The sequence below is a fragment of the Hemitrygon akajei genome, chromosome 6 (genome assembly GCF_048418815.1).
Source record: "Hemitrygon akajei chromosome 6, sHemAka1.3, whole genome shotgun sequence".
Taxonomy (NCBI): Eukaryota; Metazoa; Chordata; class Chondrichthyes; order Myliobatiformes; family Dasyatidae; genus Hemitrygon; species Hemitrygon akajei.
In genome coordinates, this window is record NC_133129.1 from 188,350,931 (window position 1) to 188,495,109 (window position 144,179).

The 144,179-nt window shown below is 42.0% G+C and overlaps 1 protein-coding gene across 1 annotated transcript; it reads right to left on the reverse strand.

Moving 5' to 3' along the window:
- Nucleotides 1-13,297: 13,297 nt before the first annotated feature.
- Nucleotides 13,298-93,602, reverse strand: LOC140728784 (dispanin subfamily A member 2b-like). Its single transcript, XM_073047741.1, has 2 exons — nt 93,379-93,602; nt 13,298-13,727 (listed from the first exon to the last, which is right to left on the reverse strand). Exons 1-2 carry the CDS (start codon nt 93,535-93,537, stop codon nt 13,560-13,562), a joined length of 327 nt encoding a protein of 108 aa, XP_072903842.1. The 5' UTR covers nt 93,538-93,602; the 3' UTR covers nt 13,298-13,559.
- Between the last annotated feature and the right edge of the window lie 50,577 nt (nt 93,603-144,179).

Genomic DNA, 144,179 nt, shown 5'->3' on the forward strand with positions numbered 1-144,179 from the left:
AAGGAGAAGGAAATCGGAGGTCCAAGAGCCAGCCCTACCCAAAGGATCAGAGGTAGAAAGGGTTAGCAACTTTAAATTCCTTGGTGTTATTATTTCAGAGGACCTATTGTGGACCCAGCGTGAAAGTGCAATTATGAAGAAAGCACTCTACTTTCTTAGGAGTTTGCGGAGAATTGGCATGACATTTGAAACTTTCACGAACTTCTATAGATGTGGTGGGGGGTATATTGACTGGCTGCATCAAAGCTTGGTATGGAAACACCAATGCCCTTGAACAGAAAATCTGACAAAAAGTAATGGGTACAGCCCAGTCCTTCACGGGTAAAGTCCTTCCCACCATCGAGCACACCTACAGGAAACGCTGTCGCAGGAAATCATCAACCACCATCAGGGTTCCCCACCACCCAGGACATGCTGTCTTCTCGCGGCTGCTATCAGAAAGAAGGTACAGGAGCCTTAGGTCTCACACCATGTTAAGGAACAGTTACTATTCCTCAACCATCAGGCTATTGAACCTAAGGGGATAACTTCACTCACCTTCATTTGCCATATCATTAAAATGATCCCACAATCAATGGATTCACCTTCAAGGACCCTTCATTTCATGTTCTCAATATTTATTGCTTATTTATTTATTATTATTTATTAGGTGTACAAGATAATGAGAGGCATTGATTGTGTGGATCGTCAGAGGCTTTTCCCCAGGGCTGAATTGGCTATCATGAGCGGGCGTAGTTTTAAGGTGCTTGGAAGTAGGTACAGAGGAGATGTCAGGGGTACGTTTTTTACACAAAGAGTGGTGAGTGCGTGGAATGGGCTAACGGCGGCGGTGGTGGAGGCGGAAGCGATAGGGTCTTTTAAGAGACTCCTGGATGGCTACATGGAGCTTAGAAAAATAGAGGGCTATGGGTAAAGCCTAGGTTGTTCTAAGGTAGGGACATGTTCAGCACAGCTTTGTGGGTCAAAGTGCCTGCATTGTGCTGTAGGTTTTCTATGTGTCTATGTTTCTCTGTTTCTTTTTCTATTTGTCGTTTGTTGTCTTCAAATAGAACTTTGAACTTGTTTTAGGAACAGAGAGGGGAGTTAGATGTCAGATTAGAGTTTAGGAACAGAGATATAGGGGAATTAGAGATTGGAATGGAGTCAAGACCAGCATTCAAAGACCAGCAACGTGGACTTGGAACATCTGTGATCGGATATTGGACTGGCAGAGGGTGGACGAGAGCCCCTCAGGGTTATGAGGTTGTTGGCAGATTCCAGAGATTGAGTTACACATTGGTAGGAATTCCATGCAAGCCGGAGAAATGTGTTCCATGTGGGCTGGAGGAACAAGTTCCAGTGATCCTCTGGATTTGCAAATCAGCAGGTTTAGATTTCATGGCTTGCTGTTCAATGTTCAGTGATACCTGGAGGTCTTTGTGCAGGATTCCCTGAAGGTTAACTTGCATGTTAAGTGGGTGGAAAGGAAGGCAAATGCAATGTTACCATTTATTTAGAGAGGACTAGAATAAAAGAGCAAGAATGTATAAGATGATGAGAGGCATTGATTGTGTGGACAGTCAGAGGTTTTTTCCCATTCCTGAAATGGCTAACATGAGGGGGCATAGTTTTAAGGTGCTTGGAAGTAGGTACAAGGGGGATATCAAAGGTAAGTTCTTCACATAGTGAGTGGTGTGTGCGTGGAATACACTGCCAGCAACAGTGGTAGAGGTGAATACAATAGGGTCTTTTAAAAGATTCTTAAATAGGTACGTGGAGCTTGGAAAAATAGAGGGCTATATGCTAGGGAAATTCTAGGCAGTTTCTAGAGCAGGGGTGGCTAACCTTTTACATTCCATGTGTCAGTTTTTTCATGCATGAGTTCAGATGTGCCATACAACTCATGTACCCCCATTCAATTCTTGTAAAAATATGTTAATATAGACATATTTAGCATTTTTACATGATATATTGATTTAATATAAAAAACAAGATAATCATTACTTACCTTAATGAGACTTTTGAGTCTGTTTTGATTTCACCAAGCTTTCAATGTTTGGAGTTCAATTACTTACTGAGTACAGCAGCAGAGAATTCTTCAAATTTGAATCAGTCAATTGCGACCTTGTTTTGTTTTTAATCAATTTCATGGCTGAAAATGCTTGTTCAAATCTGTACATCATACCAAAATGACAGGTATAACTTTGGGCAAATTTTCTTAGTTCTGGAAAATGTTCACAGGGTAACGATCACCAGAAATTAATCAGGTCAGAAGCATTTGGGACTGAGGGAAGCTCATCAAATTTCATGTTCAATAATGAATTTGTTTTCAAGTCAATAAGTTCCATTTGTGTGTCCTGACAAAGGGTCTCAGCCCAAAACGTTGACTGTACTTCTTTGTATAGATGCTGCCTGGCCTGCTGCATTCCACCAGCATTTTGTGCATGTTGCTTGAATTTCCAGCATCTACAGATTTCCTTGTGTTTATTTGTATGTTACTAGGCACTTTCATGATTTTTTGTTCACTGAGTGAAAATGGGTTTATAAATGCAAGTACACAGTCTTCTTTAGCAAAATCATGAAAATGACTTTCAAATGACTTGCAATAACCTGATTTTTTCAATATATTTTGTAAAATTGCCATTATCTTCAGCACATTCATTCTGCTCTTTTAAGTGCGGAAACTGGCTCAAATCCTCATTTTCTAACTGAGAAGTGAACAGTTTTAACTTCATCTTGAATGCATTGATATCATTTACTAAGCTAGGAAACAATTTGTTCTTGCCCTGGAGTTTCAAATTTAGATCATTGAGATAGCTGGTAACATCAACTAAAAATGCTAAATCGAATAGCCAATTGTTATCCCATAAAAGAGTTCTTTCCTCAGGCAGCTCATTTTTCTCTTCCAGAAAATTATGAACAGTATTTTTCAGTTTCCAAAATCTACTCAGAGCCTGTCCTGTAGAAAGCCAGTGCACCTCACAATGAAGGACAAGATCGCCATATTCCAAATCTAACATTTCACAATATTCACTGAATTCTCATCTGTTTAATCCTCTTGCTCTAATTTTATTCATGCATTTCACAACCAGTAACATAACATGCTGCAAATTTAAAGTTTTTCCACACAGTGACTCTTGGTGTATAATGCAGTGATATTTTAGTAGAGGACAACCTAAAAAGTTTTCAAGCAAAGTTGTAGTCCCAGCGGCTTTACCTATCATTGACGGTGCTCCATCAGTACAAACACTGATGAGTTTACTAGAATCTAGTTGTAGATTTTCTAGGCATGATTTTACTTTGTCAAATATGTCTGATCCTCTTGTTTTTCCATGAAGCAACTCAAGACTGATAAGTTCTTCAAAAATGCTAAAATTATCATCAGTTCCTCTTATAAAAATGCTTAACTGAGCTACATCACATATGTCAGCAGATTCGTCCAAAGCTTAAGAAAAGAAAGTACAAGTATGGACAAGGTCTTTCAGTTGCTCAGATACACCATGATGGAGTTCTTCAGTGCATCTCGTAACTGTTTGCTTTGACAGAGCAATTTTGTCTATTTTCCTTTCGATATTTTTATCACCTTGCAAATATTTGGAGACAAGGCTTAACAATTACTTCTCCATCAGTGAAAGACTTCCATTTTTTGGCCAACGCTAAAGCAATTTCGTAGGACGCTTCTGTCATCACCAAACTTTCACAACTTCTTTTAACAAATACATTTTGTCTTCTTTTGATTTCTTCCTTTTTCTTAATCTCATATTCTTTCCATAACTCAGACCCAAGCACTAGCTTCAGTTTTCCTTTTATTTCAGTCTGATGTTGTGTTTTATAGTGTCTATTAAGATCATGTCTTCTATTAAATAAGAACTCATTTTCCCACTGTTCATTGAATTCACGCTTACTATCACTTTCTGCTTTTCTTTTGCTCATTTTCTTTTGCACTGTGATGGGTAACTGAATGTAAAAACAAGGCTTAATTTTTGAAAAAGTATAAAACTGAAAAAAATGTTCACAAATGTCGAACAAAGCACAACTCCATAGCGCACAAGTGTCAATTGTAAACTGACTGGCAAAAACTTGCGACGCACCACTAGTGCAGACGCCTGGCGCCTCAGGATCAAACAAGTATCAAACGTGTATTGAACAGTTATGGAATGACTGCAGAACAAAAGTCCTTTCCTAGTTTGACTCATTGAACATTTTTTTAAAAATTGAAAACAGATTAATGTGGAAGAAAATAACATTTGCCAAAAGATGTGGACAAAATTATAAAATCACTAAAAATAATTGCTAAGTTTTAGACTTATTCTCGGTAAAACCCATTTCTAGCTCTAAGCTACTTGAATTCCTGTTATAGATTTTTTTCTACAAATTGGTTTTTGGTTAATACTTTTTGCATGAGTAGGCTTACTTTTTTATTATTATCACTGGGGTGCAATGCACCACTTCTAATCATCCAATGCACCACTTTTGGCGCATGTGCCATAGGTTGGCCATCCCTGTTCTAGAGTAAGTTACGTGGTCAGCACAACATTGTGGACTGAAGGGCCTGTATTGTGCTGTAGATTTCTATGTTCTATGTAATGCTGAGGCTTTATAAGGCATTGGTAGACCACACATAGAACAATATGAGAAGTTTTGGGCTCCTTATCTAAGAAACAATGGCTGACATTGCAGAGGGTTCAAAGGAGCTTCAGGAAAATGCTTCCAGGATTGAAAGGCTTGTCATATAAAGAACATTTGATGATTCTGGGCCTCTACTCACTGGAATTCAGAAGAATGAGGGTGACCTCATTGAAACCTATCAAACCTTGAAAGGCCTTGATGGAGTGGATGTAGAGGGGATGTTTCCTATGATGGGGGAGTCTAAGACCAGAGGACATAACCTCAGAATAGAAGGACATCCTTTCAGAACAGAGATGAGGAGTCTTCCTAGCCAGAGAGTGGTGAATCTGTGGAAGTTGTTGCCACAGGCAGCTGTGGAGGCCATATCTTTGGGTATATTTAAGGCAGAGGTTGACAGAATTTTCATTAGTTAGGGCATGAAGGAATACGGGGAGAAGGCAAGTGATTAGCATCAAGAGGGAAAATAGATGAGCCCTTATGAAATGGCAGAGGAAACACAATGGGCAATATGGCCAAATTCTGCTCCTATATCTTATGAAACCTGCTCTCAATTCTCTAAGAGAGGCCTCACCAGTGCTATATAAAGCCTTAACATTACACCCTTGCATTTATATTCTAATTTACTTGAAATTATTGCTAACATTGCATTTGCCTTCCTCAGCATTGACTCAACCTAAATGGGGCATCATAGTAGTGTAGTGGTTAGCACAATGCTTTACACTACCAGTGATACAGGATCAATTTCTTCCACCGTCTGTAAGGAGTTTGTACATTCTCCCTGTGACGGCATTGGTTTTCTCCAGGTGCTCTGGTTTCCATTGTAAATTCTCCTGTGATTAGGCCAGGGTTAAATCGGCAGAGTTGCTGGTCAGAGTGGCTCGAAGGGACTAAAGGCCTATTCTTTGCAGTATCTCAATAAAATAAAATAAAATAAACCTGCAAATTAACCTTTTCAGGAGTGCTTAAACTAATTTGGCAGGGGATGGAAACTGGAGTATTAGTGCCGAGGATGAGGGACTTGGTTTACAAACAGAGGCATTGTGTAGTGAGACTCCCAGTAAGGAGAGGCTGATGACAGGGCAAAATTGCAGTCAACAGGATGAAATGCAACAAAAAAGGCAGACAAAATTGAAAAGGTTAAATACAGGACTGAAGGTGTTGCATTTGAATGTGTGCGGTATATGGAATAAGGTAGATGAGCTTGTAGCACTTTTACAAATGGGCATGTATGATGTAGGCATCACTGAATCATGGCTGAAAGAAAATAATATCCGAGAGCTTAACATCCAAAGATACACATTGTACTGAAAAGACAGGCAGGTAGGTAGAGGGGGTTGTGTGGCTTTGTGGGAGAAAAATGAAGACAAATCATCAGGAAGAGGTGACATAGGGTCAGAAGGTATTGAATCATTGTGGGTAGAGCTAAGGAACTGCAGGGGTAAAAAGACCCTGGTAGGAGTATTATACAGGCCCCAAACGGTAGTAAGGATGTGGTCTACAAGCTACAATGGGACATGGAAAATGCATGCCAAAAGGGCAATGTTACAATAGTCATTGGAGACTTCAATATGCAGGTACATTGGGAAAATCAGGTTGGTGCTGGAACCCAAGAGGGGGAATTTCTAGAGTGCCTTTGAGATGGCTTTTTAGAGCAGCTCCTGGTTAAGCCCACTAGGGGATCAGCTATTCTGAATAGGGTGCTGTGCAATGAACCAGAATTTATAAGATAGCTCAAGGTAAAAGAACCCCAGGGACAAGTGATCATAGTATGATAGAATTCATCCTGAAATTTGAGAAGGAGAAGCTAAAGTCAGATGTATCAGTATTACAGGACCCCTTAGAAAGGATGTGCTGACACTAGAGGTGGTTCAAAGGAGGTTTAGGAAAATGATTCTAGCATTGAGCAGCTGTCATATGAAGAGCGTTTGATGGATTTGGGCCTATATTCACTGGAATTCAGGGACTCCGCCTCCCGATAACGGACATGTAAGACACTGTCGCTTCTTGTCCACCTTTAATCTCTCCCTTTTCTGATTTAAACTTTGAAATTTCAATTTTATTCAGTCGGATCAGTTATAATTATGGCTACTCTCAGACGCACCAAAAGAAATCTGGACCCAGGCAATGGAAAGTCCAAGAAAACCAAAGAATTCTCGGAGGAACCCCCCTGGGTAAAGAGACTAGAATCTCAAATTAGCAATATCAGCATTGAGATAACTCAACTAAAAGAGAAATTCGAAGGAAAAGTTGACTCTTTGAGCTTTGATCTTAAAGAAGTTAGTCGAAATACTGCGGACCTTTCTTCTCGTTTGAAAAAAGCCCAACAATGGATCGTTGACCTCGAAGCTCGATCATGTCAGAACAATATTCGAATTGTCGGATTAAAAGAGAAATCAGGATCAGCCGGCACACTGGATTATTTCGCAAAAATGTTTCAGTCTTTATTTCCAGAGGTTTGTTTACAGCCTTCAGATATCGAAATGGCTCACAGAATCGGCACTTTAAAATCTTTGGATCAAAGTAAAAACAGACATATTGTTGTACGTTTTCTCCGTTTTAGAGACAAAGACCGTATTATTAAGCTTGCGAGAAAAATAAGACTTTTTCATTATCAGAATTCAGACATTTGCTTTTTTGAAGACTTTCCACGTGAAATTGTTAAGAAGCGTGCGGAATTTGCAACTGCTATGAAATCAGCGTATGAAAAAAAACTCTTCCCACTACTTCAATATCCAGCGAAATTAAAGCTCTTTGTTATAATTTCCTGTTTCATTTTTAGAGCCTTTCTTGAACAATGGAGAACATTTGCTATCCTCCAATCCTCTGGTATGTCACCCGGAACTAAGGATGATTTTAAATATCTGTGCTAGGACCCTGGCAATTTCTACACTTGCCTCCTGCAGGGTCTGAGAGAAGAGCTTGTCAGGCCCTGGGGATTTATCCACTCTAATTTGCCTTAAGATATCAAACACCTCCTCCTATGTAATTTGCAGAGGATCCATGAAGTTGATGCCATTTTGCCTCACTTCTATAGACTCTGTGTCCACCTCCTGAATAAATACAAATGCAAAGAATTCATTTAAGATTTTTCTCCTCTCTTTTGTCTCCTCACATGGATTATCATTCTGATCTACCAGAGGACCAATGTTGTTCCTTGCAATCCTTTTGCTCTAACCATATAAGTTGAATCTCTTAGGATTCTCTTCCACCTTTTCTGATAAGGGAACTTCATGCCTTCTTTCAGCCCTCCTGATTTTGTTCTTATGTGTCCTCTTGCATTTCTTATACTCCATAAGAATCAGAATCAGGTTTATTGTCACCGGCATGTGACGTGAAATCTGTCAATTTAGCAGCAGTAGTTCCATGCAATACATAATCTAGCAGAGAAAAAAATAATAAATAAGATAATAATAATAAATTAAATAATAATTTTAAAAAAAGTAAATCAATTACAATATACAAGGGGTGATTGATAAGTTCATGCCCTAAGGTAGAAGGAGTCAATTTTAGAAAACCTAGCACATTTATTTTTCAATATAGTCCCCTCCTCCACATACACACTTAATCTAGCGGTTGTGGAGCATACGGATCTTGGACCTCCAGAAAGTGTCCACAGCAGGGGTTCTACAGCAGGGATAAGTTTGTGGTCTAAGGTAGAAGATGAGTTATACAGCTTTTGTTACATGCACATGCAGTTCAACTCTTTGAATGATGATGCAGTAAGTTTGAAGTTAATAACTCAACAGGGGTGATTGCTAATTTCCTGGCCTTGTGTAGAAGGAGATGAGTTATTAACTTCAAACTTTCTGCATCATCACTCAAAGAGTCCAACTGCATGTGCATGTAATGAGAGCTGTATAACTCATCTCCTCCTACCTTAGGCCATGAACTTATCCCTGCTGTAGAACCCCTGTTGTGGACACTTTCTGGAGGTCCAAGATCCGTATGCTCCACAACCGCTGGACTAAGTGTGTAAATGTAGGAGGGGACTATGTTGAAAAATAAATGTGCTAAGTTTTCTAAAATTGACTCCTACCTTAGGTCACAAACTTATCAATTACCCCTCGTATGTACATTGAATAGATTTTAAAAAGCGTGCAAAAACAGAAATACTACTTATTTTAAAAAGTGAGGTAGTGTCCAAGGGTTCAATGTCCACTTAGGAATCGGATGGCAGAGGGGAAGAATCTGTTCCTGAATCGCTGAGTGTGTACCTTCAGGCTTCTTTACCTCCTACCTGATGGTAACAGTGAGAAAAAGGCATGCCCTGGGTGCTGGAGGTCCTTAATAATGGTCACTGCCTTTCTGAGACACCGCTTCCTAAAGATGTCCTGGATACTTGCAGGCTAGTACCCAATATGGAGCTGACTAGATTTACAACCCTCTGCAGCTTCTTTTGGTTCTGTGTAGTAGCCACCCCCATACCAGACAGTGATGCAGCCTGTCAGAATGCTCTCCATGGTACAACTATAGAAGTCTTTAAATGCATTTGCTGACATGCCAAATCTCTTCAAACTCCTAATGAATGTCATTTGCATGTCACTACTCCATAAGCATGTCATTTGTTTCTGCCTGCCTGTACCTGCTTCGCACCTCTTCTTTTCTCTTAACCTGGGTCTCAATATCTCATGAATGCCAAAGTTCCCTATCTTTACCTTTTATTCTAACAGATACTCTGAAAATTAACTTTGAAGGCCTCCCACTTCCCAAGTACACCTTTGCCATATGCAAGCCTGTCCCAATCCACACTTGCCAGCTCCTTTCTGATACCATCAAAATTCTCCTTTCTCCAATTTTGAATCTCAACCCACAGAACTTTTTACATATTTACTTTGAAACTAATGGTTTTACTTTGAAACTAGATGCAAAGTGTTTTCCTACTCATACTTCTGTCACCTGCCCTGCTCATTCCCTAATAGCAAATCAATATTGCACACTCTCTCGTTGGGACCTCTACACACTGATGAAGGAAACTTTCCTGAACACATTTGATAAGCTCTTTCCCATCTCGTCCTTTTTACAGTATGGATTCCCAGTTAAGATGCGGAAAATAAAATCACCTACTATATCAATCCTATGTTGCTTGCAACAGTCTCCAATCTCTCTAATGATTTGTTGCTCTAAATCTCTTGGACTGTTAGGTCATCTGTGATATAGTCCCATTAATATAATCATTCCTTTTTTATTACTCAGTTTCACTCATAATGCCCCATTAGACAAGTTCTCCAGTTTATCCTGGTTGAGCACTGCTGTGACATTTTTCCCGACGAATGTCGCCACCCCTCCTCGTCAATCACTCCCACTCTGTCATGTATAAAACAACTGAACCCCAGGATACTGAGCTGCCGGTCCTGCCCCTCCTGCAATTAAGTCTCACTAATGGCTACAATATTATAAATCCAGGTGTTGATCCATGCCCTGAGCTCATCTGCCTTTCCTACAATACTTTTTGCATTGACATACCGGTATACACAGCTCAAGACACTAGTCACAACATGCTCAACTTCTTGATTCCTTATTTTGTCTGAGTTCTTATCTGTCTCCACAACCACTTAACTATTTGTTATGGCACTCTGGTTCCCATCCCCATGCAACTCTAGTTTAAACTCCCCACCACAGCACTAGCAAATCTTCCCACTAGGATATTAGTCCCCTTCCAGTTGAGGTGCAAGCTGCCTCTTCTGTTCAGGTCTCACCTTTCCTGGAAGAGAGCCCAATGATTCAAATGATCCTCGGGGCTTTGATACAGAAAGTTGATTTATGTTTCAATCCATTAAAACAGTATTAAGCACTTGTAATACATATCAGTACTTCTGATGCAGGGTCTCTCCCCGAAAAGTTGATTGTTTATTCCTCTCCATAGATACTGTTGTTGGCCAGAAAGAATTACAGTCTGCAATTCAATGGATTTTAATGAACCAAGGACAGTGGAGGTAGACAAACCAATTGCCTTTGTTCTTTCCATGTGCTTGAAGGAGATGGAGATAGCCATTTTGTGAGATTTTGTCCTTGCAGTGCCCCATTTTGTGAACTCTGAACTGATTCTTGCTCTGGGACGATCTAATCAGAGCAATTGAATGTGGACACAAGGAGGTTCAGCTGATGGCCTGCTGAAACTGAGACCATTCTCAGATGAGTAGCTATTTATTATGTAAAGTGGCAGGTTTACAGGAGAAGCAATCTGTAATCTCGTTAGACTCAGTGTCTAGGTCACCTAGTTTAATTGGTCTGAACCAGAGTTGAAAGAAACAAAAGCATTAGGTTGAGGGTAAGACCATATTGTTCATTGTAGCCCTGGACCAGAGAAAGTAAGAAGGTGACCCAGGTAGGTCAGGTGACTGTGAGCCAATGGTTAAAGTTAAAGTTAAAATCTGTCCCAAGCCTTACAGGCTCATCAGGCCGGTGCTTATGCCGATTTCTGTGGCGTGAATCAACTCAGAGTACGAGACTCCCCCCGAGATAGTCTATCACAAGGTTAACCCCCAGCATTTTGCCAGTACACATTTTCAGCTGGGTGGACTGGAGTGGTGTGTGGTTAAGTGCATTGCTCAAGGACACAACACGCTGCCTCGGCTGGGGCTTGAACTCATGACCTTCAGATCGCTAGTCCAACACCTTAACCACTTGGCCATGCACCACACAGCCAATGGGATGGAGACCATCAGTTCAACTGATGAGAAACACCGAGTCAAGAACTTCTAACACGTAACTCCTTACTGGAGTTCTTTGAGGATATAATGAGCGCAGTGGATAGAGGGACCAGATGGACATTATTAACTTGGATTTCCAGAAGGTGTTCGATAAGAAGCCACATAAGAGAGTCATCCATAAGATAAAGATGTATAGAGTTGGGGGGGGGGGGGTGATGAATTAACATGGATAGAGGATTGGTTAACTCATAGAAAGCAGAGAGTTGGGATTCATGGGTATTACTCTGGTTGGCATTCACTGGTGAGCGGTGTGCCGCAGGGGTTGGTGCTGGGACCATAACTGTTCACAATATACATTAACGATCTGGAAGAAGGGTCTGAGTATAGTGTATCTAAATTTACTGATGATACTAAATTGAGTGGAAAAGTAAATTATGCAGAATATATGAAGAGTCTGCAGAGAGATATAGATAGGTTAAGTGAGTGGGAAAGGGTCTGGCAGTGGAGTACAATGTTGGTAAATGTGAGTTCATCCACTTTGGAAGGAAAAATGAAAGTGAAGATTATAATTTAAATAGTAAAATATTGTAGCATGTTGCTATGCAGATGGACTTGGGAGTGCTTGTGTATGAATCACAAAAGGTTGTTTTGTAGTTGCAGCAGGCTTTCAAGAAGGCAAATGGAATGTTGGCCTTCATTGCTCGAGGAATTGAATTTAAGAGTAGGGAGGGTATCAGAGGCCAAACCTTGAGTATTGTGTGCAGTTCTTGTCTCCTTACTTGAGGAAGGATATACTGGCTTTGGAGGCGATGCAGAGGAGGTTCACCAGGTTGATTCCAGAGATGAAGGGGTTAGACTATGAAGAGAGATTGAGTTGCCTGGGACAGTACTCACTGGAATTCAGAAGAATGAGAGGAGATCTTATAAAAACATATAAAATTATGAAAGGGATAGATAAGGCAGGAAAGTTGTTTCCACTGGTAGGTGAGACTAGAACTAGAGTACATAGCCTCAAGATTCAGGGGAGTAGATTTAGGATGGAGATGAGGAGGAACTTCTTTTCCCAGAGGGCAGTGAATCTGTGGAATTCCCTGCCCAGTGAAGCAGTGGAGGCTACCTCAGTAAATGTATTTAATACAAGGTTGGATAGATTATTGCATAGTAGGGAAGTGTTATGGGGAAAAGGTAGGTAGGTGGAGATGAGTCCATGGCCAGATCAGCCATGATCTTTTTGAATAGCGGAACAGGCTCAACGGGCCAGATGGACCCCGCCTGCTCTTATTTCTTATGTTCTTATGTTACAGTGATAACTCTCCAGAGACCAACCACCGTGGAACTGGAGGATCCCATGGATACATGGAGTTCAGAACAAGAAGATGAGGAACGCCTAGCCAACATAGACTCATTCCCCGGTAATACCTTTTCTCTTCATTCACTGTTCATGAAGGGTCAGGGAATCATAGTGGATTCAAGCTAGGTTGTTAGTTAGTGAACCTATGGACATTTTAGAATTAGAATTAGAATTTCATTTCTTACATCTATCTCACAACATGAGATATGTTGCATCTTCTTTGCTATACAAAAGCAATAAGAAAGGGAAATGTGTGAGGATATTGCCCAAGCACTAAGATTGTATACATAATTGTTTTGTATACATGTATGTACAGTCAGATATGCAATCAGATCAATTTAGTTGAGACAATAAGGATTACATGTCCATAAATAAAGATTCTCTCTTTGCCTCTCTGATAATTTTTACTAAGGGTTAGATTGTTATAATACTGTCTGACCTGCTGAGTTCCTCCAGTATTTTGTCTCTGTCATTACGTACTTAACCTTAATGGTCTAATATCCTCAGTGACTCCCATGAATATTTTCAGTCATATCTGGTTTTCACTTCATGGGAACAAACTGATATTGTAACACAGTCTTTGAGTTACCTCATTGAATTCTGAAAATCCATACAATTTGTGACACAAAAGCAGAGAGTAAATTCAAAAACCCCACCAGTAACCTTCAAGACTCCATAACTGTGTTTTCAATTACTTTATTAATAACATCCAAGCCATATATTGTCCCCATTTTATAGAAGAGATCTATATTGTTGCCAGTTGATTAAGTATATCAGGCCTCCATAAAGATTACAGACAAAGTAAGCAATAGCATAAAGATTACAGACAAAGTAAGCAATAGTAAACAATGCATCAAAAAAATTAAACAGCTCCATCACAAGCTCCATGACCAATAAACTGCTGTGACCATCACTCGTCCTTTTACTTCAAGGCATGTTATCACATCATGCTAATAATAACGGTGATTTGTTGCCAAATGCAGTTGAGTAAATACCACTGTAATGATGATTACGATGGAAAGAACACCAATCACAGTGGCTACAATATTGAGTAACCGTGCTGTAGATCCATAGTGCTGAGCTCCTTCGATGTCACCAACTACTTTCCGATCTCTAGACTGAAAGAAATCAAGTATAAATAAATGAGCTTTTGAATACAGTGTGCAAGCAGACTGTGACCACAAGGTTGTTGATATCTAACTGGTTAGACTAGTCTACTTATAGTGCAACAATCTCAATATAAAATAACAGAATTAGAGTCAGGTTTATTGTCACTGACATTTGTCATGAAATTTGTTGTTTTGCAGCAGCAATCCAGTGGAATGTAACTGTCTCATTGTAGGCTCATAATGAGTTAGCTGTTTCTGTGAACGCAATCTAACAGCAACATAACTCAACAATGCTTGGGAATAATGATGGAAAGGCCATTACCAGTAAATAAACCTGTCTAGGATGGGTATGTTTGGGTAACCACAAAAACATAAAAGATTGAATGTTCCTTGTAAAGGAAAATAAGACAAGTATCTGCATCAATACTGACTTTAATTTTAATGTTTGCCAGGAAGCGATAATTCAGCTCTCACGAGTATAAACTTAGATTAAATTGCATTGTCAAAATATTTTAAGCTATAACAAACAAAATAGCGGGTCCATCCCATTAACAGTATGTCAGTCTATAACATGCATGCAATCATTGGAGCTCATGTCACGTAATGAATCCAGTTTGCTTCACTTTGTTCACTCACAATAACGACCTGGTTCTGCACTGAAAGAACAGTCCAGACAAAGAATAAAAAATAAATAAACATCTCCTCTTGCCTTTTCTCCAATCATGTGTGCTAGCTGGCTGAATGAAAGTTATCTGCACATGCTCTGTGAAACCATAGTCTGCATGAGGATTTTCGGACGTCAGTAACTGACATTCCAAATTTGGTTTTCACCACATTTCTCTGTCCTGTTTGTTGTCAGTTTCTTTTCTGGGGCATCTTCTTGGCCAAAATGTTAACAAGACCAATATTATTGGCTAATTCAACAAGCCTGAATTTTTATTTTAAACAGCAAAAATGAAATCTCATTTGAAACTATTATTAAGTGCATAATATAATTCAAGAAACACTTTTTTATATACAGATTTCAATTTTGAAGAGATCTGCAGAAAATAAAATGCCCAATAGCATAAATGTATTAATTAAATACATTAAATTAAATTAAATACATTAAATACATTAAACCAGGGTATTACAGTAAAATATACTATAAATGATAATAAACGTATTTTTAAAAATTAAGTAAGTAGTGTAAAAAGGAGCAAAAATAAGACAGTGTTGATGGGTCATTGTCTGTTCAGAAATAAGGGGAAGGGGACAGAAGTACACTTTATTTATTGAGGCTTCCATTGGTTGGGGTCAACCATGAATGTTGCATCCCAGCTGTCTATCTGATACACAAGCCAGGACAGTTCGATATGGAGAGAAAACTATCACCCATGCAGCAGGCTCCCCATCTCCATGCAGCTGATGAATCCAAAGAAATGGCAGAGACTGATACAGATTGGTACCAGCATTATTACAGGAGTTGTCAGTCTGCATCGATCTCTCCAACACTGTGGTGTCAAGAAAACAACCTCTCCCTCTATGTCGCAAAAACAAAGGAGCTGGTTGTGGATTACAGGAGGAATGGACACAGGCAAACCCCTATTGACATCAGTGGATCTGAGTTTGAGAGGGTAAACAGCTTTAGGTTCCTTGGCATCCACATCACTGAGGACCTCACGTGGTCTGTGTACACCATTTGTATGGCAACAAAAGTACAGCAGCGCCTCTTTCACCTCAGACAGTTGAGGAAATTTGGTATGGGCCTGCAAACCCTAAGAATTTTTTTAGAGGGCAACAATTGAGAGCATCCTGACTGGCTGCATCAGTGCCTGGTATGGGAACTGTATCTCCCTTAATTGCAGGATTTTGCAGAGAGTGGTGTGGACAGCCCAGCACATCTGTAGTTGTGAACTTCCCATGATTCAGGACATTTACAAAGACAGGCGTGCAAAAAGGACCTGAAAGATCATTGGAGACCCGAATCACCCCAACCACAATCTATTCCAGCTGCTACCGTCCGGGAAACAGTGTCGCAGCATAAAAGCCATGAACCACAGGCTCCAGAACAGCTTCTTCCACCAGGCCATCAGACTGATTAACTCACGCTGATCTGAGCGTGTTTCTATGTTAGAATTTTCCATTTCCTAAATACTGTAAGCTGATGAGCCCCATCTGCCCAAAGTCATTGGTTTTAAGGTGGCAGCAATCTGCCTTTGCCCTACTCCTGTATTTGAGACACACATAATTGGGAGCATTTAATTGATAGTGGGAGCTTATCCCCAGCTATTACAACCTTAAGGAACCATTTCATTTATTGAAAATTCTAAAATGGATAAACACAGTTCAAGCCAAAAATATTTATCATAAGAAATATTATTCCATTACTTGAGCATATAATCAGTTACATCCAAGTAGAGCTGGATCTGGACAATATCCATGCCTTAACTGATAGGTGGCACCACATATTGCTTGGTGAAAATCCTGGGGTTCTCTCCCTAACGGCATTTTGGATAGAATCATAAGTCAAGGACTGTAGAGGTTCAATTAAGGTCACCACCACCTTTCAAGGATAGTTGGAGATGAAGTCAGCCTACGAACCCACATCCTTTCAATAAATAAGTTAAAAAGTTGTATTAAAGCAGAACACAATCTTTGTTGTCTAGGTGCACAAAGCCCACTGGCCCCGATAGCACTGCTCACAATAGAGGCAAGTAGTCAGTTCAGAGTGTGACCCCCTTCCCTGAATCAAGCCTCTGAGCAGCCACTTTGACTAAGCCCACATCAGAGAAATGTATTAGCACCAAATAGACATAAACAAAGACAAAGACCCTGGTATTCAGTTTAAGTACACATATAACTGAGATTTTTCCTGCAGACATAATCATCAAATCTATAGGATAGTAGCTATAACATGATCAATGAAAGTTCAAGTAGAGCACAGAAGATAACAAACTGAGCAATTGCAAATATAAATAAATAGCAATAAGTACTGAGAGCACAGAATAACAAGATAAAGAGTCCTTGAAGTGAGATTATTGGTTGTGAGAACATCTCAAGGGATGGGAGTAGTTATCCCCTTGTTCAAGAGCCTGATGGTTGAGGGGTAGTAACTATTCTTGAACCAGGTAATGTGAGGCCTGAGGCTCTTGTATCCTCTGCCTGATGGCAACAGTGAGAAAAGAGCATGGCCTGGGTGGTAAGAATCTTTGATGATGGATTCTGCTTTCCTATGACAGTGTTTTATGTAGATGTGTTCAATGGTTAGAAACATAGAAAACCTACAGCACAATACAGGCCCTTCAGCCCACAAAGCTGTGCTTAACATGTCCCTATCTTAGAACTACCTAGGCTTTACCCATAGCTCTCTATTTTTCTATGCTCCATGTAGCTATCCAGGAGTCTCTTAAAAGACCCTATCATTTCTGTCTCCACCACCACCGCCGGCAGCCCATTCCACACACTTATCACTCTTTGCGTAAAAAACTTACCCCTGACATCTCCTCTGTACCTACTTCCAAGCACCTTAAAACTACGGCCTCTCATGCTAGCCATTTCAGCTCTGGGGAAAAGCCTCTGACTAACCACATGATCAATGCCTCTCATTATCTTGTACACCTCTATCAAGTCACCTCTCATCCTCCGTCACTCCAAGGAGAAAAGGCCGAGTTCACTCAACCTATTCTTATAAGGCATGATCTCCAATCCAGGCAACATGCTTGTAAATCTCCTCTGCACCCTTTCTATGGTTTCCACTTCCTATGGTTGGGAGAGGTTTACCTGTGATGTACTGGGCTGAATCCACTATCTTTTGTAGTATTTCCATTCAAAGGCATTGCTATTCCCATACCAGACTGTGATGCAGCCAGTCAATACACTCTCTCCTACACATCTCTAGAAACTTGTCAAAGTTTTTGATGTTATGCCAAATCTCCATAGACTCCTGAGGAAGTAGAGGTGCTTCTGTCGGGAAGCGGCCTGGTCGAGGGAAGTTCCTGGTGTGAAAAGTGCTAGTCTTTGGCTCGAGAGATTTTGGCAGTTGGATAGTGCAATCAAGAATTGATAAGCAGTTGATTGGCAATCAAGATTTGAATAGCTCAGACTCAGCAGAAAACAGCTGATTGGGCGATCAAGCTCAGGTGTCCTTGCAGCTTGCAAAGCTCAAGCAAATAAAAAGAGGGAGAGCTCTAGCGGAGCGGCCTGTCGGGAAGTGCCTGGTGTGAAAAGTGCTAGTCTTTGGCTCGAGAGTCTTCGGTGAGGAGACTACGCCAGGCACAATTGCAGAGGGTGAAGACATGACCGCTAAGCTGATTCAGTGTGCTATGTGCATGATGTGGGAGGTCAGGGACACTGATGGTGCCCCTGGCTGCTACAGCTGTGGAAAGTGTGTCCAGATTCAGCTTCTGAAGGAGCATGTTGCAGCACTGAAGAACGAACTGGATGACCTCAGGTTTATCTGCGAAAACAAGGGTTTTTTGCACAGGACCTACAGTGAGGTCGTTACACCGAGGATACCAGAAGAGAGAAAGGGGGTGACAATGAGGAAGGAAAGGATGCTTGAGGTACAGGAGACCCCAGGGGATGTACCTCTTGTAAACAGGTTTACCTTCTTGGAAGCTGTCAGGACAGAAGATACTGCCAGTCTGAAAGGCGGACAGGTCTGCGAGCCAAAAATTGGTGCAGAAGCAGAGCCGAGGAGTCAGACATCAGGAAGAGCCGTGGTAGTAGGGACTCCATAGTAAGAGGTACGGAAAGGGGTTTCTGCAGCAACAGGCGAGATTTAAGGATGGTGTGTTGCCTCCCTGGTGCTAGGATCCAGGACATCATGGACTGATTGCAGGGAATCCTCAAGGGTGAAGGTGAACAGCCAGAAGTGGTAGTGCATGTCGGCACAAATGACATCGGGAAGAAGAGGAAGGACATTCTGCAGCGGGACTTCAGAGAACTCGGAAGAAGGCTGAAAAGCAGGACTTCCAGGGTGGTTATCTCTGGTTTGCTTCCAGTTCCTTGTGCTGGAGAGGGCAGGAACAGGGAAATAATGGATCTGAATGTGTGGCTGAGGAACTGGTGCGGGAAGCAAGGATTTACATTCTTAGACCACTGGGATCTGTTTTGGGGTAGGGATGAATTGTACAAAAGGGACGGGTTGCACCTTAATAGGCAGGGGACCAGCATTCTGGCAGACAGGTTTGCCACTGCAACACGGATGTGTTCAAACTAAGTAGTGGGGGGGGGGGGATGAACTGGAAATATAAGGATGGAGTTAAAGAGAAAGTGAAAATAAGAAAAGTTAAAAAGGACAACAGAATCAATGGAGTAGAAAGCTCAAGAAGAGATCATACAGTATGGCCAAGTGAAATAGGAATTGATATGAAAGAAGAGGGGAGTACCAAATTAAAAGTATTATATATGAATGCACGAAGTATAAGGAATAAAGTAGATGAGCTTGAGGCTCAGTTGGAAATTGGCAAGTACGATGTTGTGGGAATAACTGAGACATGGCTTCAAGCGGACAGGGCCTGGGAAATGAATATTCAAGGATATACATCTTATCAAAAGGACAGACTGACTGGCAGAGGGGGTGTGGTGGCTCTGTTGGTGAGGAATGATATTCAGTCCCTTGCAAGGGAGGGGACATAGAATCTGGGGATGTAGAGTCAGTATGGATAGAACTGAGAAATTCTAAGGGTAGAAAGACCCTAATGGGAGTTATCTACAGGCCCCCAAACAGCAGTCTGGATGTAGGGTGTAAGTTGAATGAAGAGTTAAAATTGGCATGTTGCAAAGGTAATGATACAGTTGTCATGGGGCATTTCAACATGTGGGTAGACTGGGAGAATCAGAATGGTACTGGACCCCAAGAAAGGGAGTTTGTGGAGTGCCTCCGAGATGGATTCTTAGTTGTACTGGAGCCTACCAGGGAGAAGGCAATTCTAGATTTAGTGTTGTGCAATGAACTGGATTTGATCAGGGATCTCTAGGTAAAGGAACCATTAGGAGGTAGTGACCATAATATGATATGTTTTAACCTACAATTTGAGAAGGAGAAGGGAAAATCAGATGTGTCAGTATTACAGTTGAACAAAGGGAACTATGGAGCTATGAGGGAGGAGCTGGCCAAAGTTCAATGGAACAATACCCTAGCAGGGAAGACAGTGGAACAAAAATGGCAGGTATTTCTGGGAATAATGCAGAAGGTGCAGGATTGGTTCATTCCAAAGAGGAAGAAAGATCCTAAGGGGAGTAAGGGGCGCTGTGGTTGATGAGGGAAGTAAAGGGCAGTATAAAAATAAAAGAGAAGAAGTATAACATAGCAAAGATGAGCGGAAAACCGGAGGACTGGGAAGCTTTTAAAGAGCAACAGAAGATAACAAAAAAGGCAATATACCAAGAAAAAATGAGGTACGAAGGTAAACTAGTCAAGAATATAAAGGAGAATAGTAAAAGCTTCTTTAGGTATGTGAATAGAAAAAAAATAGTTAAGACCAAAATTGGGCCATTGAAGACAGAAACGGGTGAATTTATTATGGGGAACAAGGAAATGGCAGATGAGTTGAACAGGTACTTTGGATCTGTCTTCACTAGGGAAGTCACAAACAATCTCCCAGATGTAATAGTGGCCAAAGGAACTAGGGTAAAGGATGAACTGAAGGAAATTTATTTTAGGCAAGAAACGGTGTTGGATAGACTGTTGACTCTGAAGGCTGATAAGTCCCCGGGACCTGATGGTCTGCATCCCAGGGTACTTAAAGAGGTGGCTCTAGAAATCGTGGCGCATTGGTAATCATTTACAATGTTCTATAGATTCAGGAACAGTTCCTGCTGATTGGAGGGTGGCTAATGTTGTCCCACTTTTCAAGAAAGGAGGGAGAGAGAAAACAGGGAATTATAGACCGGTTAGCCTGACATCAGTGGTGGGAAAGATGCTGGAGTCAATTATAAAAGAGGAAATTACGAGGATGTAACAATGAAAATGGACAAGGGAGAGCCAGTGGATGTAGTGTACCTGAACTTCCAGAAAGCTTTTGATAAAGTCCCACATAGGAGATTAGTGGGCAAAATTAGGGCACATGGTATTGGGGGCAGAGCACTGACATGGATTGAAAATTGGCTGGCTGACAGGAAACAAAGAGTAGTGATTAATGGGTCCCCTTCGGAATGGCAGGCTGTGACCAGTGGGGTACCGCAAGGTTCGGTGCTGGGACCGCAGCTGTTTACAATATACATTAATGATTTAGATGAAGGGATTAAAAGTAACATTAGCAAATTTGCTGATGACACAAAGCTGGGTGGCAGTGTGAAATGTCAGGAGGAGGATAGGAGAATGCAGGGTGACTTGGACAGGTTGGGTGAGTGGGCAAATGTATGGCAGATGCAGTTTAATGTGGATAAATGTGAGGTTATCCACTTTGGTGGCAAGAACAGAAAGGCAGATTACTATCTAAATGGAGTCAAGTTAGGAAAAGGGGAAGTACAACGAGATCTAGGTGTTATTGTACATCAGTCAATGAAAGCAAGCATGCAGGTACAGCAGGCAGTGAAGAAAGCTAATGGCATGCTGGCTTTTATAACAAGAGGAATAGATAGATAGATAGATAGATACTTTATTCATCCCCATGGGGAAATTCAACTTTTTTTCCAATGTCCCATACACTTGTTGTAGCAAAACTAATTACATACAATATGATATGCATCTAAATCAATATCTCAAAAAGCATTTATAATAGCTTTAAAAAAGTTCTTAAGTCCTGGCGGTTGAATTGTAAAGCCTAATGGCATTGGGGAGTATTGACCTCTTCATCCTGTCTGAGGAGCATTGCATCGATAGTAACCTGTCGCTGAAACTGCTTCTCTGTCTCTGGATGGTGCTATGTAGAGGATGTTCAGAGTTTTCCATAATTGACCGTAGCCTACTCAGCGCCCTTCGCTCAGCTACCGATGTTAAACTCTCCAGTACTTTGCCCACGACAGAGCCCGCCTTCCTTACCAGCTTATTAAGACGTGAGGCGTCCCTCTTCTTAATGCTTCCTCCCCAACACGCCACCACAAAGAAGAGGGCGCTCTCCACAACTGACCTATAGAACATCTTCAGCATCTCACTACAGACATTGAATGACGCCAACCTTCTAAGGAAGTACAGTCGACTCTGTGCCTTCCTGCACAAGGCATCTGTGTTGGCAGTCCTGTCTAGCTTCTCGTCTAACTGTACTCCCAGATACTTGTAGGTCTTAACCTGCTCCACACATTCTCCATTAATGATCACTGGCTCCATATGAGGCCTAGATCTCCTAAAGTCCACCACCATCTCCTTGGTCTTGGTGATATTGAGACACAGGTAGTTTGAGTCGCACCATATCACAAAGTCCTGTATCAGTTTCCTATACTCCTCCTGTCCATTCCTGACACACCCCACTATGGCCGTGTCATCAGCGAACTTCTGCACATGGCAGGACTCCGAGTTATATTGGAAGTCTGATATGTACAGGGTGAACAGGACCGGAGAGAGTACGGTTCCCTGCGGCGCTCCTGTGCTGCTGACCACCGTGTCAGACCTACAGTCTCCCAACCGCACATACTGAGGTCTATCTGTCAAGTAGTCCACTATCCAATCCACCATGTGAGAGTCTACTCCCATCTCCGTTAGTTTGTGCCTTAAGATCTTGGGCTGGATGGTGTTAAAGGCACTAGAGAAGTCAAGGAATGTAATCCTCACAGCACAACTGACCCCATCTAGGTGAGAGAGTGATTTGTGCAGCAAATACGTGATAGCATCCTCCACTCCCACCTTCTCCTTATACGCAAACTGAAGAGGATCCTGGGCGTGCCTGGTTTGTGGCCTCAGATTCTGTATTTATCAGCCTCTCCATGGTCTTCATCACGTGTGACGTCAAGGCAACAGGTCTGAAGTCATTCAACTCCTTTGGTTGTGGTTTCTTCGGTACCGGGACAATACAGGATGTTTTCCACTGTCTGGGTACTCTTCTCTGCTCCAGGCTCATGTTGAAGATGCGCTGTAGTGGTTCTCCCAGCTCAGTCGCACAGGCCCTCAGTAATCGTGGGGAAACTCCATCCGGTCCAGCCGCCTTGCTGGTACAGATCTTCCTCAGTTGAGTAATATATACTCAATTGAGTATAGGAGTAAAGAGGTCCTTCTGCAGCTGTACAGGGCCCTGGTGAGACCCCACCTGGAGTATTGTGTGCAGTTTTGGCCTCCAAATTTGAGGAAGGACATTCTTGCTATTGAGGGAGTGCAGCGTAGGTTCACAAGGTTAATTCCCGGAATGGCGGGACTGTCATATGTTGAAAGATTGGAGCGACTGGGCTTGTATACACTGGAATTTAGAAGGATGAGAGGGGATCTGATTGAAACATATAAGATTATTAAGGGATTGGACACACTGGAGGCAGGAAGCACGTTCCCGCTGATGGATGAGTCCAGAACTAGAGGCCACAGTTTAAGAATAAGGGGTAGGCTATTTAGAACAGAGATGCGGAAAAACTTTTTCACCCAGAGAGTGGTGGATATGTGGAATGCTCTGCCCCAGAAGGCAGTGGAGGCCAAGTCTCTGGATGCATTCAAGAGAGAGTTAGATAGAGCTCTTATAGATAGCGGGGTCAAGGGATATGGGGAGAGGGCAGGAATGGGGTACTGATTGTGTATGATCAGCCATGATCACAGTGAATGGCGGTGCTGGCTAGAAGGTCGGAATGGCCTACTCCTGCACCTACTGTCTATTGTCTATTGCTGTTTGCAATTACATTTATATGATGGGTCCAGGACAGATCCTATGAGATATTGACACCCAGGAATTTAAAGTTACTGACCCTCTCCACCTCTGATCCTCTGATGAGAACTGACCCATACCCCTCTGGTTTCCCTTTCCTGAAGGCTATAATTGGTCTTGCTGATATTGAGTGAGAGGCTGTTGTTATGACGCCACTCACCAAATTTTCAATCTTTCTCCCGTATGCTGATACAGCCCATAACAGTGGTGTCATCAGCAAACTTGAATATGGTGTTGGAGCTGTGCTTAGCCAGTAGAGCAGGGGCTAAGCACACAGCCTGTTGTGCACCTGTGCTGATGGAGATCGTGGAGGAGATTTTGCTAATCCGAACTGACTGGGGTCTGCAGGTGAGGATATCCAAGGTCCAATTGCACAAGGTTGTATTGAGACCCAGGTCTTGGAGCTTACTGATTAGTTTAGAGGGGATGATGGTATTAAATGCTGAGCTGTAATCAATAAACAGCATTCTTTGCTGTCCAGATCTTCCAGGGTTGTGTGAAGAGCCAATGAAAAATGTCATCTGCTGTGGACCTTTTCTTGGGTAGTCAAATTGGAGTGGATCCAAGTCCCAACTCAGACAGGAGCAGGTATGTTTCATTACCAGCCTCTCAAAACACTTCATCACTGTAGATATAAGTGCAACTGGTTGATAGTTTTTGGGAAAGCCCAGAGCTTTTTTTGGGCACCGGTATGATTGAAGCCTGCTTGAAGCAGGTGGGTACCACACAATGCCATATCAAGAGGTGAAGATATCCATGATCAGCACAGATCTTTAGTATTCAGCAATTGTCGGGAGTAGGCCAGTGGCAAGAGTAGAAGTGACAGTCTTTGGCTCAAAGAAGGCTTTGGCCCAGAAGAGGTGTCAGCTCTCTGTAAAGTTTCTGTTAAGGTTTCCTTTTTGGTTTTTTTCCTTTTCCTCTCTTACGGTACCATTTAAATGGCTGTGGTGTTCTCTTCGTGCCGGACGTTGGAGAACTGGGAGACCCAGAGTCTCCTGGGAAACTATATCTGCATGAAGTGCATCCAGCTGCAGCTCCTTGAAGACTGTGCAAACACAAGGAAATCTACAGATGCTGGAAATTCAAGCAACACACACAAAATGCCGGTGGAATGCAGCAGGCCAGGCAGTATCTATAGGAAGTGGGCAGTTGTTGATTGCAAGAGGAAGTAGTATGTGTGTGAGGCCGGTTTTCTGTGGTCGGTGTCAGATGTGGGAGGTCCTGGAGTCTCCTGGCATCCCGTTCAGCCACATCTGCACCCGGAGCATCAAGATGCAACTCCTAAGGGACCATGTTAGGGAACTGGAGATACAGCTTGATGACCTTCATCTGGTCAGGGAGAGTGAGGAGGTGATAGAGAGGAGTTACAGGCAGGTGGTCACCCCGGGCCCACGGGGGACAGAGAAATGGGTCACAGTCAGGAGAGGGAAGGGGAAGAGTCAGGTACTAGAGAGTACCCCTGTGGCTGTACCCCTTGACAATAAGTACTCCTGTTTGAGTTCTGTTGGGGAGGACAGCCTACCTGGGGGAAGCGACAGTGGCCATACTGTCATGACCCCAGCCCCCTCCTTTGTGAGAATCGCAAGAGAGAGAGAGCCTTACGGTTTGGAATGTGGGCTGGCCGCTCAGTCGGACAAAAGCCTTGGACATAGCCATTGTCCTGGGAGACACCTTTGTGGAATAAGGAACGGGACTACGTGCAAAACCTCAGGGCAATGTGAGATGGGTGATGGGGGAAAGATTGCCTCACCCCCACACTGATTGACATCTACAACCCTGCCAGTCCAGATAAAAGGTGGGCTGCCGAAGTGGGGCCTCAGACGCACCAAGGAGACACACGAAGAAGACACGATAGTGCTTCCCGTCGGAGCGGAAAGCCATTTTGAAGGAAGCAACGTGCGTTAGATTCCGGATCGGGAGTCTGTGGCTGGAACCAAAGGACAAACCGTTTTAACTAACAACAGGGATTTGCTTCGCAAAGACGACGGGCAAGTGTTCCTTCTCTCTCTATCCAACACGTGAAATGACAGCGGTTCCCGAAACGGGGAAGCCTGCAGACTTTGAGTGACTCTTATACTCAATTGGACTCAGTATCCCCTAGACAACGATAGAGCTAATTTTTGATTGATTATTACTACACCTGTGCTTTAGATTGAGTTTTGACGATGTATATGATCTGAATGTTTTGTAGTAACCATACGTTTGTGCCCCTTTATAAATAAAAACATTTGAAAATAGTAGCACCAGGCTTCAGCGGACCTATCTATCTTTGCTGGTAAGTCACCCGGTTACTGGGGAACGTAACAATACCTCTGGCACAGAGTCTGGCCCTGTGGCTCAGAAGGGTAGGGAAAGGAAGAGGAAGGCAGTAGTGATAGGGGACTCTATAGTCAGGGGGTCAGACAGATGATTCTGTGGATGCAGGAAAGAAACTTGGATGGTAGTTTGCCTCCCAGGTGCCAGGGTCCGGGATGATTCTGATCGCGTCCAAGATATCCTGCGGTGGGAGGGAGAACAGCCAGAGGTTGTGGTACATATTGGTACCAATGACATAGGTAGGAAAAGGGAAGAGGTCCTGAAAGAAGACCACAGGGAGTTAGGAAGGAAGTTGAAAAGCAGGACCTCAAAGGTAGTAATCTGGGGATTACTGCCTGTGCCATGTGACAGTGAGAATAGGAATAGAATGACGTCGACGATAAATACATGGCTGAAGGAATGGAGCAAGGGGCAGGGTTTCAGATTTCTGGATCATTGGTACCTCTTTACGGGCAGGAGTGACCTGTACGAAAAGGATGGGTTGCACTTGAATCCCAGGGGGACCAATATCCTGGCGGGCAGGTTTGATAGAGCTGTTGGGGAGGGTTTAAACTAGTTTGGCAGGGGGTGGGATTCAGGATGTGAGTGCAGGGATGAAGGTAGAAGGACACGGGCATAATGCTAAGAGTTCTGAGTTGATGAGGAAGGACAGGCAGGGGATGAAACATAATTGTAGCCAGTTAAAGGGGTTGAAATGTGTCTATTTCAGTGCTAGGAGTATTAGGAACAAGAAGGATGAACTTAGAGCATGGATTAGTACGTGGAACTATGATGTTGTGACAGTTACTGAAACTTGGTTGGAGGAAGGGCAGGATTGGATGATGCAGGTCCTGGGGTTCAGGTGTTTTAAAAGGAAAAAGATGGGAGGTAGAAAGGGGGGGGCGTGGCATTGCTGGTCAGGGATAGTATCACGGCTATAGAAAGGGAGAACTCTGCAGAGGGAGTGTCCACTGAGTCAGTCTGGATGGAAGTCAGAAATAGGAAGGGATCAATCACTGTGCTGGGAGTAGTCTATAGGCCCCCAAATAGCCCTTGGACACCGAGGAGCAGATAAGTCGGCAGATTTTAGAATGGTGCACAAAATACAGGGTAGTAGTTATGGGTGATTTCAACTTCCCTCATATTGACTGGAACCTCCTGAGTGCAAGGGGGATAGATGGGGCTGAATTTGTCAGGTGTGTTCAAGAAGGATTCCTGACTAAGTATGTTGACCGGCTGACGAGAGGAGAGGCTATACTGGATCTAGTTCTGAGTAATGAACCTGGTCAGGCGACAGACCTCTTGGTGGGGGAGCATTTTGGTGAGAGTGACCACAACTCCCTTAGCTTCAGCATAGCTATGGAAAGGGATAAAATCAGACAAAATGGTAAAGTGTTAACTAGGGAAGGGCTAACTTTGAAGGGATGAGGCAGGAACTAGCGAGAGTAAATTGGAAACAGAGTTTCAAAGGGGAAAGCACAGAAGTAATGTGGGAAAAGTTTATGGACCACTTGGGCTGGGTTCAGGATAGGTTTGTCCCACTGAGGCAAGGAACAAATGGTAGGAAAAGGGAGCCGTGGCTGACGAAACATGAGGCAACTCATCAAGAGGAAGAAGGAAGCATATGTTAGATATAAGAAGCAGGAAGTACTTGTTTCCTGCCTCTAGTGTGTCCAATCCCTTAATAATCTTATATGTTTCAATCAGATCCCCTCTCATCCTTCTAAATTCCAGTGTATACAAGCCCAGTCGCTCCAATCTTTCAACATATGGCAGTCCCGCCATACCGGGAATTAACCTCGTGAACCTATACTGCACTCTCTCAATAGCAAAAATGTCCTTCCTCAAATTTGGAAACCAAAACTGAACACAATACTCCAGGTGTGGTCTCACCAGGGCCCTGTACAACTACAGAAGGACCTATTTACTCCTATACTCAACTCCCCTTGTTATGAAGGCCAACATGCCATTAGCTTTCTTCACTGCCTGCTGTACCTGCATGCTTACTTTCAGTGACTGATGTACAAGTCCTGATGAAGGGTCTTGACACGAAACGTTGACTGCTTCTTTCAACGGATGCTGCCCGACCTGCTAAGTTCATCCAGCTTTTTTGTACGTCTTGATTTGACCACAGCATCTGCAGTGTACTTTGTTTTTACACCTAGATCTTGTTGTACTTCCCCTTTTCCTAACTTGACACCATTCAGATAGTAATCTGCCTTCCTGTTCTTTCCACCAAAATGGATAACCTCACATTTATCCACATTAAACTGCATCTGCCATGCATCTGCCCACTCACCCAACCTGTCCAAGTCACTGCATTCTCCTAACATCCTTTTCATATTTCACACTGCCATCCAGCTTTGTGTCATCTGCAAATTTGCTAATGTTACTTTTAATCCCTTCATCTAAATCATTAACATATATTGTAAATAGCTGTGGTCCCAGCACAGAGCCTTGCGGTACCCCACTAGTCACTGCCTGCCATTCTGAAAAAGACCTGTTAATCCCTACTCTGTTTCCTGTCTGCCAATCAATTTTCTATCCATGTTAGTACCCTACCCCCAATACAATGTGCTCTAATTTTGACCACTAATCTCCTATGTGGGCCCTTATCAACGGCTTTCTGAAAGTCCAGGTATACTACATCCACTGGATCTCCCTTGTCAATTTTCATAGTTACATCCTCAAAAAATTCTAGAAGATTAGTCAAACATGATTTCCCCTTCGTAAATCCATGCTGACTCGGACCAATCCTGTTACTACTATCCAAATGTGCCGCTACTTCATCTTTTATAATTGACTCCAGCATCTTCCCCACCACTGATGTCAGGCTAACTGGTCTATAATTCCCTGTTTTCTCTCTCCCTCCTTTCTTATAAAGTGGACTAACATTTGCTACCCTCCAATCCTCAGGAACTGATCCTGAATCTATAGAACATTGGAAAATGATTACCAATGCGTCCACAATTTCTAGAGCCACCTCCTTAAGTACCCTGGGATGCAGACCATCAGGCCCTGGGGATTTATCAGCCTTCAGTCCCATCAGTCTATCCAACACCATTTTCTGTCTAATGTGAATATCCTTCAGTTCCTCCATTACCCTAGGTCTTCTGGCCGCTATTACATTTGGGAGATTGTCTGTGTCTTCCCTAGTGAAGACAGTTCCAAAATACCAGTTCAACTCATGTTCCCCAGAATGCTTGCACATTTCTTCCGTACCTTTCCCTGAGAACATCTGTTTCCAAATGAAGCCTCCAATTTCCTGCCTGATAGCCTCATAATTCCCCTTTCTCCAATCAAATGCTTTTCTAACTTGTCTGTTCCTATCTCTCTCCAATGCTATTGAAAAGGAGATAGAATTATGATCATTATTTCCAAAGTACTCTCCCACTGACAGATCTGATACCTGACCAGGTTCATTTCCCAATACCAAATCAAGTACAGCCTCTCTCTTGTAGGCTTATCTACATACTGTGTCAAGAAACCTTCCTGAACACACCTAACAAACTCAACCCCATCTAAGCCCCTTACTCTAGGGAGATGCCAATCAATATTTGGGTAATTAAAGTCTTCCATCACGACAACTCTTATTATTACACCTTTCCAGGATCTGTTTCCCTATCTGCTCCTCAATATCCCTGTTACTATTAGGTGACCTATAGAAAACACCCAGTAAAGTTATTGACCCTTTCCTATTCCTAACCTCCACCCACAGAGACTCTGTAGACAATCCCTCCATGGCATCCACCTTTTCTGCAGCCATGACACTATCTCTGATCAACAGTGCCACACCCCCACCTCTTTTGCCTCAGTCCCTGTCCTTTCTGAAACATCTAAAACTCGGCACTTGAAGTAACCAATCCTCTCCCTAGCCATCTAAGTCTCTGTAATGGCCACCACATCATATCTCCAAGTACTGATCCACGCTCTAAGCTCACCTGCTTTGTTCACAACACTCCTTGCATTAAAATAGACACATCTCAAGCCTTCGGTCTGAGTGCATCCCTTTTCTATCACCTCTATCACCTGCCTATCCTCCCTGTCGCACTGTCTATAAGCTTTCTCTATTTGGGAGCTAACCTCCTCTTCCCCAGACTCTTCAGTTCGGTTTCCAACCCCCAACAGTTCTAGTTTAAACTCTCCCCAGTAGCCTTAGCAAACCTCCCCGCCAGTATATTGGTCCCCCTGGGATTCAAGTGCAACCGGTCGTTTTTGTAAGGTCACGCCTGCCCCAAAAGAGGTCCCCACTCGTTTATTCTCCACCTCACTCTATTCTTATACTCACTGTCAATGGCACAGGCAGTTATCCTGAAATTACTACCTTTGCAGTCCTGCTTCTCAATTCCTTTTTTTCCTTTTTCAATATTTTTATTAATTTCTACATAGAAGAATAGAGTTCAAGAAAATACATATTATCAAACAAAAGAAAGATATAATAATACCAAATACATTATATTTGAATTACATCGACAAACTCCTTACTCTATATTCATGTAGATTAGAGTAATTTGTATGTTGAGATATGAATAATTTTTTTTATAGAAAAAAGAAATCTATACCCACTACCAAAGCCGAAGTTGTTTGGTAAAGAAAAAAAAGGGGGAAAAAAACCTTATCAGGTTGTGAAATATGCTATTAACCAGCATCTGTACTTTAACGGGAAATCAAAGGTTTATCAAACTCTTATCTATGTCTCTGGTAGGTCGAATTAAAGTTATTAAAATGTATATCCTTCCTAAATTTTATACTTATTTCAATCTATTCCAATTTTTATTTCTGTAGCTTTTTTTGACTCATTAGATTCTATTATTTTGTCCTATCTATGGAAGGGCAAATGTTCTAGACTTAATAAAGTTTACCTCCAAAAATCTAAAAATGGTGGTATGGCTTTACCTAACTTCTGTTTATACTATTGGGCTGCTAATATTCACTGTCTTACTTTTTGGTCCTTTTTTATAATCAGTCTGATTCTTCTAAATGGGTGGCAATAGAGTTGAACTCCACTAAGGATCTCTCTATTCCTGCACTTCTTGGATCTGCACTCCCTTGTTGCTTGCCTAGACTAATTGTTAATCCTCTTATTAGACATATTCTGAGAATATGGGCCCAGTATAGAAAATTTAATGGTCTTCATGGTTTCTCTCTTTCTAGTCCTATCTTGCATAATCATCTTTTCTTACCTTCTATGCAAGATTCAACATTTCATGATTGGTATAGAATGGGCATCAGGCACTTTGAAGATCTTTTCATTGATAATCGTTTTGCAACTTTCCAACAACTTTCTGCAAAGTTCAATCTATCTAATGCCCACTTCTTTAGATACCTTCAAATTAGACATTTCATTAATCCTTTATTATCCAATGATAATATCCAATTCGTGATGCCTGAAAAAAACATTGTGGACCTGTTTCTTTCTATTAATCCATTGGGCAAAGGTTTAATATCTTTTATTCGTGATAAATTAGTGACCCTAAGGAGTACCTCCTTTGATAAAATTAGAACTGCTTAGGAACATGATTTAAATATTTCTTTATCTGATGTGGTTTGGGACTCAATTCTCAAGTCAATTAATTCAACCTCTCTATGTGCTCGCCACAGTCTTTTACAGTTTAAGGTTGTACATAGGGCTCATATGTCCAAATCTTAATTGTCCAGATTTTACCCTGATATCAGTCCTGTTTGTGACAAGTGTAAAGGTGGCGAGGCTTCTCTTATCCATATGTACTGGGCCTGTACTAATCTAGAGAAATTTTGGAGAGAAGTCTTTTTAACTTTGTCCCATATTCTTAATTGCCATTTAGAACCTAATCCTCTGATTGCTCTTTTCGGTACCTTGGGTGAGGCAGGTATACATTTGGGTCCAACTAAACATCGAACATTATCTTTTGACTCTCTTATGGCTAGAGGCTTAATTCTTAGCTGGAGAGATGTTGACCCACCCACCCATGCTCAATGGCTTAATGATATTATGTCTGGTTTTGACCTTGAAAAAATTCACTACTCACTTCTCAACTCGGACATAAAATTTCAAAAGCTGTGGGGACCTTTTCTTGAATACTTCCACAACTCCTCTTTAGATTAAGTCTATTTTCTTTAAACCCTTACTTTCAGCTTGTTTTTCTTTAAGTTCTGTGGTTTTCTTTTTGTTTGAAATTTCATGTTAGTTTTGGTAGCAGGCATTATTATTCTTTGTTTTTATTTATATTTACAGTTTTGGGGGTTTGGATATGCCGATATTTTTTTTTACATATAACCATATAACAATTACAGCATGGAAACAGGCCATTTCGGCTCTTCTAGTCCATGCCAAATGCTTACTCTCTCCTATTCCCACGTACCTGCACTCAACCCATAACCCTCCATTTCTTTCCTGTCCATATACCTATCCAATTTTGCTTTAAATGTCAATACTGAACCTGCCTCTACCACTTCTACTGGAAGCTCATTCCACACAGCTACCAATCTCTGAGTAAAGAAATTCCCCCTCATGTTACCCTTAAACTTTTGCCCCCTAACTCTCAAATCATGTCCTCTTGTTCGAATCTCCCCTACTCTCAATGGAAAAAGCCTATCCACGTCAACTCCATCTATCCCCCTCATAATTTTAAATACCTCTATCAAGTCCCCCTCAACCTTCTACGCTCCAAAGAATAAACACCTAATTTGTTCAACCTTTCTCTGTAACTTAGATGCTGAAACCCAGGTAACATTCTAGTAAATCTCTTCTGTACTCTCTCTATTTTATTGACATTTTTCCTATAATTTGGTGACCAAGAACTGTACACTAAATTCCAAATTTGGCCTCACCAATGCCTTGTACAATTTTAACATTACATCCCAACTCCTATACTCAATGCTCTGATTTATAAAGGCCAGCATACCAAAAGCTTTCTTCACCACCCGATCCACATGAGATTCCACCTTCAGGGAACTATGCACCATTTTTCCTAAATCACTCTGTTCTACTGCATTCCTCAATTCCCTACCATTTACCATGTATGTCCTATTTTGATTAGTCCTACCAAAATGTAGCACCTCAAACTTATCAGCATTAAACTCCATCTGCCATCTTTCAGCCCACTCTTCTAACTGGCCTAAATCTCTCTGTAAGCTTTGAAAACCTACTTCATTATCCATGACGCCACCTATCTTAGTATAGTATGCATACTTACTAATCCAATTTACAATCCATCATCCAGATCATTAATGTATCTGACAAACAACATTGGACCCAGTACAGATCCTTGAGGCACACCACTAGTCACCGGCCTCCAACTTGACAAACAGTTATCCACCACTACTCTCTGGCACCTCCCATCCAGCCACTGTTGAATCCATTTTATTGCTTCAATACTAATACCTAACGATTGAACCTTCCTAACTAACCTTCTGTGTGGAACCTTGTCAAAGGCCTTACTGAAGCCGATAAGTAAGTCCATAAGTAACATCCACTGCTTTACCGTCGTCAACTTTCCTGGTAACCTGTTCAAAAAATTCAATAAGATTTGTCAAACATGACCTTTCACGCACAAATTGATGTTAACTGTTCCTAATCAGACCCTGTCTATCCAGATATACCATCTCTAAGTATACTTTCTATTAATTTACCCACCACTGACGTCAAACTTACAGGCCGATAATTGCCAGGTTTACTCTTAGAACCCCTTTTAAACAATGGAACCACATGAGCAATATGCCAGTCCTCCTTTACATCTTGTAAAGGTTGGCCTGGATTTTTTTTTCCATGGGAGGGTGGGGAGGATACCAGCTTTACATGATTTTATTCTGGGTGTTATTTCCTTATTGTTTTGAACTATATAATTGATATGTTTATTTTGCACTGTATTAATCTTCATTTTGCTGTTGGGTTTTTGCTTGTGGTTGTAGAAATGCATAAAAAAATCAATAAAAAAAGAAAATAATTCAAAAACAGTCCCCACAAATTTTGAAAAGGTTAGATTCAGAAATTGAACAACAAATCTTTTCTAAATTAAAGCATGCTATATAAAAAGGTTAAAATTATAAAAAGGTTTCAAATTAAGAATTTTATCTAATAAATTCTTATCAGGACTTTTAGGAAATGTATATTGAGATCGCAAAAAGTCTCTAATTTGTAAATATCGAAAAAAGTGGGTTTTTGGTCAATTATATTTAGTTGACAGTTGTTCGAACGAAGAAACTTCCTCCAACAAACAGATCCTGGAAACATTTAATACCCAATCTATCCCATTGTTTTAAAAACTACATCAGTCATAGAGGGCTTAAACAAATAATTAAGAAAAATGGGACTAGAAATGGAAAATCTCAATTAACCGAAGTGTTTTCTAAATTGTACCCAAATCCTCAAGGTATGTTTAACTACCACATTTTCAGTTATTTTACTTAAAGATAAAGGAAGTAAAGATCCCAAAAGAGAGATGATAGAGAATTTATTAACAGAGATAGCTTCTAAAGAAACCCACCCTGGACAGTCCTCATGATTAATATAATATAACCAGAATGTAAGATTCTGTATATTAACTGCCCAATAATAAAACCTAAAATTTGGTAAAGCTAAACCTCCATTCTTTTTAACTTTCTGGAGATGAACTTTATTCAGTCGAGGATGTTTATTTTTTCATATATAAGAGGATAAAATAGAGTCAAGAGAATCAAAAAAGGATTTAGGAATAAAGACAGGTAAGGCCTGGAAGAGGTATATAAATTTGGGTAAGATATTCATTTTAGTAGAATTAATTCAGCCAATCAATGATAACGAAAGAGGTGACTAATTTGATAATGTTTGTTTTATATAATTTAATAAAGTAAGTTTTTCTTTAAATAGGTATTTATAATTAGTAATTGTTACACCCAAATAAATAAATTGGTTTCTTACAATTTTAAAAGGAAGATTAGTATTAGTTGATACCAAATTATTCAAAAGAAAAAGTTCACTGTTATGTAGGTTCAATTTATATCCAGAAAACTGGCTAAAATGAGAGAGTAGAGCAAGTGCAGATGGTAACAGTCTCAACATTAGAAATAAAAAGCAATAAGTCATCCGCATATAATGAAACTTTGTGGGTATTACCCTTCTGCAAAATACCAGTGATATCACTAGATTCTTGAAGGGCAATAGCTAAAGGTTCTAAGGCCAGGTCAAAGAGCAAAGGGCTCAAAGGACAACCTTTTCTGGTTCCACGTTGAAGTTTAAATGGTTTAGAATTCTGGGAATTAGTAAGAACCCAAGCAGAAGGAGATAAAGTAATTTAATCCATTGAGTAAAATTGGGTCCAAAATTAAATTTTTAAAAATTTTAAATAAATACTGCCATTCAACCCGATCAAAAGCCTTATCAGCATATAAGGATATCACACATTCTAATATTTCCTTAGAAGGAGAATAGGTAACATTTAATAACCGGCAAATATTAAAACGGGAATATTGGTTTTTAATAAATCCAGTCTGATCGTCAGAAATGATAGATGGTAAGATATTTTCAATCCTACAAACCAGAACTTTAGATAGGATTTTAGTATCAACATTAAGTAAGGAAATTGGTCTATGTGAAGAACATTCAGTTGAGTTCTTATTCTTTTTAAGAATAAGCGAAATAGAAGCTTCATAAAAAGATTGCAGTAACCTACCCAACTTAAAAGAATCCAAAAAGACTACATAAATGAGGTATAAACAATGAAGAAAATGCCTTGTAAAATTTTCCAGAAAATCCATCAGGACCTAAAGCCTTCCCTGAGTGCAGTGAATGTACAGCTTCAGCAATTTCTTCCTGAGAAATAGGTTGATACAACTGTGTTCGATCATCCACAGAAAGTGTAGGGATATTTAATTGGTCTAAAAAGTTATTCATTACAGTATTATCTTTAGGAGGGTCAGAACTTTAGAATAAAATTCTATAAAGGTATCATTTATTTCTAAATGATCAGTTGTCCTGACACCATTAGCTTTACAGATTTCTTTAATCTGTCATTTAGCAATAGAAGTTTTAATCTGGTTAGCCAATAATTTACCTGTTTTATCTCCATGAATATAAAAATGACTTTTATCCTTTGGAGTTGAATTTCAATAGGATATGTTAATAAAAGATATTTAGTTTTAATTTCAACCCATCTTTTATATAGAACAGGATCTGAACCCAAGGCATATTTTTGGTCTAATTGTTTCAGCTGATTGGCTAAATTAATTCTCTCTTTATTAGCTTTTTTCTTAACATGCAGTATAAGAGATGATTTGTCCTCTAATATGTGCCTTAAAGGCATCCCATATAACAAGGCTAGAAGTCTCCTCTACCATATTCTCTTCAAAAAAAGAGAATAATTTCTCTCCAAGAACATTATATTAAAAAAAATCCTTGTCAGATAACAAAGTTAGACTAAAACGCCAGAATCTGTTTGTTTGAGGAAAACCAAGAAGATTTAAAGATAAAAACACAGGAGCATGATCAGAGATAGCAATCTCTTTATAGTCATGAGATTGAACGAGTAGAATCATTTGGCTATCTATTAAAAAATCAATTCTGGAATACATATGAGGAACACAAGAGAAAAATGAATAGTCTCTATCTGTTGCATGTAGAAAGTGCCATACATCAACAATACCACATTTCATTTAAAATGAATGAATAAACAAAGCTGATTTATTAAGTAGAAGATGACCGATCTAAAACTGGATCTAATCAGCAATTAGTCACCTGCCATCACCAATAAGTATAAACTCAAATCAGGCAGAAACAAAAAAAAAGCTCAAAGAATGCTGGGTCACTTATATTTGGGGCATATACATGAGCAAATACCATTAATTTATTCTCTAATTTCCCCTGATACTATAATAAAACGCCCATTAGTATCAGAGACTACCTTGTGTTGAACAAAGGGTACTGTATTATCTATAAAAAAATCAAAACTCCCCTAGACTTGGCCTGAAAACAAGAGTGAAAGTGTAATTCCCTCCATCAGCTAAAAAGGCATGAATTATCAGAGTTATGTATGTGAGTTTCTTGTAAAAAAAAAATTAATTGGGACCTTAAGTTTTTTAATATAGGCAAATTCTTATTTCATTTCACAGGGTGGTTTAACCCTTTCACATTAAGACTAAGTAAGTTAGTAGTATAATCCATTTTAATACTATTTAAAAGAAAAGTTAGAAGGATAATCCCTGAAATTATTAATAAAACTAAACATTGACCTTTGAGTTAAGATAACCAAGCAACAGATTTGGCTAAGAATCCAAAACAGCTTCCGGGGGGAGAAACACAACTCCCCTCCCCCCTTCCAAAGAGAGAAAATCGACGCCTACAGCTAATGATGATAACCCCCAGAGAACCTGTTGGCTTAGCTCCAAATTAATTTCAAGGTTAGAAGTATTCCAACCTAGTCAAAACAACAGATAAAAAAATAAACACTTAATTCTGATATCAAGAGTTCTAGAAAAATAATTATAATATAAAATAATATGAACACATGAAGTATTAGCTCGTTAAAGTCTTATTCTCGAAATAAAGCCTTAAAAGGTTCAAAAAGAGAGTTGACTACAAGGCTTACCAAAGGTAAAATACGCAGTTATTCATGTAAAAAATAATAAACAGTCAATTTTCTGACTTTAAAAATTTCCGAGCCGCTAAACTCGAACGGAACCATTCCTTCGAACCATCCTCAGTGTAATTCTGAGCTGAGCCGGATACCGTAAAGAAGGTTTAAAATTTTTGTTGAACAGCTCTGACGTGACACTTTTAAACTTAGCACACTCCCTCATGATCTCTGCTGAGAAATCCTCGACAATCCTAATCTTCTTGCCATTGTTAATCAATCATACCTTTCCAACGGGATTCACGAATTATAAGGTCCTTTGTTTGATATTCATGAAAGTAGATTATTACTGAACAAGGTCTATTTCCAAGCATTCTATTCCCAGGCTATTCTGTGAGCTCGGTCAATCACTGGTGTCAATTTTAAAATATTAGGGAATAGCTGAACCAGAAAGTTTGCAAAAATTCCTTGGGGCAATCACCTTCAGTTAACTCTTCGAGACCAAGAATTTATAAGTTATTTCTTCTGCTTCTGTTTTCTAGATCAGTAATCTTCTGTCTTAATTCTTCATTAGCCTTGGATTGTTTTTCATAATACTTTTGCAGGTCATCCATTTTCTCATCCAGAATCGACAGGATTTCTTCATTCTCTTTTATTCATTTATCGTGCTCAGTTAAGGTTTTTAGAATAGAATCCAGTTATATACCTAATAGTTTAATTTCAGAGTTGAGTTGCTGAAACTCTTCAGAGGATTCTTTTCTGAATCGCTGAAATTCCTCGGAAGTTTCTTTACTGTGTTTTTGCAGCAATTCAATAATAGAATCCAACAATAATAGGATCTTCTTTTTTAGTACCTTTAACAGTTTTTTGTAGCCGTGGTAAGACAGTGTCACGTTAAAAAGTAAGGTTTCACATCAGGTTGGAAAATAAAAAAAAGTGAAGTAAACTAGGAGCAGCTGAAAAAGCTGCTATTCCATCCACAGCCAGCAGAGAAGTCACCTCAGATTCCTTTCTAACTCCCTGTAGTCTTTTTTCAGGACCTCTTCCCTTTTCCTACCTATGCCATTGGTACCAATATGTACCACGGCCTCTGGCTGTTCTCCCTCCCACCAAAGGATATCTTGAATGCGATCAGAAACATCCCTGGCACCTGGGGGCAAACTACCATCTGAGTTTCTCTCCTGCATCCACAGAATCGCCTGTCTGACCCCCTAACTATAGAGTCCCCTATCACTCCTGCCTTCCTCTTCCTTTCCCTACCCTTCTGAGCCACAGGGCCAGACTCTATGCCAGAGGCATGGCCACTATTGCTTCCCCCAGGTAGGCTGTCCTCCCCAACAGAACTCAAACAAAAGTACTTATTGTTAAGGGGTACAGCCACAGGAGTACTCTCTAGTACCTGACTCTTCCCCTTCGCTCTCCTGACTGTGACCCATTTCTCTGTCCCCAGTGGTCCTGGGGTGACCACCTGCCTGTAACTCCTCTCCATCACCTCCTCGCTCTCCCTGACTAGGCGAAGGTCATCGAGCTGCATCTCCAGTTCCCTAACTTGGTCCCTCAGGAGCTGCAGTTTGGCACATCTGGTGCAGATATGGCCATCTGGGATGCTGGGAGACTCCAGGACCTCCCACATCTAACACCGAGGGCAGAAAACTGGCCTCACACACATACTTCCTATCTCACCTCGTCCCGTTACTGCCTAAGCCCGTTGAGCCAAAGCCCTATCACTCTGCTGCCTCTCACTCCGCTGCCCACTGGATACGGCAGTCTTTTTAAACCTTTCGCCCTCTACTGGCAGATGTCACGCGCCTGCGCAGTCTCGCCTCTCTTTAACCCGAGTAGTAAAACACTGCCTTCGCTCCGAAAAATCAGCAGTTCACTCGCAGCCTTCTTGCTCTGATTTGCTTTAGAAATTTCTTAGGGTTACCCATAGCCCTCTATTTTTCTGAGCTCCATGTACCTATCCAGGAGCCTCTTAAGAGACCCTATCATATCCGCCTCCACCACTGTCACCAGCAGCCCATTCCATGCACTCACTACTCTCTGCATAAAAACCTACCCCTGACATCTCCTCTGCACCTATTTCCAAGCACCTTAAAACTGTGCCCTCTCATGCTAGCCTTTTCAGCCCTGGGAAAAAGCCTCAGACTATCCACATGATTAATGCCTCTCATCATCTTATACTCCTCTATCAGGGTACCTCTCATCCCCCACCACAGAAAGGAGAAAAGGCCAAGTTTCTTCAACCTATTCTCATAAGGCATGCCCCCCAATCCAGGCAATATCCTTGTAAATCTCCTCTGCACCCTTTCTATGGTTTCCACAACCTTCCTGTAGTGAGGGGATCAGAAATGAGCACAGTACTCCAAATGGGGTCTGACCAGGGTCCTATATAGCTATAGTATTACCTTTTGGCTCTTAAACTCAATCCCATGGTTGATGAAGCCCAATGCATCGTATGTCTTCTTAACCACAGAGTCAAACTGCACAGCAGTTTTGAGTGTCCTATGGACTCAGATCCTCCACACTGCCAAGAGTCTTACCATTAATACTATATTCTGCCATCATATTTGACCTACCAAAATGAACCACCTCACATTTACCTGGGTGATAACTGCACCCTAGGGTTCTAAAAAAGGTAGTATTACAGATCGTGGTGGCATTAGAAATGATCTTTGAAAAATCATTGGACTCTGACACGGTGCCAGAGAACTGGAAAATTGCAAATGTTATTCCACTCTTTAAGAAAGGAGGAAGGCAGCAGAAAAGAAATTATAGATCTGCTAGCCTGACCTCAGTGGTTGGGAAGATGTTGGAGTCACTTGTTAAGGATGAGGTGATGGAATACTTGGACAAGATAGCACAGACTCATCATGGTTTCCTTCAGGGAAAATCCTGCCTGATGAACCTGTTGGAATTCCTTGAGGAGATTACTAGTAGGATAGATAAAGTGCATAGATGCAGTGGATTTTGTATATTTAGACTTTCAGAAGGCCTTTGACAAGGTTCCACATATGAGGCTGCTTACCAAGTTAAGAGCCCATGGTATTGCAAGAAAGTTACTGGCATTGTTAGAGTATTGACTAATTGGTAGGAGGCAGTGTGTGGGAATAAAAGGATCTTTTTCTGGTTGGCAGCCAGTGACTAATGGTGTTCTGTAGGGGTTGGTGTTAATACCGCTTCTTTTTATGCTGTATATCAATGATTTAGATGATGGAATAGATAGCTTTGTTGCCAAGTTTTCAGATGATACCAAGGTTTGTGGAGGGGCAGGTAGTGTTGAAGAAACAGGTAGGATGCAGAAGGACAGATTAGCAGAATGGGAAAGAATGTGGCAAATGAAATACAATATTGGAAAATGCATGGTCATGCACTTTGGTAGTAGAAATGAATGTGCGGACTATTTTCTAAATCGGGAGAAACTCCAAAAATCTGGGATGCATAGGGACTTAGGAGTCCTTGTGCAGAACACTCTGAAGGCTAACTTGTAGGCTAAGGCGGTGGTGAGGAAGGCAAATACAATGTTAGCTTTCATTTCAAGAGCTCTAGAATACAAGAGCAAGGATGTGATGCTAAGGCTTTTTAAGACACTGGTGAGGCCTCACCTTGAGAATTGTGAACAGCTTTGGGCCCCTCATCTTAGAAAAGATGTGAAGCATTGGAGAGGGTCCAGAGGAGGTTCATAAAGATGATTCCAGGAACGAAATCAAAGGTTTGTACATGATAGAAATGATCTCAGGTGCATCTATTTCAATGCAAGGAGTATTATAGGTAAGGCAGATGAGCTTAGGGTGTGAATTGGCACGTGGGATTACAACATTATTGCTATTAGTGAGACTTGGTTGCAGGAGGGGCAGTACTGGCAGAATGATGTTCTGGGGTTCAGTTGTTTCAGACGTAATAGTGGGGGAGGGATGAAAGGGAGAGGAGTGGCATTACTAGTCAGGGAAAATATCACAGCTGTATATAAACAGGACAGCCCGGAGGGCTTGTTTACAGAGGGTGGAGCTGAGGAACGGGAAAGGTGTGACCACACTAATAGGGTTGTATTATAGACCGCCCAATAGTCAGAGCGAATTGGAGGAGCAAATCTGTAGAGAGATAACAGACCGATGTAAGAAACAGAAAGTTGTAATAGTAGGGGATTTTAACTTTCAACATATTGACTGGGACTCCCACACTGAAAGTGCTAGATGGCTTGGAATTTGTCAAGTGTGTTCAGGAAAGTTTTCTAAATCAATATATATAGGTACCTACGAGACAGGATGCAGCTCTCCTATTAGGGAACCAGACAGGTCAGGTGACAGAAGTATGTGCAGGCAAACATTTTGGGTCCAGTTTCGAGTTAATTATGGATAAGGATTGGTCTGGTCCTCGAGTTGAGGTTCTAAATTGGAGAAGAAGCAATTTTGTGAAAATGAGAAAGGATCTAGGAAGAGTGGATTGGGATAAGTTGTTTTCTGGCAAGGATGTGTTCAGTAAGTGGAAGGCCTTCAAAGGCGAAATTTTGAGAGTGCAGAGTTTGCATGTTCCTGCCAGGATTAAAGGCAAAGTTAACAGGCATAGGGAACCTTGGTTTTCAAGGGATATTGGCGATCTGGCTAAGAAAAAGAGAGAGATGTATATCAGGTATAGGCAACAAGGAACAAATGAGGTACTTGAAGAGTATAAAAAATGTAAGATAATACTAAAGAAGGAAATCAGGAAGGCAAAAAGAAGAAATGAAGTTGCTTTGGCAGATAATGTGAAGGTAAACCTGAAGGGTTTCTACAAGTATATTAAGAATAAAAGGATAGTAAGGGACAAAATTGATCCCCTATAAGATCAGAGTGGTTGTCTATGTGTGGAGCCTCATGAGATGGGGGAGATCTTAAACAGTTTATTTGCATCAGTATTTACTCAGGAAACTGGCATAGCGTATATGGAAGGAAAGGAAACAAGCAGTAGTGTCATGGAACATATAGAGATTAAAGAGGAGGAGGTACTTGCTGCCTTACAGCGAATAAAGGTAGATAGATGCCCCGGGCCTGACATAATATTTCCGCGGACCTTGAGAGAGACTAGTGTAGAAATTGCAGGGGCCGTGGCAAAAGCCTTAGCCATGGGTGAGGTGCCAGAGAATTGGATGGTAGCTCATGTTGTTCCATTGTTTAAAAAAGGCTCCAAAAGTAAACCAGGTAATTACAGGCCGGTGAGCCTGATATCAGTAGTAGGTAAATTATCGGAAGGTATTCTGAGAGATCGAATATACAAGTATTTGGACAGCCAAGGGCTGATTAAGGATAGCCAGCAGAGCTTTGTGCATGGTAGATCGTATTTAATGAATCTTGTAGAGTTTTTTTGAGGAGGTTACCAAGAAAATAGATGAAGCAAAGGCTGTAGATGTTGTCTACATGGAATTTAGTAAGGCCTTTGACAAGGTCCCACATAGGAGGTTAGTTCAGAAGGTTCAGGCACTCGGTATCCGTGGAGAGGTTGTAAACTGGATTTGAAATTGGCTGTGTGGGAGAAGATAGAGTGGTAGTGGATGATTGCTTCTCAGACTGGAGGCCTGTGTCTAGTGGTGTGCCTCAGGGATCTGTGCTGGGACCATTGTTGTTTGTTGTCTATATCAATGATCTAGCTGATAATGTGGTAAATTGGATCAGCAAGTTTGCTGATGACACTAAGATTGGAGGCATTGTGGAAAGCGAGGAAGGCTTTCAAAGCTTGCAGAGGGATCTGGACCAACTGGAAAAATGGGCCAGAAAATGGCAGATGGAATTTAATGCAGACAAGTGTGAGGTGTTGCATTTTGGAAGGACAAATCAAGGTAGAACATACACAGTAAATGGCAGGGCACTAAGGAGTGCGGAAGAACAAAGGGATGTGGGAGTTCAGATACATAATTCCCTGAAAGTGGCATCACAGGTAGACAGGGTTGTAAAGAAGGCTTTTGGCATCCTGGCATTCATAAATCGAAGTAGTGAGATGCTGAAGATGTTCTATAGGTCAGTTGTGGAGAGCGCCCTCTTCTTTGTGGTGGCGTGTTGGGGAGGCAGCATTAAGAAGAGGGACGCCTCACGTCTTAATAAGCTGGTAAGGAAGGCGGGCTCTGTCGTGGGCAAAGTACTGGAGAGTATAACATCGGTAGCTGAGTGAAGGGCGCTGAGTAGGCTACGGTCAAATATGGAAAACCCTGAACATCCTCTACATAGCACCATCCAGAGACAGAGAAGCAGTTTCAGCGACAGGTTGCTATCGATGCAATGCTCCTCAGACAGGATGAAGAGGTCAATACTCCCCAATGCCATTAGGCTTTACAATTCAACCGCCAGGAGTAAGATATGTTAAAGTGCCGGGGTTGATTGTATTTAATGTATTTAAGTAAACTACTTAAGAACTTTTTAAAAGCTATTATTAATGCTTTTTGAGAGAGTGATTTAGATGCATATCATATTTTTACTGAGTTAAGTATTGTATGTAATTAGTTTTGCTACAACAAGTGTATGGGACATTGGAAAAAATGTTGAATTTCCCCATGGGGATGAATAAAGTATCTATCTATCTATCTATCTATTGAGTATAGGAGTTGGGATGTTATGGTGAGGTTGTATAAGACATTGGTGAGGCCAAATTTGGAGTATTGTGTGCAGTTCTGGTCACCTAACTATAGGAAGGATATCAGTAAGATTGAAAGAGTGCAGAGAAGATTTACTAGGATGTTGTTAGGTCTTTAAGAGGTGAGTTACAGGGAAAGATTGAACAAGTTAGGACTTTATTCCTTGGAGTGTAGAAGAATGAGGGGGGTATTTAATGGAGGTTTACAAAATTATGAGGGGTATAGACAGAGTAAATGCAAGTCAGCTCTTTCCACTTAGATTACGAGAGATAAATATGAGAGGACATGGCTTTAGGGTGAAAGGGGAAAGGCTTAGGGGGAACATTAGGGAGAACTTCTTCACTCAGAATGGTGGGAGTGTGGAACGAGCTGCCATCTGACATGGTAAATGCAGGCTCACTCTTAAGTTTTAAGAATAAATTGGATATATACATAGATGGGAGAGGTCTGGAGGGTTATGGACTGGGCGCAGGTCAATAGGACTAGTGGAATAAAGTTTCGGCACATATTAGAAGGGCCGACTGGCCTGTTTTCTGTGCTGTAGTGTTCTATTGTTCTATGGAAAGGGTTATCTTACAAGGTACATTTGATGGCTCTGGGTCTGTACTCGCTGGAATTCAGAAGGATGAGGTGGGTTCTTGTTGAAACCTTTGGAATGTTGAAAGGCTTAGACAGAGTATATTTGGAAAAGTTGTTTCCCATGGTGGGAGAGTCTAGGACAAGAGGACACAGCCTCAGGAAAGAGGTGTACCCTTTCAAAATAGAGATGCAGAGAAATTTCTTTAGCCAAAGGGTGGTAAATTTGTGGAATTTGTTGCCACATGCAGCTTCTGGCCAGATCATTGGGTGTACTTAAGGCAGAAATTGATAGGTTCTTGATTGGACATAGCATTAAAGGTTATGGGGAGAAGGCCGGGAACTGGGGTTGAGGCGAAGGGAAAAAAAAGGTTCAGCCATAATTGAATGGCGGAGCAGACTCAATGGGCCAGGTGGCCCAATTCTGCCTCTATGGCTTCTGGTCTTATGGTCTTTTACCCTATCTGGACCAGATGATTTCATTGCATTCACCCTCCTGAAGGCAGCTTCAGATACTTAGAACATAGAACTCTACTGCACATTACAGGTCCTTCGGCCCAGAACGTTGTGCCGACCATGTAACCTGCTCTAGAAACTGCCTAGAATTTCGCTAGCATATTGCCTTCTATTTTTCAAAGCTCCATCTACCTATGCAGGAGTCTCTTAAAAGTCCCTACTATACCCGCCTCTACCACCTTAGCTGGCAGTGCATTCCACACACCAAGCACCTTCTGTGTGAAAAACATACCTCTGACATCCCCCTTGTTCCTGCTTCCAAGCACCTTAAAGCTATGCCCCCTTGTGTTAGCCATTTCAACCCTGGGAAAAAGTTTCTGGCTATCCACATGATCAATCCCTATCATCATCTTATACACCTCTATCAGGTCACCTCTCATCTACTGTTGCTCCTAGGAGAAATTTGGTAGGAATAATCCAAATAGGACATACATGGTAAATGGTAGGGCATTGAAGAATGCAGTAGAACAGAGTGATCTAGGAATAATGGTGCATAGTACCCTAAAGGTGGATAGGGTGGTGAAGAAAGCTTTTGGTATGTTGGCCTTTATAAATCAGAGCATTGAGTATAGGAGTTGGGATGTAATGTTAAAATTGTACAAGGCATTGGTAAGGCCGTATTTGGAGCATTGTGTACAGTTCTGGTCACCGAATTATAGGAAAGATGTCAACAAAATAGAGTACAGAGAAGATATACTAGAATGTTACCTGGGTTTCAGCATCTAAGTTAGAGGGAAAGATTGAACAAGTTAGGTCTTTATTCTTTGGAGCGTAGAAGGTTGAGGGGGGACTTGATAGAGGTATTTAAAATTATGAGGGGGATAGATAGAGTTGACGTGGATAGGCTTTTTCCATTGCAAGAAGGGGAGATTCAAACAAGAAGACATGAGTTGAGACTTGGGGGGCAAAAGTTTAAGGGTAACATGAGGGGGTATTTCTTTACTCAGAGATTGGTAGCTGTGTGGAATGAGCTTCCAGTAGAAGTGGTAGAGGCAGGTTCGGTATTGTCATTTAAAGCAAAATTGGATAGGTATATGGACAGGAAAGGAATGGAGGATTATGGACTAAGTGCGGGTCAGTGGGATTAAGTGAGAGTAAGTGTTTGGCACAGACTAGAAGGGCCGAGATGGCCTGTTTCCGTGCTGTAATTGTTATATGGTTATATAAAAGGCCAAGTTCACTCGACCTATGGCTGTACATTTTTTCCATAGGTGCTGCCTGGCCTGCTGAGTTCCTCCAGCATTTTGTGTGTGTTGATCCAACTCCTTTACTCAGTGCCCTGACTAATGAAGGTCAGCATGTGAAAAGCTCTTTACATTAATCTATTTATCTGTCAGATTGCTTTCAGCAAACTGTGTACATATCCCAGGTCTCTCTCTTCTATTACACTCCCTAGTGCCCTACCATTCAAAGTAAATGCCTTACACTGGTTTGCCTTTCAAAAATGTATAACTTCAGGATAATTAGGTAGAGGGTTGGGCCACTCCAGGACAATGCAGGGAATTTATGCTCATAGACAATGGATGTGGGTAAGATGATACTTTCCATCAGAATTTACCAAGGACATAAAACAGTGCAGTGCAGGAACAGGTCCTTAGGACCACAATGCCTATCCAAATGAATCCCTTCTGCCTATGCAATGTGTTTATCCCTCTGTGCCCTGCACATACATGCGTGTACTTATCTAAAAGCCTCTTAAAGTTCCTCTATTGAATTTGCCTTCACTACCCTCACACACCTTAAATGCCTAAGCTCTAATGTTAGAGATTACGAAGCTGGTAAAAGATGCTGGCTGTCTACTCTATGCCATTCATGAGACAGAGGCAGAATGAGGCCAATTGGCTCATCAAGTCTGTTCTGCCATTCCATAGTGACTGGTTCATTATCCCTCTCAAACCCATTCTCCAGCCTTCTGTAACTTATGATACCCTGATTAGTCAACAACTTATCAACCTCTGCTTTAAATATACCAATGACTTGCATGCCACCCTGTCAATGCACAGCCACATTTGGGAAGCTATGGATTTGCACCCCAATGTCCTTCTGCACATCAATAATTTTAATGATCTTCCCATTAACAGTATAACCATATAACTATATAACAATTACAGCACGGAAAAAGGCCATCTCGGCCCTTCTAGTCGTAATATATTTGATTTCCCAAAGTGCAGCACCCTGCACTTGGCCAGATTAAATTCTATCTGCTATTTCACAAACAAGAGAAAATCTGCAAATGCTGGAAATCCAGGCAGCACACAAAAAGCTGGAGGAACTCAGCAGGCCAGGCAGCATCTATGGAAAAAAGTACAGTTGACGTTTCGGGCCAAAACGCTTTGGCAGGACTATTTATCCGCCTATATCTGCAACGGATCCATATCCCACTGTTATTTGCCAAATTCCTCATGGACAATGTTTTTGTTGTCCTTGACCTTACTAATCCACCCATCCACATTTTCATCTTAAGTCATTTGTAAATTGCAAACAGCAGAGGTCCCAGTACCCTGTGGAATACCACTACTCTCAGACCTCCAGCTGGAATAAGTCTCATCGAACACTATCTCTGTCTTTAATAGTCAACTGATTCTGAACTCAAACAGCCATTTCACCATTGATTCCATGCATCATACCTTCTGAGGGACCCTGTCAAATGTCTTACTAAAATCCACGTAGACAACATCCACTGCTCTGCCTTCATCAATCATCTTTGTTGAAATAAAACAAACTTGAAAGACTTGACTTGCCCCATACAAAGCTGTGCTGTTCCTCTAATTAATCCATGTTTTTCCAATTGTTCAAAGGTCCTATGCTCTCCAAACCTTTCCTACAACTGACATGAGACTCATCGGTCCATAATTTCCATTAAGGTAAGGATAAAGTCTACAGACAAATTACTCATAAATAAAAAAACTGAAGTGCATTAATAATAAATATTGTAAGGTACGGAACAGGTTAACCAGTGACACTTCAAATACGAGAAACTTGGTGCACTGAACTCTCTCTACATAGGGGGATGGTTTATCTGCACCTTCCTGAAGTCCATAATTGTCTTCTCCACATTCAGGCTTAGGTTGTTCTTCTCATACTAATCCATCAACCGCTCCAGTTCCTCTCTATACTCCATCTCACCATCATTCTTGATAAGGCCAAACACTGTTATGTCATCTGCAAGCCTGATGACATGGTGTGAAAGGCCTAGATAAAGTGAGTATAGAGAGGATGTTTCTTATAATGGGGAGTCTAGGACCAGAGGACACTGTCAGAGTAGAGGGATATCCATTTAGAACCGAGATGAAGAGGAAAACACATAAAATGCTGGAGGAACTCAGCAGGCCAGGCAGCATCTATGGAAAAAAAAATGCAGTCAATGTTTCAGGCTGAGATGTCGACTACTTTTTTCCATATATGCTGCCTGGCCTGCTGAGTTCCTTCATCATTTTGTGTGTGTTGCTTGGACAAATCTGACCAATTTTTTTTGACAAAAAATTCAATAAGATTTGAAGAGGTTACTAGGAAAGTTGACAAGGGTAAAGCAGTGGATGTTGTCTGTATGCACTTCAGTAAGGCCTTTGATAAGGTTGCACATGGAAGCTTAGTTAGGAAGGTTCAATCGTTAGGTATTAATATTGAAGTAGTAAAATGGATTCAACAGTGGCTGGATGGGAGATGCCAGAGAGTAGTGGTGGATAACTGTTTGTCAAGTTGAAGGCCGGTGACTAGTGGTGTGCCTCAGGGATCTGTACTGGGTCCAATGTTGTTTGTTATATACATTAATGATCTGGATGATGGGGTGGTAAATTGAATTAGTAAGTATGCAGATGATACTAAGATAGGTGGTGTTGTGGATAATGAAGTAGGTTTTCAAAGCTTACAGAGAGATTTAGGCCAGTTAGAAGAGTGGGCTGAAAGATGGCAGATGGAGTTTAATACTGATAAGTGTGAGGTGCTACATTTTGGTAGGAATAATCAAAATAGGACATACATGGTAAATTGTAGGGCATGGAGGAATGTAGTAGAGCAGAGTGATCTAGGAATAATGGTGCATAGTTCCCTGAAGGTGGAATCTCATGTGGATAGGGTGGTAAAGAAAGCTTTTGGTATGCTGGCCTTTATAAATCAGAGTATTGAGTACAGGAGTTGGGATGTAATGTTAAAATTGTAAAAGGCATTGGTGAGGCCAAATTTGGAGTATTGTATACAGTTCTGGTCACCAAATTATAGGGAAGATGTCAACAAAATAGAGAGAGTACAGAGGAGATTTACTAGAATGTTACCTGGGTTTCAGCACCTAAGTTACAGAGAAAGGTTGAACAAGTTAGGTCTTTATTCTTTGGAGCGTAGAAGGTTGAGGGGGGACTTGATAGAGGTATTTAAAATTATGAGGGGGATACATAGAGTTGACATGGATAGGCTTTTTCCATTGCAAGTAGGGGAGATTCAAACAAGAGGACATGAGTTGAGAGTTAGGGGGTAAAAGTTTAGGGGTAACACGAGGGGGAACTTCTTCACTCTTCAGAGTGGCAGCTGTGTGGAATGAGCTTCCAGTAGAAGTGGTAGAGGCAGGTTCGATATTGTCATTTAAAAAGAATTGGATAGGTATATGGACAATAAAGGAATGGAGGGTTGTGGGCTGAGTGCATGTCGATGGGACTAGGTGGGAGTAAGTGTTTGGCACGGACTAGAAGGGCTGAGATGGCCTGTTTCTGTGCTGTAATTGTTATATGGTTATATGGATTTCCAGCTTCTGCAGAATTTCTCTTGTTGGAGATGAAGAGGACTTTCTTTAGTGAGAGAGTGGTGAATCTGTGGAATTCACTGGCACAGACAGCTGTGAAGGCCAAGTCACTGGGTATATTTTAAAAAGGTTGATAGGTTCTTAATTCGTAAGGGCATCTAATATAAAGGTGAGAAGGCAGGAGAAAGGGGTTGAGAGGGATAATAAATCAGCTGTGATGGAATGGCGGAGCTGACAATGGGGATGGCCTAATTCTGCTCCCATGTCTTATAGTTTTACCCTAATCATAGCTACTTGATTTGTGGAGGTGTGATCACTGTTCAATGATTGTTCTCCCACTGAAAGGAGAGTCACCTGGCCAGGCTCATTTCCCTAAACCAGGTCCAGTATTGCTCCTCTTTTAGATGCACTATCTACATGTTGATTTAGGAAACCCTCTTGGATGCACCTAACAAATTCTTCCCCATCTAAATTTCTTGCACTAAGAGGTCTTGATCTATATTGCCCACCTACAACAACAACAACAACAACCCTGTAACATGGAAGAAACAGATAAATGTGCAGCATGTTAAATTACCAGGGCAGTTTCAACTTGAGAGGAAGTGTTGGCAGATCTTTTGAAAGCAACAAGATGGATCATAGGGTCGTATGGGATATACCCAAAGTTATTGAGAGAGGCGACAGAGAAGATGCTGGGGCCTTGATAACAATGTTTGTATTCTCACTAATAGTAGTCAATCACCAGAGGACTGCAGAATTGCAAATGCCTTTACATTGTTCCAAAGAGGAATGGGATAATTCAAGGAATTATAGGCTGACCAATATAACAGCAGTGACAGGGAAGCTATTGGAGACAATTCATAGGGATAGGATATATGCAAATTTGTAAAAACATAGCCTCATTAAAACATAGAAACAGAAAACCTACAACACAATACAGGCCCTTTGGCCCACAAAGTTGTGCCGAACATGTCCCTACCTTCGAAATTACTAGGCTTATCCACAGCCCTCTATTTTTCTAAGCTCCATGTACCTATCCAAAAGTCTCTTAAAAGATCCTATCATATCCGCCTCCACCGCCGTTGCCGGTAGCCCATTCCACATACTCACCACTCTCTGAGTAAAAAAACTTACCCCGACATCTCCTTTTACCTACTACTCAGCACCTTAAACCTGTGTCCTCTTTTGGCAACCATTTCAGCCCTGGGAAAAAGCCTCTCATCATCTTGTACATCTCAATCAGGTCACCTTTCATCCTCCTTCGCTCCAAGGAGAAAAGGCCGAGTTCACTCAACCTATTCTCATAAGGCATGCTCTCCAATCCAGGCAACATCCTTGTAAATCTCCTCTGCACGCTTTCTATGGCTTCCACACCCTTCCTGTAGTGAGGCGACCAGAACTGAACACAATACTCCAAGTGGGGTTTGACCAGGGTCCTATATAGCTGCAAAATTATCTCTCAGCTCCTAAATTCAATTCCACGATAGATAAAGGCCATTACACCATATGCCTTCTTAACCACAGAGTCAATCTGCACAGCGGCTTTGAGCGTTCTATAGAGTCTTACCATTAATACCATATTCTGCCATCATATTTGACCTACCAAAATGAACCACTTCACACTTATCTGGGTTGAACTCCATCTGCCACTTCTCAGCCCAGTTTTGCATCCTATCAAAGTCCCGCTGTAACCTCTGACAGCGCTCCACATTATCCACAACAACTCCAACCTTTGTGTCAAGAGCAAACTTACTAACCCATCCTTCCACTTCCTCTTCCAGGTCATTTATAAAAATCACGAAGAGTAAGGGTCCCAAAACATATCCCTGAGGCACTCCACTGGTGACCGACCTCCATGCAGAATATGACCCATCTACAACCACTCTTTGCCTTATGTGGGCAAGCCAGTTCTGGATCCACAAAGCAATGTCCCCTTGGATCCCATACCCTATCAAATGCTTTGCTGAAATCCATATGCACTACATCAACTGCCCTTCCTTCATCAATGTGTTTAGCCACATCCTTCAAAAACTTCAATCAGTCTCATAAGGCATGACCTGCCCTTGACACACCATGCTGACTACTCCTAATCATATTATACCTCTCCAAATGTTCATAAATCCTGCCTCAGAATCTTCTCCATCAACTTACTAACCACTGAGCTAAGACTCACTGGTCTATAATTTTCTGGGCTATCTCTACTCCCTTTCTTGAATAAAGGAACAACATTCGCAACCCTCCAATCCTCCGGAAAATCTCCCATCCCCATTGATGATGCAAAGATCATCGCCAGAGGCTCAGCAATCTCCTCCCTTGCCTCCTACAGTAGCCTGGGGTACATCTCATCTAGTCCCGGCGACGTATCCAACTTGATGCTTTCCAAAAGCTCCAGCACATCCTCTTTCTTAATATCTACATGCTCAAGCTTTTCAGTTCACTGCAAGTCATCACTACTATCACCAAGATCTTTTTCCATAGTGAATACTGAAGTAAAGTATTCATTAAGTACCTCTGCTATTTCCTCCGGTTCCATACACACTCTCCCACTGTCACACTTGATAGGTCCTATTCTTTCACGTATTATCCTCCTGGTCTTCACATACTGTAGAATGCCTTGGGTTTTCCTTAATCCTGCCTACCAAGGCCTTCTCATGGCCCCTTCTGGCTCTCCTAATTTCCTTCTTAAGCTCCTTCCTAGTAGCCTTATAACCTTCTAGATCTCTAACATTGCCTATCTCTCTAAACCTTTAGTAAGCTTTTCTTCTTGACTAGGTTTATTACAGCCTTTGTACACCACAGTTCCTGTACCCTACCGTAACTTACCTGTCTCATTGGAATGTACCTATGCAGAACTCAACACAAATATTCCCTGAACATTTGCCATGTTTCTTCCATACTTTTCCCTGAGAACATCTGTTTCCAATTTGAACCTCCAAATTCCTGCCTGATAGCCTCATAGTTCCCCTTACTCCAATTAAATGCTTCTCTAACTTGTCTGGTCCTATCTCTCTCCAATGCTATTGTAAAGGACATAGAATTATGATCACCATCTCCAAAATGCTCTCCCACTGAGAGATCTGACACCTGACCAGGTTCATTTCCCAATACCAAATCAAGTACAGTCTCTCCTCTTGTAGGCTTATCTACATATTGTGTCAAGAAACCTTCCTGAACACACCTATCAAACTCCACCCCATCTAAACCCCTTGCTGAAGGCAGATGCCAATTGATATTTGAGAAATTAAAATCTCCCATCACGACAACTCTTATTATTACACCTTTCCAGGATCTGTTTCCCTGTCTGTTCCTCGATATCCCTGTTATTATTGGGTGGCCTTTAAAAAACACCCATTGAAGTTATTGACCCCTTCCTGTTTCTAATCTCCACCCACAGAGACTCCGTAGACAGTCCCTCCATGGCGTCCACTTTTTCTGCAGCTGTAACACTATCTCTGATCAACAGTGCCATGCCCCCACCTCTTTTGCCTCCCTCCCTGCCCTTTCTGAAACATCTAAAACCCGGCACCTGAAGTAACCATTCCTGTCCCTGAGCCATCCAAGTCTCTGTAATGGCCACCACATCATATCTCCAAGTACTGATCCACGCTATAAGCTCATCCGCGTTGTTCACAACACTCCTTGCGTTAAAATAGACACATTTCAAACCTTCGGTCTGAGCGCGTCCCTTCTCTATCACCTGCCTATCCTACCTCACACATTGTCTCCTTGCTTTCTCTATTTGTGAGCCAGCCGCCTCTTCTCCAGTCTCTTCAGTTTGGTCCCCACCTTCCCCCCCCTCAAAATTCTAGATTAGGGATAGTCAGTGTTGCTTTGTGCAGAGCAAATCATGGCTTAAAACCTGATTGATTCTTTTTGAGGAGGTGTTCAAGATTATTGATTATGGCAGGGCAGTACATACTCTCTACATGGCTTTTTGTTCTAAGACATTTGTCAATGTCCCTCATGGTAGGTAGAACTAGAAGGTTATGAAGAGCAAAGTCATAGTAGCAGAATTATACCATTTGGCCCATCAAATCTGCTCTACCATTTTATCATGGCTAATCCATTTCCCTCTCAACTCCATTCTCCTGCCCTCTCCCTGTAACTTTTCACACCCTGACTTATCAAGAATCTATCAACATTCGCCTTAAATACACCCAATAACCTGGCCTCCACAGCTGCCTGTGGCATGAATTCCACAGATTCACAACCCTCCGCCTGAAGAAATTCCTCCATATCTCCATTCTAAATGGATGTCCTATTCCGAGATTCTTCCCCCCAGTCCTAGACTCTTCCATTACAGGAAACATCTTATCCATATCCATTCTGTCTAGGCCTTTCAACATTTGATAGGTTTCAGTGAGATCCCCTTCATTCTTCTAAGCTCTAGTGAATACAGATTAAGAGCCATCAAGCACTCCATATGATAAGTCCAAGCAACAAACACAAAGTGCTGGAGGAACTCAGCTGGCCAGGCAACATCTATGGAAAAGAGTACAGTCAATGTTTAGGCCTAAAACATTGACTGTACAGTGCTGCCAAAGGGTTTTGGCCCGAAACGTTGACTGTATTTTTTTTCCATAGATGTTGCCTGGCCTGCTGACGTCCTCCAGCATTTTGTGTGTGTTGCTCGGGTTTTCCAGCATCTACAGATTTTCTCATGTTTGTCATATAATGTCTTTCAATCCTGAAATGATTTTTGTGAACCTTCCTTTGATCCCTCTCCGATATTAGCACTTCCTTTCTTAGGTAAGGGACCCAGAACTGCTCATTATACTGTAGGTTTTTGCAGATAAAACAGCAGAGGCACTTTAAATTTAAGGGAAGCTGCAAGAAACTTCGTTATTGTCCTCGAAACACAGAACATAAAGTGCAGCAAGAAACTTACGTCATCACATCAGACCAGCCTCTTAAATTGAACCCCAGCTGAATGTCAGTGGTTGTGAATTAGGCTTTTTTCCACCCATTACATTAGCCTACACAGGACCCCCCCTAGAGTTCACTCAAACTAGCATGTGATGCTGTATGGAGCTTGGATGAGCTGCCCGGCTCTGGTGCCATGTTCCCTCGGTGGAGTAACAGCAGGTTCCTCTGGTTCGAACAGAGATGACCCTCTAGAAGATGATGAAAATGGCAGACATCCAGATAGAAGCTTGTAGTCAAACGTACTGTAGTTCCTGATGTACCTGCCAGCTGAAGAAAGTGGGTGGATGCCACATGCCTCCGACCAATTGTTCATGCACAGCATCCACTGCATGGTCTAAAGCATAGGTGTCAAACACAAGGCCCGCGGGCCATATCCGGCCTGCGAGATCATTTTCGATAGATCTATTATTTTAATTATTAATGGCCCGGCGATATGAAGCGCTGATAACACACAAACTACAGATCCCATAATGCAGCGCAACAGCTGCCGATAGGCGTCTTAAACCTTCAGCTCCAGGGACGTGACCGCATGATCACTGACATGTATGATGCAGTGAAGGCATTTCAAGTGAAGCTGCTCTTATGGGAGACACAAATGCACCAGTGCAACTTGCGTCATTTTCCCTGTTGCCAAGTAATGTTGAACCAGGTCGGCGCAATAATGTTCCCAAATGCGCACTTTGCTGATAAACTGAGCGCACTTAGCACTGAGTTCGCACGGCGCTTTGGTGACTTTGAAGCACAAAAAATTAATTTCCAGCTGCTTCGCAACCCATTTGCTGTCGACGTGGAAACTGCACCTGTACAGATTCAGATGGAGCTGATAGAGCTGCAGTGTAATGGGACACTAAAGGCAAAGTACGACACTGCAGGGCCCGTACAGTTTATTCGCTCTCAGCTCGGTCTACATGCGGCTCGAACCTTGTGCATGTTTGGTAGCACATATCTGTGTGAGAAGCTTTTCTCAGTGATGAAGATTAACAAAACATCACACAGGAGTCGTCTCACTGATGAACACCTGCAGCCCATCCTGAGAATCTCCACAACACAGAACCTTACACCAAACCTAAACGAACTTATTGCCAAGAAAAGATGCCAAGCATCCAGCTCTGACAAAACGGCATAAGAGCAAAGAAAACTGAGTGTTTTGATTTGTTGTTGTTTTAACTTTTGCTGAAAAGCACAAATTTTATTTATATTTTCAGGGTTTTTTTGCAGCATGCTCATATTTCTAACTTGTATAATACTGACAGGAGATATTTTTATGGAGAGCAAAATATTTAAGTTATTTAAAGTTTTAGTTTATTTTTTCTGGAATAATATTCCTGTCTGTTTTTATTCATATTTATGTTCAAAAAATGTTTAGTTTTAGTGTGTTCAATAAATGTTTATCCTGTTCGGCCCACGACCTAAAGTGTGCTTTGAGTTTTGGCCCCATGTGCAATTGAGTTTGACACCTCTGGTCTAAAGCATCAGTAGCAAAGGCAATAGCTGTACTGGGGAGTAGGTGTGTCTGTACGATCAAGTTGGAAAGAGCTTGAATGGTGTCATCAAATGCACTGGTCATGTCCGCTGACCAGTCAAACACATGATTAGAGGTATTGCCTTTAAGGGCACATTACATGGGGAGCGTAAGTTCAACAACTTGCAGAATGAAGAGGTAATAGAAGTTCACCATGTCTAAACACTCTTGTAGTGTAGTGGTATCTGCACTGGATTTTGAGATGGATGGTCCTGCGTTCGAATCTGGCTGGGTTCAAACCTGGGCAGCAGCAGTATCTGTGCAAAAGAAAGTCCTGGCAATCTACTTCCGTATCTTGCCACAAAAACCCTGTGGAAGATTACACTATTAATGGGGTTGCCATGAATTGATGACAACTCGACGGCACTCAACAACAAAAACTCTTGTTTTTTAGTAGTGTGGAGCAGTGGGAAATCCACGGTAGCAGCATCACTTGATGGGAAGGGCTTCACACCTTCTGAGGAGATGTGATGGCTGAGAAAGTCAATGGCTGACCACCCAAACTGACTTTTAACAAGACTAATAATCAAACCGTGTTGTTTAAGCATTCAAAAAGTGTAGCAGGATGTGATACATGTTTGGATTTGGATGCACTGGTGACAGGCATGTCATCCAGGTAAACAAAAAGAAAATCTAACTCTTTTACTGGAGTCCATCTGCCTTTGGAAAGTCTGTGCCACATTTTTCAGCCCAAGCATCAGGTGCAGAAACTCAACAAGTCCAAACAGATTATCACAGCTGTTTTAAGAAGTCCTCCAAGCACAGAGGCCTGATGGTTCAAAGATTCAAAGGTTCATTATCAAAGTATGTATGCAGTATACAACTCTGAGATAGTCTTCACCAGATAGTCTCAAAACAAAGAAAACCATGGAAGTTGTTCTAGAAGATCATCAAACCCACTCCCCCCCCACAAAAAATAAATGGCAACAATGTATCTTTAAAACCCGTTAGTAATATCATTATACACAGATGTAAACAGCAGAATTTGCTGGAGAGGCTGTGGCCTAGTGGAAGATTTTGCACATATATTCTGGGACTGTACCAAATTAAGGGAATTTTGGTACAACGTCACTTAGGAAATAATAAGGATTTTAGATATAAGTATACCCTTTGAATCTAGTCATTTAATTTTAGGCAACCTCCTGCAATCTGAATTAGAGAAGAATAAACTACACATGTCAAGAGTCTTGATTCTGATTGCTCATAAAATGATAACTGCCAATTGGCTTCCCCTTCTGGTTCCCCTTTTCAGCCTGAAGATATTGGAACAGTATCCATTTACTCTAACCCTAGAGATTAGATCTTTATTCACTGTCTTCATCCAACTTCAAAATGTAGCATTAAAACCCATTTTTTCTAAGGTGTAGTCTAAGTATATCCAATCCACCCTATCAAATGCCTTCTCGGCATCTAAGCTAAGAAGCATTGAAGGGTACATGGACCTCTGTGCTAAAGACTGGATATTTAAAGCTTTTCTAACATTATTTGCTCCCTGGCGGCCTGGAATAAATCCAGTTTGATTTGGATTAATCAATTTTCCTATATATTTCTGTAGTCTCTTTGCTAAAATAGAACAAAGAATCTTCACATCAGTACCAAGCAGGCTGATTGGTCTATATGAACTACATGCTATAGGGTCCTTTCCATCCTTGTGGATTATTGATATGATTGCCTCTGACCAGCTCTCTGGGGGGTCATATTCATTCAGAGTATAATTAAAAACTTTACATGAAACAAGTAAGTTCTGTCATAAATATTTTATAGAACTCACCCGGAAATCAGGAGATTAGTGTGCAAACTTAAAGCACATGGTATTGGGGGTATGGTATTGATGTGGATAGAGAATTGGTTGACAGACAGGAAGCAAAGAGTGGGAGTAAACGGGACCTTTTCAGAATGGCAGGCAGTGACTAGTGGGGTACCACAAGGCTCAGTGCTGGGACCCCAGTTGTTTACAATATATATTAATGATTTAGATGAGGGAATTAAATGCAGCATCTCCAAGTTTGTGGATGACACGAAGCTGGGCGGCGGTGTTAGCTGTGAGGAGGATGCTAAGAGGATGCAGGGTGACTTGGATAGGTTAGGTGAGTGGGCAAATTCATGGCAGATGCAATTTAATGTGGATAAATGTGAGGTTATCCACTTTGGTTGCAAGAACAGGAAAACAGATTGTTATCTGAATGGTGGCCGATTAGGAAAAGGGGAGGTGCAACGAGACCTGAGTGTCATTGTACACTAGTCATTGAAGGTGGGCATGCAGGTACAGCAGGCAGTGAAAAAGGCAAATGGTATGTTGGCATTCATATCAAAAGGATTTGAGTACAGGAGCAGGGAGGTTCTACTGCAGTTGTACAAGGTCTTGGTGAGACCGCACCTAGAATATTGTGTGCAGTTTTGGTCCCCTAATCTGAGGAAAGACATTCTTGCCATAGAGGGAGTACAGAGAAGGCTCACTAGATTGATTCCTGGGATGGCAGGACTTTCATATGAAGAAAGACTGGATCGACTAGGCTTATACTCACTGGGATTTAGAAGATTGAGGGGGGGATCTTATTGAAACGTATAAAATTCTAAAGGGATAGGACAGGCTAGATGCAGGAAGATTGTTTCCGATGTTGGAGAAGTCCAGAATGAGGGGTCACAATTTAAGGATAAAGGGGAAGCCTTTTAGGACCGAGATGAGGAAAAACTTCTTCACACAGAGAGTGGTGAATCTGTGGAATTCTCTGCCACAGGAAACAGTTGAGGCCGGTTCATTGGCTATATTTAAGAAGAAGTTAGATATGGCCCTTGCGCCTAAAGGGATCAGGGGGTATGGAGAGAAAGCAGGTACAGGGTTCTGAGTTGGATGATCAGCCATGATCATACTGAATGGCGGTGCAGGCTCGAAGGGCCAAATGGCCTACTCCTGCACCTATTTTCTATGTTTCTATGTTAAATCCATCCGTACCAGGAGATTTATTATTTTTTAATGTTTTAATAACATCTTTTATTTCTAATTCTGAGATTGGTTGTATCTGTGGAACAATCTCACTTTCTGAAAGTTTGTTTATACAGATGTCCTTAAAAATTTCATCCAGCTTGCCTTTATTTTGTGGTGGATCTGAAGTATCATACAGATCTTTATAGAAGGCCCTAAATGCCTCTGCTACATTGTTTGGGTTTGATACTTCGGATATAGTTAAAGGATGTCTAATTTTTGGTACAACTCTGTTAGTTTGTGCCTTTCTCAACTGAAATGCTAACAGATGGCTGGCCCGGTTCCCCATCTCATAATACTTTTGATTTGTGTATCTAAGTGCTTCTTCCGCTTTATATGTGAGCAACTCATTCAAGGCATCCCTACACTTTTGTAGGTTTTTCCAATGATCCTTGTTCAGTGTTAATTTGTGCCTTTGTTCTAATCTTTTATTTCACTTTGTAATTGATTACATTTTTCATTTCGGTATTTTTTCATTTGAACAGCCAAATCAATACATTTCCCCCTAATCACGGCTTTTGCATCTTCCCACAGAATCGAGGAGGAAACCTCCCCATTGTCATTTGTCACAAAATATTCATCAAAGCATTGTTTTAGTTGATTATAGGAAGAGGGGTCCATCAATGTGGAAACCTTGAGCCTCCAATATTTGAAGTGTCGCTCAGAGCCTCATTTCAGTGAAAGTCTAACAAGAGCACAATCTGATAATGGAATGGGTTCAATAACACATTCCTTCAGCTCATGTAGATTCTTCTTCAGGATGCAAATAAGGTCAATTCTTGAATATGAGCCACAGGATCTAGATAAATAACTAAAATCCCTGGCACCTGGATTCAATGCTCTCCAGCCATCAACTAGCCCAAGCTCATCCAACATAATTTTTACTGCTTTAGAGTTCTTGCTCAGGGGTTCTCCATTCCCAGGTAACTTATCCAAACTCCTATTAAGAATACAATTAAAGCTTCCTCTAACTATAACATTACCTCTAGCTTCTCCTGGCAAGTAATAAAGCTGCTTCTTTGAAAAAGGTGGGGTTATCTTCATTCAGAGCATAGATGCTCATGATAGTAAACTCTTCACCTCCCATCAAGCCCAAAGCTAACACATATCTACCCTGCTTGTCTTTAACCTCTTTTTCCACCATGAAATAAACTGATCTGTTAATTAATATTGCTACTCCTCTCTCTTACTACTATTAGGGCAATATGAATAATAGACTTGATCTACCCACTCTTTTTAATTTTTTGTGTTCCATGTCTCCTAAATGTGTTTCTTGTAATAGAGCTATAAAGCAATTAAGTTTTTTCAACTGAGCCAATATTTTTTCCTTTTAATAGGGTGATTGATTCTATTAATATTATAATTAATTATGTTCGAAGTGGCCATGATACAATATCTCTCTTACTACATCACCATCCTCCTCACACCTTCAACCAAACCCGGCATTTTTATAGTATAATAACTGGAAAAATTGTGATGACCTGCCAATGCCTAGAGAACTACTTACAAAAGAATATAACCCACAAAACACAACAAAACCAAACAAGACTTCCAGAAACCCAGTTGGTCTTTTAAAATTCCTGATAAAACAAATTATTATGACTGTTTTTTCTCTTATCAAGACCAGCCCCTGATAATAATTAGGCAGAGAGTAATGACACCTGCTTCTCTCTGGGAAACATGCACACAGTGCTATCATAGCTACAAACCAAGTTTAAAAAAAAAATACCCTCGTTGAGTTATTGCCTTCCCTTGGCGATTCTTTTTCCTTTTCTGTCTGATTAACAAAATTTAACTCACCACCCCCCCCCCCCATGAAACTACATTGTATATCAAAATATGTCAGTTACGCTGGTAAATAGCTGTACATGATGGCAAAGACAGTTAAATATTACTCACACCCAGAAATCATTAATCAGTCCAAAGAAGACACCGTTCATAATAACTCCTTCTTTGAAAGAAAAAAACGTAATCGCTCTCTTCGGAAAGCTCTCATGTTTGCCTCCGACAGCACAGCGCTCCCTCCTCTTCCCCTCCGCTGCACCTGTAATACCTCGCTGATGAGTCGCTGCTCCAGCTTCTCCCTCCCACTCACCGACACGGAGATGCCCAGGTTGTTCAATGTAGGTAAAGCTTCAATCAAAGAAGGAAAGGTCTTCACTCCAGCATCTAATTTTATTCTCAGCTGCGCTGGGAAGCGACAACTTGCTTGCACACCTTTCTCCTTTAGCTGTTTGATCACGGCTCAAATTTTTGCTCTTTTCTGGACCTCAGGAGAGTAGTCCTGATCAAAATAGATGATTCTGCCTTGAAATGTAACTTGTTTTTGAGTCTATGCTTGATGCAGTACTGCCTCTTGTGCTGTATAATCCAAGAAGCGTACAACAACGGAACACGGTGGTGCAGAAGGTGCTGGCTCCGTGATCAGGGATCGGTGGGCTCTCTCAATGTATATATTTTAAGTCCTCTGGCAGCCAAAGCATCATTTTAATTAACTGTTTGACAAACCCCACCATGTCTCCTTTCTCACTACCCTCCGGTATCTGAAGTTATTTCTTCGTAAGCGGTTCTGGAGATCATTGGAAGTCACGGTAAGAGCAGTTTCTTGCTTCAACAGGTATTTAAGTGCTCTCTCATGCCGGAAGTGTGCGTCCTCATTAGCGCTAATTCTGGACTCACACTTGGGAGATTTCTGCTCAAGGAAGTCCAGTCATTCCTTCAGATCTGTCACCAAGGTCTCCAGTCTAGATAGGGATGCCGTGGTGTCTGAAAATGACTCTTGATTTTCTTTTCTCAACTCTTTCAACTCACATAGTATCACTGCCATATCTTTCTCCTCATCATCTTTACTAGCTTCGGCCTGCTCTGGCGCTAGCTGTATCTTTTTGTCTTTACTTTCTCTTCATATTTCTTGTTTTCCAGTGTGTTTTGAAGTCCGAGATGCCATACTCGTGTTCCTCTACTCTTTACTTAGCAAAAACATAGATGGTCAAAGGTAACTTAACAGTTATTATTCTTTGAGTTTTGTGGGAGGGTATACTGAATCACGGTGTCACCAAAAGTCCTCACAGTAAAAATCTTAACCAGGACATTACACACAGAATATAAAAACCATAAAACCTAAAAGAGTCCACGGTCCATGTTCTAATACATATAAAGCAGAACCAGTAACATCCTCTGACAATCGAGAGAAAGAGAGATACAACTCAAATGCAGTGGCTTTCCCTCTGACCTAAGTAAGTCAACTTCAAAAAAATTTAAGTTTCTGTCTAAACATGTCAAAAAGTCTTCTGGATGTGTGGGACTGGATAATGATCGGGGGCGGTGACCTTCTCACCACATGGGTGGCAATCACCATCAGACTTAGGGACCATATGGAGGGGTGAAAGACCAGATGCTACTCAACTGGCGTATAATGTCAGGTCTTTCCATTTTGGCAAACTCAGCCTTCATGATGTCCAGCTTTTCAGGGTCCTGTCTAAGCACGCAAGCAAGGAACAGTTGCCAGTTGTAGAAATATGATGCTCAACCCCATATTTTGTGACTGTAAAGGAGAAGGTGGGTTTGGTGATGCTTGGCAATTTGCCCAGTAATCGAGTGAACTCACATGCAGTGGTGCATGTGTTTGACAGAGTTGTTGTGGGGAACTTACTGGGGCTACAGGGTAATGACCTAAAGTTCTTGGCATCCACAAGTCAGAAGTTCTTAAGATCAACTAATAGTCCTCAGGCACACAGGAAATCTGCACCAAATAGAGGTCTAGTCACCTTAGCCAGGACATAGTGCCATATGTAACATCACCCACTGAAGCAGAGCGTCACCCGTCATGGCCCGTAAGTCTGGATCCTGCTGCTGTTAGCAGCCTCCAGTGAGGTTTCATCGCTCTTTGCCTTCTAATCAATAAGTACTGCTGGAAGCACACTCACTCACACAAGAAACATCACCCTGAAAGGGTGTCTGTAATAAACAGTAGACAGAGCTCTGACCAGTGACCAATATGGACATCAGGAGTTGCGAGGAGTGAATTTCACTCAGGTCCACTGCTCGAGTTGAAAAAAGCAGCGTTGGATCATGACTGCTGACTTGAGCACTGACCAGTGACCAATCAGCATTTGGAATTGATTAGCAAAGGCAAATTAAAGGAAGGCAGGGGCAAGCACAGTGGCATCCGGAAAACAGTACCACAGCATAAAAACCAGGACCAACAGGCTCCGAGATAGCTTCTTCCACCAGGCCATCAGACTGATTAACTCACGCTGATTTGAGTGTATTCTATGTTACATTGACTGTTCATTTATTATAAATTATTATAAATTACTATGATTGCACATTTAGACAGAAATGTAACATACAAGTTTTTTATTCCTCATGTACATGAAAGATGTAAGAAATAAAGTCAGTTCAATAATTCATCTTTTCTTCCGTATGGCTTTGTTATTTGCCTTCTGTGGTTTTAGAGTCTTCTCAATCTTCTAACTTACACTAATTTTTTTTCTATTATATGCCCTCTTTTTTTGCTTTTATGATGGCTTTGACTTTCCTTGTCAGCCACGGTTGTGTCTTTCTGCTTTCAGAATACTTCTACTTCAGGATGTATCTATCCTATGCCTTTTGAATTGCTCTCAGATACTCCAGCCATTGCTGCTATGCTATCATCCTTGTTCTTATCTCCTTCCAATCAACTTCGGTCAGCTCCTCTCTCATGCCTCTGTAATTCCTTGTACTCCACTGTAATACTGATACATTTGACTTTAGCTTCTTCTCAAATTGCAGGGTGAATTCTATCATATTATGATCACCACCTCCCAATGGTTCCTTTACCTAAGTTCCCTAATCAAACACAACACCTAGTTCAGAGTAGCTGATCCCCTGGTGGGTTCAACCACAAGCTGCTCTAAAAAGCCATCTTGTAAGCATTCTAAAAATTCTCTCCTTCAGGATTCAGAATTGAGAGCAAGAAGGCTGCGAGTGGAATGGCTAAGGATTTCCGGAGTGAAGGCAGTTTTACTACTCAGGGTAAAAGAGAGGCAAGACTGCGAAGGTGCATGATGTCAGCCAGTAGAGAAGGAAAAGTTTAAAAAGAAGACTGCCATAGAGTGAGAGGTAGCAGAGTGATATGGCTTTGGCGGTAACGAGGCGAGGTAGGTCTACCTGTGTTAATTGCGGAAAGAAAGTAGTATGTGTGTGAGGCTGGTTTTCTCTGCTCGGTATCAGAGGTGGGAGGTTCTGGAGCCTCCCAGCTTCCCGAATGGCCATATCTGCACCTGGTGTGTCGAGCTGCAGCTCCTAAGGGACCGTGTTAGGGAACTGAAAATGCAGCTCTTATGACCTTCGTCTGGTCAGGGAGAGCAAGGAGGTGACAGAAAGGAGTTAAGGCAGGTGATCACACGGGGGCCACGGGAGACAGACAAGTTGGTAACAGTCAGGAGAGGGAAGGGGAAGAGTCAGGTACTAGAGAGTACCCAGTGGCTGTACCCCTTGACAATAACTACTCCTGTTTGAGTACTGTTGGGGGGGACAGCCTACCTGGGGGAAGCAACAGTGGCTGTGCCTCTGGCACAGAGTCCAGCCCCGTGGCTCAGAAAGGTAGGGAAAGGAACAGAAAGGTAGTAGTGATAGGGGACTCTATAGTTAGGGGTACCAGGGTCCGGGATGTTTCAGATCATGTCCAAGATATTCTGCAGTGGGAGGGAGAACAGCCAGAGGTCACGGTACATATTGGTACCAATGACATAGGTAGGAAGAGGGAGGAGGTCCTGAAAGCAGACTACAGGGAGTTAGGAAGGAAGTTGAGGAGCAGGACAACAAAGGTAGTCATCTCGGGATTACTGCCTGTGCCACGTGACAATGAGTATAGGAATAGAATGAGGTGGAGGATAAATGCGTGGCTGAGGGATTGGAGCAGGGGCAGGGATTCAGATTTCTGGATCATTGGGAAGTCTTTTGGGGCAGGTGTGACCTGCACAAAAATGACGGATTTTTTTTAAATAGGCTGCCCAATAGTAACTGGAATATCAAGGAGCAGATAGGGAAACAGATCCTGGAAAGGTGTAATAATAACAGAGTTGTTGTGATGAGAGATTTTAATTTCCCAAATATCGATTGGCATCTCCCTAGAGCAAGGGTGGAGTTTGTTAGGTGTATTCAGGAAGGTTTCTTGACACAATATGTAGATAAGCCTACAAGAGAAAAGACTGTACTTGATTTGATATTGGGAAATGAACCTGGTCAGCTGTCAGATCTCTCAGTGGGAGAGCATTTTGGAGATAGTGATCATAATTCGATGTCCTTTACAATAGCATTGGAGAGAGATAGAACCACACAAGTTAGAAAAGCATTTAATTGGAGTAAGAGGAACTATGAGGCTATCAGGCAGGAAATTGGAAGCTTCAATTGGGAACAGATGTTTTCAGCAAAAAGTATGGAAGAAATGTGGCAAATGTTCAGGGGATATTTGTGTGGAGTTCTGCATAGGTACGTTCCAATGAGACAAAGAAGTTATGTTAGGGTACAGGAACTGTGGTGTACAAAGAAAAGAAGAAAAGAAAAGAAAAGCTAGGTAATGTTAGAGATCTAGAAGATTATAAGGCTAACAGGAAGGAGCTTAAGAAGGAAATTAGGAGAGACAGAAGGGTCATGAGAAGGCCTTGGTGGGCAGAATTAAGGAAAACCCCAAGGCATTCTACAGGTGGCTGCCGGTAACGGTGGTGGAGGCGGATACGATAGGGTATTTTAAGAAGCTTTTAGATAGGTACATGGAGCTAAGTGAAATAGAGGGCTATAGGTAAACTTAGTAATTTCTAAGGTGGGGACATATTCGGCACAACTTTGTGGGCTGAAGGGCCTATATTATGCTGCAGGTTTTTCTGTGTTTCTAAGTATGTGAAGAGCAAGAGTATAATATGTGAAAGAATAGGACCTATCAAGTGTGACAGTGGGAAAGTGTGTATGAAACTGGAGGAAATTGCAGGGGTACTTAATGAATACTTTACTTCAGTATTCACTACGGAAAAGGATCTTGGTGATTGTAGTACTGACTTGCAGCAGACTGAAAAGCTTGAGCATGTAGATATTAAGAAAGAGAATGTGCTGGAGCTTTTGGAAAGTATCAAGTTCGATAAATTGCCAGGACCAGATGAGATAAACCCCAGGCTACTGTGGGTGGCAAGGAAGGAGATTGCTGAGCCTCTGGCAAATATCTTTAAGTCATCACTGGGGACGGGAGAGGTTCCGGAGGATTGGAGGGTTGTGGATGTTGTTCCTTTATTCAAGAAAGGGAGTAGAGATAGCCCAGGAATTTATAGACCAGTGAGTCTTACTTCAGTGGTTTGTAAGTTGATGGAGAAGATCCTGAGAGGCAGGATTTATGAACATCTGGAGAGGTATAAAATGATTAGGAGTAGTCAGCATGGCTTTGTCAAGGGCAGGTGGTGCCTTACAAGACTGATTGAATTTTTTTGAGGATGTGACTAAACACATTGATGAAGGAAGAGCAGTAGATGTAGTGTATATGGATTTCAGCAAGGCATTTGATAAGGTACCCCATGCAAGGCTTATTGAGAAAGTAAGGAGGCATCGGATCCAAAGGGTCATTGCTTTGTGGATCCAGAACTGGCTTGCCCACAGAAGGCAAAGAGTGGTTGTAGACGGGTCATATTCTGCATGGAGGTCGGTGACCTGTGGTGTGCCTCAGGAATCTGTTCTGGAACCCTTACTCTTCATGATTTTTATAAATGACCTGGATGTGGAAGTGGAAGGATGGTTTAGTAAGTTTGCTGATGACACAAAGGTTGGAGCAAGTGTATGACAGACAGACAGACATACTTTATTGATCCCAAGGGTTAGGGTGGGATCTGGGATCAGCCCAGGCAGAGTGGACTCAATAGGCTGAATGGCCTAATTCTGCTCCTATGTCTTATGGTCTTAACACGGCACAAACAATGATAATCCTTTCTCACAGAATGATTCCCCCCACCCAGACATTCTATTTACACCCCAACCACCTTTCAATCTGCATAGCTGTAATCCCAGTTCTTGGCCCAGCAGCCCCGCAATCACCTGCACTGGAATTTAAAGGGAATGGGGGGCTTTGCCAACTGCTTATCCCCACCCCTGCACACACTTTGACCATGAAGATGATGGTGATGAGCCCCAGGCAGCAGCAGTTAAAGTAGGAGAGGTTTAAGAGGGACCTAGGCAGATAGTCATAGGAAATGACCAAGATCTAGGCATTGCGGGTGGTTTGAGAGATGGTGGGCTTTGTGGAGGATCGGGGGGTGGGTGGCGACTGGGACTTGGGCGGGGGACATGGGGCCTTGGTGTTGGCAGGCAGGATGTTGTGGATGATGTAGGGAAAGTGCTAGCTGTTGGTGAGTAGGGCTTGGAGTGGGCTGGGGAGGAAAGGGACCAGTCTGGGGCTGGTGGGCAGTTGAGATCAGGAGCTGGTGAGCAGGGTTCTCCAGGTTAGGTGGAGGCTAATCCGAGCCAATGAGGAGTGTTGTGGAACAGCACAGAAGCTGATTGCCACACTTGCATCAGCAAAAGCATTGAGTACAGGATTTGCAATGCCAAGAGGTGTGATGTCACAGTGCAACTCTAGAATCCTTAGTGAGACCCCTTCGGACAATTGTCAGCAGTTCTGATCTCCATACCATGAGGATGTCACTAAACGAGAGAAGGTGCAGAAAAAAAATCACGGGAATGTTGCTTGAATCCAAGGGATCCCAAAAGCACCCAGTAACTAAATAGTAGGGGGTGGGTTGAACAGATTGAAGAAGTATGGATAAAGTAAAAGAGAAAAGTGTAGATAAAGATGAAGAAAAAGCAAAAGATAAAAAAGAGAAAAATAAGGGTGATTACAAGATTTTAAAAGGACACTTTATCTAAATGCCTGTAGTATTCAAAACAAGTTCAGTAAACTTGTGGCACAAATCAGTGCAAAGGGATATGATTCAATGGCCATTACAGAAATGTGGTTGCAGGGTGGAGAGGATTGGGAATTAAATATCCAAGGATATCAGGTAATACGGAAGGATAGGCAGAAAGGTAAGGGATGAGAGGTAGCACTCTTAATTAAAGATAAGATCAGGGTGATGGTGAGAGACGATATAAGATCTGAGGAGCAGAATGTTGAATCCATCTGGGTAAAGATTAGGAATAGTAAAGGGGAAGAGTCACTGGTGGGAGTTGTCTATTGGCCACTGAATAATAACATTACAGTGGCACAGACAATAAACAGAGAAATATCTGAGGCATGTAAGAATACAACAGATATTATTATGGATCATGGGGATCATCAAAAACTTGCACATAGATTGGATGAATCAAGTTTGTCAAGGCAATTTTGAGGAGAACTTCATAGAATGCATCCGTGATGGCTTTCTTGAACAGCATATTACTGGACTTACAAGGGAATGTGCTATCTTAGATCTGATCCTGTGCAATGAGACAGATAAAATTAATGATCTTGTAGTTAGGGATCCTCTTGGAAAGAGTGAACACAGTATGATTGAATTTCTCATACAAATGGAGGATGCAACAGTTCAATGGATAAACAATGGAGACTACAATAGGATGAGGGAGGATTCAGTTAGTGTAGACTGGGAACACAGTTGAGGAACAGTGGAAGACTTCCAAAAAGATTTTTCATGATGCTCAACAGAAGTATATTCCAGTTAAAAACAAGGACAGTAAGGGCGGGAAGAGCCAGCCTTGGATAACTAATAAAGTAAAAAAAGGCATCAAACTAAAAGCTTCTGCATACAAAGTTGCCAAGAGTAACGGGAAACTGGAAGATTGGGAAAACTTTAAAAAGTAACAAAGAACCACTAAGCGTGCGATAAAGAAATGGAAGATAGATTATGAAAATAAACCTGCACAAAATATAAAAATGGATAGTAAAAGTTTCAATAATTAAAACTGGGGGGATATATAGGAGGCAGGGTTTAAGGGTCAGCACAACATTGTGGGCTGAAGGGCCTGTACTGTGCTGTACTATTCTATGTTCTATCTATGTTCTATAATTATATAAAGCAGAAAAGGTGGCTTAGTGAATATAGGTCCCTTGGAGGATAAGAAGGGGGAATTGATATTGAGCAATGTGGAAATGGCAGAGGCTTTAAATTACTATTTTGTGTCGATCTTCACACTGGAAGACACGTCTAACATGCCAAAGAGAAATGTTATGGATGCAATGGGAGGTGAGGACTTTGATACAATAGCAATCACTAAAGAGGTAGTGCTGAGCCAACTTGAGGAGCTGAAGATAGACAAATCCCCTGGTCCTGATGGAATCATCCCAGGGTACTGAATAAAATGGCAGAGGTTATAGAAGAGGCTTTGGTGATAAGTTATCAAAATTTTCTAGACTCTGGGCAGGTCGCAATGGATTGGAAGATGGCAAATGTCACACTGCTGTTCAAGAAAGGATGTAAGCAAAACGCAGGTAACTATAGGCGAGTTAGTTTAATATGTGGAGATGGGAAAATGCTTGAATCCATCATTAAAGAAGAAATAGCGAGGCATCTAGAAAGAAATGGAGGCAGACACAGCATGGATTCAGCAAAGGCAGGTCCTGTTTGACAAACTTACTGGAGTTATTTGAAGATATAATGAGCATAGTGGATAGATGGGAACAGATGGCTGTTATTAACTTCGATTTCCGGAAGGCGTTCAATAAGGTTCCACATAAAAGACTTATGCATAAGGATGCATAGAGTCGGGGGTGATGTATTACCATGGAGAGAGGATTGGTTAACCAATAGAAAACAGAGGGTTGGGATACATGAGTGTTACTCTGGTTGGTAAGCAGAGGTGAGTGGTGTGCCACATGGCCAGTGCTGGGCCTGCAACTGTTCACAATATACATTAACGATCTGGAAGAGAGGACTGTATATAGTGTATCTAAGTTTGCTGATGGCACTAAATTGAGTGGAAAAGCAAATGGTGCAAAAGATATAAGCATCTGCAGAGAGATATAGATAGGTTGAGTTAATGTGCAAGGGTCTAGCAGATGGAGTACAATGTTGGTAAATATGAGGTCCTCCACTTTGGAAGGAAAAATGAAAGTGCAGATTATTATTTAACTGGTAAAAAAAATCACAGCATGCTGCTGTACAGAGGGACTTGGAAATGCTTGTGCAGGAATGACAAAAGGTTGGCTTTCAGATGCAGCAAGCTATCTACAAGGCAAGTGGAATGTTCGCTTTCCATATAACCATATAACAATTACAGCACGGAAACAAGCCATCTTGGCCCTTCTAGTCCATGCCAAACGCTTACTCTCACCTAATGCCACTGACCCACACTCAGCCCATAACCCTCCATTCCTTTCCTGTCCATATACCTATCCAATTTTGCTTTAAATGACAATACCGAACCTGCCTCTACCACTTCTACTGGAAGCTCATTCCACACAGCTACCAATCTCTGAGTAAAGAAATTCCCCCTCATGTTACCCTTAAACTTTTGCCCCCTAAGTCTCAACTCATGTCCTCTTGTTTGAATCTCCCCTACTCTCAATGGAAAAATGCCTATCCACGTCAACTATATCTATCCCTGTCATAATTTTAAATACCTCTATCAAGTCCCCCCTCAACCTTCTACGCTCCAAAGAATAAAGACCTAACTTGTTCAATCTTTCCCTCTAACTTAGATGCTGAAACCCAGGTAACATTCTAGTAAATCTTCTCTGTACTCTCTCTATTTTGTTGACATCTTTCCTATAATTCGGTGACCAGAACTGCACACAATACTCCAAATACGGCCTTACCAATGCCTTGTACAATTTTAACATTACATCCCAACTCCTATACTCAGTGCTCTGATTTATAAAGGCCAACATACCAAAAGCTTTCTTCACCACCCTATCCACCTTTAGGGTACTATGCACCATTATTCCTAGATCACTCTGTTCTACTGCATTCTTCAATGCCCTACCATTTACCATGTATGTCCTATTTGGATTATTCCTACCAAATTTCTCCTAGGAGCGACAGTGGATGAGAGGTGACCTGATAGAGGTGTATAAGATGATGATAGGGATTGATCATGTGGATAGCCAGAAACTTTTTCCCAGGGCTGAAATGGCTAACACAAGGGGGCGTAGTTTTAATGTGCTTGGAAGCAGGAACAAGGGGGATGTCAGAGGTATGTTTTTCACACAGAAGGTGCTTGGTGTGTGGAATGCACTGCCAGCTAAGGTGGTAGAGGCGGGTATAGTAGGGACTTTTAAGAGACTCCTGCATAGGTAGATGGAGCTTTGAAAAATAGAAGGCAATATGCTAGCGAAATTCTAGGCAGTTTCTAGAGCAGGTTACATGGTCGGCACAACGTTCTGGGCCAAAGGACCTGTAATGTGCAGTAGAGTTCTATGTTCTAAGTATCTGAAGCTGCCTTCAGGAGGGTGAATGCAATGAAATCATCTGGTCCAGATAGGGTAAAAGGCCATAAGACCAGAAGCCATAGAGGCAGAATTGGGCCACCTGGCCCATTGAGTCTGCTCCGCCATTCAATCATGGCTGAACCTTTTTTTTCCCTTCGCCTCAACCCCAGCTCCCAGCCTTCTCCCCATAACCTTTAATGCTATGTCCAATCAAGAACCTATCAATTTCTGCCTTAAGTACACCCAACGATCTGGCCAGAGCTGCATGTGGCAACAAATTCCACAAATTTGCCACCTTTTGGCTAAAGAAATTTCTCTGCATCTCTATTTTGAAAGGGCATGCTTCAGGGAACTATGCACCATTATTCCTAGATCACTCTGTTCTTCTGCATTCTTCAATGCCCTACCATTTACCATGTATGTCCTATTTTGATTATTCCTACCAAAATGTAGCACCTCACACTTAACAGCATTAAACTCCATCTGCCATCACTCGGCCCACTCTTCTAACTGGCCTAAATCTCTCTGCAAACTTTGAAAACCTAATTCATTATCCACAACGCCACCTACCTTAGTATCATCTGTATACTTACTAATCCAATTTACCACCTATCATCCAGATCATTAATGTATATGACAAACAACATTGGACCCAGCACAGGTCCCTGAGGCACACCACTAGTCACTGGCTTCCAACCTGACAAACAGTTATCCACCATTACTCTCTGGCATCTCCCATCCAGCCACTGTTGAATCCATTTTACTACTTCAATATTAATACCTAACGATTGAACCTTCCTAAATAACCTTCCATGCAGAACCTTGTCAAAGGCCTTAATGAAGTCCATATAGACAACATCCACTGCTTTACCCTTGTCAACTTTCCTCCTAACCTCTTCAAAAAATTCAATAAGATTTGTCAAACATGACCTTCCACGCACAAATCCATGTTGAGTGTTCCTAATCAGACCTTGTCGATCCAGATAATTACCATCTCTAAGAATACCTTCCATTAATTTACCCACCACTGACGTCAAACTGACAGGCCTATAATTGCTAGATTTACTCTTAGAACCCTTTTTAAACAATGGAACCACATGAGCAATACACCAATCCTTCGGCACCATCCCCGTTTCTAATGACATTTGAAATATTTCTGTCAGAGCCCCTGCTATTTCTACACTAACCTCCCTCATGGTCCTAGGAAATATCCTATCAGGACCTGGAGATTTATCCACTTTTATATTCCTTAAAAGCGCCAGTATTTCCTCCTCTTTAATCGTCATAGTTTCCATAACTTCCCTACTCATTTCCCTTACCTTACACAATTCAATATCCTTCTCCTTAGTGAATACCGAAGAAAAGAAATTGTTCAAAGTCTCTCCCATCTCTTTTGGCTCCACACATAGCTGTCCACTCTGATTCTCTAAGGGGCCAAGTTTATCCCTCACTATCCTTTTGCTATTAATATAACTGTAGAAATGCTTTGGATTTATTTTCACCTTACTTGCCAAAGCAACCTCGTATTTTCTTTTAGCTTTTGTAATTTGTTTCTTAAGATTCTTCTTACATTCTTTATATTCCTCGAGCACCTCATTTACTCCATGCTACCTATATTTATTGTAAATATCTCTCTTTTTCCGAACCAAGTTTCCAATATCCCTTGAAAACCATGGCTCTCTCAAACTTTTAACCTTTCCTTTCAACCTAACAGGAACATAAAGATTCTGTACCCTCAAAATTTCACCTTTAAATGACCTCCATTTCTCTATTACATCCTTCCCATAAAACAAATTGTCCCAATCCACTCCTTCTAAATACTTTTGCATCACCTCAAAGTTAGCCTTTCTCCAATCAAAAATCTCAACCCTGAGTCCAGTACTATCCTTCTCCATAATTATATTGAAACTAATGGCATTGTGATCACTGGACCCGAAGTGCTCCCCATCACCTCCGTCACCTGACCTATTTCATTCACTAACAGAAGATCCAACACTGCCCCTTCTCTAGTTGGTACCTCTATGTATTGCTGCAAAAATCTATCCTGCACGCATTTCACAAACTCCAAACCATCCATCCCTTTTATAGGATGGGCTTCCCAGTCTATGTGTGGAAAATTAAAATCTCCCACAATCACAACCCTGTGCTTAGTACAAATATCTGCTATCTCCTTGCAAATTTGCTCCTCCAATTCTCGCTCCCCATTAGGTGGTCTATAATACACCCCTATAAGTGTTACTACACCCTTCCCATTCCTCAATTCCAGCCAAATAGCCTCCCTAGACAAGCCCTCTAATCTATCCTGCCAGAGCACCGCTGTAATATTTTCTCTGAGAAGCAATGCAACACCTCCCCCTCTTGTCCCTCCGATTCTATCACACCTGAAGCAACGAAATCCAGGAATATTTAGTTGCCAATCACACCCCTCCTGCAATCATGTCTCACTAATAGCTACAATATCATATTTCCAGGTATCAATCCATGCTCTAAGCTCATCCACCTTTCTTACAATGCTCCTAGCATTAAAATAAATGCATTTAAGAAATTCTCCACCTCTTTCTCTCTGTTTATCTCTAACAGTACAAAGAACTTTACTGTCTTCTTTTTCTTCCTTCTCCCATACATCTGTTCCTACACTCTGGTTCCCCTACCCCCTCATATCTAGTTTAAATCCACTGGTTTAAATCAATTCATTGCTAGAGGGATTGAATTTAACAGCAGGGAGGTTATGCTGCAACTGTACAGGGTACAGGTGAGGCCGCACCTGGAAGCATTGCTTGCAGTTCTGGTCTCCTTACTTGAGGAAGGATATACTGGCTTTGGAGGCGGTGTAGAGGAGATTCACCAGGTTGATGCCAGAGATGAAGGGGTGAGACTATTAGAAGAGATTGAGCTATCTGGGACTGTACTCGCTGGAATTCAGAAGTATGAGAGGAGACCTTATAGAAACATTAAAAATTATGAAAGAGATAGATAAGATAGAGGAAGGAAAGTTGTTTCCACTGGTAGGTGACACTAGAACTAGGGGACATAGCCTCGGAATTCAGGGGAGTAGATCTAGGATGGAGATAAGGAGGAACTGCTTTTCCTAGAGAGTGGTGAATCTGTGGAATTCTCTTCCCAATGAAGCAGTGGAGGCTGCCTCAGTAAATATATTTAAGACAAGGTTGGATAGATTTTTGCATAGTAATGGAATTAAGGGTAATGTGGAAATGGAAGGTAGGTGGAGATGAGTCCATGGCCAGATCAACCATGATCTTATTGAATGGCTTGATGGGCCAGATGGCCTACCTCTGCTCCTATTTCTTATGCTCTTATGTTTAACTACGTGATCTCTGTCTCAGAGGCTGAAAGTATCTTCAGAAGACAGATGCCTTGTAAGGCATCAAACCCCAATGGTGTACCTGGTAGGGGACTGAAAATCTGTGCCAACAAATGGCTGGAGTATTCAATAACATCTTCAATATCTCACTTCTGCAGTCAAACATTCCCACTTGATTCAAAAGGATGGCAACCACCTGGACAACACAAGCACCTACATCAAAATGCTGTTCATTGATTATAGCTCAGCATTTAATACCATCTTTCCCTCAATCCTGATTGAGAAGTTGCAGTACCTGGTCCTCTGTACCTCCCTCTGCAATTGGATCCTAGATTTCCTAACCAAAAGACCACGTCTGTGCAGATTGATTATAACATCCCCTCCTTGCTGACGATCAGCACTGGCGCACCTCAGTGGTGTGTGCTTAGCCCACTGCTCTACTCTCTATATACACATGATTGTGTGGCTAAGCATAGCTCAAATACCACCTATAAATTTGCTGACGATACAACCATTGTTGGTAGAATCTCAGGTGGTGACAAGAGGGCATACAGGAGTGAGATATGCCAACTAGTGCAGTGGTGCCACAGCAACAACCTAACACGCAACGTCAGTAAGATGAAATAACTGATTGTGGACTTCAGGAAGGATAAGATGAAGGAACACATACCAATGGAGCTTAGTAAAATAGAGGGCTATAGGTAGGCCTAGTAATTTCTAAGGTAGGGACATTTTTGGCACAACTTTGTGGGCCGAAGGGCCTGTATTGTGCTGTAGGTTTTCTATGTTTCTAATCAAGATCTCTGAGGATTTAACTTGGTGCCAACATATTGATGTAGTGTTATGTACCCTTAGGGTTCATTTTTTTCTGTGGACTGTCACTTTAAAATGCCGGGAGAATGAGACTGACTTTTGGACATTGTTTGAGCTGCTCCAGAGACAGAGAGAGAGAGAGGTGGAGTTATTTGATGGACAATGAATTTTTATGGTTTCTTGCAGCTTGTTTTGAACATACAAGGACACACAGACACACACAGTTAGAGTCAAGATGGATTCGGTCAATGGAAGATACCAGTGAGTCGGTCGCTGGTTTAAACTTTCAGTAGCCAAAAGGGGTGAGTTGACATTGATCCAGAGTATAGATAAATGACTCTCACAAGTTGCTGCAACTAGAAGAAGCTTGTAGAGAGGAGAGGAAGGTTTGAAACAGAAGAAACCTAGTGACAAAGAGATAACTGTTTGGACTCTCTCTCCAAGTAGCCCATGAGGGTGAGTTTGTTTCCATTCAAATACGAAAGTGTGATTATCACCTAGTTAATCCACAGGAGTGGGTTCTCTGGTGAGGGGAAAACATTTGTGAATACGACGTGTGTGTTTACCCTTTGTCTGGGTGTGGTAGTTCACTGAAGTAAGGCACCCCTGTGGCAAATCACTGTTGGAGTTATTTTGTATGTCGTGGAACTGGATAAGTGACTATCACGTTGTGTGTGATTGGGGTAACCTTGTGCAATCTACCGGTGTGTCGACCCTTGCCTGGGTGGTGGTTCCCTTGCAAAGAGTCCCCTTTGTGATAATCTACTGTTGGTAATATTTTGTGTGAGGATTCGGAGGACAATGGGAAGATTGACGACACCTGTCTGTTTGGATTACAAATATCTCTCTCTCACCTCAGTTTTGTGGATTGAACTGAATTTCCTTACATACCATCATAAGACTGTATCATGTACCACCTAAGTTTGAAGAAGTTTGGGGATTTATATATTTACACCTATATATGCATAACACCGTTAACTCTTGATTTACCTGGTTTAAGTTACTATATGCAGTAGTTACTAATAAAATAGTGTTTTGTTAACAGCAAAACCTGTTCTATTGCTGCTGATACTTTTACAGGGTTGCGTGTACATAACAGTAATCATAAAGAAGGCAAGACAGCGGCTATACCTCATTAGGAGTTTGAAGAGATTTGGCATGTCAACAAATACACTCAAAAACTTCTATAGTTGTACTGTGGAGAACATTCTGACAGGCTGCATCACTGTCTGGTATGGAGGGGCTACTGCACAGTACTGAAAGAAGCTGCAGAGGGTTGTACATCTGGTCAGCTCCATCTTGGATACTAGCCTACAAAGTATCCAGAACATCTTCAGGGAGCAGTGTCTCAGAAAGGTGGTGTCCATTATTAAGGACCTCCAGCACCCATGGCATGCCCTTTTCTCACTGTTACCATCAGGCAAGAAGTACAGAAGCCTGAAGGCACATACTCAGTGATTCAGAAACAGCTTCTTCCCCTCTGCCATCCATTTCCTAAATGGACATTGAATCTTTGGACACTAACTCACTTTTTTTAATATACAGTATTTATGTTTTGGCATTTTTTAAAATCTATTCAATATATGTAATTGATTTACTTTATTTATTATTATTTTTATTTTATTTGTTTTTTTCCTCTGCTAAATTTTGTATTGCATTGAACTGCTGCTGCTAAGTTAACAAATTTCACATCACATGCCGGTGATGATAAACCTGATTCTGATTCTGATAGTGCCCAAGAAGATCAAGGTGAGCTGCCTCACTTATCACTCAGTTGTACTCTCACCTGCCATAATGACATGCTTCAAAAAGTTGGTTATGGTGAGAATTATCTCATGTCTAATATCTGTATTTCCATTGTGAGTACAACCTTCCACACAATCAAGAACGTCATGAAGGGGTGGTACCTCAAGAAGAACCCTCATCATCCTACAGAGAGGGTTGTCAGGATCTCTCTTCCACCCCTTTAGAGATTTAGAGTCATAGAAAAGTACAGCACATAAACAGGCCCTTCAACCCATCTAGTCCTTGCTGCACCATTTAAACTGTCTAGTCCCATCAACCTGCACAGGGACCATAGCCCTCCATACCTCTACAATCCATGTACCTATTCAAACTTCTCTTAGATGTGAAATAAATGTGAATAAAGTATCTATCTATCTGTCTATCTAGAGCTCACATGCACTACTTGTGCTGTAAGCTTGTTCCACACTCTCACAACCCTCTGAATGAAGAAGTATTCCCTCATGTTTCCCTTAAACTTTTCACCTTTCACTATTAACCCATTACCTTTAGTTGTAGTGCCACTCTACCTCAGTAGAGAAAGCCTGCTTGTATTTACCCTATTTATATCAATAATTTAGTAGCCTTTTATCAAATCTGCTCTCAATCACTACATTCTAAAGAATGAAGTCCTAACCTATTCAATCTTTCCATATAACTCAGGTCCTCCAGACCCAGCCACATCCTTGTAAACTCTGTACCCTTTCATCCTCACTTACATCTTTCCTGCAGCTAGGTGACCAAAGAATATAGAACATAGAAGAGTACAGCATAGGAACAGACCATTCAACCTTCAATGTTGTGCTGAACCAGCTAAAAAGCAAATCAAAAACACCCAACCACTAATCCATTCTACCTACACCATGTCCATATCCCTTCATCCTCCTTGTATCTATGTGCCTATCAAAATGACTCCTAAAAGCCTCTAATGTACTTGCCTCTACCACCATACCAGGCAACACATTCCAGGTATCCACCACTCTGAGTAAAAGACTTACCCCTCACATGCTCCTTGAACCAACACCCTCTCACCTTCAATGCATGCCCTCTGGCATTATACATTTCAATTCTGGGAACAGATACACTCTGTCCACTCTATTTTATAATCTATTAGATTTCACTTCAACCTCTGACACTCCAGAGAAAACAATCCAAGTTTATTCAGCCTCTTCTCATAACATATGTCCTCTAAACCAGGTAGCATCATGGTGAACCACTCTTCAAACCCTCAGTGTGGCAACCAAAACTGTATGCATATCCTGAAGATGGAAGTTGAGCAGCCAGAAGTCATGGTACATATTGGTACCAATGACAAAAAGGGACAATGTCCTGAAGAAAGAATATAGGTAGTTAGGAAGGAAGCTGAAAAGCAGGAACTCAGGGAGTGAGTAGTCATGGGATTACTGCCTGTGTCATTCCTTAGAGAGGGTAGGAATAGAATGAGGTGGCAGATAAATATGTAGCTGAAGAATTGGAGAAGGAGACAGAGATTCAGATTTCTGGATAATTGGGACCTCTTCTGGGGCAGGTATGGCCTGTACAAAAGGGTCAGGTTGCATTTGAATCTGGGGGGGGGGGGGACCAATATTATTGCAGGCATAATTACCAGAGTTGCTGGGGGTGGTTTAAACTAATATGGCAGGGGAATGGGAACCAGGGTGATAGAGTTGAGGATGAGCCAGCAGATTTACAGGTAGATGATGTGTGTAACATGAATGTAAGGAAGGACAAGCCAATGATTGAGTACAAATGCAGACAGATCAAAGAGATAAATTGTACCACAGAGGTAAAATTAAAAAGGGCAAAGAATGAAGGACTGAAGGTGCTATATTTAAATACACACAGCATTCAGAATAAGGTAGACAAACTCATGACGTAATTAGAGATTGGTCAGTATGATATTGTGGATATCACTGACTTGTGGCTGAAAGAAGGCCATAGTTGGGAGTTTAAGATCAAAGGATATACTTTGTATTGAAAGGACAGGCAGGAAGGCATGGGTGGTGGTGTGGCCCTGTTGGTAAGAGCTGGAATTGCATCTATAGAAAGAGGTGACATAGAGAATGTTGAATCTTTGTGGATGGTGTTAAAAAATTGCAAGGGTGAAAAAAACATTATTGGAATCATATATAGGTCTCCAAATAGTAGCCAAGATGTAGGGTTGAGATTGTAAAGGGAGCTGGAAAAGGCATGTAATAAGGGTAATGGGGAAACTTCAATATGCAAGGGGACTAGGAAAATTAGGTTGATGTCAGATCGCAAGAGAAGGAATTTGTTGAATGACTATGACATGGCTTTTCAGAGCAGCTTCTGCTTGAGCCTACTCGGGGAAAGACTATCTTAGATTGGGTGTTGTGTAATAACCCAGTACTGATTAGGGAGCTTCATGTAGGGGAACCATAAGGGGGCAGTGATCATAAATGTGATTGAATTCATACTGCAGTTTGAGAGGAAGAAGCATAACCTCCATGTATCTGTATCACAATGGAATGAAGGGAATTAGGGAGACATGAGAGAGGAGCATGCCCAGGTGGATTGGAGGAGGTTATTGACAGGGATAACGGCAGAGCACAGATGACAGAAGTTTCTGAGGATAGTTCACAAGGTACAGGATAGATATGTCCCACAGAGGAAGAAGTTTTCAAATGGCAGGGGTCGGCAATTGTGGCTGACAAAAGAAGTTAAGGACTGCATAAAAGCCAAGCAAAGAGCATATAAGGTAGCAAAGGTGAGTGGGAAGTTGGATGATTGGGAAGCTTTTAAAATCCAACAAAAGGTAACTAAAAAAAAGTATAGGAAGGGAAAAGATGAAATATGAGGACAATCTAACCAATAATATAAAGTTTAATACCAAAAGATTTTCCTGTTATATGAAGAGTAAAAAGGAGGTGAGAGTTGGTATTGGACCACTGGAAAATGATGCTGGTGAGGTAGTAATGGGGGACAAATAAACGGCAGATGAACATAATGGGTACTTTACATCTGTCTTCACTATGGAAGATACTAGCAGTGTGCTAGAGGTCCATGGGTATCAGGAAGCAGGAATGACCGCCATTGCTATTACAAAGGAAAGAGTGCCAGGCAAACTGCAAGGTCGTAAGATGGATGAGTCACCTGGACCAGATGGGCTACACCCCAGAGTCTTTAGAGAGGTTGCTGAAGAGATAACAGATGCATTGATCATGATCTTCCAAGAATCACTTGGTTCTGGCATGGTCTCTGAGGACTGGAAGTTTGCAAATGTCACTCCACTTTTTAAGAAGGAAAGAAGGCAAAGAAAGGAAATGATAAAATAGTCAAAGTCAACATGGTTTCTGTAAAGAGAAATCTTTCCTGACAAATCAGTTAGAGTTCTTGGAGGAAGTAACAAATAGGGTGGACAAAGGAGAGGCAGTGGATGTCATTTGCTTGGATTTTCAGAAGGCATTTGATAAGGTGCCACACTTGATGCTGCTTAACAAGATAAAATCCTATGGCATTACAGGAAAGATACTGGCATGGATAGAAGAATGACTGACAGCCAGACGGGACAGTACGGGAATAAAAGGGCCCTTTTCTGCTTGGCTGTTGTTGACTAGTAGTGTTCCTCAGAGGTCAGAAATGGGACTGCTGCTTTTCACATTGTTTGGCAATGATTTAGATAATGGAATTGATGGGTTTATGGCAAAGGTTGTGGATGACATGAAGATAGGTTGAGGGTAAGTGGTCCTGAGGAAGCAATATGATTGCAGCAGGACTTAGACAAGTTGGAAGAATGGGCAAAAAGTGGCAGATGGAATACAGTGTTTGGAATTTTTTGATAATGTATTGTGCTAAAAGGAACAATAGTGCAGACTATTATCTAAATTGGCAGAAGGTTCTAACATCAGAGGTGCAGAGGGACTTAGGTGTCCTCATGCAAGACTCCCAGAAGGTTAATTTACAGGTTGAGTCTGTGGTAAAGAAGGCAAATGCAATGTTGGCATTTCAAGGGGAATAACCATATAACAATTACAGCATTCAAACAGGACATCTCGGCCCTTCTAGTCTATGCCCTACGCTTACTCTCATGTAGTCTCACCAACCTGCACTCAGCCCATAACCCTCCATTCCTTTCCTGTCCATATACCTATCCAATTTTAACTTAAATGACAATATCGAACCTGCCTGTACCACTTCTGCTGGAAGCTCATTCCACACAGCTACCACTCTCTGAGTAGATAGATAGATAGATAGATAGATAGATAGATAGATAGATAGATAGATAGATACTTTATTCATCCCCATAGGGAAATTCAACATTTTTTCCAATGTCCCATACACTTGTTGTAGCAAAACGAATTACATACAATACTTAACTCAGTAAAAAATATGATATGCATCTAAATCACTCTCTCAAAAAGCATTAATAATAGCTTTTAAAAAAGTTCTTAAGTAGTTTACTTAAATACATTAAATACAATCAACCCCGGCACTTTAACATATCTTACTCCTGGCGGTTGAATTGTAAAGCCTAATGGCATTGGGGAGTATTGACCTCTTCATCCTGTCTGAGGAGCATTGCATCGATAGCAACCTGTCGCTGAAACTGCTTCTCTGTCTCTGGATGGTGCTATGTAGAGGATGTTCAGGGTTTTCCATAATTGACCGTAGCCTACTCAGCGCCCTTCGCTCAGCTACCGATGTTATACTCTCCAGTACTTTGCCCACGACAGAGCCCGCCTTCCTTACCAGCTTATTAAGACGTGAGGCATCCCTCTTCTTAATGCTGCCTCCCCAACACGCCACCACAAAGAAGAGGGCGCTCTCCACAACTGACCTATAGAACATCTTCAGCATCTCACTACAGACATTGAATGATGCCAACCTTCTAAGGAAGTACAGTCGACTCTGTGCCTTCCTGCACAAGGCATCTGTGTTGGCAGTCCAGTCTAGCTTCTTGTCTAACTGTATTCCCAGATACTTGTAGGTCTTAACCACGCCCAGGATTACGGCTGCACAGGTGGAAGGTCAACTGAGGAAGATCTGTACCAGCAAGGCGGCGGGACCGGATGGAGTTTCCCCACGATTACTGAGGGCCTGTGCGACTGAGCTGGGAGAACCACTACAGCGCATCTTCAACATGAGCCTGGAGCAGAGAAGAAGTTCCCCCTCGTGTTACCCCTAAATGCAGCAGGATCCTCTTTTGAGTCAGTGTGGGTGGAAGTCAAGAACAGGAAGGGAGCAGTTACTCTACTGGGGGTATTCTATAGGCCCCCTGGTAGCAGCAGCGATACCGAGGAGCAGATTGAGAGGCAGATTTTGGAAAGGTGCAAAAATAACAGGGTTGTTATCATAGGTGACTTTAATTTCCCTAATATTGATTGGCACCTGATTAGTTCCAAGAGTTTAGATGGGGCAGAGTTTATTAAGTGTGTCCAGGACGGATTCCTGTCACAGTATGTTGACGGGCCGACTAGGGGGAATGCCATACTAGATCTAGTATTAGGTAACGAACTGGGTCAGGTCACAGATCTGTCAGTGGGTGAGCATCTGGGAGACAGTGATCACCGTTCCCTGGCCTTTACCATTATCATGGAAAAGGATAGAATCAGAGAGGACAGGAAAATTTTTAATTGGGGAAGGGCAAATTATGAGGCTATAAGGCTAGAAGTTGCGGGTGTGAATTGGGATGATGTTTTTGCAGGGAAATGTACTATGGACATGTGGTCAATGCTTAAGGATCTCTTGCAGGATGTTTTGGGGATAAATTTGTCCCGGTGAGGAAGATAACGAATGGTAGGGTGAAGGAACCATGGGTGACAAGTGAGGTGGAGAATCTAGTCAGGTGGAAGAAGGCAGCATACATGAGTCTAGAAAGCAAGGATCAGATGGGTCTATTGAGGAATATAGGGTAGCAAGAAAGGAGCTTAAGAAGGGGCTGAGAAGAGCAAGAAGGGGGCATGAGAAGGCCTTCGCGAGTAGGGTAAAGGAAAACCCCAAGGCATTCTTCAATTATGTGAGGAACAAAAGGATGACAGGAGTGAAGGTAGAACTGATTAGAGATAAAAGTGGGAAGATGTGCCTGGAGGCTATGGAAGTGAGCAAGGTCCTCAATGAATACTTCTCTTCGGTATTCACCACTGAGAGGGAACTTGATGATGGTGAGGACAGTATAAGTGAGGTTGATGTTCTGGAGCATGTTGATATTAAGGGAGACGAGGTGTTGTAGTTGTTAGAATACATTAGGACGGATAAGTCCTCAGGGCCTGACGGAATATTCCCCAGGCTGCACCACGAGGCAAGGGAAGAGATTGCTGAACCTCAGGCTAGAATCTTTAACCTCGTTGTCTATGTGAATGGTACTGGAGGATTGGAGGGAGGCAAATGTTGTCCCCTTGTTCAAAAAAGGTAGTAGGGATAGTCCAGGTAATTATAAACCAGTGAGCCTTACGTCTGTGGTGGGAAAGCTGTTGGAAAAGATTCTTAGAGATAGGATCTATGGGCATTTAGAGAATCATGGTCTGATCAGGGACAGTCAGCATGGCTTTGTGAAGGGCAGATCATGTCTAACAAGCTTGATAGAGTTCTTTGAGGAGGTGACCAGGCATATAGATGAGGGTAGTGCAGTGGATGTGATCTACATGGATTTTAGTAAGGCATTTGACAAGGTTCCACATGGTAGGCTTATTCAGAAAGTCAGAAGACATGGGATCCAGGGAAGTTTGGCCAGCTGGATTCAGAGTTGGCTTGCCTGCAGAAGGAAGAGGGTCGTGGTGGAGGGAGTACATTCAGATTGGAGGGTTGTGACTAGTGGTGTCCCACAAGGATCTGTTCTGGAACCTCTATTTTTTGTGATTTGTATTAATGACCAGGATGTAGGGGTTGAAGAGTGGTTTGGCAAGTTTGCAGACGACACAAAGGTTGGTGGTGTTGTAGATAGTGTAGAGGATTGCCGAAGATTACAGAGAGACATTGATAGGATGCAGAAGTGGGCTGAGAAGTGGCAGATGGAATTCAACCCAGAAAAGTGTGAGGTGGTACACTTTGGGAGGACAAACTCCAAAGCAGAGTACAAAGTAAATGGCAGGATACTTGGTAGTGTGGAGGAGCAGAGGGATCTGGGGGTACATGTCCACAGATCCCTGAAAGTTGCCTCACAGGTAGATAGGGTAGTTAAGAAAGCTTATGGGGTGTTAGCTTTCATAAGTCAAGGGATAGAGTTTAAGAGACGCGATGTAATGATGCAGCTCTATGAAACTCTGGTTAGGCCACACTTGGAGTACTGTGTCCAGTTCTGGTCGCCTCAGTATAGGAAAGATGTGGAAGCATTGGAAAGGGTATAGAGGAGATTTACCAGGATGCTGCCTGGTTTAGAGAGTATGGATTATGATCAGAGATTAAGGGAGCTAGGGCTTTACTCTTTGGAGAGAAGGAGGATGAGAAGAGACATGATAGAGGTGTACAAGATATTAAGAGGAATAGATAGAGTGGATAGCCAGCGCCTCTTCCCCAGGGCACCACTGCTCAGTACAAGAGGACATGGCTTTAAGGTAAGGCAAGGGAAGTTTAAGGGGGATATTAGAGGATGGTTTTTCACTCAGAGAGTGGTTGGCGCGTGGAATGCACTGCCTGAGTCAGTGGTGGAGGCAGATACACTAGTGAAGTTTAAGAGACTACTAGACAGGTATATGGAGGAATTTAAGGTGGGGGGTTATATGTGAGGCAGGGTTTGAGGGTCGGCACAACATTGTGGGTCGAAGGGCCTGTAATGTGCTGTACTATTCTATGTTCTATGTTCTAAAGTTTTTCCCCTAACTCTCAACTCATGTCCTCTTGTTTGAATCTCCCCTACTCTCAATGGAAAAAGCCTTTCCACATCAACTCTATCTATCCCCCTCATAATTTTAAACACCTCTATCATGTTCCCCCTCAACCTTCTACGCTCCAAAGAATAAAGACCTAACTTGTTCAACCTTTCTCTGTAACTTAGGTGCTGAAACCCAGGTAACATTCTAGTAAATCTTCTCTGTACTCTCTCTATTTTGTTGACATCTTTCCTATAATTCGGTGACCAGAACTGTACACAACTGTACTCCAAATATGGCCTCACCACTGCCTTGTACAATTTTAACATTACATCCCAACTCCTATACTCAATGCTCTGATTTATAAAGGCCAGCATACCAAAAGCTTTCTTCACCACCCTATCCATATGAGATTCCACCTTCAGGGAATAGAATATAAAAGCAAGGAGGTGATGCTGAAGCTTTATAAGACACTGATCAGGCAGCATTTGGAATATTGTCAGCAGTTTTGGGCCCCATATCTCAGAAAGGATGTGTTGTTGTTGGAGAGAGTCCAGACGAGATTAACGAGGATAATTCCAGGAATTAACATATGAGAAGTATTTGGCAGCTTTTGGCCTGTACTCACTGGAATTTAGAAGAAAATGGGAGTATCTCATTGAAACCTACTGAATGTTGAAAGGACTAGATAGAGCAGATGTGGAGAGGATATTTCCTGTGGTGCGGGTATCCAGAACTGAAGGGTACAGCCTCACAATTGAGGGGCAACACTTTAGAACAGAAGTAAGGAGGAATTTTCTTAGCCAGAGAGCAATAAATCTGTGGTATGCTCTGCCATAGACTGTAGTAGGGGCCAAGTCCCTGGGTATATTTAAGACTAGTTCATCATTTCCCCATTGGTCAGGGCATCAAATGATATGACAAGAAGGCAGGTGTATGGGGTTGAGTGGGATCTGCGATCAGCCATAATGGAATGGTGGAGCAGACTCGATGGGCTGAATGGCCTAATTCTGCTCCTCTGTCTTATGGTCTTATGTGGTCTTACAAGAGTTTTATAAAGTTGCAGCATAATCTCTTGGAATCACAGTCACACAGCCTGCAAACTGTCCCTTTAGCCCATCTCATCCCTGCAGAACAGGATGTCTATCTGAGCTAATTTCATTTGCCTGTGTTTGGCCCATATCCATAAGACCATAAGACATAGGAGCAGAATTAGGCCATTTGTCCCATCAAGTCTACTCTGCCATTTCATCACGGCTGATTCCTTTTCCTTCTTAGTCCCAGTTCCATGCCTTCTCCCTGTATCCCTTCATGCCCGGAATAAACAAGAATTTATCAACCCCTTAGTTGGAAGTTAGAGGATTGTGAAGCTTTCAAATACCAACTAAAAAAGTCATGAAGAATGTCAAGATGGAATACAAAAGTAAGGTAACCAATAATATGAAGAATGATAGCAAAAGTCTCTTCAGATACATAAAGTGCAAGAGTGGATATCGGACCATTGGAAAACAATGCTGGAGAGGTAATTATGTGGGACAAGCAAATGGCGATCGAAACTGAATAAATATTTTGCATCATTCTTCACTGTGGAAGAGCAGTGTGGTGGAAGTTCCAGGTGTCAGGAGTCATGAAGTATGTGAAGTTATCATTACTAGAGTTAAGGTTCATGGAAATTGTAAGGTCTGAAGGCAGACAAGTCACATAAACCAGATGGTGTACACCCAGGGTTCTGAGAGAGGTGGCTGAAGAGTTTGTGGAGACATTTGTAATGATAGACATAGAAAACCTACTACAAAATACAAACCCTTCAGCCCACAATACTGTGCCGAACATGCACTTACTTTCGAATCTACCTTAAGTTACAAATAGCCCTCTATTATTCTAAGGTCCATGTAACTATCTAGGAGTCTCTTAAAAGACCCTATTGTATCCAACTCCACCACAGTCGCTGGCAGCCCATTCCACATACTCATCACTCTCTGCGTAAAAAAACTTACCCCTGATATCTCCTCTGTACTTACTTTCAAGCACCTTAAAACTGTGCCCTCTCATGTCAGCCATTTCAGCCCTGGGAAAAGCCTCTGACTATCCACATGATCAATGCCTTTCATCATCTTATACACCTCTATCAGGTCACTTCTCATCCTCCGTCGCTCCAAGGAAAAATTATCTTTCAGAGATCACTCGATTCTGGAATGGTTCTGGAAGAGTGGAAAATTGCAAATATCACTCCACTCTTTAAGATGAGAGAGAGGCAGAAGAAAGGAAATTATAGGCTATTTAGTCTGACCTCAGTAGTTGGGAAGATATTGGAGTCAATTATTAAGGATGAGTTCTCAGGGTACTTAAAGGCACTTGATAAATTAGGCCGTAGTCAGCATGGTTTCATAGAAACACAGAAAACCTACAGCACAATACACGCCCTTTGGCCCACAAAGTTGTGCCAAACATGTCCCTACCTTAGAAATTACTAGGCTTACTTATAGCTTCTCTATTTTACTAAGCTCCATGTACCTATCCAAAAGCCTCTTAAAAGACCCTACCATATCTGCCTCCACCACCGTTGCTGGCAGCCCATTCCGCGCACTCACCACTCTCTGAGTAAAAAACTTACCCGACATCTCCTCTGTACCTGCTCCCCAGCACCTTAAACCTGTGTCCCCTTGTGGCAACTATTTCAGCCCTGGGAAAAAGCCTATGACTATCCACACAATCAATGCCTCTCATCATCTTTTGCACCTCTATCAAGTCACCTCTCATCCTCCATCACTCCAAGGAGAAAAGGCTGAGTTCACTCAACCTATTCTCATAAGGCATGCTCCCCAATCCAGGCAACATCCTTGTAAATCTCCTCTGCACCTTTTCTATGGCTTCCACATCCTTCCTGTAGTGAGGCGACCAGAACACAGCACAGTACTCCAAGTGGGGTCTGACCAGGGCCTAATATAGCTGCAACATTACCTCTCGGCTCCTAAATTCAATTCCATGATTCATGAAGGCCAATACACCATACGTCTTCTTAACCACAGAGTCAACCTGCACAGCTGCTTTGAGCGTCCTATGGACTTGGACCCCAAGATCTCTCTGATCCTCCACACTGCCAAGAGTCTTACCATTAATACTATATTCTGCATCATATTTGACCTACCAAAACGAACCACTTCAGACTTATCTGGGTTGAACTCCATCTGCCACTTCTCAGTTTTGCATCCTATCAATGTCCCACTGTAACTTTTGGCAGCCCTCCTCACTATCCACAACACCTCCAACCTTGGTGTCATCAGCAACCTTACTAACCCATCCCTCCACTTCCTCATCCAGGTCATTTATAAATATCACGAAGAGTAAGGGTCCCAGAACAGATCCCTGAGGCACCCCACTGGTGACCAACCTCCATGCAGAATCCAACCTGTCTACAACCAGTCTTTGCCTTCTGAGGGCAAGCCAGTTCTGGATCCACAAAGCGATGTCCGCTTGGATCCCATGCCTCCTTACTTTTGCAATAAGCTTTGCATGGGGTACCTTATCAAATGCCTTGCTAAAATCTATATACACTACATCTACTGCTCTTCCTTCATCAACGTGTTTAGTCATATCCTCAAAAAATTCAATTAGGCTCATAAAGCACCACCTGCCCTTGACAAAGCAATGCTGACTACTTCTAATCATATTATACCTCTCCAAACATTCATAAATCCTGCCTCTCAGGATCTTCTCCATCAACTTACCAACCACTAAAGTAAGACTCACTGGTTGAAAATTTCCTGGGCTATCTCTACTCCCTTTCTTGAATAAAGCAACAAATCCGCAACTCTCCCATCATCCGGAACCTCTCACATCCCCATTGATGATGCAAAGATCATCACCAGAGGCTCAGCAATCTCCTCCCTCGCCTCCCACAGTAGCCTGGGCTACATCTTGTCCGGTCCTGGCAACTTATCCAGTTTGATGCTTTCCAAAGCTCTAGCACATCCTCCTTCTTAATATCTACATGCTCAAGTTTTTCAGTATGCTGCAAGACATCACTACATAGAACATAGGACATAGAATAGTACAGCACATTACAGGCCCTTCGGCCCACAATGTTGTGCTGACTCTCAAACCCTGCCTCCCATATAACCCTCCACCTTAAATTCCTCCATATACCCGTCTAGTAGTCTCTTAAACTTCACTAGTGATCTGCCTTCACCACTGACTCAGGCAGTGCATTCCATGCACCAACCACTCTCTGAGTGAAAAACCTTCCTCTAATATCCCCCTTGAACTTGCCAACCCTTACCTTAAAGCCATGTCCTCTTGTACTGAGCAGTGGTGCCCTGGGGAAGAGGCACTGGCTGTCCATTCTGTCTATTCCTCTTAATATCTTGTACACCTCTATCATGTCTCCTCTCATCCTCCTTCTCTCCAAAGAGTAAAGCCCTAACTCCTTAATCTCTGATCATAATCCATACTCTAAACCAAGCAGCATCCTGGTAAATCTCCTCTGTACCCTTTCCAATGCTTCCACATCCTTCCTATACTGAGGCGACCAGAACTGGAAACAGTACTCCAAGTGTGGCCTAACCACAGTTTTACAGAGCTGCATCATTACATCGCATCTCTTAAACTCTATCCCTCGACTTATGAAAGCTAACACCCCATGAGATTTCTTAACTACCCTATCAACCTGTGAGGCAACTTTCAGGGATCTATGGACATGTACCCCCAGATCCCTCTGCTCCTCCACACTACCAAGTATCCTGTCATTTACTTTGTACTCTGCCACAACAAAAAAATTCTGAGGAATAAAATTATGAGAGGATGGTGAATTTGTAGAATTTATTACTCCAAGCAGCTGTGGAGGCCGGATTGTTGGGTGTATTTAAGGCAGAGCTTGATAGGTTCTGGATTGGACATGACATCAAAGATTACAGGGAGAAGGTTGGGGAGTGGGGCTGAGGAGGGGAAAAACGGAACTACCTACTAGCCTGTCTTTTTGATACAATGTGTATGCTTGGATGTTAAGCTCCCAGCTATAATCTTCTTTCAACCATGATTCTGTGATACCCACGTCATACATGTCAATCTGTAACTGTGCAACAAGTTCATCTACCATATACTGTACACAGCACACATTCAAATATACCTACAGTCCTGTAATCATCACCTTTTTCAATTTTGTCCACCTTTTACATTACAACTCAACATGTTGACTACAATTTTGCCCTATCATCTGCCTCTCCTTGTTAGAAGTCTCACTACACACTTCCTCTGTTTGTAAACCAACTCTGTCATTCTCAGCACCATCACCCTGTTTAAACACCTCCTTGTCAAATTAATATAAACCCTCCAGAACAACTCTAAGCAAACCTGGATGTAAGGATATTGGTTCCCGTCGTGTTCAGGTGTAACTCATCCCTTCTGTACAGGTCATACCTTCCCCAGAAGAGATCCTAATGATCCATAAGTCTGAGTCCCTGCCCCTGCACCAGTTCCTCAGCTACACATTCACATGCCAAGTCATCCTATTCTTACCCTCAGTGGTGTGTGACAAGGGTAGCAATTCAGAGAGTACTATCCTGGAGGTCCTGTTTTTCAGCTTTCTACCCAGCTCCTTTAAACTCTCTCTTCAGGACCATCTTACCTTTTCTATCAATGTCAATTGGTGCCAATATGTACCATGACTTCTGACTGTTCATCCTGCCACCTTTGAATACCATGAACCTGATCTGTGAAATCCCTGACCCTGGCACCCTTGAGGCCAAATACCATCCCAGTGTTTCCATTTAATATGTAATTATATTCAAACGCTGATCCCCCCCCCCCCCACCTCAGCCAGAGCATCTCAAAGAGTAGATAGGGGTCAAGGTTCAAGAGTGGAGTGACCATCAGCCACCTCCTGTAAACGGGTGACATCAAGCTGTATGCCAGAAATGAAGGAGACATTGACCCACAAATCCAGCTGAAAGGGGTGTAAAACAGAAACATCAGGATATCACTTGGACTTAAAAAGTGCAGCCGGATGGTAGTGAAAAGAGGCAAACTCATAAAGACTGAAAAAGAGTAAAGTTACCTAAAGGCACCCTACCAAATGTATAGGACAGCTACAAATACCTGGGGATACTGCAGAGGCACAGAAGCCATGGTGAGGACGCAAGAAAGGTTCTAACTATCTCTGAGGAGTGAGGCAGCTGAATGAGAAGAACAAGATCAGAGCCATCAACACATTCACCCTACCAGTCATCAGATACCCAGCCACAATAATGTGTTGTCCAAGGAATGAACTGGAAGCCACTGACATCAAGACCCAGAAATTTCTAACAATACATGGAAGATTCCATCCATAGTCCAACGTCACTCGACTATGCACCCACCGAAATAAAGGAGGATGTAGACTTGGAACTGCCAAAGCCACAGTCCTGGAAGAAATGCGAAACATCCCTGAGTATGTCAGGAAGATGGCCGATAAGGATGACCTGCTAGGAGAATACCTCAGACAGCAGGCAGGGGACATGGAAATGGAAGTGGGTGAGGCAGAGCCAGAGGACTAGAAGCCATAGCAGGGCAAGCCAGTGCACTGGATGCATCATCACCAGATATCAGAGGTGACTGACATAAGAAAATCCTACCAATGGCTGGAAATGATAGGGCTGAGGGACAGCACAGATGAACCTCTCATGACCACACAAGAACTGGCACTGAGCAGAAGAGCAATAGGAACAGGGGACAAGATCCAAGATGCAAACTGTGCATGGAATCTGCTGAAACCATCCAGTAAATAGTAGCAGGGTGCAAGATGCAGGCAGGGACAGCATACACTAAATGGCACAACCAAGCTGCAGGAATTGTGTCCAGGAACATCTGTGCTGAGTATGGATTGGACACTCCCAAGTCCAAATGGGAAACACCCAAGAAGGTAGTGGAGAATGGCAGAGCTAAGATCCTGTGAAACTTCCAAATACAGACTGTAAGTAGGTACTGGCCAACCAACCAGGCATAGTAATACTGGACAAGGAATGGAAGAAAGCAATAGTAATAAATGTGGCAATCCTGTAACATCAGAAAGAAAGATTGTGAGAAGCTGGAGAAAAACTAGGGCTCAAAAGAGCAGATAGAAAGGATGTGGAAGGTTAAAGCCAGAGTAATCCCAGTGGTAACAGGGGCACTTGGGGCTGTTACACTTAGACTGGGAGAGTGGCTTCAACAAATCCCGGGAACAACATCTGAGGTCTCGGTCCAGAAGAGCACATTACTAGGAACAGCAAGGATACTGCGCTGAACCTGAGACTGAGGGAAAAATACATGTGCACACCACGCATAAGGGGTGACTATATATATAATACTCTGAGTATTATATTTAATAAATAAAAATAATTATTTGCCAAATTCCTAGTTGAGACAAGTATTCTGAAATTATATTTGTGTTCAGCTTCAAGCAATTTAACATAAACAAACAAAAAAATTCTGAGGAATAAAATTATGAGAGTTGACGGAGATAGGCTTTTTCCATTGAGAGTAGGAGAGATTCAACCAAGAGGACATGAGTTGAGACTTAGGGGGCAAAAGTTTAAGGGTAACATGGGGGGGAATTTCTTTATTCAGGGAGTGGTAGCTGTGTGGAATGAGCTTCCAGTAGAAGTGGTAGAGGCAGGTTCGGTATTGTCATTTAAAGCAAAATTGGATAGGTATATGGACAGGAAAGGAATGGAGGGTTATGGGCTGAGTGCGGGTCAGTGGGACTAGGTGAGAGTAAGCATTCGGCACGGACTAGAAGGGCCGTGATGGCCTGTTTCCGTGCTGTAATTGTTATATGGTTATAAGCAACACTTTTTGAATTTTATTTTGGTCAGTGATATTGATGATGGTTTAATTCCCCCATATACTGATAACGGGTGGAGATCCCAGGAGCTTCGGCGCCCGGTGGATTTGACTGTCCTGCGAACTTTTCATCGGCACTTCATTCCCAGGGCTGCCCCCGATGAGGATTTAACTGGCGAAGGTTCCTCCCAGCGGTAGTCACCTCTTCCCGCTCGACCTTCTCTCCGCATCCCCGTGTCTCCTCTTTCCCAGCCGAACTGCCAGCCTCGCTTCTCCCCGACTAGTGTCACCCATCCCCGTCTCTAGATTTCTTTCCCTTCTGTTTGCAGTCATCCCATCACTGATCCCTACTCACCTTAATCGAAAACACCATGGCAGTTAAGCCCAAGCAGCAGAAATTCATGTAGAACAAGTTGAAGATGGACCAGGGCAGGTGATCGCGGACGGGGAGCATATCAGGCACCACCTGAACCGTGCGAGGAGCCATTGGGATCTGATCACTTCTGTACTCCATCCTGGACCGGTGCGGGATAGCGGGCGAGCTCAAGCAAGATGCGAAAAGGAGTGTTTCTCAAAACCAACGACTAGCGTAAACGTAGGTCAACAGAGGTGCGTGTGCTTGCACTCCAGATTTATGAGGCGTGGCAAACGTTAAATGGGTGTGATGCGACGATTGGACAAGGGTGAAATAATCCCTCCTTCACTTGTGCTCCATGCCCCACCATTCAGACGCGACAGAACTACAGCAGAATTAAGTGATAGTAAGGTCCCTGTATTTGGAGGGGTCATAGAGGCACAGAGAAATACAGCACAGAATCATGGTAAAGGAAAACAAGCAGAGTGTGAGGGTAAAAAGCCTATGCTTATAGACAATAGACAATAGGTGCAGAAGTAGACCATTCGGCCCTTCGAGCCTGCACCACCATTTTGAGATCATGGCTGATCATCTACTATTAATACCCGGTTCCTGCCTTGTCCCCATATCCCTTGATTCCCCTATCCATAGGATACCTATCTAGCTCCTTCTTGAAAGCATCCAGAGAATTGGCCTCCACTGCCTTCTGAGGCAGTGCATTCCAGACCCCCACAACTCTCTGGGAGAAGAAGTTTTTCCTTAACTCTGTCCTAAATGACCTACCCCTTATTCTCAAACCATGCCCTCTGGTACTGGACTCTCCCAGCATCTGGAACATATTTCCTGCCTCTATCTTGTCCAATCCCTTAATAATCTTATATGTTGCAATCAGATCCCCTCTCAATCTCTTTAATTCCAGCATGTACAAGCCTAGTCTCTCTAACCTCTCTGCGAAAGACAGTCCTGACATCTCAGGAATTAACCTTGTGACACACAAAGATTGCTGGAGGAACTCAGCAGGCCAGGCAGAAGCTATGGAAAAAAGTACAGTTGACGTTTTGAGCCTAGGGTTTTGGCCTGAAATGTTGACTGTACTTTTTTTCCATAGATGCTACCTAGCCTGCTGAGTTCCTCCAGCATTTTGTGTGTTGCCCGGATTTCCAGCATCTGCAGATTTTCTCATATCTATGCTTATAATAGTCAAAGTTAATGGAAAACCCATTAAAGCTCTTTTAGATTCTGGTAGCCACTGTAATTAATTATTGAATTATGCCCCTGTTTTTGGTGTTGACTATAGTCACCAAACACCTGTCCAGTGTGTACATGGTGACAGGAAGTCTAAGCCACTGGCAGAACTTGCTATTAAGCAGAATGACCATAAGTACTTGATGAACATGGGGATACTGGAGAAACTACCAGTTGATATGATTCTAGGGAGAGATTTGCCTGTGTTACATGAGGAAGAGAATTAGCCACTCTGTCTGTCACTCCAGTAGTGAATAGTGCTGTTTTGCATTTTTGCATGACTCATGCTAAAACCAAAGCAATGGTTGGGTTACATTCTATACTTAATTTGGATGCTAGTCTGCGTGAGGGAGGAAACCAAAGGCCTAGAAGTCACTCCAGCAATGGCACCTTCTCCAGTCTCTGTTGACATTTGTACAGATGATGTATCCAATGAAGATGAATTGGAAGGGGTTGAAGAGTCCTGGTACCTCGTGGGAAAGTTTGCCTCTCCCATCTCAATGGCTGCCAACCAACAGAGCTGCAGAGGTCTTAGCTGACTTTCCTGAGCTGTTCCAGCAGAGTCCAGAGCTGACAAAGGTCCTAAAACATTCCATCAGGATCAGTACTCCAACACTGCTACAGATTGCCAGAGTGACTTGTGGGGTCCTTCAGGATGAGATTCAAACCATGCTGGAGTTTGAAGTCATCGAGCCTTCAAATAATGAGTGGAGCAGTCCTATCATTATCATCCCCAAGAAGGATAGCAACCGAAGGATATGCATTGATTTCAGAAGTTGAATGCCATTTCTTTTCTTAACGCTTATCCTCAGTCCCACATTGAGGACCTATTCTTAAGGATTGGACAGGCAAACTAAATTATTACAGTGGACCTTTGCAAAATTTACTGGCAGGTTCCCTGGATGACCAATCAAAACCCCTCACTGCCTTCTGCATGCACCTGGGTCTGTTTTAGTTCTCTGTGATGCACTTTGTTCTTCAGGGTAGAGCAGCAATGCTCCAGTTCTGTGAGGACAGCAGTACAGCCTACCTGGATGAAGTGGTTGTTTATAGCCAGATGTGTTCAAAGCATCTGGATCATTTGCACAGGGTCTTGGGGAATATTCATGCTGTTGGTCTCACTCTCAATCTACAAATATGTGAGTGGATAAAATGGGATACCAGATACCTAGGCTACCAGTTGGGACATGGAGTCTCTACAGTAATTAGTAAATTTCACAATGATTAGGTCTCCTATCACTACTGCTCTGTCTGACTTTATCCTTTCCTGCTGAGCCTCCGAGCCAGCCACAGTTCCACTGCCCTGGCTGCAGCTGCTTTACCCTGATAGGTCATTCGCCTCCCCACTGCCAACAGTATCCAAAGGGATAATACTTGTTACTGTGGTGAATGGTCACAGGGGAACCCTGCCCTGATTTTTTACTCACCTTATGTTACAACATGCACCCAACTGCGCCAGCTCCTGGTGTTTAGACATTCTAACTCTCCAGAGTGTGGATAGCTGACACAGCCCCTTTAAAGATTCAGAACAGTCCTGAAAATTGGCAATCATGCTTTGGATGCCAAGAACTGAGTATTGAAAGAACACTCTGAATGGAGCCTTAGTGCTCAGTGAAGGAATTATATTGACTCGACCTAGAATTGCGTATACTATGTTTAATATTCCTTATATCTTGTTGGAAAACATCACTCTGGGGTGTGTAGGGTTTTACATCATTATGAAACAGTTGAACACATTATATTACAATGTGAAGCATTTAAGGTTGAAAGAAAGCAAATGCAGGCTTCATTACTATCTTTGGGTGTTCATAGTTTTCATTGAAAAGCCCTTCACCAAGTTATGGAAGTGGCTTTAATTTAATTCATAATATTGTCTTTCATTATTTATATTCTATAAGGCTTTTTGGGATAATTTAGTTTTCACTTGATGAAGAACTAGTAGGGGTTTTATTTTCCAACTCTCTACATGGCACTCCAGTCCAGTTGGTGGCAGTAATGCAACATTATGTTGAACTGCCAACCACCATTAAAAGTCAGATGAAGAAGAAGCCTCAGTGCTCATTTGTAAGCCCAACCAGAGATATCATCTATTGCTTTGTTTTGCGCTCAGTTCCTCAATCCAGTTTATTCCATTTCTCGATCCTAGCCTTGAATATACCAGCATTTGGGTGCAAAACATCCTCATCAAGGACTCTTGTCACACCTTACTTCTATTGTTTTATCTTGTTCTACCTCAATGTACTGTATAATGAATTTATCTTTGTGAAGAGTATGCAAGACAAGCTTTTCACTGTACCTTTGTGCATATGATAATAATAAACCAATCCAATTCACTTTCTCTGCAATTATAACACTTCTTTCTGTATTCTGTTTTTCTTTGTACTATCTTGATATACTTGTGTGCAGAATGATCTGTCTGGAAGGCATGTAAAGCTAACTTACACAACAAAAAACATCAGAAGAACCTCAAGCCTTCATTTGTAAATTCTGGCAGCTGCAGAGATGGGAGGAGAGACTAAGGGTGGAGAATCAAACTGACCATGACAAGGTGATATATGGGCCACTCCAGTTTGGCAGTGAAGATAATCGCAATTGTAATAGAAGACAGTTCGAGTGGTAGATAGGAAAACATCACTTTCTGACCTAGTTAACACTTGTATAAATAATTATAGCAGATGACATTTGGTGGTCAGCACAGTGGTTTTTTCTACTCTGATCACAGTCAGGCTGTTGACACAGGATAGAAATACTGGATGTTATGTGGTAAACAACTATGCAGATAATGTTTGAAGAGAGATCACAATTAGCTACCATACATGCAGTGGTAATAACTATCTGATTTTTATCAGATGGGCATCTTTGCACATCTGCTAAGAGTGAGTTTGAAAAAACATTTTGATACTGTTTGAGCTCTAGAAAATTTGAGGAGGTAACAAAACACATTGATGACAGTAGAGCTGTGGATGTAGTGTATATGGATTTCAGTAAGGCATTTCATAAGGTTCTCAGAAAGTAAGGAAGCATGGGATCCAAGGAGACCTTGCTTTGTGGATCCAGAATTGGCTTGCCCACAGAAGGCAAAGGATGGTTGTGGAAGGTTCATATTCTGCATTGAGGATGGTAACCAGTGGTGTTCTGCAAGGATCTGTTCTGGAATGCCTCCTCTTTATGATTTTTTAAAATGACCTGGATGATGAAGTAGAAGGGTGGGTTAATAAGATTGCTGATAACACATAAATTGGGGATATTGTGGATTGTCTGGAGGGTTGTCAGAGGTTACAGTGGGACATCAAACACAAGGAAATCTGCAGATGCTGGAAATTCAAGCAACACATGCAAAATGCTGGTGGAACACAGAAGGCCAGGCAGCATCTATAGGAAGAAGTACAGACAACATTTTGGGCCGAGACCCTTCATCAGGACTAATTGAAAGAAAAGATAGTAAGAGATTTGAAAGTGGGAGGGGGAAGGGGAGATCCAAAATGATAGGAGAAGACAGAAGGTGGAGGGATGAAGCTAAGAGCTGGAAAGTTGATTGGCAAAAGAGATACACAGTTGAAGAAGGGAGAAGATCATGGGACAGGAGGTCTAGGGAGAAAGAAAGGGGGAGGGGAGCACCAGAGGGAGATGGAGAGCAGACAAGAAGTGATTGTGAGAGGGACGGAGAGAGAAAAAAGAGAGAAAAAGAAAAAAAGGGAAAAAATAATAAATAAATAAGGGATGGGGTAAGAAGGGGCGGCAGGGTGTTAACGGAAATTAGAGAAATCAATGTTCATGCCATCAGGTTGGAGGCTACCCAGACGAGATATAAAGTGTTGTTCCTCCAACCTGAGTGTGGCTTCATCTTTACAGTAGAGGAGGCTATGGATAGACATATCAGAATGGGAATGAGATGTGGAATTAAAATGTGTGGCCACTGAGAGATCCTGTTTTCTCTGGCAGACAGAGTGTAGGTGTTCAGCGAAACATTCTCCCAGTCTGCGTCGGGTCTCAGCAATATATAGAAGGCCGCACCGGGAGCACTGGATGCAGTATATCACACCAAGTGGGACATCAATAGAATGCAGAACTGGGCTGAGAAGTAGCAGATGGAGTTCAACCCAGATAAGTGTGAAGTGGTTCATTTTGATAGGTCAAATTTGAAGACTGAATATAATATTAATGGTTAGACCCTTGACAGTGTGGAATATGAGCGAGATCTTGGGGTCCATGTCTATAGGGCACTCAAAGCTGCTGCGCAGGTTGACAGTGTTGTTAAGAAGGAGATTGATGTGATGCCCTTCATTAGACCATAAGACAAAGGAGCAGGTCGGCCATTCAGACCATTGAGTCTGCTCCGCCATTTCATCATGAGCTGATCCAATCTCCCCTTTAGTCCCATTCCCCCACCTTCTCATCATAACCTTTGATGCCCTAACTACTCAGATACCTATAAATCTCTGCCTTAAATACACCCAATGACCCGGCCTCCACTGCTGCCCGTGGCAACAAATTCCACAGATTCACCACCCTCTGGCTAAAATTTTTTTTTCGCATCTCTGTTCTGAATGGACGCCCTGCAATCCTCAAGTCATGTCCTCTCATACTAAACTCCCCCACCATGGGAAACGACTTTGTCATATCCACTCTGTCCATGCCTTTCAACATTCAAAATGTTTCTATGAGGTCCCCCCTCATTCTTCTAAACTCCAAGGAGTACAGTCCACAAACGGTCAAACGTTCCTCATATGTTAACTCTCTCATTTCCGGAATCATTCTAGTATTAACCATGGGATTGATTTCAAGAGCTGCAAGGTAATGTTAAAGCTAAACCTTAGTTAGACACCACTTGGAGTATTTCCTCAGTTCTGGTCTCCTCAGTACAGGAAGGATGTGGAAACCATAGAAAGGGTGCAGAGGAGTTTTACAAGGATGCTGCCTGGATTGAAGAGCATGTCTTATGAGAATAGGCTGAGTGAACTCAGGCTTTTCTCCTTGGAATGACGGAGGATGAGAGGTGACCTGATAGAGGTGTATAAGATGATGAGAAGCATTGATCATATGGATAGCCAGAGGCTTTTCCCCAGGGCTGAAATGGCTAACATGAGGGGATGTGTTAAAGTGCTTGGAAATGGATACAAGGGGGATGTCAGAGGTAAGTTTTTCACACAGAGAGTGGTGAGTGTGTGGAATGTACTACCAGCAACAGTTGTAGAGGCAGATACAATAGGGTCTTTTAGTAAACTCTTAGATAGGTACATGGAGGTTAGGAAAATAGAGGGCTATGTGGTAGGGTAATCTAGGAAGTTTCTAGTGTAGTTTACATGATCTATACACCATTGTGAGCCAAATGTCCTGTACTGTGCTGTACATTTCTATGATTCTGTAATTCTATACCCATTAATGATGTTCTTTTCTCAAACTTGCTCCCACAGTAAACTTGCTGCATATGTTTCAATAAACAATCAAACCATAGAGAAAACAGCCTTTAAAAAAATACATCTTTGACAGTTGCATAGAGGGATCAAGGGTCAAACAGAGGCAGTATGTAGTGAGAATTTCAGAGTTGTATACTTTGATAATTAATGAACCTCTGAACCCTTGAGACTGCTAGCAAGGACAGGCAGTCCATGGGATGAGTTGTAACGTAAAAGGGAGACAACATCAAAAAAGGTGAATGCAGGATTGATGGTGTTCTATTTGAATGCATGTAGTATATGGAATAAGGTAGATGAACTTGTCGCACAGTTACAGATTGGCATCTATGATATTGTGGGCATCACTGAATAATGGCTAAACAAAGACAATAGCTGGGAGCTTAACGTCCAAAGAAACACATTGTATTGAAAGGACAGACAGGTAGGCAGAAAGGGAGGAGTAGCTCTGTTGGTAAAAAATGAAATTAAATCATTAGAAGGAGGTGACATGGGATCAGAAGGTGTAGAATCGTTGTGAGTAGAGCTGAATAGTAGCAAAGATGTGGTCTACAAATTACAATGGGAAATAAAGATGCATGTCAAAGGGCAACGCTACAGTAGTCATAGGGAATTCAATATGCAGGTAGATTGGAAAAAATAGGTTGATACTGAATCCAAAGAGGGGAATTTATGGAATAGCTTTGAGATGGCTTTTTAGCACAGCTTGTGGTTTGCCCACTTGGTGATCAGCTATTCTGGATTGGATACTGTGCAATGAACAAGGAATTGTTCAAAAAGCTTAAAGAGGAAGACATGGAGGGATGGTCTACGGAGTCTCTGTGGGTGGAAGTTAGGAACAGGAAGGAGTCTTACAACATGGTGGATGAACTCAGCAGGTCAGGCAGCATCCATGGAAATGAACAGTCAACGTTTCGGGCCGAGACCCTTCGTCAGGTCAATAACTCTACTGTGTGTTTTTTGTAGACCACCCAATAGTAACAGGGTCATCGAGGAGCAGATAGGGAGACAGATTCTGGAAAAGTATGATAATAATATGGGTGTCGTGGTGGGAGATTTTAAATTCCCAAATATCTATTGGCATCTCCCAAGAGCGAAGGGTTTAGATGGGGTGAAGTTTGTTAGGTGTGTTCAAGAAGGTTTCTTGACATAATATGTAGGTATGCCTACGAGAGGAGAGGCTGTATATGATCGGGTATTGTGAAATGAACCTGGTCAGGTGTCAGATCTCTTGGTGGGAGAGCATTTTGGAGATAGTGATCATAATTCTATTTCCTTTACCATAACATTGGAGAGGGATCAGAACAGACAAGTTAGGAAAGCATTTAATTGCAGTAAAAGGAAATATGTGGCTATCAGGCAGGAACTTGGAAGCATAAATTGGGAACAGATGTTCTCAGTGAAATGTACAGAAGAAATGTGGCAAATGTTCAGGGGATATTTGTGTGGAGTTCTGCATAGGTACGTTCCAATGAGACAGGGAAAGGATGGTAGGGTACAGGAACCATGTAGTACAAAGGCTGTTGTAAATCTAGTCAAGAAGAAAAGAAGAGCTTACAAAAGGTACAAAAAACTAGGTAAAGATAGAGATCTAGAAGATTATAAGGCTAGCAGGAAGCAGCTTAAGAAAGAAATGAAAAGAGTCAGAAGGGGCTATGAGAAGGCCTTGGCAGATGGGATTAAGGAAAACCCCAAGGCATTCTACAAGTATGTGAACAGCAAGAGGATAAGACATGAGAGAATACGACCAATCAAGTGTGACAGTGGAAAAGTGTGTATGGAACAAGAGGAGACAGCAGAGGTTCTTAATGAGTTCTTTGCTTCAGTACTCACCACGGAAAAGGATTTTGGCAATTGTAGGGATAACTTACAGCAGACTGTAAAGCTTGAGCATGTAGATATTAAGAAAGAGGAGATTGCTGAGCCTCTGGCAATGATCTTTGCATCATCAAAGGGAATGGAAGAGGTTCCAGAGGATTGGAGGGTTGCAGATGTTGTTCCATTATTCAAGAAAGGAAGTAGAGATAGCCCAGGAAATTATAGACCAGTAAGTGAGTCTTACTTCAGTGGTTGGTAAGTTGATGGAGAAGATCCTTAGAGGCAGGGTTTATGAACATTTGGAGAGACATAAAATGATTAGAAATAGTCAGGCAACACACACAAAAAATGCTGGTAGAATGCAGCAGGCCAGGCAGCATCTATAGGGAGAAGCGCTGTCGATGTTTCGTGCCGAGACCCTTAATGTCGACTGCGCTTCTCCCTATAGATGCTGCCTGGCCTGCTGCATTCCACCAGCATTTTTTGTGTGTGTTGTTTGAATTTCCAGCATCTTCAGATTTCCTCGTGTTTACTTTGGGAATAGTCAGCATGGCTTTGTGAAAGGCAGGTCGTGCCTTACAAGCCTAATTGAATTTTTTGAGGATGTGATCAAACACATCAACACAGGGTTCCACACGGTAGGCTTATTCAGAAAGTCAGAAGGCATGGGATCCAGGGAAGTTTGGCCAGGTGGATTCAGAATTAGATAGATAGATAGATAGATAGATAGATAGATAGATAGATAGATAGATAGATAGATAGATAGATACTTTATTCATCCCCATGGGGAAATTCAACTTTTTTTTCCAATGTCCCATACACTTGTTGTAGCAAAACTAATTACATACAATACTTAACTCAGTAAAAAATATGATATGCATCTAAATCACTATCTCAAGAAGCATTAATAATAGCTTTTAAAAAGTTCTTAAGTCCTGGCGGTTGAATTGTAAAGCCTAATGGCATTGGGGAGTATTGACCTCTTCATCCTGTCTGAGGAGCATTGCATCGATAGTAACCTGTCGCTGAAACTGCTTCTCTGTCTCTGGATGGTGCTATGTAGAGGATGTTCAGAGTTTTCCATAATTGACCGTAGCCTACTCAGCGCCCTTCGCTCAGCTACCGATGTTAAACTCTCCAGTACTTTGCCCACGACAGAGCCCGCCTTCCTTACCAGCTTATTAAGACGTGAGGCGTCCCTCTTCTTAATGCTTCCTCCCCAACATGCCACCACAAAGAAGAGGGCGCTCTCCACAACTGACCTATAGAACATCTTCAGCATCTCACTACAGACATTGAATGACGCCAACCTTCTAAGGAAGTACAGTCGACTCTGTGCCTTCCTGCACAAGGCATCTGTGTTGGCAGTCCAGTCTAGCTTCTCATCTAACTGTACTCCCAGATACTTGTAGGTCTTAACCTGCTCCACACATTCTCCATTAATGATCACTGGCTCCATATGAGGCCTAGATCTCCTAAAGTCCACCACCATCTCCTTGGTCTTGGTGATATTGAGACGCAGGTAGTTTGAGTTGCACCATATCACAAAGTCCTGTATCAGTTTCCTATACTCCTCCTCCTGTCCATTCCTGACACACCCCACTATGGCCGTGTCATCAGCGAACTTCTGCACATGGCAGGACTCCGAGTTATATTGGAAGTCTGATGTGTACAGGGTGAACAGGACCGGAGAGAGTACGGTTCCCTGCGGCGCTCCTGTGCTGCTGACCACCTTGTCAGACCTACAGTCTCCCAACCGCACATACTGAGGTCTATCTGTCAAGTAGTCCACTATCCAATCCAATTGGCTTGCATGCAGAATGCAGAGGATCATGGTGGACACAGTACATTCGGATTGGAGGGCTGTGACTAGTGGTGTCCCACAAGGATCAGTTCTGGGACCTCTACTTTTCATGATTTTTATTAACAACCTGGATTTGAGGGTAGAAGGGTGGGTTTGCAACTTTGCAGATGACACAAAGGTTGGTGGTGTTGTAGATAGTGTAGAGGATTGTCGAAGATTGCAGGGAGACATTGATAGGATGCAGAAGTGGGCTGAGAAGTGGCAGATGGAGTTCAACCTGGAGAAGTGTGAGGTGGTACACTTTGGAAGGACAAACTCCAAGGCAGAATATAAAGTAAACGGCAGGATACTTGGTAGTGTGGGGGAGCAGAGGGATCTGGGGGTACATGTCCACAGATCCCTGAAAGTTGCCTCACAGGTAGACAGGGTAGTTAAGAAAGCTTATGGGGTGTTAGCTTTCATAAGTCGAGGGATAGAGTTTAAGAGACGTGATGTAATGATGCAGCTCTATAAACTCTAGTTAGGCCACACTTGGAGAATTGTGTCCAGTTCTGGTCGCCTCAGTATAGGAAGGATGTGGAAGCATTGGAAAGGGTACAGAGGAGATTTACCAGGATGCTGCCTGGTTTAGAGAGTATAGATTATGATCAGAGATTAAGGGAGCTAGGGGTTTACTCTTTGGAGAGAAGGAGGATGAGAGGAGACATGATAGAGGTGTACAAGATATTAAGAGGAACAGACAGAGTGGACAGCCAGCGCCTCTTCCCCAGGGCACCACTGCTCAGTACAAGAGGACATGGCTTTAAGGTAAGGGGAGGGAATTTCAAGGGGGATATTAGAGGAAGGTTTTTCACTCAGAGAGTGGATGGTGCGTGGAATGCACTGCCTGAGTCAGTGGTGGAGACAGATACACTAGTGAAGTTTAAGAGACTACTAGACAGGTATATGGAGGAATTTAAGGTGGAGGGGTGATATGGGAGGCAGGGTTTGAGGGTCGGCACAACATTGTGGGCTGAAGGGCCTGTAATGTGCTGTACTATTCTATGTTCTATGTTCTAAACAGCCTCATGTGTAGCACCTTATCAGATGCCTTCTGATAATCTAAGTAAATAATATAACATCCGCTGCCTCTCCTTGTCCACCCTGCATGTTACTTCCTCGAAGAACCCTAACAGATTTGTCAGGGAAGACTTCCCTTCACAGAAACTGTGCTGAATTTGACTTATTTTATTATTAGTCTCCAACACTAATGAGAAACCACATCCTGCATAATAGACTCCAACACTTTCCCAACCACTGAGGTTAGGCTAACTGACCTATAATTTCCTTTCTTTTGCCTTCCTCCCTTCCTAAAGAGTGGAGTGACATTTGTAATTTTCCAGTACTCTGGGACCATGCCAGAGTCAAGTGATTCTTGAAAGATCATGACCAATGCATCCATTATCTCTTCAGCAACCTCTCTCAGGACTTTGGGATGTAGTCCATCTGGTCCAGGTGACTTATGCACCTTAACACCTTTCAGTTTGCCTAGTAATTTTTCTTTTATAATAACAATGGCACTCACTCCTGCTCCCTGACAGTCATGGACCTCTGGCACACTGCTAGTGTCTTCAACAGCAAAGACAGTTGAAAAGTATCCATTAAGTTCATCTGCCATTTCTTTGTTCCACATTACTACCTCACCAGCATCAATTTCCAGTGGTCTAATATCAACTCTCCCTTTTATTCTTTATATAACTGAAAAAAACTTTTGGTATCCTGCTTTATATTATTGGCTTGTTTGCCCTTATATTTCACATTTTACCTTCTTAGTTTTTTTAGTTATCTTTTGTTGGATTTTAAAAGCTTCCTAATCATCCAACTTCCCACTCACTTTTGCTACCTTATATGTCTTTTCCTTGGCTTTTATGCTGTTCTTAACTTCCTTTGTCAGCCATGGTTTCCTACCCCCACCATTTGAGAACTTCTTTATCTATGGGATATACAATATCTATCCTGTGCCTTTTGAACTGTCCCCAGAAAGAGCCATATCTGCTTTGCCGTAATCCTACCAGTATCCTGCTCCAATCCATATGGGCAAATTCCTCTCTCATGCCTCTGTAATTCCCTTTATTCCATTACAATACAGATTCATATGTGTGATGTTTCTCCCTCTCAAGTTGCAGTATGAATTCAGCCATATTATGATCACTGCCTCCTAATGGTTTCTTCATATTGAGCTCCCTAATAAGATCTGGGTTATTACACAACACCCAGTCTGAGAGAACCTTTCCCCAACTAGGCTCAAGCACAAGCTGCTCTATAAAGCCATTCATAGGCATTCAACAAATTACCTCTTTTGTGATCTGACACCAACCTGATTTTCCCAATCCCCTTGCATATTGAAGTCCCCCCATTACAATTGTGTCATTATCCTTATTACATGCCTTTTCCAGCTCCCTTTGCAATCTCAACCCCTTGGCTACTATTTGGAGGTCTATATATGAATTTCATAATAGTTTTTTACCCTTGCAGTTTCATAACTCCACCCATAACGATTCAACATTCTCTGACCCTCAGTCGCCTCCTTCTAAAGTGTAATACCATCTCTTACCAATCGAGCCTCACCACCACCTATGCTTTCCAGCCTGTCATTTCAATACAAAGTACGTTGTTTGTTCTTAAGCTCCCAACTATGGCCTTCTTTCAGCCATGATGCAATGTTGTCCACAATGTCATTCTGACCAATCCCTAGTTGTATCATGAGTTCATCCACCTTATTCCAAATGCTATGCACATTTAAATTGAGCATCTTCAGTCCTGCATTTTTCATTCTTTTGAATTTTGCCTATGTGGTGCAATGTAACTCTTTGCTCTGTCTGCATTTGCATCCAATCATTGGTTTGTCCTTCCTTACATTCATATTACACCCATCATCTACTTGTAACCCTGCTGGCTCATCCTCAACACTATCATCCTTGTTCCCATTCCCCTACCATCTTAGTTTAAAGTATTCTCAACAGCTCTAGTAAATCTGCCAGAAAAAAATATAGGTCCCCTTAGAATTCCCTCTTGTGCAGATCATACCTACCCCAGAAGAAGTCCCAATTATCCATAAAATCTGAATCCCTGCCCACTGCTACAATTCTTCAGCCACACATTTATCTGTCACTTCATTCCATTCCTATGCTGACTGCCACATGGCACAGGTCCTGCTTCTCAGCTTTCTTCCTAATTCTGTATTTATTTTTCAGGATCTTCTCCCTTTTTCCTCCTATGTAATTGGTATCAATATGTACTATGACTTCTCGCTGCTCACCCTCTCATATCAGGATATTGTGGACATGTCCAGAAACATCTTGGACCCTGGCACCTGGGAGACAAGCTACCATCTGTGTTTCCTTTTTGCATCCACCTATCTGGCCCCCTGTCTATATAGTCCCCTATAACTGCTGCCATCCTTCAGTTCCCTACCCTTCTGAGCCACAGGGCCAGACTCAGTGCCAGAGACTCATCCACTGTTGGTTCCCCGGGTAGGTCACCCTTCCCCCCAACAGTATTCAAAATGGTGTACTTGTTGTCGAGGGGGATGGACACACGGGCGCTCTCCACTGTCTGACATTCCCCCTTCCCTCTCCTGACAGTCCAGTCACCTGTATGCTGAAAGATAAAGAGTTGTGGTCACTGTCCCTGACTGTTCATCCACTGAAAAGTCAGTCACCTGGCCAGACTCATTACCTAACACCAGGTCCAACATGGCCCCTCCTCTTGCTGGTCTGTCCGTAATTGATTTAAGAATCCTTCCTGGATACACTTAGCAAATTCTGCCTCATCTAAACCTCTTACATTAAGAAGGTCCCAGTTTATATTTGGGAAGTTGAAATCCCCCATGATAACAACCCTGTTATTTTTACATATTTTCTTAATCTGATTATATACCTGCTTCTCAATATCCTAGTGGCTATTAATGGGTCAGCAATCCCATCAGTGTGATTGCACCCTTCCTTATTCCTGAGTTCCATCCAAATCTCTCTCAGTTCCACCTTCTGTGTCTGACCCCTCCATTATGTCTCCTCTGAGTACAGTTGTGATATTGTCCCTGATTAGTTGTGCAACTCCACTCCTCTTTTACCTCCTCCTCTATCTTTTCTAAAACTTCAAAAACTTAGTACCTTAATCACCCATTTCTGCCCCTCTATGAACCAAGTTTCAGTAACAGCTACATCATTGTAGCTATTAATTCAGTAATAGCTACATCCCATTGATGGGAACAAGTGCAGAGAGACAGAGGGGTGTAAAATGAGGGTAGAAGCAAAAAGTAGTAGGGTGAAAAGTAAAAGTGGCAGGCAGGCAAATAGAGGGCAAAAAGCAAAAAGAACCACTTTTCAACGTAATTGTATAAGGGCTAAGAGTGTTGTAAAAACAAGCCTGAAGGCTTTGTGTGTCAATGCAAGGAGCATTCGTAACAAGGTGGATGAATTGAATGTGCAGATAGTTATTAAAGAATATGATATAGTTGGGATCACAGAGACATGGCTCCAGGGTGACCAAGGATGGGAGCTCAACATCCAGGGATATTCAATATTCAGGAGGGATAGACAGGAAAGAAAAGGAGGTGGGGTAGCATTGCTGGTTAGAGAGGAGATTAATGCAATAGAAAGGAAGGACATTAGCCTGGAGGATGTGGAATCAATATGGGTAGAGCTGCATAACACTAAGGGGCAGAAAACACTGGTGGGAGTTGTGTACAGGCCACCTAACAGTAGTAGTGAGGTTGGGGATGACATTAAACAGGAAATTAGAAATGCGTGCAATAAAGGAACAGTAGTTATAATGGGTGACTTCAATCTACATATAGATTGGGTGAACCAAATTGGTAAGGGTGCTGAGGAAGAGGATTTCTTGGAATGTATGCGGGATGGTTTTTTGAACCAACATGTCGAGGAACCAACTAGAGAGCAGGCCATTCTAGATTGGGTATTGAGCAATGAGGAAGGGTTAGTTAGCAATCTTGTCGTGCGAGGCCCCTTGGGTAAGAGTGACCATAATATGGTGGAATTCTTCATTAAGATGGAGAGTGACGTAGTTAATTCAGAAACAAAGGTTCTGAACTTAAAAAAGGGTAACTTTGAAGGTATGAGACGTGAATTAGCTAAGATAGACTGGCAAATGATACTTAAAGGGTTGACGGTGGATATGCAATGGCAAGCATTTAAAGATCACATGGATGAACTACAACAATTGTTCATCCCAGTTTGGCAAAAGAATAAACCAGGGAAGGTAGTGCACCCGTGGCTGACAAGAAAAATTAGGGATAGTATCAAGTCCAAAGAAGAAACATATAAATTAGCAAAAAAAAGCGGTACACCTGAGGACTGGGAGAAATTCAGAGACCAGCAGAGGAGGACAAAGGGCTTAATTAGGAAAGGGAAAAAAGATTATGAGAGAAAGCTGGCAGGGAACATAAAAACTGACTGTAAAAACTTTTATAGATACGTGAAAAGAAAAAGATAGGTCAAGACAAATGTAGGTCCTTTACAGTCAGAAACAGGTGAATTGATCATAGGGAACAAAGACATGGCAGACCAATTGAATAACTACTTTGGTTCTGTCTTCACTAAGGAGGACATAAATAATCTTCCGGAAATAGTGAGGGACCGAGGGCATAGTGAGATGGAGGAACTGAGGGAAATACATGTTAGTAAGGAAGTGGTGATAGGCAAATTGAAGGGATTAAAGGCAGATAAATCCCCAGGGCCAGATGGTCTGCATCCCAGAGTGCTTAAGGAAGTAGCCCAAGAAATAGTGGATGCATTAGTGATAATTTTTCAAAACTCCTTAGATTCTGGATTAGTTCCTGAGGATTGGAGGGTGGCTAATGTAACCCCACTTTTTAAAAAAGGAGGGAGAGAGAAACCGGGGAATTATAGACAAGTTAGTCTGACATCGGCGGTGGGGAAAATGCTAGAGTCGGTTATCAAAGATGTGATAACAGCACATTTGGAAAGAGGTGAAATCATCAGATAAAGTCAGCATGGATTTGTGAAAGGAAAATCATGTCTGACAAATCTTATAGAATTTTTTGAAGATGTAACTAGTAGAGTGGATAGGGGAGAGCCAGTGGATGTGGTATATTTAGATTTTCAAAAGGCTTTTGACAAGGTCCCACACAGGAGATTAGTGTGCAAACTTAAAGCACACGGTATTGGGGGACGTCACGTGATGACGTAGGATCGAGACGCTGGAACCCAGCTCTCCCGTAAAAAGTTAATAAATTAATGTCTAAATGAAGAAAAGTTAGTCAGTACCTTCTAAAAGTTACTTATAAACTACTCCGGATTGTGTCAAGCTATGCCTCTGATGCACCATCAATAACTCACGCTGAGACTTAGGAAGTGAGATATCAGCTTTTATTGACTGGAAGAGTAAACAGCACTACATCCTGGGGAAAATGAGGGAGAGCAGCAGCCCACAGTCGCCTTTATACAGGGGTCTGTGGGAGGAGCCACAGGAGCAGTCAGCAGGGTCTGTGGGAGGAGCCACAGGAGTAGTCAGACAGGTATATCTAGTTCACCACAGCCTCAAAAAAGGAAGATGAAGAAAACTAATACCGGGAAGATTACGCAAGTTGGAACAAGAGCGGGGCCCACGTCTGCCGAGGAACCGCGGTCTCAGGTACGTTGTGCCACCGGCGAGATGGAACAAGAGACCGCGGCAACAATGGCCATTCCTAAAGGGAAGGGTCATCGTGAATTGCGCAAACGCGAAGGACGGAGCATGCGCAAACGGGAGCAACAAGAACTACAAAGCCCAGCTACCACTGCAACTGAAAGTGATAGTGAATCGGAGGGAGAGTCAAGTGTCTCGGAAGGATCAGATGAAGAAGAAGTTAAAAGTCCTTCTAGAAATATAGAAAAGACTTTGAGGCAAATAATGCGTAAATTAGACACATTAAAAATAATTAAAAATAATCAAAAAATACTCGAAAAAAAAATGACCAAAATGGAGATTATGCTTGATAAAATGACAAAGAGACAGGAAAAAATGGAAAAAAGAATTACGGACTTGGAAACTACAACGGAGGACATGGTTGAAAGAATGGACAAAATAGAAAATGAAAATGCTGCTTGGGCATCAGAAAGAAAACAATTTATGGAACAAATTGATAAGCTTGAAAATTTCAGTAGACGAAATAATATTAAAATTGTTGGACTTAAAGAAGATATAGAAGGAGAAGATCCAATAAATTTTTTTCAAAAATGGATCCCTGAAAAGTTGGAAATGGAAGGAGAAATTCCAATTGAGATCGAAAGGGCTCATAGATCCTTAAGGCCAAGACCTCGAGCTGATCAAAACCCACGATCAATTTTGATAAAATGCTTACGATACCAAGACAAAGAAAAGATCCTGAAGGCCGCTGACCAAAGTGCCAAAAATAGAAACGGGCCATTGATGATAGCAGGAAAACCAGTTCTTTTTTATCCTGATATAAGTTACAACCTGTTGAAGAGAAAGAAGGAATTTAACCCAGTGAAAAAAGCCTTATGGGTAAAGGGTTACAAATTTACAATGCGTCATCCAGCAACACTGATAATTTTTTTGGAGGAAGGAAAAAATTTTTTCCCCGATTATCGAAAAGCGGAGGAGTTTGTACAAGAACTTCCATCTATTCGCTAATTACGCATAGAGACTTCCAAACGTAATGGATTAAAGATGAAGATAGACCCAACGAACAGAAGTGATGGACATTTATGGATATTATAGAAGAGAAAAGCAAAATTTTAGAAATACTAAATGAGAATGGTATTTCTTTTTTTTTCTCTTCTTATACATATACGTTTTTGTGTTGCGGGGGGGCTGGGGAGCTTTGGATCGGTTACTGCGGGATTCACGTGTGTAATCATGGCGGTTGCCATGACCCGTACAGCAGAGGGGGGTAATGTTGTGGTTTTTTTCCACAACATTAGTAGGGGGGTATTTTGTTTTTTTCTTTATATTTTAATTTTCTTCTATCTTTTAGCCTGGATGATTGGTGGGGACACACATAGCAACACGGAGATTTTTATAAAGATTTCCCAAGATACCACGAAAGTGGAAAGATTAGGTATTATTATAGATTGGAATAATATAATAAAAAAAAAATGACTAATCTACTAAACTTTTTAAGTTTTAATGTTAATGGGCTTAATGGGCCAGTAAAAAGAAAAAGAATTTTAACATATATTAAAAAAATGAAAATAGATATAGCTTTTTTACAAGAAACTCATTTAACAGACATAGAACATCAGAAATTAAAAAGAGACTGGGTTGGAAATGTTATTGCAGCTTCATTTAATTCAAAGGCGAGAGGAGTTGCAATTTTGGTTAACAAAAATCTATCAATTAAAATACAAAACGTATTAATTGATTCAGCGGGGAGATATCTAATTATACACTGTCAAATTTTTTCAGAACTATGGACCCTTATGAACATTTATGCACCAAATGAAAATGATGTAAAATTCATACAGGAGGTCTTTTTGAATTTGGCCAACGCACATGATAAAATATTAATAGGTGGAGATTTTAATTTTTGTCTAGATCCAGCTTTAGATAGATCAACAAAGGTTGTTACAAAATCAAAAGCAGTAAAATTAACTCTATCATTGATGAAAGACTTAAATCTGATTGATATATGGAGAAGAATTAATCCAAAAGAAAGAGATTATTCATTTTATTCAAATAGACATAAAACATATTCAAGGATAGACTTTTTCCTATTATCAACAAATATTCAAGATAGAGTGAAAAATGTGGAATATAAAGCAAGAATATTGTCAGATCATTCTCCTTTAATAATGACAATGATAATGATAGATAAAGAGGAATCAGTTTATAGGTGGAGATTTAATTCAATATTATTAAAACGTCAAGACTTTTGTGATTTTATGAAAAAACAGATTCAGTTCTTTTTAGATATAAATTCACATTCAGTTGATGATAAATTTATAGTGTGGGAAGCAATGAAGGCATACTTGAGAGGTCAGATAATAAGTTATACTTCTAAAATTAAGAAGGAATATATGATAGAAATAGATCAATTGGAAAAAGAGATTACAAAATTAGAAAAAGAATCCCAAAGAAATATGACAGAAGAAAAACGAAGACAACTTATTAACAAGAAGTTACAATATAATACGCTCCAAACATATCGAACGGAAAAAGCAATTATGAGAACTAAACAAAGATATTATGAACTAGGTGAAAGATCACATAAAGTTCTTGCATGGCAGCTAAAAACAGACCAGACTTCTAAAACAATAAATGCAATTCGAACAAGAGTAAATAAAATTACTTATAAACCTTTAGAAATTAATGAAGCTTTTAAGAATTTTTACTCTGAGTTGTACAAATCAGAATCACAAAATGACAATGTCAAGATAGAAAGGTTTCTATCACAAATAACTCTTCCAAAATTAAATACGGAAGAACAGAAGGGATTAGATATGCCTTTTACATTGAAAGAGGTCGAAGAAGCCCTAGGATCACTTCAAAGTAATAAATCTCCAGGAGAAGATGGTTTTCCGCCTGAATTCTATAAAAAGTTTAAAGATTTATTAATTCCTCCTCTTATGGAGTTAATACGCCAAGCGGAAAGAACGCATAAACTTCCAGAATCCTTTTCGACAGCCATTTTAATAGTATTGCCAAAAAAAGATAGAGATCCTTTAAAGCCATCATCATATAGACCGATTTCTTTATTAAATACTGATTATAAAATAATAGCAAAAATCTTATCTAATAGATTATCTAAATGCTTACCAAAATTAGTACATATGGATCAAACAGGATTTATTAAAAATAGACAATCAGCAGATAATGTAACTCGCTTATTTAGTATAATTCATTTAGCACAGAAGAGGGAGGAAATGAGCGTGGCAGTTGCTTTAGATGCAGAAAAAGCATTTGATAGATTGGAGTGGGATTTTTTATTTAAAGTATTGGAAAAATACGGATTAGGAGTATCTTTTATAAAATGGATTAAAACCTTAAATACTAATCCCAAAGCTAAAGTAGTGACAAATGGTCAAATTTCAACACCATTTCAGTTAACAAGGTCAACCAGGCAAGGTTGTCCATTATCATCTGCTTTATTTGTGTTGGCGATAGAGCCATTAGCTGAATTGATCAGAATGGACCCAGATATTAAGGGTTTTAGAGTTAATCAGGAAGAATACAAGATTAACTTATTTGCTGATGATGTTCTACTTTATCTAACAAACCCATTGCAATCATTGCATAAATTATCCTATAGATTAGAAGAATATGGGAAAGTATCAGGTTACAAAATAAATTGGGATAAAAGTGAAATTTTACCTCTTACTAAAGGAGACTATAATCAATGTCGATCAATAACCCAATTTAGATGGCCGGCAAATGGTATAAAATATTTAGGTATAAGAGTCGATAATGATATAAAGAACATATACAAATTAAATTATTTACCACTATTGAAAAAAATTCAAGAAGATCTTGATAAATGGATGGTATTACCAATAACATTAGTAGGTAGAGTAAATACCATAAAAATGAATATATTCCCTAGATTACAATACTTATTTCAATCACTACCAATACAATTACCCCAGAAGTTTTTTCAAGAGCTGAATAAATATGTGAGGAAGTTTCTTTGGAAAGGTAAGATGTCAAGAATATCGTTGGAAAAATTGACATGGAAATTTGAGCTAGGAGGGTTACAACTTCCAAATTTTAAGAATTATTATAAAGCAAATCAACTTAGATTTATTGCATCCTTTTTTGAGAAAGACAAACCGGCATGGATCAGAATAGAACTAGATAAAATAGGAGAAAACATACCAGAAGACTTTATATATAAATGGGAATCTAAATGGATATGGGAAAAGAAAGAATCTCCTATATTAAAACATTTGATTGATTTATGGAATAAGATAAATGTTGACGATGAGACAAAGAAATCCTTATTAGCAAAGAGATCTTTAATCCAAAATAGACTTATTCCTTTTACAATGGATAATCAACTTTTATATAATTGGTTTCAAAAAGGGATTAGATATATAGGAGATTGTTTTGAAGGAGGTATATTAATGTCATTTGATCAATTAAAGAATAAATATAAAGTATCAAACAACACTCTTTTTTGTTACTTTCAACTAAGGGCTTATTTAAGAGAAAAGCTAGGTCAAACAATGTTACTACCGAAACCCAATGAAATAGAAACTTTAATTCAAAAAGGAAAGATTAAAAAATTTATCTCTTGTATGTATAATTTGATTCAAAAACAGGCAATTAAACAAGGAGTCCATAAGTCAAGACAAAAATGGGAAAGTGATTTGAATATCAAAATTGAAGAAAAAAACTGGTCAAGACTATGTCTTGAGAGTATGACAAATACAATAAACGTTCGATTAAGATTAGTGCAATACAATTTTTTACATCAACTATATATTACACCACAAAAAATAAACAAATTAAACCCAAATCTATCTGATCAGTGTTTTCGATGTAACCAAGAAATTGGTACTTTTTTACACTCTACTTGGTCTTGCTCTAAAATTCAACCTTTTTGGACAAATTTAAGAGTTTTACTGGAACAAATTATTGGAATACCACACAACCCAATATTACTTTTACTAGGTAATATTGAAGGGATAAAACCGATATCCAGATTGAATAAATATCAGAAAGAATTTATAAAAATTGCATTGGCAGTAGCCAAAAAAGCTATTGCAGTGACTTGGAAATCGGATACATATCTAAGTATAGATCGTTGGAAGAACGAAATTTATGGCTGTATTCCACTTGAAAAAATCACTTACAATTTAAGAGATAAATATGAAACATTTTTGAAAATTTGGCGCCCTTATTTACAAAAGACAGGATTAAATATATAGGTGCTCCGAAGATGAAATAATTGGTTACTTGGGGAAAGAAATAAATACATACACTAAAGTTATTACGAACTCCGTGGAGCGTGTGGGGACCCTCCAATATCCAGGCAATTCTTTTTTTTTTCTTTCTTTTTTTTTAATAGGGATGTTAGGGGGGAGGGGTTAAGGGGAGGGGGAGCTGGGTAACATTTATTTTTCTCATACACATTTATTCTGTAACTATTTGAAAACAATAAAAAAAGTTTTTTTAAAAAAGCGCATGGTATTGGGGGTATGGTATTGATGTGGATAGAGAATTGGTTGGCAGACAGGAAGCAAAGAGTGAGAGTAAATGGGACCTTTTCAGAATGGCAGGCAGTGACTAGTGGGGTACCGCAAGGCTCAGTGCTGGGACCCCAGTTGTTTACAATATATATTAATGATTTAGACGAGGGAATTAAATGCAGCATCTCCAAGTTTGCGGATGACATGAAGATGGGTGGCAGTGTTAGCTGTGAGGAGGATGCTAAGAGGATGCAGGGTGACTTGGATAGGTTAGGTGAGTGGGCAAATTCATGGCAGATGCAATTTAATGTGGATAAATGTGAGGTTATCCACTTTGGTTGCAAGAACAGGAAAACAGATTATTATCTGAACGGTGGCCGATTAGGAAAAGGGGAGATGCAATGAGACCTGGGTGTCATTGTACACTAGTCATTGAAGGTGGGCATGCAGGTACAGCAGGCGGTGAAAAAGGCAAATGGTATGTTGGCATTCATAGCAAAAGGATTTGAGTACAGGAGCAGGGAGGTTCTACTGCAGTTGTATAAGGCCTTGGTGAGACCGCACCTAGAATATTGTGTGCAGTTTTGGTCCACTAATCTGAGGAAAGACATTCTTGCCATAGAGGGAGTACAGAGAAGGTTCACCAGATTGATTCCTGGGATGGCAGGACTTTCATATGAAGAAAGACTGGATCGACTAGGCTTATACTCACTGGAATTTAGAAGATTGAAGGGGGACCTTATTGAAACGTATAAAATTCTAAAGGGATTGGACAGGCTAGATGCAGGAAGATTGTTTCCGATGTTGGGGAAGTCCAGAACGAGGGGTCACAGTTTAAGGATAAAGGGGAAGCCTTTTAGGACCGAGATGAGGAAAAACTTCTTCACACAGAGAGTGGTGAATCTGTGGAATTCTCTGCCACAGGAAACAGTTGAGGCCGGTTCATATTTAGGAGGAAGTTAGATATGGCCCTTGTGGCTAAAGGGATCAGGGGGTATGGAGAGAAAGCAGGTACAGGGTTCTGAGTTGGATGAACAGCCATGATCATACTGAATAGTGGTGCAGGCTCAAAGGGCCGAATGGCCTACTCCTGCACCTATTTTCTATGTTTCTATGTTTCTATTGTCCCATGTACTGATCCATGCTCTAAATTCATCACCCTTACCCATAATACTCCTATCTTTAAAATATACATACCTCAAATTATCTGACTCATCATAACTGTTATGTCAATTTTGCCTTTCAATACTTTTCCTGACATCAACTTTCTGTCCGATCCTTCCTTTACTGACCTGGGGCTCTGATTCCTAGCCCCCAGGAAAACTAGTTTAAATTCCCTCAAGAAGCATCATCAAACCTCCTGGCCAGTTTATTGGTTCTCTGTCTGTCCAGTTGTAACTTATCCCTCTCATAGAGGTCACCCCTTCCCCAGAGAAGATTCCAAGGATCCAGGAACTTGAAACCCTGCCCCCCTGCACCATCCCTGCTGTCATTCATTCATCCATGCTATCACCCAATTTCACTTACACTAGCCTATGGCACAGGGAGTAATCTGGATATTACAACCCTGGAGGTCTTTCTCTTCAGCCTCTCTCCTAATTCTATATACTTACAGAATAAGACCTCTTCTCTTTTTCTGCCTGTGTCATTTGTGTCATGCACCATGACCTCTGGCTGTTCCCCATCCCCCTGAAGCATATGCTGCGGCCACTCTGATACATCATGGACCCTAGCATTTGCGAGGTACTACACCATTCTGGTGACTCTTTTGCAGCCACAAAAACTCCTTTCCGTCCCCTTAACTTTCTAGTCCTCTATAACTACCACACTGCCTGGCTTTACCCTTTGCTGTCGAGGCTCAGGGCCGGCCACAGTACCACCAGCCTGGCAACTACTGCTGTGATCTGATGGGTCATACTCCCCAGCAGTGTACAATGGAGGATACTTGTTGCTGAGGGGAATGGACACAGGGAAACCCTGCATTGACTCCTTAATCCCCTTACCCCTCCTGGTGGTCACCCATTTACTGTCTGAAGCCTGTACTCTGGCTGTGACCATCTCTTCAAAAGTTTTGTGTGTAACATCTTCAGCCTTCCAAATGATCCTGAGTACATCTAACTCCTTGACCCAGTCAGTCAGATGTTGAAGTTGAGTGCACTTCCTACAGATTTAGCCATCAGAGAAACTGTCAGGTATCCCAAATTCCCACATCTGATAGGAGAAGTGTTCCATTCTGACTACTCATACCAAAGAGAAAAAGCCTTGCCTTTTCTTAACTGTGCCTCTGCTTGTTCAAGCAAAAGACTTCACACTATCACTGGCACACTCCAACTTTGTTTGGAAAGTTTTGGAAAGCCAAACAATGGCTGCTCCACTTGAGGCTACCCTCCTTTTATTTGCAGCTTTGGTAGGACTCTGATGGCACCATTTTCCACGCCTGTGCAGTTCAAAAGGACCCACCTTGCCCAAATTTTCTCCTTTTACCATCTTTCCTGATTTCCATAGGGCTCTGACCCAATACACACTCCTCTTGCCTGAACCTCTGATAAAAATGGATGATCTAAATGGACTTCCTCTATTCTGATGCTGTATCTTCTTGTCTTAAACATACCAACCAATGGAAACATCCTCTCCAGATTCACTCTACTAAGATCTTTCAACATTTGATAGGTTTCAATGTGGTCCCCCCACATTCTTCAGAATTCCAGTGATACAGGCTCAGGGCCATCAAATGCTCTTCATATGGAATAATATTTGTCAACCTCCTTTGAACCCACTCCAATATCAGCACACTCTTTCTTAGATAAGGGGTCAAAAACTATTTACAATACATCAAATGAGGCCTCACCATAAAGTATCAACATTACATCCTTGCATTTATAGTCTATTCTTCTCAAAATGAATGTTTACATTGCATTTGCATTCCTCACCACTGACTCAAATTGCAAATTAACCTTAAGGGACTCCCAAGTCCCTTTGCACTTCAAATTTTTAAATTTTCTCACTATTTAGAAAATAGTCTACACTTTTATTTCTTTTACCAGGGTGCATGACCATACACTTCCCCACACTTCTTTACCTATTCTTCTAATGTGTCTAAGTCCTTCTGCAGCCCCTCTACTTTCTCAACCTTACCTGCTTCTTCACTAATCTTTGTATCATCTGCAAACTTGGCCATAAAACCTTCAATTCCATCATCCAAATCATTGACATATAACGTAAAAGGAACACAGACCCCAGTAGAACACCAGTAGCCACCAGCAGTCAAACAGCCAATGCTCTATCCATACTAGTACCTTTCCTCTAATACGATGGGCTCTAAGCAGCCTCATGTGCAGTGCCTAGTCAAATGCGTTCTGAAAATTCAAATACACAACATCTACAATTTCTCCTTTATTTAGTCTGCTTGTTATTTCATCAAAAAATTCAACTGATTTGTGAGGCAAAGTTTTCCCTTGAGGAAACCAGGCTGATTTCAGCCTACCTTAACATATGCCTCTTCTCCAAAATCACATCCTCAATGATCGACTCAAACATCTGCCCAAGCACTGAGATCAGACTAACTGTCCTATAATTTCCTTTCTTCTGCCCCTCTCCCTTCTTGAAGATTGGAATGATATTTGCAATTTTTCAGTTCACCAGAACCACGCCAGAATCCATTGGTTCTTGAAAGATCATTACTAATGCCTCCAGAATCTCTTCATCCACCTCTTTCAGAACACTGGGGTGTATACAATCTGGTGCAAGTGACCTATCTAACATTAGTCCTAGTAATGAAAACTTTACTCAATTCTGCCACATGACACCCTCAAACTTCAGGCATACTGCCATTGTCTCCCACAGTGAAGACTGATGCATAATAAATATTCAGTTCATCCACCATTTCCTTGATCTGTAAAGGAAACTCACAAGATAATTTTCCAGCACTCCCATATCTACTCTCGCCTCTCTTTTACACTTTATATATCTGAAGAAACCTTTGGTATCCTCATTAATATTATTGCTAGATTACCTTGTATTCCATCTTTTCTTTCTTTATGACTTCTTAAATTTGCCTTCTGTTGGTTTTTAAAACCTTCCCAATCCTCTGATTACTAACTCAATTTTTCTCTATTATATGCTCTCTCTTTGACTTTTATCTTGGCTTTGACATCATGTCAGCTATGGTTGCATCATTCTGCCTCAGAATACTTCTTCTTTGGAATATATCTATCCTGTGCCTCCTGAATTGCTGCCAGAAACTCCAGCCATTGCTGCTCTGCCATGATCCCTGCCAATGTTCTTTTCCATCAGCTTTGGCCAGATCCTCTCTCATGCCTCTGTAATTCCCTTTACACCACTGTAATACTGAAATGTCTGACTTTAGCTTCCCCATCGCAAATTCAGAGTGAATTCTATCATATTATGATCATTGGCCCCTAAGGGTTCGTTTACATAGAAACCTCGAAAACCTAAAGCACAATACAGCCCCTTCGGCCCACAAAGTTGAAACGAACATGTCCTTATCATAGAAATTACCTAGGATTACCCATAGTCCTTTACTTTTCTGAGCTCCATGTACCTGTCCAGGAGTCTCTGAAAAGACCCAATCGTATCCACCTCCACCACCGTCGCTGCCAGCCCATTCCATGCACTCACCACTCTCTGTGTAAGAAACTTACCCCGGCATCTCCTCTGTACCTACTTCCAAGCACCTTAAAACTGTGCCCTCTCATGCTAGCCATTTCAGCCCTGGGAAAAAGCCTCTGACTATCCACATAATCAATGCCTCTCATCATCTTATACCTCTCTATCAGGTCACCTCTCTTCCTCTGTCGCCAAGGAGAAAAGGCCGAATTCACTCAACCTATTCTCATAAGACATGCTCCCCAATCCAGGCAACATCCTTGTAAATCTCCTCTGCATTCTTTCTATGGTTTCCATATCCTTCCTATAATGAGGCGACCAGAACTGAACACAGTACTCCAAGTGGGTCTGACCAGGGTTCTATATAGCTGCAACATTACCTTTCAGCTCCTAAACTCAGTCCCACAATTGATGAAGGCCAATGCACCGTATGCTTTCCTAGCCATAGAGTTAACCAGCACAGCAGCTTTGAGTGTCCTATGGACTCGGACCTCAAGATTTCTCTGATTCTCCACACTGCCAAGAGTCTTACCATTAATACTATATTTTGCCATCATATTTGACCTACCAAAATGAACCACCTCACACTTATCTGGGTTGAACTCCATCTGCCACTTCTCAGCCCAGTTTTGCATCCTATCAATGTCCTACTGTAACCTCTGACAGCCCTCCACACTATCCACAACACCCACAACCTTTGTGTCATCAGCAAATTTACTAACCCATCTTTCCACTTCTTCATCCAGGTCATTCATAAAAATCACGAAGAGCATGGGTCCCAGAACAGATCCCTGAGGCACACCACTGGTGACCGACCTCCATGCAGAATATGACCCATTTACAACCATTCTTTACCTTCTGTGGGCAAGCCAGTTCTGGATCCACAGAGTAATGTCTCCTTGGATCCCATGCCTCCTTGCTTTCTCAATAAGCCTTGCATGGGGTACCTTGTCAAATGCCTTGCTGAAATCCATATACATGACATCTACTGCTTTACCTTCCTCAATGTAGAACATAGAATAGTACAGCACAGTACAGGCCCTTCGGCCCACAATGTTGTGCCGACCCTTAAACCTTGCCTCCCATACAACCCCCAACCTTAAATTCCTCCATATACCTGTCTAGTAGTCTCTTAAATTTCATTAGTGTATCTGCCTCCACCACTGACTCAGGCAGTGCATTCCATGCATCAACCACTCTCTGAGTAAAAAACCTTCCTCTAATATCCCCCTTGAACTTCCCAACCCTTACCTTAAAGTCATGTCCTCTTGTATTGAGCAGTGGTGCCCTGGAGAAGAGCGCTGGCTGTCCACTCTATCTATTCCTCTTAATATCTTTAATATCTTGTATACCTCTATCATGTCTCCTCTCATCCTCCTTCTCTCCAAAGAGTAAAGCCCTAGCTCCCTTAATCTCTGATCATAATCCATACTCTCTAAACCAGGCAGCATCCTGGTAAATCTCCTCTGTACCCTTTCCAATGCTTCCACATCCTTCCTATAGTGAGGCGACCAGAACTGGACACAGTACTCCAAGTGTGGCCTAACTACAGTTTTATAGAGCTGCAACATTACATCGCGTCTCTTAAACTCTATCCCTTGACTTATGAAAGTTAACACCCCATAAGTTTTCTTAACTATCCTATCTACCTGTGAGGCAACTTTTAGGGATCTGTGGACATGTACCCTCAGATCCCTCTGCTCCTCCACACTACCAAGTATCCTGCCATTTATTCTGTATACTGCCTTGGAGTTTGTCCTGCCAAAGTGTACCACCTCACACTTCTCCGGGTTGAACTCCATCTGCCACTTCTCAGCCCACTTCTGCATCCTATCAATGTCTCTCTGCAATCTTCAACAATCCTCTACACTATCCACAACACCACCAACCTTGGTGTCATCTGCAAAGTTGCAAACCCACCCTTCTACCCTCAGATCCAGGTTGTTAATAAAAATCATGAAAAGTAGAGGTCCCAGAACAGATCCTTGTGGGACACCACTAGTCACAACCCTCCAATCTGAATGTACTCCCTCCACCACAACCCTCTGCCTTCTGCAGGCAAGCCAATTCTGAATCCACCTGGCCAAACTTCCCTGGATCCCATGCCTTCTGACTTTCTGAATAAGCTTACTGTGTGGAACCTTGTCAAATGACTTACTAAAATCCATGTAGATCACATCCACTGCACTACCCTCATCTATATGCCTGGTCACCTCCTCAAAGAACTCTATCAGGCTTGTTAGGCATGATCTGCCCTTCACAAAGCCATGCTGACTGTCCCTGATCAGACCATGATTCTCTAAATGCCTATAGATCCTATCTCTCAGAATCTTTTCCAACAGCTTTCCCACCACAGACATAAGGCTCACTGGTCTATAATTACCTGGACTATCCCTACTACCTTTTTTGAACAAGGGGACAACATTCGCCTCCCTCCAATCCGCCGGTACCATTCCCGCGGACAACGAGGTCATAAAGATCCTAGCCAGAGGTTCAGCAATCTCTTGCCTCACCTCGTGGAGCAGCCTGGGGAATATTCCATCAGGCCCCGGGGACTTATCCATCCTAATGTATTTTAACAACTCCAACACCTCCTCTCCCTTAATATCAACATGCTCCAGAACATCAACCTCACTCATATTGTCCTCACCATCATCAAGTTCCCTCTCATTGGTGAATACCAAAGAGAAATATTCATTGAAGACCTCACTCACTTTCACAGCCTCCAGGCACATCTGCCCACTTTTATCTCTAATCGGTCCTACCTTCACTCCTGTCATCCTTTTGTTCTTCACATAATTGAAGAATGCCTTGGGGTTTTCCTTTACCCTACTCGCCAAGGCCTTCTCATGCCCCCTTATTGCTCTTCTCAGCCCCTTCTTAAGCTCCTTTCTTGCTACCCTATATTCCTCAATAGACCCATCTGAACCTTGCTTCCTAAACCTCATGTATGCTGTCTTCTTCCACCTGACTAGATTTTCCACTTCACTTGTCACCCATGGTTCCTTCACCCTACCATTCTTTATGTTCCTCACCGGGACAAATTCATCCCTAACATCCTGCAAGAGATCCTTAAACATCAACCACATGTCCATTGTACATTTCCCTGCAAAAACATCATCCCAATTCACACCCACAACTTCTAGCCTTATAGCCTCATAATTTGCCCTTCCCCAATTAAAAATTTTCCTGTCCTCTCTGATTCTATCCTTCTCCATGATAATGCAAAAGGTCATGGAGCGATGATCACTGTCCCCCAGATGCTCACCCACTGACTGACCCAGTTCGTTACCTAATACTAGATCTAGTATGGCATTCCCCCTAGTCGGCCTGTCAACATACTGTGACAGGACTCCATCCTGTACACACTTAACAAACTCTGCCCCATCTAAACCCTTGGAACTAATCAAGTGCCAATCAATATTAGGGAAGTTAAAGTCATCCATGATAACAATCCTGTTATTTTTGCACCTTTCCAAAATCTGCCTCCTAATCCGCTCCTTGGTATCTCTGCTGCTACCAGGGAGCCTATAGAATACCCCCAGTGGAGTAACTACTCCCTTCCTGTTCCTGACTTCCACCCATATTGACTCAAAAGAGGATCCTGCTACATTACCCACCCTTTCTGCAGCTGTAATAGTATCCCTGACCAGTAATGCCACCCCTCCCCACCTCCCCCCCCCCTCTCTATCCTTTTTAAAGCACTGAAATCCAGGAATATTGAGAATCCATTCCTGCCCTGGTGCCAGCCAAGTCTCCGTAATGGCCACTCCATCATAATTCCATGTATGTATCCAAGCTCTCAGTTCATCACCTTTGTTCCTGATACTTCTTGCTTTGAAGTACACACACTTTAGCCCTTCTACCTTACTACCTTTATACCCTTTATTCTGCTTCTCTTTCCTCAAAGCCTCTCTATATGTTAGATCTGGCTTTACTCCATGCACTTCTTTCACTGCTCTATCGCTCCAGGTCCCATCCCCCTTGCAAATTAGTTTAAACCCTCCCGAACCATGCTAGCAAACCTATCAGCAAGGATATTGCTCCCCCTCGAGCTCAGGTGCAACCCATCCAATCTGTACAGGTCCCACCTTCCCCAGAAGAGATCCCAATGGTCCAAAAATCTAAAACCCTGCCCTTTGCACCAACTCCTCAGCCATGCATTCAACTGCCATCTCTTCCAATTCTTACCATCACTATCACGTAGTACTGGCAGCAATCCTGAGAACACCACCCTTGAGGTCCTGTTCTTCAGCCTTCTGCCTAGTTCCCAAAACTCACACTTCAGGACCTTATCCTTCTTCCTGCCTATGTCGTTGGTCCCAACATGTATCACGACTTCTGGTTGCTTTCCCTCTCATACCAGGATGTGATGCACCCGGTCAGAGACATCCCGGACCCTGGCACCCGGGAGACAACAAACCATGCAGGTTTCCTTCTCACATCCACAAAATCTCCTGTCTGCTCCCCTGACTATAGAGTCTCCAATGACGACAGCTCTCCTCTTCTCCGTCCCACCCTTCTGCACCACAGGGTCAGACTCAGTGCCAGAGGCCCTGCCACTGTAGCCCACACCTGGTCGGTCATCCTCACCAACAGCATCCAGGACGGTAAACATTATTCAGGGGAATGGCTACAGGGGTGCTCTGTGCTACCTGTCTACTCTCCTTCACTTCCCTCCTCGGACTATCACCTAACGACCTGCTTCCGGCAGCCTAGGTGTGACTACCTCCCTGTAGCTCTCATCTATGATGCCTCATTCTCCCTTATGAGTCGAAAGTCATCCAACTGCTGCTGTTTAACAAGATAAAATCCTGTGGCATTACAGGAAAGATACTGGCACGGATAGCGAAATGGCTGACAGGCAGGAGGTAGTGAGTGTGAATAAAGGGGGCCTTTTCTGGTTGTCTACTGGTGACTCATGTTGTGCCTCAGGGGTCAGTATTAGGACCACTGCTTTTCAAATTGTTTGTCAATAATTTAGATAATGGAATTGGTGGCTTTATGGCAAAGTTTGTAGATGATACGAAGATAGGTAGAGAGGTAGGTAGTGCTGAGGAAGCAATGCGATTGCAGAGGACTTAGACAAATGGAAAAATGGGCAAAAAAATAGCAGTTGGAATTGTGTTGGGACATGTACGATAATGCATTTGGTAAAAGGAACAATTGTGCAGACTATTATCTGAACGGGGAGAAGGTTCTAACATTAGAGCCACAGAGTGACTTAGGAGTCCTCATGCAAGACTCCCAGAAGTTTAATTTACAGGTTGAGTCTGTGGTAAAGAAGTCAAATGCAATGTTGGCATTTATTTCAAGAGGAATAGAATATAAGCAAGGAGATAATGCTGAGGCTTTGTAAGACATCAGTCAGGGTGCACTTGGAGTATTATTAACTGTTTTGGGCCCTATATCACAGAAACGATGTGTTGTCATTAGAGAGAGTGCAGAGCAGTCCTCTGGCACCATGCCAGAGTTCAATAATTTTTGAAAGATCATTTCTAATGCTGCCACAATCTAACACTACCTCTTTCAGAACTCTATGATGTAGCTCATCTGGTCCACGTGACTTGTGTACTTTTAGGCCTTTTAGCTTTTGGAGAACCTTCTCCCTTGTAAAACTATTTGCACCCACTTCTCTTTCTTCACACACTACAACATCTGGCACACTGCTAGTGTCCTCCACAGTTAAAATGGGTGCAAAATACTCATTTGGTTCATCTGCCACTTCCTTTTCCCCCATTATTATTTCTCCTTGTTACGTATTCAGGCAACAATAAATATATATGAGTTAGGCAAGGGTTTTTATAACAAATAACACGTTTATTAAACACTGAAAACAAACCCCCCAAAAGTAAACAAACACTAGCGTAACCGGAAATCAGCTGCTGTGCGGCAGATTCACAGTTCTTAATAGTGTTGCAGTTCAAACAGTTCTTAAAGCGGTATTGAAAAAAAACCAGTTCTTTAAAGCGGTATGCCGAAAGTTCAAAAGCTCACAGTCCATTTAAAAGGAGAGACTTTTTTAAGGCGATTCAAATTCTCTTCCACGTCGTTGTCCTTCTATCCCCGGCGTCGAACTCTTCCCACGTCGAATTTTTATGAAACGTAATGGTTTAATGGCACTAACCTCTTCTTCCACACTCTGTCCTCAATCTCCCGCTATCCCAGCGGAGATTAACACGAGAACAGTCAACGAAATCCTTCTGAATGAGGATCAAATAAGGTCGAAACCAATCCACCGTCAAAAATCGATTCTCCTCGATCTTTATCTTCCAAATTCTTATCTTCACTCTCCACCAGCAAAGAAACTGCTGGCAATGACCTTTTAAACTTTAGGCATTATATAAAACTTCATTTTTCAACTAAACTGCGTCATCACATTAAATCATGCAGTGACATGAAGTCAACTTGGCAAATCCAGCCACGAACTGCCCCACCTGACAGGGTGGGTCTTCCTTTTATAACCTGTAAAAAAAAACTGTCACATGACCTCTACTGGCGGGAAAATGACGTCACTCCACCATCACAAGACCATTACCTCAAGTCCAGTATAACTTCAACCCCAGTCACGTGACAAGGGTACCACTGTCACGTGTCACGGGTACGTAACACTCCTGCTAATTTTCTAGTGGTCCTATATCCTCTCTCATCTCTCTTTTATATTTTATATACTTGAAAAAACTTTTACTATCCACTTTGATGTCATTTGCTAGCTTGCAATCATATTTCATCTTTTCCCTTCTAATGATTCTTTTAGTTGCTGTCTGTAGGTTTTTAAAAGCTTCCCAATCCTCTATCTTCCCACTATTTTTTGCTTTGTTGTATGCCCTCTTTGATTTCCCTTGTCAGCCACGGTTGTACTATTTTGCCATTTGGGTATTTCTTCACTTTTGGTATACTCATGACCTGTACCTTTCTCAATTTTTTTCCCAGAAACGCACGCAATTGCTGTCATCCCTGCCAGTATCTCCTTCCAATTTACTTTGGCCAACTCCTCTCTCATACCACTGTAATTTCCCTTACTCCACTGAAATACTGCTACATCAGACTCTGTTTTCTCCCCATCAAATTTCAAGCTGAACTCAATTATATTGTGATCACTGGTTGCCAAGGGTTATTTTATCTTAAGCTCCCTAACCGCCTCCAGTTCATTACATAACATTCAATCCAGTATAGCTGATCCCCTAGTAGGCTCAATGACAAACTGCTCTAAAAAGCCATCTCTTAAGAATTCAACAAACTCTCTTGAGACCCATTAACAACCTGATTTCCCCAATTGACCTGCATGTTAAAATCCCCCATTACTGCCATAACATTGCCCTTTTGACTCGCCTTTTCTATTTCCATAGAACCATAGAACACTACAGCACAGTACAGACCCTTCAGCCCTCCATGTTGTGCCAACCCATATAATCCTTAAAAAAGTACTAAACCCACACTACCCCATAACCCTCCATTTTTCTTTCATCCATGTGCCTGTCCAAGAGACTCTTAAATACCCCTAATGTTTTAGCCTCCACCACCATCCCTGACAAGTCATTCCAGGCACTCACAACCCTCTGTGTAAAAAACTTACCCCTGATGTCTCCCCTAAACTTCCCTCCCTTAATTTTGTACCTATGCCCTCTGATGTTTGCTACTGATGCCCTGGGAAACAGGTACTGATTATCCACCCAATCTATGCCTATCATAATCTTGTAGACCTCTATCAAGTCCCCTCTCATTCTCCAAAGAGAAAAGTCCCAGCTCTGCTAACCTTGCTTCATATGACTTGTTCTCCAATCCAGGCAACATCCTGGTAAATCTGCTCTGCATTCTCTCCATAGCTTCCACATCCTTCCTATAATGAGGTGACCAGAATTGAACACAATTGTTGTAACCTATGGTCCACCTCCCAGCCACTATTGGAAGGCCTGTATATAACTGCCATCGGGGTCATTTTATATTTGCAGTTTCTTAAATCATCCCACAAGGATTCAACAGCTTTCGATCTTATGTCACATCTCTCTACTGATTTGATGCCATTCTTTACCAGTAAAGCCACGCCTCCCCCTCTGTCTACCTTCTTATCCCTCTGATACAACGCATAACCTTGGACTTTCAGCTTTCAACTACAACCATCCTTCAGCCACGATTCAGTGATGGCCACAACATCATACCTGGCAATCTGTAATATTGCAACAAGATCATTCACCTTATCTCTTATACACTATGCATTGAGATACAACACCTTGAGTACTGTATTTGCTCCCCTTTTTGAAGCTGACCCCTGAGTCCAGGTGTTTCAGCCCTTTCACAAGGTCGTCTGGAGGAAATGCACTCATGACCTGTTGGAAACAATCTTGTGCAATAGCAAGTTGGAAAGGACTAGTATGTCTTGGGTGTTTCGAAAGATAGTAATAGCTTCCTTCTGCAGGCATTTCTTGAGCCTGCATGGAAGTGAAAAAAGGTGGCTGCTTGCGTGTTCATGATCGTTGGGGACTACGGAAGTGGAGTGATGCTACCCAGCTGTTTAAGCTATTTTGGTAAAATCCATTATACATCACCCAGAGGAAAATAAGGTAATTCATTGAAGGAGCTGGCTTGTAGTCATCCTTTGTATGCATAAAGACAGATTCACCAAAAACCACATTGTTGTGAGGTGAAGGTGGGGGAGGTGAGAGGCTGGTAGGAATGACCAAAGCTCTCCTTGATGGTGGGGAGTCATAGGACTACAGTGCCCATTTTCTAGAATGCTAGTTCTGAAGATGTTCACAGGTGAGGGCTTGTGTGCATTCAGTGTGCGTTGCTTAGATTTCTAGTCTCTGCAGATTTTCTCCTGTTTTGAGATATCTGTCTGTTCAATGTGAGTACGAACATGTGAGGGAGCACTCTCTGTTCTTGTCCATTTTGATAAAAGGTGCCACGTTATAGTGAGAAAGGGGAGTCTCTCTTCTGATGTACAAGGCTTGCCCGAGCTTTCAGTGTCCACTAATGGTTGGATATAAGCATAAGCAGACTGGTTTTGAACATACTTGTTAGTCCTTACAGTTAACTGACATGGTGAGTTTGATCTGACATCATCATTCTCAGCTAGCTGCTCCATACCCACCTCAAAGACTTTAGCCTCAGCTGTATCTGCTCCACCTCTTTTTCATGCTGCAGTGCCTCTAATGTGGTTTCCAGGTTCGTCTCCTCTACTTTTAATTCCACCTGTCTCACTTTAATGTCAGTTTCTCTTTGTGTAAATAATGCCCTAGCTAGCACTGCTTTGGCCCCTGTCTGGGTTTCCAGCATTGCCTTGCTTGCCGCTGAGCTGCTGAATAATCTAGATGGACATAACAATCGAAACTGACCTGGTTTCAAGGCATTTCCTCTCCATTGTGGACATTTTAGCTTTCTGTCAAGTGGGAGCTTGCAGAATCAATCTTACCCACTGTAGATGGAATCACCATTAAGAGTGTCTTTTTACTAATCTGCTAGTAGCTAGGAATAAAGTGGCTAACCAAATCAGTGGGGGGGGGGTCATAACAACTACATGTGAATTAGAATATAATGCACCCCACAATGCAGTTACAATCATTTTAGAAAATAAACAGACATATCTATGTTAAATACAGCATACAAACAACATCTACATATTAACACATCCCCATCACTAAAGAAGTGGAATATTGTACTGTGCATGGTGGGAAAGGCACCACAAAGGCAACCTGAGTGCATCAGCTTGGTTTAGGACCCGTTATGAGAAAACATTGGGGGGGGGGGGGGGGGGGGGGTGTGTGTGTGTGTGTGTGTGTGTGTGTGTGTGTGTGTGTGTGTGTGTGTGTGTGTGTGTGTGTGTGTGTGTGTGTGTGTGTGTGTGTGTGTGTGTGTGTGTGTGTGTGTGTGTGTGTGTGTGTGTGTGTGTGTGTAAGGAGTACTCTCAGTAACATGGAGTTTCTGGGGGCAATTTGGAAGGCACAGGATTGATATATGCCACAGTTGAAGAAGTATTCTAAAGATAGGATGACCATCCGTGGCTGACAAAGGAAGTCAAGACAACATTAAAGCCAAAGAGAGGGCATATGACAACAGAAGGTAACTGCCTGGTTCAGGAATTGCACCGTCTCGGATCACAAGACCCTGCAGCGGATAGTGAGGTCAACTGTAAAGATCATCAGGGTCTCCCTTCCTGCTATTACAGACATTTACACCACACGCTGCACCCATAAAGCTAACAGCATTGTGAAGGACCCCATGCATCCCTCACACAAACTCTTCTCCCTCCTGCCATCTAGCAAAAGGTACCGAAGCATTCAGGCTCTCACGACCAGAGTGTACAACAGTTTCTTCCCCCAAGCCATCACACTCCTCAGTACTAAGAGTCTAGACTGACATCTACATCATTTATTATTATATTGTAATTTATCCTCTACTGTGCCTATTGTCTTGTTTATTAATTATTGTACTACCCTGCACTGTTTTGTGCACTTTATGGGTCCTGGGCAGGTCTGTAGTCTAGTGCAGTTTTTTATGTTGTTTTACGTAGTCTAGTGTAGCCTTGTGCTGTCTCACATAGTCTAGTGTAGTTTTGTGTTGTTTCATGTAGCACCAGGGTCCTGGAGGAACGTTGTTTCATTTTTACTGTGTACAGTACCAGTAGCTTATGGTCAAAGTGACAATAAACTTGACTTGAACGCAAGAACAGATGAAATATGTGATAAGCTAGCCAATAATACTAAAGAGGATACTAAAAGTCATATGCCCTCTCTTTGGCTTTAATGCTGTCTTTGACTTCTTTTGTCAGCCACATCCCCCTTATTTGGTCCTTTCAACATTCAGTAGGTTTCAATTACCCCGAATGAAATCAGATAGATATTACTACTGCGTGGATGGTAGCTAATTGTGATCTCTCTTCAAACATTATCTGCATAGTTGTTTACCACATAACATCCAGTATTTCTATCCTGTGTCAACAGTCTGACTGTGATCAGAGTAGCAAAAACCACTGCGCTGACCACCAAATGTCATCTCCTACAATTATTTATACAAGTTTTAACTAGGTCAGAAAGTGATGTTTTCCTATCTACCACTCGAACTGTCTTCTGTTACCATTGCGGTTATCTTCACTGTCCAGATTGGAGTGGCCCATATATCCCTTGTCGTGGTCAGTTTGATTCTCCACCCTTTGTCTCTCCTCCCATATCTGCAGCTGCCAGAATTTACAAATGCAGGCCTGAGGTTCTAGGGGCTTATCTATGGAAAATAGCGCCTATGGCAAGCACTGAAATTGCGCCCCTGTCCAAACATCTGACACCCATCTTTTAGATAACTTTACCATAATATCAGCTCAAAAATACAAGTCAAGCCCATTAATCTTTTAATTAACAAATTATGACACTACATGAAAATTATAACTGCACCTTCCTTGCTTTCACTGATGCAAATTGGTCTATGATGTGATCAAAGTCAGTTTTTTCAGTTTCTTCTCTTTCTACACTCAGCAGAGCAAGATCACAGGGTCTGCCTTGGCCCATGGAGGCTCTCAAATATGAAAGTATTAGTTTTAACTTGCTGAATGATCTCTCACAGCTGGCGATGGAAACTGTGATGGTTAGCATTATCTGAATAGCAATGCGAAGATTGGGGAAGACGCTCTCATCTCCATACTGAACAATCAATTCAAGAAGTTCTTCAGGTCTTGATATTTCCATGTTGACCTGCCTTGATAGCAACATTCTGCAATCCAAAATTTCTTCATATAGCTGCTGTCCGTCAACATCAGAGTTATAGAATTCACCCAAATTTTCCCACTTCTTCTTTAGGTCGTTACTGTCGGCATCGTAACACAGTCCCTCGACATCGAGAAGGAACCCAAACTTGGCGTCAGTGTCGTGCAAATGAGCGAACCTTTCATCCATTTCTCTGTGAAGACGGTTGAGTGTTCCCTTCATTACTCTTTCCATTTCCTCCTTAGCTGTTAACCCAGCGTCTCTTGAGTTCTCATCAGCCATTCATTTCTTTTGTCTCTGATGTCTTTCAACTTCACTATTCCATTCTTGACAGAGACCAACTTCTTCTTCGAGTGACTCACTGACCAACACTTCTCTTTCATCATAAAAGTGATCTCAGAGGGCTTTCAAATCCAGGGCAGCATCATATATAATAACCATATAACAATTACAGCAAGGAAACAGGCCATCTCGGCCCTTCTAGTCCGTGCCAAATGCTTACTCTCACCTAGTCCCACCGACCTGCACTCAGCCCATAACCCTCCATTCCTTTCCTGTCCATATACCTATCCAATTTTTTTTAAATGACAATATCGAACCTATCGTGGAAGTTCATGCTAGGATTCTGCAGCCTCTTTTGAATATGGTCAATGCGAATGAGTACTTTGTTCCAAAATCCTAGCAAAATCAGAAAATTGAAACTCATCAACATACGGTTGTACAGCTGCCTTGCGTCACTTCTTGTTTTACTGGTCTCGTTTTCATTGTCTATCATGTCCTGGAGAACTTGAAGTATCTCCTCAAGGTACTTGTTGATGGGCTTCACTGCTTCTGTCCTTGCACTCCACCTGGTTTCGGACTCTGACTTAACAACCACAGGCATGGCGTTTTTGAGTTTTTCCCAGTGCTGTGTTGAATGAGAGAAAAACACGTAGAGAGCTTTTTTTTTCACTCTCCGAGGATGGCTTGTCTGACTTTAATAGAAGCTGCTCAGTGGCACCCCCATTCAAGTGATGCTCAGGGCATGTGCCTTACCTGCCATACCTTAGATACGCCACTGTGAGGTTCTTCTGATGTTTTTTGTTGTGTAAGTTTTCTTTACATGCCTTCCAGACAGATCATTCTACACACAAGCACATCAAGATAGTACAAAGAAAAACTGAATACAGAAAGAAGTGTTATAATTGCAGGGAAAGTTATTGGTTTGTTATTATCATATGCACCAAGGTACAGTGAAAAGCTTGTCTTACATACTCTTCACAAAGATAAATTCATTAGACAGTACATTGAGGTAGAACAAGATAAAACAATAGGGTAAGTAAGGGGAGTAAGCGGTCAGGACAGGGTTCCCCTGTGGCCATTCCCCTCAGTAACAAGAATTACCTCTCTGAGGGGGTAGGGGATGACCTCTCAGGGCACAGCAGCAACAGCCAGATCAATGGAAATGCGGCCAGCTCTGAGGCTCAGCTGGGAAGGATAAAGTCAGGCAGAGTAGTAGTGATAAGAGACTCGATAGTTAGAGGGGGCGGAGGCAGACAGCAGATTCTGTGGCTGCAAAAGCGAAGCCAGGCTGGTGTGTGGCCTCCCAGGTGCAAAAGTCCACAATATCTGAGAGCGGCTGCAAAGGTTCTCAAGAGGAAAAGTGAAGTGCCAAAGGTTGTGGTGCACATTGGAATCAATGACATAGGTATAAATATCATAAGGGTGGGAACTGGGAGTGGACCCAAATGCAAGACATGGACACTGAAGTACCAGGAATTGGACTGGACTAGATTTAGGGATGGGACAGGACACAGACTAGGTGCTGGGACAGGAACACAAACTTGGGCTAGGACTTTGGCTAGGAAAACAGGACCAGGACAAGGAACTGGGAACTAGAAGCCAGGGCTTGGACTCTGAGCCAGAGACTGGACAACGACCCAGAACCTGGGTTTTGACTCGGGTTCGGACCCCAGAACTAGGCGAGGACATGACATGACTACAGGACTGGACGTGGCTTGGGTTCCTCAAGGTTTGGCTGCAGGACTAGATGAGGCTTGGGTTCTTTGAGGCTTGGCTGCAGGACTAGGCCAGGCTTGGGTTCTTCCAGACTGGGCTGCAGGACCAGGCAGGGCTTGGGTTCTTCGAGGCTTGGCTGCAGGACTAGACATGGAACTCCTGCACAGGACGAGGCACATGGACAGGACAAGAACCTGAAGCCTTGACTCGATCTTGGGACACCTGAACATGGAGCCTTGGTCTTGAGAGAACAACAATACAGAGCCTTGGTCTTGAGAGAGACAGGAACACAGGGACATGGAACACAGAGCCAGGACTCCTCCTTAGGAACAGGACTTGGGGCTGGGGCTCTACACAGAGTCAGGACTCCTCCTAGGGAGCAGGACATAGGGCCTGGACTCGTACACAGAACACTGAGAGACGGTTCCCAACACAAGGTAGCGGCAAGCGGCTGGACCCACCTAGCGAAGGCGTGGACACAGAGACAGTTCCAAACAATGATAGACAGTTTCTTATCTAGACACAGCAAGGCTCTGGTCTTGCTCTGGTGGTAGAACTTGACAACGATGCAGGGGAGGACGCAGGCGAGGTTGCAGGCAAGACTTCAGGAAGAAGGTGAAAGGAAGGGGAGGGAACAGTCCAGCCTAAAATGAGAATCAGGTACCTCAATTAGAGCACCCAACAGAACAAGGGAAAATCAAAAAACCTGGAATAAGAAACGATGGACTGGACTGCAAACCGGAATGCAGACTTCACGGAACGGACCATGACAATAAAGGGGGAAGAGGTCCTGTGCAATGAGTATAGGGAGTGAGGGAAAATGTTGACAGCACAATCTCCAAGTCAGTAATTTCCATATTCCTCCCAATACCACATGCTAGTCAGGGCAGGAATAAGATGATATTACAGATGGATGAATGGCCAAGGAAGTGGTGTAGGGAGCAGGGGTTCAGATGACTGGATCATTGTGTTATCTACAAAAAGGACAGGTAACATCTGAACCTGAGGGAGACCAATATCCTTGTAGACAGGTTTGTTAGAGCTGTTGGGGTGGTTTTAAACTGTTGGTAGGTGTCAAAGGTGGGAACCAGAGTGATAGGACTGAGGATAGGGTAGTTGACAACAAATCAATGCAGTGTGTAGTGAGATTGTGAGGAAGGACAGGAAAATGATAGGAAATACTGCAATCAGGTTTATTATCACTGGCATGTGACGTGAAATTTGTTAACTTAGCAGCAGCAGTTCAATGCAATACATAATCTAGCAGATAAAAAATAATAAATTAAATAATAATAATAATAATAATAAACAAACAAGTAAATCAATTACAGTATACATATACTGAATAGATTTAAAAAAACATTAAAAACATTTTGTGGCAGACCATTCCACAGATTTACTACTCTCTGACTAAAATGATTCATCCTACCTCCATTCTAAATGGTCGCCCCTCAATCTTGAGGATGCCACAAAAAGGCATCTTGGGACCCTTCTGCAGGCTTTTGAGTTCCTTTCTCAAAGCATCATCTCTCTTCAGCTGGGCAGACAAAAAGTCTCTGAACAGATATCCCAGGGAGGGTTTGGAGGTAGTGCCACTTGAAGGCCCTTCTGCTTCTGACCAAAGTTTGGTCCTGGGCTGAAGTTTTTCCTCCTCTGAGGTCCCTGCTGCTTCACAGGCACCTGCTTCTGTTTTAGTCTCAGGGATTCCCTGACATGAGACTGCAACCCCACTTTTCACTGAGTTGAACATACCCCTTTTTGATTGGCTATATGTTAAATATATGGGTTATGAGCAAAGAAAAAAATGACTGGAGTCGCTTAGCACATTTCGCCTTTAGTACAAGGGTGTTTATTAGGTGCATCAAAATCAAACTTGCAAAAATTAGTGAAAATAGGGAAAAGAAAACTACAATGTTCACAAAAAAATCTGCCAGAGTGCACAATAACAGTTTTGTACTTATACTTGTCCAGTGTGAAATCCTGGCAGCCCCCATCCCTCTCTATTACTGAGGCAGTTTGGCTGCTAGAGACTAGTTGTGTTCCGCAGTGGTCAGTGTTAGGAATGCATTTTTTATGCTGTATATCAATGATTTAGATGATAGAATAGATGGTTTTGCTGCCAATTTTTCAGATGAGACAAAGATTGTTGGACAGGCAAATAGTGTTGAGGAAACAGGTAGGCTGCAGAAAGACTTCAACAGATTAGTAGAATGGGCAAGAGAGTGGCAAATGAAATTAAATGTTGGAAAATGCATGGTCATACACTTTGGTAGTAGAAATAAGTGTGTAGACTATTTTCTAAATGGGAAGAAAATCCAAAATTCTGAGATGCAAAGTGACTTGGGAGTCCTGGTGAAGAACATCCCAAAGGTTAACTTGCAGCTCAAGTCATTGGTGAGTAAAGCAAATACCACGTTAGCATTAATTTCAAGAGGTCTAGAATACAAGAGCAAGGATGTGATGCTGAGGCACTGGTGAGGCCTCACCTTGAGTATTATGAACAATTTTTGGCTCCTCATCTAAGAAAAGATGTGCTGGCATTGGAGAGGGTTGAGAGGAGGTTCACAAGGATGATTCCAGGAATTAAAGGGTTATCATACAAGGAACGTTTAATGGATCTGGGTCTGCATTCGCTGGAATTCAGAAAGATGAGGGGGGCTCTCATTGAAACCTTTTGAATGTTGAAGGGCCTATACAGAGTAAATGTGGAAAGGATGTTTCCCATGCTGGAGGAGTCTAGGACAAGAAAACAAAGCCTCAGAATAGAGGGGTGTCCATTTAAAACAGATGCAGAGAAATTTCTTTAGCTAGAAGGTGATGAATCTGTGGGATTTATTACCAAAAACAGCTGTGCAAGCCAGGTCTTTGGATGTACTTATGGCAGAGCATGATGGGTTCTTGATTGGAAATGGCATCAAAGGATACGGGGAGAAGGCCAGGGAGTGGGGATGAGGAAGGGAAAAAAGGATCAGCCATGATTGAATGGTGGACCAAATGGCCTAATTCTGCTCCTGTGTCTCCTGGTCTTATGGTCTAAGAGCCTGATAGTGGAGTCTGCAACAAGTCACATGGATGTCAGAAATAGTCCACAAATGATCCTATAGGACTATTCATACCAGAACAAATTAGCAGAATGTGTAGTACCAAGAAGGGTGAAACTGGAACTACCAACACCACTCTAGAGGTTTTGTCAATAGATGGAAAATGGAAACTGAAAAACAGGATGTGGCATTTATATAGAATGCCATGATCACCTTCAGAAACAGTTTTAGAAATACACACTGAAGTACATTGAGATTTCCTAGTAATGTACCTGGCTAGCCACTGCGAATCAGGATGTGTGCATGTAGTAGCTTAGCCTGCTGAAATGAGAGTTGAAAATGAACTGCAGTAACGGATGTGGTCAGCCTCTGACAGTCAGTATATACTCACCTGGCAGTGTAACTGTGGGTTGCAGGAAGATTTTAAAAAGCAAATTAAAAATTGTAATTATTAGTACCCGTCTTAAAATAAATCATCCAAGTAGCTCAGGAGCACAGAAAGGGTATGATTAAAATAGAGTGTGCTACATATTTTCCCTATGGAGGAAAATACAGGCAGATCAACTGACAAGGTGATATAACTAAGAAGGAGACTTATGACAACCTCAAGTAGTCATAGACATAGAGACACAGAGAAGTACAGCACAGAAATGGGCTCTTTGGCCCACCTAGTTATGCCAAAACCATTTAAACTGCCTACTCCTACTCACCTGCACCAGAATGATAGCCCTCCATATCTCTACCATCCATGTACCTATTCAAACTTCTCTTAAAAGTTCAATTCGAGCTCATGTGCACCACTTATACTGGCAGCTCACGACCCTCTGAGTGAAGAAGTTTCCCATCATTTTACCCTTAAACTTTTCATCTTTCACCCTTAACTCATGACTTCTGGTTGTAATCCCACCTAACCTCAATGGAAAAAGCCTGCTTGCATTTACCCTATCTACACCCCTTATAATTTGGTACACATCAATCAAATTTTCTCTCAATCTACTATGTTCTTAAGAATGCAGTCTTAACCTATTCAATCTTTACTGACAATTCAGGTCATCCAGACCCAGCAACATCCTTGTAAATTTTCTTCTGTACTTTTTCAACCTTGTTACATCTTTCCTGTAGGTAGGTGACCAAAACTGCACGCAATACTCCAAATTAGGCCTTACCAATGTCTTATACAATTTCAACATAACATCCTATCTCCTGTGTTCAGTACATTGATTTATGAAGGCCAATGTGCCAAAAGCTTTCTTTTAGACTTTATCTACATGTGACACCATTTTCAATAAATTATGGATCTACATTCCCAGATCCTTTTGTTCTACCACACTCCTCAGTGCCCTACCATTCACTGTGAAAGACATACCCTGGTTGGTCCTACCGAAGTGCATTTGTTTCTTCATTAAGTTCCATCTGCCATATTTCAGCCCATTTTTTCAACTTATGCAGATCCCTCTGCAAGCCATGATACCCAATGTCAATGCCCACTACACCCCCAAACTTGACGTCATCTGCAAATTTGCTAATCTGGTTCACCACATTATCATTCAGTTCATTGATACAGATGACAAACAACAAAGGACAGAGCACCGATCCCTGCAGCATGCCACAACTCAAAGGCCTCCAGTCAGAGAGGCAACCATTTACTATGTTACGGATTCAGCAACAATAAATATATAAGTGAGGCAGGGGTTTTATAACAAATAAAACATTTATTAAACACAGAAAAACAAACCCCCCCAAAAGTAAACAAACCACTAACGTAACCGGAAGTCAGCTGCTGTGCGGCAGCTTAAACAGTTCTTAAAGCAATGAAGCTTAAACAGTTCTTAAAGTGATGTTGCAAAAACAGTTCTTCAAAGTAGTACTGCAAAAGTTCAAAATGCTTACAGTCCATTAAAGGAGAGACTTTTTAGACAATTTAAATTCTCTTTCACATCGTGTCATTGCGGTTCCCAGTTGAACTATACTTTTCCTATGGAGAATTTACGAAGATGAAAATGAAATGGCTTAAAAGCACTGATCTTTCCTTTACAAAACTGTGCCCAAACCCTTTCTGCTATTCACAAAGGTTACCAGAGGGACAGTCAACGAATTCCTTCCGAATGAGGATCAAACAAGGTCGAACCCGTTTCACCATCGAAATTGACTTTCCTCGATCTTTTAACTCCCGAACTCCGATCTTCACTCTCCACTGATTTTTAACTGGCAGTGTTATAAAGAAACTGCTGGCAATGACCTTTTAAACTTTAGGCATTAAATAAAACTCCATCTTTCAACCAAACTGCGTCATAACATTGGACCACGCAGTGGCATGGAGTCAAAATGGCAAATCCAGCCACGAACTGCCCCTCCTCACAGGGAGGGGTCCTCCTTTTATACCCTGTAAAAAAACCTGTCACATGACCTCCACTGACGGGAAAATGATGTCACTCCACCATCACAAGACTACCTTAAGTCCAGTATAGCTTCAACACCACTGTCACGTGTCACGGGTACGTAACAATTACAACTCTCTAGCTTCTCCCATAAAGCCAATATCAAAGCCAATTTACTACCTTGTCTTCAATGCCTTGCCACTGAACCTTCTTAACCAAAAGGAGACAGATAAATCGGTGACTGTCAGGAGAGGGAAGGGGGATCATCAAATAGTGGAGAACACCCCTGTGGCCGTCCTGCTGAACAATAAGTACTCAATTTTGAGTACTGTTGGATGGCGGGATGACCTACCTGAGGAAACAACAGCAGCCATGCCTCTGCACTGAGTCTAGTCCTGTGGCTCAGAAGAGTTGGGAACTGAAGAGAATGGCAGCAGTAATAGGGAACTCTATAGTCAGGGGGACAGATAGTTAATTCCGTGGATGTGGAAAGGGAACATGGCTGGTAGTTTGTCTCCCATGTTCCAAGTTCTGAGGTGTTTTTGAACATGTCCGTAATATCCTGAAAAGGGAGGGTGAGCAGCCAGAAGACGTGCTACATATTGATACCAATGATACAGGAAGGAGGTCCTGAAAAAAAAATATAGGGAGTTAGAATCTCGGGATTGCTGCCTGAGCCACGTGACAGTGAGGATAGGAATAGAATGAGGTGGCAAATAAATGTGTAGCTGAAGAATTGGAGCAGGGCTCAGGGATTCAGATTTGTGGATAACTGGGAGCTCTTCTGGGGCAGGTGTGACCTGTACAAAAGGGACAGGTTGCACTGAATCCAAGGGGGACCGATATTCTTGTGGGCAGGTTTACTAGAGCTGTTGGGAGCGTTTTAAATGAATATGGCAGGGTGATGGGAACCAGGATGATAGAGCTGAGGATGAGCCAGCAGGTTTACAAGTAGATGATGGGGGTAAAATGAATGTAAGGAAGGACAAGCCAATGATTGAGTACAAATGCAGACAGTGCAAAGAGTTAAGCTGTACCACAGGGGCAAAATTCTAAAGGGTGAAGAATGCAGGACTGAAGGTGCTATATTTAAATGCGCGTAGCAATCAGTATACAATGGATGAACTTGTGGTGCAATTAGAAATTACTCAGTATGACGTTGTGGGCATAATGAGTTGTGGCTAAAAGAAGGCCATAGTTGGGAGCTTAACATTGAAGGATATACTTTGCAATGAAAGGACAGGCAGGAAGGCATAAGCAGTGGTGTGGCTGTGTTGGTAAGAGATGGAAGTACATCTTTAGAAAGAGGTGACATAGAGTCAGAAAATGTCAAATCTTTGAGGGTAGAATTAAGAAACCGCAGGGGTAGAAAAACTATTACGGGAATCATATATAGGCCTCCAAATAGTAGCCAAGATGTGGGGTTGAGATTGTAAAGGGAGCTGGAAAAGGCATGTAATAAGAGTAATGACATAATTGTAATTGGGGACTTGAATATGCAAGGGGATTGGGAAAATCGGATTGATCTCAGATCGCAAGAGAGGGAAATTGTTGATAGCCTACGAGATGCTTTTAGAGCAGCTTCTGCTTGAGCTTACTTGGGGAAAAGCTATCTTAGAAGTGGTATTGTGTAATAACCCAGACTTTATTAGTCAGCTTAACATAAAGTAAACCTGAGAAGGCAGTGCTCATAATATGATTGAATTCATACTGCAATTTGACAGGGGGAAGCATAACTGATATGTACAGGTGGACAATCCCTTATCCAAAATCCTTGGGGCAAGTTGCATTTTGGAATTCAGAATTTTTCGGATTTCAGAAAATTGATAATTATATTGATAATTAACCTGTCTCAGTGTGGGTAGACTTTAGGACCTGGGGAGCTCCGGACCTACACATATCCTCCCACATACTTTAAATCATCTCTAGATTACTTATAATAGACAATAGGTGCAGGAGTAGGCCATTCAGCCCTTTGAGCCAGCACCACCATTTAATGTGATCATGGCTGATCATCCACAATCAGTACCCCGTTCCTGCCTTCTCCTCATATCCCTTAACTCTGCTATCTTTAAGAGCTCTATCTAACTCTTTCTTGAAAGCATCCAGAGAATTGGCCTCCACTGCCTTCTGAGGCAGAGCATTCCAAAGATCCACAACTCTCTGGGTGAAAAAGCTTTTCCTCAACTCTGTTCTAAATGCCCTACCCTTTATTCTTAAACTGTGGCCTCTGGTCCTGGATTCCCTGACATCGGGAACATGTTTCTTGCCTCTAGAGTGTCTAATCCTTTAATAATCTTATATGTTTTAATCAGATCTCCTCTCATACCTCTAAATTCCAGTGTATACAAGCCCAGTCACTCCAATCTTTCAACATATGACAGTCCCGTCATCCCGAGAAATAACGTCGTGAATCTACGCTGCACTCCCTCAATAGTAAGAATGTCCTGCCTCAAATTTGGAGACCAAAACTGAACACAATACTCCAGGTGTGGTCTCACCAGGGCCCTGTACAACTGCAGAAGGACGTCTTTGCTCCTATACTCAACTCCCCTTGTTATGAAGGCCAACATGCTATTAGCTTTCTTCACTGCCTGCATTACCTGCATGCTTACTTTCAGCGACTGATGTACAAGAAAACCTAGATCGCGTTGTACTTCCCTTTTCCTAACTTGACACCATTCAGAGAGTAATCTGCCTTCCTGTTCTTGCCACCAAAGTGGATAACCTCACATTTATCCACATTAAACTGCATTTGCCCACTCACCCAACCTGTCCAAGTCACCCTGCATTCTCCTAACATCCTCCTCATATTTCACACTGCCACCCAGCTTTGTGTCATCTGCAAATTTGCTAATGTTACTTTTAATCCCTTCATCTAAATCATTGATGTATATTGTAAATAGCTGCAGTCCCAGCACCGAGCCTTGTGGTACCCCACTAGTCACTGCCTGCCATTCTGAAAAGGACCCGTTAATCCCTACTCTTTGTTTCCTATTTGCCAACCAACTTTCTATCCATGTTAGTACCCTACCCCCAATACCATGTGCTCTAATTTTGCCCATTAATCTCCTATGTGAGACCTTATCAAAGACTTTCTGGAAGTCCAGGTACACAACATCCACTGGCTCTCTCTTGTCCATTTTCATAGTTACATCCTCAAAAAATTGCAGATTAGTCAAGCATGATTTCCCCTTCATAAATCCATGCTGACTCGGACCGAGTCTATCCAATTTGTCTATCTATTTGGACTGCTATCCAAATGTGCCACTATTTCATCTTTTATAATTGACTCCAGCATCTTCCCCACCACTGATGTCAGGCTAACTGGTCTATAATTCCCTGTTTTCTCTCTCCCTCCTTTCTTAAAAAGTGGAATAACATTAGCTACCCTCCAATTCTCTGGAACTGATCCTGAATCTATAGAACATTGGAAAATGATTACCAGTGCACCCACAATTTCTAGAGCCACCTCCTTAAGTACCCTGAGATGCAGACCATCAGGCCCTGGGGATTTATCAGCTTTCAGTCCTATCAGTCTACCCAGCACCATTTTCTGCCTAATGTGAATTTCCTTCAGTTCCTCCATTACCCTAGGTCCTCTGGCCACTATTACATCTGGGAGATTGTCTGTGTCTTCCCTAGTGAAGATAGATCCAAAGTACCTGTTCAACTCATCTGCCATTTCCTTGTTCCCCATAATAAATTCAACCGTTTCTGCCTTCAGGGGTCTAACTTTGGTCTTAATACCTAATACAATGTAAATGCTTTGTAAATAGTTGTTATACTGTATTGCTTAGGGAATAATGACAAGAAAAAAAGTCTGTACTTGCTCAAACAACGAGTGCTGGAGAATGAATTTCAGGTTTTCCCGATTCGCATTCTTTTACAAATACTATTACAGTTAATTTACAGAGTAATACGTGGTGGTGGCATCCATCGGTCTCGAGAGACCATGGATCTGCGCCTGGAGTTTCCAGGGCGCAGGCCTGGGCAGGGTTGTATGGGAGACCGGCAGTTGCCCAAGCTGCAGGCCTTCCCCTCTCCATGCCACCAAGTGTCCAAGGGAAGGGCACTAGGACCCATGCAGCTTGGCACCGGTGACATCGCAGAGCAATGTGTTGTTAAGTGCCTTGCTCAAGGACACAAACACGCTGCCTGAGCTGAGGCTCGAACCAGTGACCTTCAGGTTACTAGTCTGATGCCTTGCCCACGAGGGCCACGTGCCAGCACACAGAGTAATATACTGATAAATGAATTAGTGGGATAATTATAGACTATGAATACACTAGTACATTTTATTTCCAACAAATACATTCAATAAAACATAAAAATATACAGATTCAAACCAACCAAATCAAACACATAGTAAATGACTTATTGGAATAAATGTAGAACGTAAATACTCTAGGACATATACAGGTTCAAGCTAAGCTATATATGTACAGGTACCTCTAGTTAAGTTGCATTATGTCTGAAAAACAAAGTTAAATACTCTACAGGTACCTGATGGGCCAGGAACAGTATTCTCAAGTTATGAAGCAGCACTATGACAGACGGCATTTTTAATTACCCTGGTAGCAGCAGAGATACCGAGGAGCAGATTGGGAGGCAGATTTTGGAAAGATGCAA

Excerpts from the sequence above, each read along its gene's own strand:
- LOC140728784 (XM_073047741.1), bottom strand. The coding sequence starts at position 93,537 with ATGGAGTACAGAAGTGATCAGATCCCAATGGCTCCTCGCACGGTTCAG. Across the intron at positions 13,728-93,378 it reads CCATGGTGTTTTCGATTAAG|TCTAGAGATCGGAAAGTAGT; the intron begins GTGAGTAGGGAT and ends GATTTCTTTCAG.